The following is a 121,896-nucleotide window of genomic DNA, read 5'->3' as shown; positions in this document are numbered from 1 at the left end:
ACCACACGTCAGGTCATTTCCCAAGTTCTGCCAGTTTACCAGTTGTATGACCTTGAATTAAGCCACTTACATTCTTGAAGCTTGGGTTTCCTCTGTTATAAATGGGAATAATGGTCCTTACTTCACAGATGCAATGGGACACGTGAACATACCTTGGAAACTGTACAATGTCAGATGGGTGTAAGGGTTGGAAGTGTCTCCAGGAAGCTACCTCCCCCTCGACAGACCGAACAGTGCACTGGCAGTGGTTAAAGAGCCTGACTGTCCACCTTCAACCTCCCACTCTACTGATTATAAGCTGTGTGTTCTTCGGGAGAAAACTAAATCCCTCTCTCTGTGCCCCATTTACTTATTTGCAAAATGGGAAACCACTAATAATAATAGTATCTACCTCATATGGTCGTAATGTGGATTAAATCAGTAAATATGTATAAAGCACTTAGGCTAGTGCCTGTTAGTTCTGACAGAGAGAGAAAACATGAGAGGAAGGAAGGGAGGAAGGGAGGAAAGAAATGTCCCACTAAAGATCCTCTGTGCTAGAAATTCACCATTTAGTTGCTGGTGTTAGGTATTATCTTTTCCAGGAATCCTTTTTGAAAATGCAAACACTCTTTAAAGGCAGGGCACGGCAATTCAGATTCAGTGTGTATTTATTGAGTACCTACTGTATGCAAGGCAGTGTGATGTGTTATTCAATCCTTGGGAAAATCTCTGACTCCTTGGAGGGTGGGGATAAGGGAAGGTGACAAATGGAAAAGAGAGGAAAAAGGACAACAGAGAGAGAGAATCAGACAGAAAAGCTGTTTCTTTCCCTACTGTGACTTTGGCATTAGCCAGACTTGGGTCCATATGTCAGCTCTGCCAGTTGCTGTGTGACCTTGGACAGGTGAGGACAAACGCAGACACCACTCTGAGTTGTACATTTTTCAACCCTTGAAAAATGAGGACAATGACTTTAGGTTGTTGTGGGAATAAAACGATACAATGTGTGTGAAATATCTAATTTAGCTTCTCCCCAGCTCTACATTTTTGTCACATGCCTCCCATGACTTCCGTGGGAAGGGAACCTGCTAACGGCAGCATCTAGGGGATTCAAGTCAGAACTCTCAGAAGAGGAAATCAATTTGCCACTAACTTACTCTGTACAGTAAAAAGGCCTTTTTTTTGGAAGACCGGGCTCTGCAAACTCATAGGAAGTGCATTTCCTCCCCGTGACATCTCCGATCAATTTCAGCCAGTGGTAACCAAGTGACTAAGTCTTCCTCCGGAGGCATAGAGCCAGAACTGGTGTTTGACTACTCCCTCGTCTCTCAAATGCAGAGATGATTCTTGCCGGATCCTGGTCCTCGGAGGAAATGGGAGAGCAATCCAGCTTTGGCTCCAGTGAGAAGGAAAGAATACAAAGCCCTCATCCTGGATTCTGGCAGATGCCAAAGGAAGAATCAGAGAGTGAGTAATTCTGCAGCCTGGAGTCCAAAGCCTGCAGTCGGAGGTCTGTGCCAAGAAGACAACGGCGGGCGCGGGAGAGGTGGGCGGCTCCTGGGCTAGCCTCAGCCAGATGGGGAACAGCTCAGGGTGAGTCAGGGGCCAGGTCTCTGCTCCTAGGGACTCCTCCAGGCCACATCCATTCAGACAGGCCTCCTACAAAGAGAGGTTTTCGCTGTATAGACTCAGGTGGCTTTTATCGGGATGATGTGTCATCAACACTAGGCACTGAATGGAAATGACAGAAAAGCCCTGTGGGCTGAGCACAAGCAGGCACAGAACAGAATGCCGACAGTCCAGGACACAGGTGCCAAGTCTGTGCCTAAGGTTGTATGGGCTACTGAAATCCCCATGCTGAAAAGGACAACAGCGATCATTTAGTGATAGTTCACCAGGTCCCAGCACTGTGCTACGTACAAGCTGTTCCAAAGCCCTATGGGCAACTACTAAGTATTATGATCCAGAGAGCACAGTGAAGCTGTGAGAATATTAGGGGAGTCATTCCATCCTCCCCACCATTTACAGTTTTCTCACTGCAAAATAGGGATGATATTTGCCTATAATATGAGGTATTTTGAGAACTGCAGCACAATGACTCAAAACCCAGACTTTTGAGTCAGGAAAATCTGGGTTTGAGGACCCTCTCTGCCTCCAATTTGCTGTGTGAGCTTAGGCAAGTTTCTTGGCCTTTCTGAACTTCAATTTCCGCATGTGTTATAGGAATCATAAGAGAACCAAGCTCAAAGGGTTATGACAGAAATTAAATGAGGTAATGCATGAAACTGCTTTCTCATTTTTAAACCAGAGAAAATAATGGATGTCTTTCATTGTTGTGAAGAATAAACGTTTAAAAATTGCCTAATAATGTATCAATGTTCTCAATGAGTCATTATTATTATTATCATCAAATGATTCATTACGTGGAAAATAAATTTTGGTGTTGTTTTTGATAAAACGTATTGCTTATTATACTCAAGAAAGTCACTGAATGTGGTAATTAGTAGAAACACCTTTTTAAACTTTCTCTGTGTTCTTTTTCATGAAAAGGTTAGGTTACACTGGCGCTTCTGACTTCAGACCGCTGGATTGAAAGGGATCAGGAAGGTGGTGAAGGCAGTGAGAGAGGGGTACCTAGAAGTGTTTTTAATATTTGAAAAGGCACGAGAAATCGTACACTTGATAATGCAACCTCCACAAATGTCCAGGAAGACCAAATTTCTTTGCTTTCAGCTGAGATTGTAGCGGTTTGGTATTCACCAAAATTTCCAGTTGGCTGAGGTGTGGGTGGTGGGTCAGCTCTGTAGGTAAGTACCATGGAGCTCTGGAACCAGAGTCCCTGGCTCCCCACTTACCAGCTGTCTAGCCATAGGCAAGATTAGTATCCTGTTTGTGCCTCAGTCTCCTCATCTGAAAATTGGGAATAACAAAATGGATAATAATTGTATCTCGCCACAAGGTTGCTGTGCAGAATCCTATATGTAAGCACCTAGGACAGCGCCTGGTCCATAGTACTTCCTCCATTCTGTGAGCCCTGGTGCGTTGTTTTCACTCCTGGATTTCAGGCAGCATCTTCCCGGGCTCAAACGTGACTAGTCAATGATGACAATTGGAAGAATGTTCCGAGGAGTGTCTGTGATAGGGAAGCAAGAGAACTCACACATACTGCATACATATGAGGCACTGGACCCTGGGCTACGCAGTACAGACGTCATCCAATTGGATGTGTTCAACCACGATGTGAGGTGGGCATCCTACAAAGGAGGAACCAAGGCTCAGAAGAGTCCCGAAGTCACACAACCAGCAAGTGGGAGAACCAGTATTCCAGTCCAGTCTTTCTGATCCCCACAGCACCAGTTATTTGAATCATACCATAGGAATCCCAGGAGAAATTAAAGAAGGTACTTCTTAGACAACAGGCTGAAGGTCCTTAGTCTAGGACTGCAAACATTGGTGAGAGGGGGCATGCCTCTCCTCCCCTGATGTTAACAACACAGAGAATCACTTCTGAGCCCTCTTGGGAGGAAGAAGAGTCTCACAATCTCCCTCCTCTGGCAGGCTCCAGCTTCCCTTGGTAGCTAGGGCTCCAAACCCATATTTATGGTAGCAACACATTCAGACAGCTCCAAGAGGCCCTGGGTGAAAATCGAACGCTCCATCTTATAAGTGGCAGAAAAGCAATTTCTGTTTGCTTTTCCCAACTCACGTTGACTGGATGCTTGATTACTGTGTTCAACCCAAGACTTGAGAAGGTAGCAAGGTATGGACGATACTCATTCACTCTGTCAACACACACTGAGCCCTTCCATCCCAGGTTCTGTGCTGGGTATCACGGAGTCGCTGGCGTACTGGGACTCCGTCTATCAGGGGTACAGACAAAAATACAGATGGTAGCATTTACCACTTTAGTGGAGGTAGTCACAGGAGGTTACTGAGCGTTCAGGTGTCTGACCCTCCCTAAGGAGTGGTAAAGAGGTTCCTGAGGGGAGGTGGTGTCTTACAGGACAGGCAAGCGTTTGCTAAGCAGAAAAGAAAGGGGGAATCGTATAGGGAAAGGGAACAGTAGAAGGAAAAGAATGATGGCATGAGAGATCGCCATGGGGTTTTGTGTAGCTGGAGCACACAGTGAGATTTACAGAAGGCTGAGAAGGAGGCATTGGTGATATGAAGACAGTGCCCTGCTTCCAAAGCTAGGATTTTATTCTTGGAGTCATTGAAGAACCTTAAGCAGGGAAATGAAGTGATCATATTCTTTGAGTTTCATCTGTGCCATTTCTGATTCGACATCTGACATCTTTTATCACTAACAGTCATCAACGTCCCCGCCATCCAAGAGCTTTCATCTAGTCCAGGAAATTTGATGACCATAATTATTAAAATCATCATCATCATCTCATAGACATTTATGCAACCGTACAGTCCTAGCAGACGGAGACAGACAGGGTCTTGTTTGCCAATGTCTTCTCAGCACCAAGCACAATGCCGAGCACACAGCAGCTTTTCCTTGGTAAACACGTAAATGAATGAATGAATGAATGAGTTTCTTTTTTCTCAGTTTGCCAAGCACTTTCAAATCATTTAAATCTCTCACAAAATCTCTGTGAGGGAAGTATTCTCCCTCCTCGGTCCCCCATTTTACAGACAGAAAAACCTGGGCCAGAGAAGAGACTTCCCATAGTGATACAGGGACAATTCAAGACAACATGTGTGGCAAGTGCCATAAAAGGCCCTATGCAATGACTTTACATTCAGGAGAGGATGCCCTCACTGCTGGCTGGAGTGGACAGGGAGGCAACTTGAAATTAGCCCTGGAAACCTAGTGTGCAGACTTGGCCTTCTTTCCTCCCACTCAGCGTCTCTTGACACTGGATTTCTTTCTTTCTTTTTTTTTTTTTTTAAGGAGGGCACAGCTCACAGTGGCCCATGCAGGGATCGAACCAGCAACCTTGGTGCTACCAGCACCACACTCTAACCAACTGAGCTAACCGGCCACTCCCAACACTGGATTTCACTTTAATAATAATTGGTACTGTTTATTGAGCACTTACTATATCTATATATCAGGCGCTGTGCTGAGAGCCTTGCATGCATGACCTCATTTAGTCTTCACATGAAAATTAAGAGTGGTAAGTATTGTAACTACGTCTATTTAGTGGATGGAAAAACTGAGGTCTAAGATATTATGTAATTTGCCTAAGTTTTCAAAGCTAGCAAGCAACAGAGCTGAGATTGAAACCTAAGTCTATCTGACTCCAATATATTTTGCTTACAAATGCAGGGCCATGAGTGGTAACCTGCATCTTAAAGAATTATCTGTGAGCAAAGAATGTGGAGAAAACAGGAGTCTGAACACCCTTTCCACCACCATTCCATTCCCACTTCCCAGGGTTGGCATGAAATGGCCCCGAGAGCTCGGGGAAAGGGAAGATAGCCTTTGCATTTACGGCATAAGCATAAAACAATGACCAGAGCACTGGATTGGAAATCAAGGCAGCTGAACAATAATGTCAATACATTCCTTTTAAACTGTTGACCTTGGGAAGCCAGTTGACCTCTGCACTTCAGTGTTCTTACCGTATAAAGAAGGGACTAGAATTGATACATTTTAAATTGATTTTAAACCTGAGTCTCTATGACTCATCAAGACTTTTTAAAAAGTCCAGTTGAAGCTTTTCTAAAAGATTTTGCGTATCTATTATTTCACAACATTTGTCTAGCCCACATCTGTAGCAGTCTCATATTTCCCCCTGAGGGAATCTTAAGAGGTTTCTAATTGATGACCAATGCTATATTAAAAATCAAAGAGGAGAGTAATTGTTTTTCCACCCTGGCTACAAAAAGAAAAAATGACAATAATAATCAAAATACTACTCTCTTGTTAAAGAGGTTTAGAAAATGTCCTCTGGCTATAGGGACCCGGGGATGTTTCTCTTGTATGGGAATCAGGCCCAGTCAGTTAAAGGCAATCCTCCCTGGTCCTCAGTTTCCTCCTCTGTAAAATGGGGGTTTTTACAATGCTTGCTCTGCCTACTTCACAATGTTGCTTTGTGGATGAAAAAAGATAACAGATGAAGAAGGTGCTAGACAAATACAAAAGAGATTATGTGATTATGATGATTTTATTTGTCAGGGTTCTCTAGAGAAAGAATGAGAGAGAGAGAGAGAGAGAGAGAGAGAGAGAGAGAGAGAGAGGGAAGGAAGATATGAAAATATTATAAGGAATTGGTTCATGTGATTATGGAAGCTGACAAATCCCAAGATCTACCATCAGCAACCTGGAAACCGAGGACAGCCAATGGGATAAATTCCAGTCAGAAAGCTGGCAGGCTTGAGACCCAAGAAGAGCTGATGTTTCCATTTGAGTCATAAGGCAGGGAAAAAACTGATGTCTCAGTTCAAAGACCTTCAAGTAGGAAGAATTCTCTCTTACTCAGGAGAGGGGCAGTCTTTTTGTTCTATTCAGGCCTTCACCTGATTGGGTGAGGCCCACCCACATTAGGAAGAACAATCTGCTTTACTTAGTCTCCTGATTTAAAGGTTAAACAAAAACTGATTTAAAGGTGCAATCAAAAACACTCTCACAGACAAACTCAGAATAATGTTTGACCAAATATCTGGGCTCCTGGGGTCCAGTCAAGTTGACAAATAAAATTAACCATCACAATGATGAAAACGTAAGCTCAAAGAGGGAACCAAATTTTTGTCTATTTTGTTTTCTGCAGTATCCCCAGAACCTTGGGGGAAAAGTCTAGCACAGAACAGGATCTCAAAACATATTGAATGAATGAATGAATGAATGAGGAGAAAAATTTGAGGGCAGTGGAAGAAGAAATCCTATACACAACTAATTACCAGGGACATTTTCATCATTTTTTTAAATCAACAATTATGTACTCAATTCTCAAGCAATTGAATCCTTAAATCAGCGTTGTGAGTTAAGCATTATTATTCTCATTTTTCCAGATAAAGAATGTGAGGTTCAGAGAAGTTAAGTGTTTAACAGGTATATCACCTCCATTCCACTTTCCAGGTTTCTCTTCCGCTCTCACCACTCACTACAATGTGCAGTTACGTAATTGTTTGTTTGTTTAATTTTATTATTGCCCCCTACAGTGGGTTGCATGGGGCCCCCCAAAAATACGTCCACCTGGAACCTGGTACATGTGATTTTATTTGGAAAAGGGTCCTTGTCAATATAGACAAGGATCTTGAAGTGAGACATCCTGGGTCAGAATGGGCCTTAAATTCAGTGACAAACGTCCTAATAAGAAAAGACAAGAAGACAAGACACGCAGAGGAGAGAGTGAGTGAAGACAGGGGCAGAGATTGGAGAGATGCACCTACAAGCCAAGGAGCTCCAGGAGCCACCAGGAGCTCGGAGAGAGGCACGAACCAGATTCTCCCTCAGAACTTATGAGGGAACCAACTCCGATAACACCTTGATTTCAGACTGCTGGCCTCCAGAACTGTTAGTAGAAAGAAGAAATTTCTGTTATTTTAAGACACCCAGTTTTTGTTACAGTAGCCACAGGAAACTAATATGCCCCCCGCCCCAACTCCACTTCACCTTCCAATTAGACTGTAAGTGCCACAAGGGCAGTAATACATTCTTTGTTTCACTATTTTATATCTAGTGTCTAGAAGTGCCAGTATCAAAGTAGGAGCTTGGCAAATATTTGTTGAATTAATGAAAGCATGACTAATGAAATTTCAGATGTTTGCAGCCAGAAAAGTCTCTTGAGTGGGAGCAAGGAATCCTGGGTTCTTTGTCCTGCTCTCACCTGGGCAGATTCTCTGGGACTTAGCATTACAACATTCTGTAAAGTCCACTGTGTTTTTGGATGCTTTGCCCAGTGGGGAGGAAAAGTGGGGGGAAGACGGAAGGGGAGTGAGGGCATGTGGGTGTCCATCTCTCAGTTTATAAAACGGGCATGGGCCTCCTCTCAGGAGTCTTTGCAGGCTGGCATCAGGTTTAGCCACCAACACAGGTATATGAAACAGGAGTGGAGGTGTGCCCTACTCGAGGGGAAACGACTCTTCCTGGAATTCCAGGCCCTAGCCCAGATGGGTCCAAGTCTTCTCCATCCTGTTTCCTTCTCCTCCTCTCCTCTTTCCCATCTTTCTGCCATTTCTTCCCATTTCTCTAGAAGCTGGGCCAAGATGCCTTTTGTGATCCTACTCACTGAATCCTCTGCTAAAGGAAAAGGGGACGAGACGGCCTAGACATGCTCGAGTCTAGGTGGGCTGTCCGGGTGCTAGGTGGACACTGCAGCCCCCAGGCCGGGGGGCCCAGGAGCGTAGGTTCTACAATGTACCACCCCCTCACACACACTGTGTGCCCTGGGCAGAGGCCTGCCCCTCTCCAAGCAGATCACTAAGACCCTCCTTATCTATTTAACCAGTGTTTAAAGGATTTCCTCAGGTCTGAGTATTTCCTGTTTGTCAGCAACATTTAGGAAGGTGGCTCAAAATCCAGCAGGAAAACAAACCCATATATCCTTTCCAAGTTGCAGAACTGGGTTGAAATCCTTGGCTATACTACTTATGTGGCAAGTTCCTTAAACCCTTTAAGCACCCAGCAATTTGAACAGAGAACAAAACAAGGTGTAAAGGCATCTAGGAGTGTCTAATACTTAAGAGGTGCTCAAAACATCACTTTACCTCCCTTTTTACTATCTTTTCCAAAAGAGATAACAGATCATTGCATTCATTCATGCAATTCATTTACTGACATAGTAAAGTGTGTAATATGATGGCTTAAGTAATGACAGTTGCTAGTTTTCATTCATTGAGCAATCATAGCATCTGTGATCACTTGTGATCAGAAAATCAAAGCGCTGCAAGGGAACTTCAAGCGTGGAGAGCCAAGTCCTCATTCTTCAAATGAGGAAAGGGAGGCTCAGAGCAGGCAGAAGATTTTCCTGAGGTCAGAAAGCTCGGAAACTCAGTCAGGACTCCATTTCTCAGCCGGGTGCTCACTCACCTGGTGACTCATCAAGCCTCAGGCACTGGTGATAACAACCACTCAACCAGCATCCCCTGGTACCTACAGCACCCAGGGTAGCTGGCCACTCTGGAGGCCCTAAGGAGGCCTCGGGGGCCCAACAGAAATGTGGACAGATGGAAGAAATTACAAGGCAGGCATTTAGGAAGCAGTTCCTTTCCAAATCAAATGCATTCTTGCTGCTGCACTCTCATAGTCATATCCTAAAAATTGTTATTTAACGTGCTCTCCACATCCGAACTTGACTCACTCTTTGAAATGGAAATCTGGGCGGTTTGGGTGGTGGTTCCTAGGCGGCCAGCACCAGGACAGGGCTTGTTGACAGTTACCACTGGCAGTCTTGACCTCGGGCCAGAGCCTCAGCCTCCAAGGCCACTCTGCAGGCTGTAGAGGCTCCAGAGCTGGGACTGCAGCCTGGGGAACCTTGACCTTGCCGGCGGCGGGATCTGTTTCTGATAAGGTGTGGCAAATTTCTAAATCTTAGCTGTGGGATGGCATTTGCTCCTTGCAGAAAAAGAGCAAGGGGCCCAGGAGGTTCCAATTGATTCCAAAGTAGAACCAGCTGTTGGAATCCTGCTGCGCTGATTAGGGGAGTTCACTTCCAGGCTGTGGCTCCCCGTTGAGGGAGCCCTCTGCTGCCCCCTTGTCCCCGCTCCCCGCCCCCAAGGCTGTCAGAGAAGCCCCTGAAAACCGAAATTGCTGCAGCCATTGATCGGAGCTGGGAACCAGGCAGAGGAAGGAAGAGGGTCTAGAAACAACAACTTCCATCTCTTGAGCACCTACTTCCTACGTGCCTGCCATTGGCTTAGGTGCTTTGCAAATACTGCCACCTCTTACAACCATGTAGCAACACTGGCATTCCTAGATTTACAAATGAGGAAAAAGAAAGTAAGGGAATAATAATTATCAGTAGCATTATTTTTCTACCTAACAGTTACTGAGTGCTCAGCATATACCACATCGTCTCTTAAGCACATTGGGTATCATCTGCCAATTTATCATCACATCCATCTTATGATCCAGTATCATTATTGTCTTCACTTTATAGATGAGAAAATTTGAGGCTAAAGGAAGTTAAGGAACTCATGTCCCCCAGCTTAAGGCCCGACCTGGGATATAAATCCAGGTCTTTCTGACTATAAAATTTGTAATAGTAATAATAACAGCTACCACTTGTTAAGAACTTACTATGCCACATACTATGCTAAGTTATATTTTTTAACACGTGTTACCTCATTTAGTTCTCAGGACAATCCTACGCTGTGTCATGTTCCGGCTTTTACAAATGAAGAAACTGAAGCTCGGCAATTAAGAGAAGCAGGATTCTAGTGCAGGTTCATCTGCCCCCAACAAGGCTAGTTTTTAATCACTGGGATCTAGGCCTGCGCACATGTCCTGAGGGCTCACACCCCTTGGTTTGAGTTTCCAAATTTTCCCATTCCTTGGTATAATTTAATCACGGTATGGAAAACTGGGAGCTAGCCTCAAACACAGCTCCAGGTTTCATAGTGACTATTCTGTCATTCTTTCCAAAATCAACCTTCAAAAGCCACTGTAAAAATGCATTTGCAATTTGAAACTTGCCATGAACACTATAAACAGACCATTAGTTTAAACTAGTGTTGATTTTGTCGACTATTAAGGATAAAATGAGTTTGATATTTACTAAGTTAGAGGAACATGAAGTTTATGGTTTTTAAATTGCTTTGAGGAGGCTTACTAGAATTTTCCCTTATATAAAGTCAGAATGAATAATACCTTTGACAATGTATGTTACATATTCTCAAATAGAGGTCTACTTGGTCTCACAGATATCCTTTGAAGCAAGATGATATTGACACATCTGAAAGGGAGTGTAATGACTAATTGCCTATCTCATCAATCAATAAAGATATTAAATATCTACTGAAGTGTCTGTGACCACTGGACACTTTCCAGGATCTACCAACATGGTTAGACTTGTTAGTTAAATTTGCACGATTATGTAATATGGGTATTCATACGTTCATGCAATCATTCATTCATTTGTAAATGTTAATTAAATACAGAGCTCTGTGTGCCAGGCACTAAGGCAGGTGCTAGGCACACAAGGGTCTTTCAGAATTTCCAAGTCTTGAGGGGAAGTCAGACAAGAAATGCCACTTGGAGGTCACCACTGACTCCACGGGAGCAAATGGAGACCCCTGATCCAGGCTGGGTACAAAAAGAAATGAGGAAAGCTTTCTGGAGAAAGTGTCCTCTAAACTGATAAACAAAGGGGAAGGGGGAGTTAATCTAAACCGAGGTAAGCAGGAATTCCAAGTGGAGGGAAGAGCTTTGCAAAGGGAGGGAAACACGAGGTGCGATCAAAAAATACGGTGAATGTTTAAAATTTAAAAAATGTACTACACTAAAAGACATCCCCCTCGCTTTGAGCACACTTATCCCATCGTCTTGCCACTTTCTGAAGCAGTTCTGGAAGTCTTCTTTCATGAGTGTCTTCAGTTGGCTGCCTCGATGTCCTGAATCAATTTTAAACGTTTTCCTTTCAAGGTCATTTTGACTTTGGGGAAGAGCCAGAAGTCGCACAGTGCTACATCCAGTGAATAAGGTGGGTGAGGACACACCATAATGTTTTTATTTGACAGAAATTGCCGTAAACTAGAAGCAACATGTGACACAGAGCGTTGTCATGATGGAGGATGAAGTAAAGACACTCACGAAAGAGGACTTCCAGAACTGCTTCAGAAAGTGGCAAGAACGATGGGATAAGTGTGTTCGAAGCGAGGGGGAGTATTTTGAGAGGTAGCAATTGCAATGTGTCTTTAACTATAATAACTTTTTTTTTTAAATTTAAACATTCACCGTATGGTTTGATCACACCTCGTATTTGCTAAATGCTGAGAGAATGGGACAGATGACACTGTCAGAGTTTAGAAGAGGGAGCTCCATCTGAAATTGGGTGATCAGTAGAGAAGTACTAGAGCTGGATACAGAATATTTAGACAGGTGTATACTGGGGATATGTGAGGAATTGCATAAGTAAAGGCACCAAGGGAAGAAGCCATGTTCAAGGGTCAATGAGAAGACCCACCATACTGAAGCAAAGTGCACACACCACCACCACCATCAACCTCATAATGGCTAATACCTAGAAACCACTTACAACACACTGGTTCTTGCTGGGAGACAATTCTCTCGCATTTCTGCACGTTTCGTGAGCAGAGGCACTGACTGCCTTTGTTCCAGATCATCTTTTCAAGGATGTTTGTATAGTAACAAACTTGGAAGACATAGTATCCCCCTCTACCAGAGGGCAGGTTCGCTTAGAGCGCAATAATAAAAGATTCGGGTTCCTTGCGCTCAGGGCTTCTTTCCTTGATGCAACCCACAGATGTCAGGTGTTATCTGATCCTCTTCATGTTACCCGATAGAAACTGGGGCTCAGGAAATGGGTATAAGAAAACACTGATACTCTAGTTACTGCTGTTGCTGTGAGTGATAAAACACTTGTCTTTGACTTAGCAGCCATGGAACTGTGCCAGCCTAACCTGTTAGTTTGCAAGCAGCATAAGATCGCAGACCGCTCACAGTTCTTGCAAGGCACTTTGACAGTATGAACTCATTTAACCCTCACAAAAGTCCTGTGGTATAGAAATGATTATCATCCCTATATGGGCAGGAAAAATAGAATAGAACAGTCTGAAAAGGAGATTGGTGTCGGATTGTGAAGAGTTTTGTGTGCTGGGCTAAGGAGTTTGAAATCTATCCATTCAGCAGTGATAAAGGAGTTTGAACAGGAGAGGAATATGAGGAAAATCGCATTTTCAAAAAGCTTTTCTAGCTGTAGTCTGTCGGATGGATGGGCAAGGAGGAAATCCGGGTAGGAAAGAGGCTAGCAGATATTAGGAAGCAGAACCAAGATTCCAGACAGGCTTGCTGGATGGACTAAATGTACCCACAGGAGAATTTCATAAGCCTAAAGGTCAGGCCCTGGACAACACTCTTTAACACCAACGGCTCCAGCAAATGGCTGGGGAGACATGACTTAGCAGTACAGCCTTTAGAATGAGGCCTAAGGCTTCCAGGGACCAGGGAACCTGGGGTGAGTCAGCAGGGGATGCACCCTGCCAAAAGCACCACTGTGATCCTCAGCTGCATGAAAAGACCAGTGTTGGGCCAGAAAGCAACAATCCGGCTCTGGCTGTCAAAATGGAACAAGTTCAGGGAAAATGCTCAAAGCTGAGAAGGGAGCTTGGAACCATGACACTAGTCAGGGAGGATAGAGATGCTCACGAATGAGGAACCCAGCCACACAGACAGCACAGCATGAGAACTGTTCTCACATCTAGGGGCTGCTGCACAGAACCCATTACACATTTGTGTGGTTCCTCAGGGGCACAAGGACCAATGAATGAATAAAACCCCTCTCCATCAGATTTCTTCCCTCTATTTCTCTGCCTGGAAAATCCCCTTGCATCCGTGAAGACCACGCCCATGCACCACTCCCCCCAAAGTCTTTCTTGCCTGCTCAGGTTCTCCTCCTTCATGAACCTACAAGCTTCTGGACTCCTTTCCATCAACCCTTCTCACCCTGGATGGAGCAGTCAAGGTCCCCCAGCCTGGGAATGCCCCAAGGACAGAGGCAGTGTTCAACTCTACACCCCCACAGACTTGTGGGTATCTGGCCCAGAAGACAGGTGTTGAATGAAGGCAACCAGAAGATTCCCTAGTAAATAAGAAAGAAAGCCATGACTACTTAGAGACAGAGGTCATGAATTAGATCCAAGAGTGCAGATCTGCAAGGAGGCTGGGAAAACAAGGGCCCGAGGGGAAGGCCTGGCGAGTGTACCCTAGCTCTGGCCAAGGGAGAGGATATTCTGGTCGGCAGAGCTATTCCCAGTTGTTGGGCAGCTGCCCTAACCACTTCAGGCCTGGAGAGGAGGGAGACAGGAAGGAACCATCCACCTTGGGCAGGCAATGGTCTGACATCTTAACATCTTGTTCCTCACTGGAGACATTCCAGGTGGCAAAAAAGAAAAGGTGACCAGTCAGAGACTGGTGTTTCTTTACTGCCTGTGGGGCCAGTACTCCAGGGACAAAACTCCCTCCCTCACCTCTTCATGCCCACCCTGAGAACAAGAAGGGGAGGTAGAAAGAGCACATATTAATAAATCAAACCTCCGAACCTTTGCTAAGCTCTACTACATGCCTGGCACTGAGAGATGAATATCAAGGTACATACCAAGTCACATGGTGTAGCCAAGAGGGAACAGACTGGGGCTTAGGCCCAAGATAGCAGAATCCCAGCTCTATTCCCTGTGAGCTGTGGGACACTGGCCAACGACCTCGCCTCTCGGAGCTTCTGTTTCCTCATGTATAAAAGGGGATCATATACTGCCACCCTCAATGAACTGGTGTGAAGATTAAGTGGGACCACACATGTAAGGTGTTTAGCAGGCGAACAGCAGGAAGATGTTAATGCTTCTCCTCTTGTCCATCTGCAGCTGGAATACAAGAGAAAGCACAGGGCCGAGGGGCAGACAGGTGGGTGCAAGGAGCTGGGTTACCTGACCAATCCCTTAAACTCTCTGAGCCCAAGCTCTCTCTTAGTAACATGGGACTGTCAGAGGAAGTGCGATAGGTGATGGCTGTCAGTGTGCTTTGTAAATTGCAAAGCACTACCGTGTTTCCCCGAAAATAAGACCTAGCCAGACAATCAGCTCTAATGCGTCTTTTGGAGCAAAAACTAATATGAGACGCGGTCTTATATTATATCATATATCATGTCATATATCATATCATATCATATCATATCATATCATATCATGTAAGACTCGGTCTTATAGTAAAATAAGACCGGGTCTTATATTAATTTTTGCTCCAAAAGATGCATTAGAGCTGATTGTCCGGCTAGGTGTTATTTTCGGGGAAACGATATACAGACCTAAGGGGTTGTAGCTTTCGTTGTTCATTGTCTCATTCAGAATATAAAACGTCATGCCCAAAATACAAGTGTCCGGCGGAAGTGCTGTAGGATTTCACAAGAAGAGGCCTTGGAACATATGGGCTGGGCTCGTCAGGAATGGTGTCTTTTCCAGAGAACTAGGCTCAAGTGGATGAGTTGGGATAGGCGACTGAGCTCCTCTAGAATAGTCCCAATCTCCCTACCCTGAGTGGATGCCCTTCCTCTGGGCTCCCACAATTCCCCATACTCCCTTTTCAAAGTGCATCCTGCTGACTGGGAATTGTCTCTTGTGCTTCCATTTTCCCTGCAGACCATGAGGTGGGGGGTCATGTTTCTCCATCGTTGTGTCCTTACTGCCTAACACAGGACCTATGACACAGCAAAGGCCGAATAACTGCATTTGAGTGAGGACCAGACAGTGAGGGCATAGAACCAAACTTAAAGTCGTATTTGAATCCAAGCAAAGCCCTGGGAAGGTTTTCTGAGCTGCCAAAGGCCTAACAGGTCCTGGTCCGAGAGCATTTCAACACAGGAGACAGGACCTGAATGACATCAGGGTTTGGGTGTCCAGGTTAAGCAGCACTAGGCCCACAGAGCCACATGGTCTGGCCTGGCTTGGCCTTCTTTAAGCCGAGCAAGTCACAGCTGATGGGAAGTGTTTGCTGTCCCCAACGCTTTTCTTCATCCCGCCACCCGTTGTCTGAACCCGGATATTCTGTCTACCTAAAGGGGAATTTGAAGTCTGGAAAAGCAGCGCTCAGCAGCGCTTTCCCTCATGAAAGCACACCTCACACCTTCTCATTAAACTTCTCAGCACACCTGTGAGGCCACAATTACCTCCCTACCCCTGTCTGCCTTCCCTTTTTACAGTCGGGAGCCAAAAGGGGATTTCTGGTGCCCTATTCCTTTTTCTGTTCCAGGCCACAGAGAAGGAGTCTGATTTTCAGGATTTTATGGCTCCTCACACTGTACTCAGACCTCTATTTACCTTTTTCATAGGGGAGCTGAAAGGAGTAATTATTGCTCCTGGGAGCTTTGAAGGCCAGCATGCTCTGTGGCAATAGAGGTGTTGAATATGATGATTAGCATTAATAATAAATGTTATTAGCAGAATTTAGCTCTTTTGAAAAGAGGAAATGGCCCTGCAACTGCTTTCCAGCTTCTCAGGCTCCCTCCATTACTCATTTTGCATGTAAAGGGGATCCATGACAAGATGGGGTGGGCTTCGGAGTTGCCTCCTGTCATGATCACAGGCCAACCTCGGCCCAAGATGGAGAGAGAGCACTGATAAGTACTCACTCTCGGTACTTAGTATTTCGTATTGCTCAAGATGCCTGACCTGGCCCTTGCCTCCCTCATCTTGAGCCATTCTCCCCCTAGTCTTCTCTATCACGACGCATTGGCCCTCTTTTACTTCCTCCACTGTGCTCTTTCCCACCCCAGGACTGTTGCCCATGCCAGTCTCTCTACCTAGAAGGCGGCATTTCACTGAGCTCATATCAATGCACCCTTTTGTCTCTGTTCTGTGCTCTGTCCTTCTCTTTTGTAGCACAGACATTTACTCAATGTCTGCCTTTCCTGCTACACTGGGGTGTGTACAAGCACAGGTCAGAGTTTGCCCATGAGCCAGTCCATTTTACTCCGTTCTCTACACTAATGAGCTCACCAGTATACTGGTAAGGACGTGCTTATTCCACTTAGCCAAACTTATCTTAAGCAAAGAGTGGCAACATCTGCCAAGGGCAATTCAATGCCAATCCCCCCTGCCACTTCTAGGTAGGCCTGCATTCCCAGAGCTGCAGCATCCTAGAGGAACCGGACGCCTGCAGAGGTATCCCCCTTCCACATCTTGGATTGCTTCAATTCCATTTTTTAAATACAAATGGGAATGGACATGTCTGTGCTTTCTCCGCCCTTTGGCCACATGAGGTACACCTGAGACTTGAAGTGCGCCAATACCATGGTTCCCCGAAAATAAGACCTAACCGGAAAAGAAGGCCTAGCATGATTTTTCAGGATGACATCCCCTGAACATAAGCCCTCATGTGTCTTTTGGCGTAAACTTTAATATAAGACCCGGTCTTATTTTAGGGGAAACACGGTAGTAATGGCCACAGTGATTTGTCCGAGGTGGGGTATTTCTATCTCACACTGTAGGAAAAAACTCTTTCCCCTCTGATAACAAGCTGAGAAAAACGGAAGCCTAACCTCCATATATCGTTATATGCTATGTTTCACAAATTAAAAACGACTGCAAAAGTTGGAATGCAAGCCTGGAGCTTCAGTAACCATGGTGCCCATCACATGTAGGAAGCTCATGAAGAAGAGGAGAGACAGAGGTAAATATGTGGTAAGTCAGAGAGGAGGAAGCCAGAGGGAGCGCCAGCTCTTAGCCATTGCCGAGGCTGGATCCACCCTGCCTGGATTTAGCAAATATAGTCCCCTTTTTGGTGAACTTGAGCTTGAGTTTCTTTTACCTGAACTGACGAACCACCAAGCAATAAAAATAATATTTCATATTTTATTTATGCCCACTTTGTTCCACAAAGGATTTTAAAGCTAATATGCTTCCTTTGACTTACATTTTTTAATGTATGATTTATTACTTCTCTCAAGGGAATCTCTCAATATAGTTTTGTGAGGTAAGCAAAGCAAGTATAATTCATCCATTTTACAGATAGTATAACTGAGACTCAAAGAACTTAAGGGACTTAGGTCACATAGGTAGTAAATGGCAGAGCCTGGACTGGAGTCTACGTTTTCTTATTTTTCTCTCATTTTGCTAATAAATCACGACTCTGAACACTAAAAAACAGACAGTTTGACTGCTTGGGTTCACAAGATTCCCACAGCTTCCAACTGTGAGTAATTAGGCCCCTTTAAGAAGAACATCTTCATAATACAATAACATTTGCTAGATATATTACTGAGAAGTAATAAAAGTTAAAGACAATCACAAAGTCCTAGGATTCTGTCCAGATTGAAGTAATATATTTAATGTCAAAGAGATACCAAGGTCCTGACTTGTTTCTAAGGCAGACAGGGTGCTCGGAGCCCAGTGGAAGGAAATCCTGGGTGGATCTGGTGAGGAAACCTCCACTGGTGTTGAGAAGAGGCAGAAGGTAAGAGGGAGGAGACTGGAGAAATCTCCTTTCATTAACTGAGATGTAAAAGGCAGATGGGAAGTTGGAAATCACCGCTGTGAAGCGAGACAAACCCAAGTTCAAATCTGGCTTCCACCAAGTACTACTGAACCCTTGGGCAAGGCACTGAGTCTCTTTAAGCCTCTGTCTCTTCATTTGTAAAATGGGGATAATAATACCTTATTTCAAAAGGCATGTATATAATAAACTGTGCATATAAAATCACCCAGCAGTGCTGGCATACAGTAGTTGCTCAATAAATATTTCTCTTCCCATCACAGGAAGATGTTCACACTTTGTCCTCCATAACGAGAATCCAGTAGGAAACACCTGTGTGACCCAAGGCGGAGTAGGACACAGCACGCTGTGATTCGGCAACTGGACCTTCCACCACGTGACCCCAAGTGCCTTCCCTGGCCGTCAGGCCCCTGGGCCTCTTCCTCCTGCCATGCCACTCAAACCATCCAGAGGGTCCTTCTTTGGCCTAATCTCACCCTTCCTGCTCTGCCTGCACCTCAGTGCATTCCCAAGCAGAACATTTTCCTGGAGAGTTCCTGGAGAGTTTAGGCTTGCCCTGAAAGAGATTCTAACAGTGTCCTTTCTGCAAAGAGTATTATCTCTTCCAACAGAGAAAAGGGAAGGAGGCAGAAAGGGAAGGTGGGGGAGGGTCTGCACGATGGAAAAAAAGAATAAAGGAAATGTAACAGACTTATTATTTCAAGGGCTTTCCCAAAAAAACATATTAATAACCATAGGAAAAGACTGGACTAAATAAATCATATTTACCAATTACTATACCCAAGTTCTCTAGTTTTGAATCTTCTACCACCCCTTTGTCCTATGGCCAAAATGCTACATAGCCTTCAAGGATCAGCTCAAATGCTTTTTGACTTCTATTAATTAATTCTTGTATTTTACTAATTCCAGTTGAATTCCAGGTATGTGCCAAACACTGTGCTGGGTGCTGGGAATACAGCGGTGACCAAGACAGACATCGTCCCTATTCTAACGTAGCTTTGAGCCTCGCCTGGTTGCCTACTAAAGACGGTGTGTGCCCCTGTCTCTGCTCCCATAACTGTTGTTGTTGCTGTTACCGTAACTGTTTTTATGTCTTCCTTCCTTTTTTAAAAAGTTCGTAAAATAGCGTGACCGACTCGCTCAGTTTGCTTGCGACTTTCCTGGGTTTAACACTGAAAGTATCATATCCTAAGAGACTTCTAAGTCCCCAGCAAATTAGAACAGTTGCTCACTCTACTACAAAGACAATACTATTAATATCTATATATCTATATCTATATTTCTATACCTATGTCTATTCTTTCAAGAAAATCATTCATTCGTTCATTCTCCAAATATTTATTGAGCACCTAATTGTTATAGTATACTAGCTAGCTGCCTCTGTTTTATGTTATCTCTCTCCCACTATACTTGAGCCACTTGGGGGTGGGGCCCATGTCTTCTTTCTCAACCTTGTATTGCTAGGCCTGTCACAGTGTCTGACATGTAAAAGTAACTTAATTTTACGCAAACCACTGTGTTTATATTGAGAAACAGCGTTAAGGTTGTGTAAAACAATTTTAAAGTATGTGCTTCTACAGTTTTTAAACAGAGATCTCTATCTAGTACCTAGTTGGGAATATTTAGCAAGTAATCAGATCCCTTAACAACCCTCTTTCTCTTCTAGTATCCCTCTAGCCCCTCCAGCAGATGAGGTGTCTCTCAGCCACTGTGGCAGCTTAAAGGCTGAAAATCACATATACGCAAGTACCAGCATCATTTAATCCTAGTTATGTCTTTGGATGATCCTAGTTTTAACTGCAAACTGACTTGAAATATAAATCTTTGTAGCTTCCATCCATTGGTTGTGGTCCTTCTAGCCAGAGACACAAAACACAAACCCAGACTCCTATAGCTGGCAGTCCTTCCAGTATTAAAACAACATTCTTATGCCTCTTACTTTTCACTCCATCCTACACCCATATACACACCTAAAATTCTTAGCCACTCTAATAGTTCCTTCAACTGCGGCCAGGCTGGTAGGATTTTAGTGGTTTTACCACTCACTAACTATGTGACTCTAAAAGTAACCTCACTTCTTTGATCCTCAATTTGACTACTAGCAAAATAGAGATACAAATACATAACACTCAGGATTAGTTTGGGGACCAAGAGTGTTAAGGAACGGGAAGGTGTTCTTAAAAACTACAGAAACTTTTCAGATATCAGTTATTTGAATTTTTCTCTTTTTCTCTTAAGTGGATTTTCTAAAGTTATGTCTATTTTACTTTTTCCCCAAAGAACCACCTCATGACTTTATTTATAAATTCTATTTTGTTGATTTTCTAATTCACTTAATAGCCTTGTATGTTTTATTATCATGCTTTTCTTGGTTTGGTTTTCCTGCCCATGTTTTAAATTCATAGGTGAAACATCTAGTTGCTTTCTTTTTGTTTATTTTTATTTTTAAGTGACAGCATGAAGGACATGAATTTAGCTTTGAGTATGGCTTTGGTTGCACTATATACAGTTTCAGATCTGGTGTTCCCATTTTTTGTTTCTAAGTAGTTTACAACTGTATATTTTTACAATTTTCCTCTTTGAGTTTATATTACTATCATCCTATACTCAGCAGTGCAATTTGCCCTTACTGATTCAGGAATACCTGTTGTTGTTATCATTCTACTGAAGCTACAGTATTACAATTTTCTGTAAGCAGTTTTCTTTCTGACATATTTTAAGACAAGTACATCATGGCTGGGGAAAAAAAGGTAGGGAGTTTTTGTTTCCTTATCACGAGAATATCAGCCACAAAATACTAGCAGCTTTTTGGATTCAGACGTCATTGAGGACATTTCTAGAATATGCTCATATCTTCCTCCAATTCCACCAAGAACTAAAGAAATCAATAATCTTGCTGAAAGAACAAGTGAGCACTAGCCAGTGGCCCTGGCCTTGGCTTATGAATTATGTTCCAAGGGTTGCTGTCTAAACATTAGTCTCCCTTTAAGCTTAACATACGGCCCAGTTTCTCCCTGCAGCTTTCACAAACCATCTCAAAACAGGGAGATCACTCATTTTTCAGATCATATCCTATGCCCACAAGGCGAGGACTCCCAGACTAGACTGTATACTCCCTGAGAGTGAGACTGTGTCTAACCTCTTTTCATCCCTCCTTATACTCCCTAGCATCTATCTCCAGTAAATACTATGATTATTTGATTACAATTCTTACAGAAGATTTCCTAAGAGAGAATGTAACTGTGAAATTTAGGGTGATAGATTTTAAAGCAACAAGTGGCAAAATCAAGGACCTTTGAAAACCCTTTAAGAAGACTGTGACTAATACTTTGAATGAATGCTTTGAGAGGAAGAAATAGTGGTATCCCAAATATTAAGGAACTACCTTTACAGAAAATATGAAAAACAAAAATGACACATTGATATTTGTCCAACTAGAGCTACCTGTGGGCTCATGTTCTGCCAAGCGTGGTGGTAATGTCATTGGGATCCACAATGATTCTAACAATCATAGGTGACATGTGTAAAATACTTTACAATTCACAAAACTCTCCCATGTGTGAGCTCATATGACGGATAAGACAAACCTGTGAGGAAGGCAAGTCAGGGGCTCTTATACTCATTTTGGAAAATAGATGTTTGGGGTTCAGAAAAGATTGGCTAAATTTACCCAAGATCACAAAGCTAGTAGGTAGCTGGAATAGAATTAAGCCTACATCTTCTGATTCCTCATTCTATATTCTTTAGGCCACAGCTACTCTAAATTGTTTTGGGAACTCATGAAATAACTCTCTGCATTCAGTCATCAGTTTCAGTGTCTACATGTTCTCTCACCAGAATTTCCTTTGGATATCCACCTGTTTGAAGATTCCAGAGGAAAACACAGCCAGCCCCTGCCCTCAAGGAACTCACAGATCATTAGAGTACTGATCATTAGAGTATGTGTGACAAATCATAGTTGCTGCAAGTGCTATGAGAGACTTAAGATAAATAATAAGGATAATAATAGGTAACCTTTTTTGAGCACTTACTATGCGCCAGTTTCTGTCTCAAGCACTTTGCATATGCGTTGGGTAGCGTTATGTACCATACTGCCTGGTACATAGCAAGAATTTAAGAGTTGGAGTTATTATTAGTATTACCATTAGTATTATTATTATTATTATAGTTTTTAAAAATAAAATTAGGAATTGTTATTTAAAAAAGAGAAATATATAAATTTTAAATTATTTGGAGCAGCATAGTAGGGGAGCAACTAACCATGTGAGGAAATCAGAACCAAGAGGGTGATGCTGGGGCTGGATGTTAAAGAACAATTAAGGCTCATAGACAGAAGGGAAAGAAGATTCCAGAAAGAGCAAGGCCACTTGCAAAGACATGGGCCCTGAGCAGCAGAGAAGGGAGAGTGAGGGAAGGAGACATTGCCCTGTGAGCAGCCAGAGACGACATTACAGAAGAGGGAAAAGGAGGTGGCCTCCCGCTAGAAAGCAGCAGAGGGGTGGTGCTCTCCCTGTGCCTGACCCAGGCACTGAGGGTGAGGCACAGATTTTCCAAGGCTATTTGTTTGTAGGTTACATTTTTCCTGAACAGAATCCAAATTCCTTTGTTTTCACAGAGAGCACCATAGTTTCCAAAGAAAAGTAAAAAACAAGACTTCTTGGTCCAAGGGCTTTCCCTGAGAAATATCCTAATGGCTACACGCCAAGACAGGGTCCCACCAAGCTCTGCACGCAGAGAACAATAGAGCAGCAGGCTGGAATCTTCCTCAGAAACTGCAAGAAAATGGGAATTCGAAGTCCTTCCCTAGGAGATCGTTTCAATACAAGGAACATGTCCTGTTGGTTCTGCCCCAACCAAAGCCTCCTACTTGAGGTTCCCAGAATACCGCATCCAGTGGGAAACTCTGTGCCTTGGCAGGCGCAGTCACTTGCTCATGTCTAACAGCCTTGCCTCCTCCTCCCTGTTTGGCATGGTCCTGCTCTTCCTGCAAGACCGGCCTAAAGAGTCCTCCCTGTGAGCACCCCCAAACCTCGGCCCTCACGCCAGGGTGGGTGCTGGCTTTGCCCTCAGTGCTCCTACCGAGCCATGGACCCACTTCTGTCTGCAGTCCCCTCACTGCCTCGTGATTACAGCACACCCTCTTCTCCAGCCCCTCTCCCCCACCTCTCTCTCTGTGCTGTGAGCCAGTGGTAAACCAGAGATGGGGAGGAAGTAGCACTCCACTCTGGGCGCAGGTAATAAAAGGGTGTATTATCTGTAGTGAAATTAAAAAAAAAAAAAAAATGAAGTAAAATGTAATGAGTCAGTCTCTTTCTTATCATTACCATGTGCAGGCAATTCTGAACAATGTCCGGAATAAAACACTCTTCCTCTCCAGGGCAAATGGTATGTGGGCAAGTGGCATGGCCCTTGGTATGCCACTCCTGTGCATACTTTCCAATTCCTTCTGTTGAGGAAAAGAACATGCTGTCAATGGTAGAATGTAATGCTGGGTGGAGCCTTCAGTCAGTCAGCAGTTACTCGTTAAGGCTCATAGGTGCGAAGGACCATGCTAGCCATTTTACACGCACTACATCCAGTCTTCCCAACAACCCCTAAATACGTGCATCTCTATCCGGCTCTTTGTCAAGTGAAGAAACTGAGTTTCCAAGTCGTTAAATGATTTGTCCCGGGCCCTCTCACAAGGAAGTGGTAGAGGTTCAATTCAAACCCAGATCTGTCTGCTCTTTCTCCTGTGCCTAGAACAGCAGGTCCTCCCCATACCAGGGTCCAGAACTGCAAGCCACACTTCCTCTCCTTAAGCGGTTCACAGCCTAACAGAGAAAGGAAGTCATGCAACTCACCATGATTCAGCTTCACATGTGACAAGTAGCTTTAGAAATAAGCCAGGCCAACCCCCAACTACGGCCGCCCCACTGAAGATCCAAGTGGGGGAGGAGGGTTGGCCAGAGAAGTCATCCGCACTGATTGAACTTATACCAGATGCTGTTCTGGACACATCCACACACTCTCCTGATTGAGTCTTACCACAAACACCTCTGAGGTGAGTCTCATCGTCCTGAGTTCTCAGAGGAGACTCAGAGACGTTACAGGATTCATTTACCCAGGGTCACGCGGCAGCTAGTAACCAGTAGAGCAGGGATTTGAGGAGGAGCCTCTCTGTCTCAAAAAACCAGTGCTCTGGGCACAGCAGCACCCCGATGAACAGGGAGTAAGACCTCCGCACTGGAGTTCTTCTCAGTGACCAGGCAATGTCAGTGACACACAGGACAAGGAAGAGAAAAATGACTAATTCTTTATTTTTCCTTTGGCACATTACAATTTACAAGATGCTTTCTCATCCATTGTTGCATTGAGTCCCTCAGCATTTGGCAGGACAGGTAGTAGCTCCATTTTACAGATGGAAAATGGAGGCTTTTGTAAAGGCTCTGGTGTGCCTTCAAAAGCCAGTGTCAGTAGCTATTCTTAGGAGAACCATCCATCAGGTGCTGTAACATCCTGGCCTTGGGTGGGCATAATTCTGAACTGTAACCCACATACCCAAGTTCCCTAGCAGGGTTAAGCTGAAGCTGCCTATCTATCTTCTGCAGGGAGCATTGTAGTGCCATCCCCAAATTACACTGGAAGTTCAGTTCAGTTAAAACCACATTGGGATGGATTTGGCAGATTCCTGTTTAAGGAATAAACACTAAAATGCCACGGATTTTACGCTGAGTAACTCTCTCTGACTTTGTTCTATTTTGATTATTTAAACTCATTTAAAAGATCATTGTTATTTTTTGCTCCAAAAAAATATATAAAAAATAAATTAAAAACCCTTAATTTGTTGCTGACTAAAAGCTATAAAAATCTGACCAAGGTCTTCAGTCCAATTTCCTGGATAAGTCATGCTCCATTCATTCATTCACTCACAGCTGGGTTGAACTCAGAACAAGCTGCCATGGCTAATCTTATCTCACCTACCAAATTATCATCTGATCCTAGCAGCTGCCATTGAAAACAACCCAGGACCTACCCCAGCTACTGTCCATGCTGTCACTTCAGCCATCTTGTTGTCCCTCTCATGTACCCAGCTTCTTTCCACCTCAGGACCTTTGCACTTGCTGCTCCCTCTGCTTGGAATGCACTTCCCACAGATCTTCCCCTGACTCCCTCCCTCACTGCATTCACAGCTCTGTCAAATGCCACTTCTTTAAAGACCCTTTCTGGACCTTGCCATCTAAAATAATCTGCCCATACCCCACTTCATCTGTCTTTCATGGTCTTGATCTTTCTTCATAACAGTAATTATCAGCTGAACTGATACATTTATTACTTACTTATGTATAGTCTTTCTCTCCCAGGAGAATGTAAATGCCATGAGAGAAGATATTTTATCCACCTTGCTCACTGCTACTATATCCATGGTGCCCAAAATAGCACCTGGGAGATAATAGGCAATCTATTTTGAATAAGCAAAGAATGTATGAAAAAACTTCTCCTTTATAGCCTCTTGTTTATAAAATAAAACCTTTCCAGGAAAAGATTGCAAAGGCAAAGGCCTGGAAACTGGGAGATCCATAGCTTCAATACCATGGGCAAGTCTCTGTTACCTGTGGCTCAAGGAGCAAAAGCCTGCAGTGGCTCCCTACTGCTTCAACAGAGGACAGCTGTCCATGAGAGCTTCCAGCCTGGGTGAAGACTTAGGGCTATTAAAATAAAATAATCTGATGGTGACATTCAGTGTACGTGTGTGCACGCGCACACACGCATATATTTATTTTATACACATTTACTGCGTGCTTGCTACACACCAGCCACTCCCCTGAAAGAATACAGAGATGTGGTTCCACCCCAACCACCACATTGGTAGTGGTGGGATGCCCAGGGAAGGAGAGAGAGTGAGAGAGAGAGAGAGACAGAGAGAAAGAGGTTTGTAAACAATGTTTAAGTGTTAACAAATGCCAGGAGATGCTTCTACATTAAGCAGGCAGGAAAAAAGGAATCAGCCCCCTTTATTGGATATAGGTGGGAGTCCAGAAAACTTTCTTGAGGGAGCTGCATTTCGGCTGCACCTTGATGAACAGAAGCTCCCCCGGCAAACTGGAGGAGGGGGAGTGAGGCCATTCCAGGCAGAGGAACAGACTGAGCACAGGCCTGGAAGAATGACCCATTCAGGAACTACAAGTACAGGTGATAAAGTTGGTCTGAAGTGTGGACCCTTTGCTAGCGCGTGGTGAGAGACGGAGCTCCAAGACGTAAGCAGGGTGTTTAGACAAAAGACACTGCATTTGGAGGCACACAGACCTGAGTTCAAGTGCTGCTGATGTTGCTAGCAAGTCTCTCTCTGTGCTCAAGTTCCAGGGAAGTAAATGACCCAGGGTTAGAGGGCAAAGTCAGCAGCTCTCTACTGGGGTGGGTGGAGATGAGGTGCTGCAACCAGAAGGTCGGGGGAGGCTTCTTTCTTAAAAAACAAAATGCTGAAAAGTTTGTCCCTTCGCTTTGATATTTTTGAATCATGATATTTAAATTATTTTGATCTTGAAACTCATTAAAAGAAGGCATGAGGTTTTTGTGTTTACCTAGAGGGACCTGGATTATAAAATGGACAGAGAAACCCTGACTGAGGTGATTCTTAAAGTCCCCGCTAATTCTAGCCTCCAGTTCTAAGATGACCAACAGCTGCACATATGGGAAAAGCAGAGCAGTGCAGTGATTCAAACACTGAACTTGAAGTGAGACTCAAATTCCAACTCAGGCTCTGCCCCTTGTTCTTTGGTGAGATGAGCAAGAGAATGAACATCTTGGAGTTTGTCAACTTCCTCTTCTGTAACATATTTTCTTCACAGGCTTATTGTGAGGTTTATTTGAAATAACAGATTTGCAAGCAACTGGCACATAGTAGGTGCTCAACAAATGTCAACTGAGTATAAAGTTTTAACTGCATCCCACTCCCTAATCATAATAGCTTCCCCTTGAGCGCCTACCATGTGCTGAATGCTCTCCACAGGCTACCTCATTTATAAGAAGAAACTCACGATTTAATACTATGTCATCAATTGAGTTCACTGAATTGTCTAAAGGTGGTTTTGATCCTTAGAATACAAACATGATGAATGATGGGAACTTAGGGTATGCTGCCTGGAACCAGACCAGGCTCAAAATCTTTTAAAATTAAAGCTGTTTTTTATTACTCTGGAAATGTACCCACTGCACGTTTTCATTTCCAACTGTTATGCTTTTCCCCCCCTTACTTTCCACGTTTAACTCAAGGCTTCAAATGCAAACGCCAAGCTTGAAATAATCATAACATTTAAGCAATGAAAGTAACGACAGCTTACACTTGCATCACAGGAAGATCTACATTCTAAATTTAATAGCTTTAGCCATTTACAGCAAGAGTTATCACAGGGACCCCAAAGAGGGAGGGAAGGAGAGGGAGAATTCTGTACCTTTGATTAAAGATGTCGCAGTCATAAGCTGTTTTGGAAATGATTAAGTGATAAATACAGTAAATTTACTCTCAGTTCTGGGAACCCCACAGCACAGACAGTAACTCTTAGATGCAGAAGCAATTATTATTATTAAAAGGTCTACACATTAAGAGTGTGCTGTTTCAGTCTATTTAACTGGAAGATCACTAAGTACAAGGAAAGAAGAACTCAAGTTATATGGAGCACCTACTAGACACCAACTGCTTTATCACCTAAATCACCCATCGTCCACACTCTATCTAAGTACTTATAACTGGACCCCCAAAAATGCAGGAAGAGGCAAACTACCAATGTTGAACACTTCCTGTATACAAAGTGCATACAATGTGCATATAAAATATAATAAAGTGCATCCAATGCTTAAGAATATGTCAGGAAGGCCAATAAACTCAGAAAGGAGACCCCTCCCCTTTGTTGAGGAGATGACTGTGTGATGTTCTTCCTGGCTGCATCCCCATGGCCTAAACATAGTGCCTGGTACATCAGGTAGGGGTTAGGAACATGGAGCATGGAGCCAAATTTTGCGTATGGAGTATGGAGCCAAATCCTATTTAGTAACTGTGTGACCTTAGATAAATCACTTAACCTCTCTGTGCCTAGGCTTCCTACTTGTGACATGGGATAACAGTAACACCTCTCTCATACTGTAATTATAGAATTAAATGAGCTAATAAGTACAAAGTGCTTAGACAGTGCTGGCAAATAATGAGAGCTGCAAACATAACCACTTGTGAACTTGCGAGATGCTGGGAGCTCCTCTGTCCTCACCCTCACCCTGAGATGTAACGTGTAATGAAGCTCCCTTTTCCAGGTGGGGGAACTGAAGAAAGTACACCTGCCCAGGTCATCCAGTTCTTAATTGGCCTGAGATTCCTACCCAGGCTCGCCTAACAATGGCAAAACATAGCATTTAATTGGTTTGGTAAATGTTCTAGGCCTTTACAGATAGGCACACATTTACCTCTCACAGCAATTACATGAGGTAAGTGTTGCTAATCCCCCGTTTACAGGTGCAGAAACTGAGAGTGAGAGAGCTTCAGTAATTTTCTCAAGACCTTATAGTTAACAAGTATCAGGGGCGGATTTAAGCTCCAGCCTATCGACCTGACTGTCCCCACACGCAAGGGGCGGGCCGTTGGTCCCGGGTGCCTGAGGTTGAGCGGGCCTGACAGCCGTCCGACGACGGGTCTGGCTGGCGGGGAGCAGGGGCGGTCCCCTGCGCTGGCAAGCTGCGCGGGGCGGGTCGACAAAGAGCTGCGAGGGCCGGACGCCTCCGCGCTCGCACCGCGGGAACCCCGGCGGTGACCCCTTCTGCGCGGGCGTCTGGGCTCTCCACCCGCCGCCCCCCAGTCGTCGCCCGCGCGTCCCTTTCGCGTTTAGCCCCAGCCGCGCTGCTTGCCTGCGATTACCCAGAATCGCCCCCGCTTGTTTGGCTGAGTGACAAAGATCAGCAGTAGATGTTCCTGCAAAGCTATTTGTAGACAGGACCCCCGCCCCGCAGCAGAAAGTAGCCCAGGAGGGAGTCTGGAAATTTCGGTTCTCCTCCTGCTCTGCCCCTCGCTCGGTGGGACTCACTTTGGGTCCCAGCGTCCCCCATGTATGCAAATGATGTCAACAATGTTTCTGCACAATGGAGCGAAGGGGGAACGGTGTGGGAACAGCCTGAAATTTCTTTGAAGTCTCCTATTTTCAGCTAAAACAATTCTGAGAATTTTATATTCTTCCCCATCATTATGTGTTTTACTAAGAATCTATACTTTTTAAAATTTTACAAAGGAGTAAAATTGTCACTCGGGAAAAATAATCTGTGGTTTAAATTGTGGTTTAAGTCGTCCCGTTTGAGACACCGAAGGAAGCTCTGGAAGGCCTCTGCTTTTCCCACTGCTCTGTTACTCTGACTCGTCCTGGTTATTTTTCACTTTATTCTTCCGGTTAAGACCTTTACAATCTCACTGATGGCAAGATAGGTGGGGAAAGACTGGGTTTTGCAACCAATATACTCGGTTAGAATTTCTCATTCTGCGTTTTTTGTTTTTGTTGTTTCTGTTGTTGTTTGTGGGGTTTTTTGCCCATGGGACCTTGGTCAAGCGATTTAAATTTGGCGAGCCTCAGTGCCCTGTCTGTGAAATGGGGAGAATACTCCTTGCAGCCTTGCTGGGAGGATTTGGGATGACGAGTCTGCCAGGTGCTGGGTGGTCAATGGATGAAGGTGCTAATGGGTGGGAACACTAACGGTGTAAGCCCGGATTTCCTCTCTCTACACCCTTTTTTGGCCCCAGATCCCCACACCTGCGGGAGAGCTGGGTGTGGCTGGCTCCCAGACTCCTGAAGCCTGCAGGGCTGCGGTGGCACCGGTTCCCTCCTCCCCCAAGGGCCGGTTAGGCAGGCGGGACCCGCGGCGACTTGCAGGCGGAAGGCCGTGGGCTTTATTTACACAAAAAGCAGCCGGTAGAGCTTGCCTTGTATGGACTAAATGCTGGCAGGCCGGAAAGTAACTGGGGGAGGCAGTAAGTGGAGGCCTCTGCCTGATAGAAATCTGAATAAATAAAATACCTGAATGAAAGAATGTATTGAAATGCCCTTCTAGGATCACAGGAACATGACCCAAAGACGTGTTTCCCCGAAAAAAAGACCTAGCAGGACAATCAGCTCTAATGCATCTTTTGGAGCAAAAACTAATGTAAGACTCGGTATTATATTAATTATATTATATATTATATTATATTGTATTATATTTATATTGTTATAATATATTATATTATACCTGGTTTTATATTATTATTATATAAGACCCGGTCTTATATTAAAGAAAAATAAGACCGGGTCTTATATTAATTTTTGCTCCAAAAGACACATTAGAGCTGATCGTCCAGCTAGGTCTTATTTTCGGAGAAACATGGTAGTTTGACAAACAGAAGAGCAAATGGTGGCCTCCTGAAGTCTCACGGTCACTTGTGGGGCTTTACTTCTGGGCCAGCCGTGAGAGCTGGATCCTAAACAAAGAAAGGAAAGGGGACTCCGCTTTATGAGCACCTACTATGTGCTAGGCACTATTCCTATGTCATTTCATAGACTTCTCACACCACGCTTTGAGGTGGATATTCCCATATTGGGTAAACTTTGGCTCAGATAGGCCAAGTCACTTGCCCAAGAACACAAAAGCCTGTAAGTGGAACAGCTGGGATCAAACAAGTCTGTCTCAGGCTCTTTCCACCCAAAAGCCCTGTCCGGGGAAGGTGCAGGGATAAGGCACAAACATGCTCCATTGTAACATCAGGAGAGCAGAGCGATTGCCCAGCTGTTTCTGAGCATCACCCCTTCCCTCATTTTCCTTCACTTGCTCACTAGATATCCAAAGCCTCTTCCAATCTACCTGTCAGCTAATTCAATACTGCCCCACCCGCTTGCCTGATTTAGCAACCGGAAGTCACACACCCAGTGACCAGTGACCGCTGACAGAGAGCCCCTATTCCTATCATTGCCAAAGCCTGTGTCGTCCTGGAGGAGAGGGGTGCGCCCAGGGCACGCACTTCTCCTCCCTCTACCGAACACACCAAGCTACATCTGGTCTGGGAGCAATGGAAACTGGTTCAGCCGCCCCCTTCCCGGCAGGGCCCTGCCCACGCCCACCCCGGCAAGGCCCTGAACAGGTTTCTTCACTTTCCCTGGCCCAGTTCCTGCCGGGGGCAAGGAAGGGAAGCTGGTTGCTCAATGTGCCTGAGGATTGTTCTGGTTCTCATGTGATTTTGTCCACCAGGCATCAGCCACGTGGGGCCAAATCAAGCCACCCAGCACATGCAGTGGCTCACGCACTCAGGTCCATTCAGCAAACCCTTAGGCTTCCTCATGTGACATGTGGGCCCTGTGCTCTGGGTGGGCCGTCCTCTGGGTCCATCCAACAGTGAGGGAGTGTGGGAGGATACTGTCAAGCTTGTCCTGGGGCTGGGACACTGACCTCTCACAGGCTCACCATCAGCAAGAGCCCAACGCCCTTCAGAAGACTTTCATAGAAGGCCCAGCTCCTTTGCTTTAGACCTCTCGGCCAAGAGGAGAACTTAGGCAGAAAATCCAGGCAAGCAATAGAAGGGATTTATTCACAAATATTTATTGAGTGCCAGGCACTGTACTAGGCCCTGGGGATACCATGATGACCCATACACCATCCCTGCCCTCACCAGTGCCAGCCTAATTAGGAGTCAGACAGGTAACAAGTCATCTTAATATGGGGCGAGAAACCATTTCCAGGAGTGCATCTGGGAGAAGACCCTAAGTTGGTTGAGTATGGGGTCAGGAGGCACTAGGAAAGACTGTCTCAGACTTCAAACACTGTCTCTTCCTTCTTCTACCTTTCTGCACACATTTATGGACTGCCTGCATCATGCTAAGAGCTCAGGGAGCAGCTGGTGGTTTCAAGGTCATGGTGGAGGAGTTAAAAGACCAGGGTTCTAGCTGCAGCCACTTAATCTGTGCCCCTCATGATTCATAGAATTTCTCTGAACTTCGGTTTCTTATTTGTAAAAGAGAGAGAATGATAATACCTGCATTAAAGAATGGAATCTACCGTATTATTCTGTTGTGGTTCACACTTCTTCTAATCCTCATGACAACCCCCCACGTGGTTGGCAGTGCAGATAACTTCATGCCCACTTTATAGATAAGAAAGCTTACTTGGACAAATGAACAGGATCAGGATTGTCCATGTCTAGTAAATTTTCAAGGCCAAGACCCTGGGAGGAATGACCTCTTGAAATAGGGGAGATATTATGACCTTCACCTGCCCTCCCTGAAACCCCAGAGGACTGATTGAGACTGAACTGTCTGGGGAACTTCCTTTGACTGAAATCCTGTCAGCTATACCGACCAGCAGCCAGATAATACAAACAGCCACGCCCTCAGCATTTTTGCCCCAACTTGCACTTCATGCCAGGGGATTTCTCTTTCAAGGACTACATTTTAAAGTGGGGGATGATATATGCTAGTTGGACACCTACTATGTGCTAGACACCACACCAGGCATGATCACGTGGGTTATTTCATCTTATGTGTGACATCGAATATGGGCAGGGAAAGAGGGAGGAAGCGGAAGAGGAAACAACTTATCCCAAGGGCTCTCCACAATATAACTTGAATGATGTACATATAACCCTGAGTGTTCTTTGTAAAATGCAAATGTGATGATGTTACTCCAACTCCCTTGCTGAAAGTCTCACACTGCCTTTATGCAAAGTCCACACTGCGGAAAGGCATATTCAGCTAGCCACATTATCCCATCTGCTGTGTTCACTTATCTCCTGGCCTTGGCACATGCAATTCCTTCTTCCTGGAATGCCCTCCCCAGCCCCTTACTTCCTTTCCTATATTTTACTTGGTTAAATACTATTCATCTTTCAGCTCTCAGCTTTAGATGTCGTCTCCTCCAGGAAGCCTTCCTTGTCCACCCAGACAGGGCTAGACCTGTCTACACTCTATTGTATCTGTTCAATGGTCTGTCCCACTAGATAGTAAGTTCCTTAGGGACAGAGACTGTGTTCTGTTCCTGTGTCCTCAACACCAAGCATAGCAGGGCTCATAGCAGGCATTCAATAAATGTTTAATGGATGAATGAGAAGAGCTTGAGCATGAAAACTATCCCCATTTAATAGAGGAGAAAACCAAGTCTCAAAGAGGGCAAAAATGCCTATCTAAGGTCAGACAGCTGAGAGTGGGTGAGTTAAGCGACAGCTAAATACCTCTAAATCCACTAAATCTTGTTTCACTATTTTACTTATATTAAAGATAATACAACCTCCTTGTACATTTTCTCATCAAAGTTGTTCCTAGCACTGTCTTTCAGTATTACACAGAACAGGGCCTGGGTCCTGATGTCATAATTATAAATATCAATCATCAAATGTATAGTTAGGTCCCAGGTATGGATTTTAGGCACCTGAGACCTCATGACATCTTAGAGAGGCCAACATTGTGATGTCTTTTTAACAGAAGAGAAAGCTGGTCCAGAGAGATTGAGTGATTTGTCCCAGATTCCACAGCCTTCAAACTCAAGCCAGTCTAACTCCTAAGCCCAGAGTCTTTCCACCTCCCCAGGCAGCCTTCTGACCAAGGCCAACTCTCAGATGGCCTTACTCCCCAACATGGTCCCAGTTCTCCCTCGAGAGGATACAGATGGAGACTCCCCAACCTCCCGGCGTCCTCTGGGCTTGGCCCCAGTGTCATGCTAACAGTGGCATTTTTCTCTGGCCACTCTTCTCTTCTCCCCTTGGGTTCTAGCATCTGCACTGGCTCTACCTCCAGGGAAAAGAGAGGGCATGGGAAGCTGTCCTTGTTCCCAGTAAATGGCCCCCTTGAGAACCGGGCAGGTAGGCGCAGATCCTAGCATTCTCAGGTGTCTCAATAAACAAACTCTTTAGCAATTACATACACCCTTAGCCAGCGCTCCCTCAACCTTTCCTGATTCCTAGGAACTGCTCCCAACTCTAGGGTCACCCCAAGAGCTTCCTTAAGGTCCTTGCACTGATTCATTTGTGCAGTATTTGCCCATCTATGGCAGAGCTCTTTCATCTAAGTGTTCCCTTGGAACCTTGGCACTTCTTCAACTATCTGAGTTGAGCAAGTTCCCCCCAAATCATCTATATTAGACTAGAAGTTTCATGAGGGCAGGGGCTACATCTGTTTTGTCATTCCACACTCACCACCTAGTGCTGTGCCTGACACATAGTAGGTCCTTATTAAATATTTGTTGAGTGGCTAAATAGCTAAATATGACTAGATCTATTCATCTCTTAAAAGTTGCTTTCAGTCATCCACTTAGAGTCAAAAGGGACCACAGAGGAAAAAAAAAATCCTACTCTAATTCCCTCATTTTACAGAAAGAGAGACCAGGAGAAAGGAGCTACATACACAGTTCAGAGCAGAGTCTAAAGTACAACACAAGACTTCGGACTTTTGGATAAGCACCTTCTTTGTGTCAGGACTCTGCTCCTAAAGCATAAACATATTCTGATTTAATTTTCACAGCCGTCATCTGGGGCCAGGAGCAGGGAAGGGAGAGCATTACCATTGCCAAATGGCAGGAGAGAAAATTGGGGCTCAGAGAGGTGAAGTTGAGTATACCCAAGGTCACACAACCAGAGTCTCAGGCTTTTGCCACCACAGTGCCTGCTAAGAGCTCATTCTCCCCCAGTCTCTCTCCCCACTACTCCCTAAAAAGAACCTTAAAAGAGATTGAAAAGACAGGCACTCAGGTTGCAAAGACCTTCATCTTTATTATTCATTCCCCTTCTAGAAGGTTGGGTCCATCTGTCTGCCCAGTGCTCAACTTAGGACCATTCAGGTATTCAAATTTTTCATCTTCTCTTAAAGGGGGATGGTGGCCCAAAAACTTGTCTCACAGGCCAAATATTCTCCAATGACACTGAGGACATCATCTACTTTCTATGGTGGCACTGGGTGAGAGGGACCAGGGGTCTTTGGGAGACCATTGAGCCCACTCAAATCTCAGCGTTCCCTCTGGACTTCATGCACACCAGGTCTCTCGGACCACAGGCTCAAGCAGGCCACAGTCTCTGCCTTCCCTGTCATGGCTGGGGCCACCTCAGCAGCCACATGCTATGGGGAGAGTTGGGGAAGGTCTTTCCAGAAGACCACGTGCCTCGGGATGAAAAGAAGAAAAAGGGCCAATGAGTGAGGCTGGCTATGTTGTAGTTTCCCGACATCTCAGTCAAGTGGGCTGGAGTGAAGATTTTTATTTCTGGGACAAAGCAGCTCAGCTATTCAATAACGAAAAGAAAACGCATTTCGTTGACTATCAGAGCAGAGGGACAAAGTCAGTATGGCAGCATCCTGGTTCTTGAATTAGAGATTATTTACAACTTTATTAAACAATAAAATGTCCTACCAATAACTTTAAAATGCCAGTGTGGCCTGTTGTTTGGACAGCTCTGGGCAGCAGCTGAGTGATCTTAGCAAATGGCCCCACTTTCCTGACTCTGCCTCCTGGGCTGAACAGTGACACTAATGGTGCCCCCTTGGCAGGGTTTGTGGGAATGAAATGATGTCATAGATATTAAGTACGGAGCACCATGCCTGGAACATAGTGGATGCTAAACAAATATTAGTTCCTTTTAAAAAAAAAAAAAAGAATGGGGAATTAATTGTGCTCGAAATAGAATTGTCATGGAAAAAAACAGGCCCCCCCCCCAGCAAAGTAAAGTTCCACCAGGGCTAGACAGAGCCATTTCCCAATTGTTTGTTCAAGGACCAGCCCTCACGCGGTGTGGCTGGCCTCCCACACAGTGGGCTTGCGTGCTTCCTTTCCTGTTCTCCTTGAGCCAGACCTGGCCAGCAAAAAACGCATTTAGCCACTCAAAACTCAATCGTTACAACTCACCCAGCAGGCATATCAACATGCCTGTTGACATGTGCACACAAATACCAAAAATGCATGCAATGCGATGCAGCTTGATAAAATGTATGGCTCCCTTCCACATATATTCAATGAAACAGTAGAGCAGAGCGGAAAGAGTAGGAACTGGATGACCCTCCGTTCAAGGCTTTTTCCTTCTTTTAATAATGGTTATGACCTGGAGCTAGTCACTGGAAATGTCAGTCCTCTCATCTGAAAAATGGCAATTACTACAGGTATTTAGCTTTTGATCTTGTTGCAAGGTTATAAGACATGTATACAAGACAATATAAGACCATGGATATAAAAGAATGGTCTGATAAGCTGTAGATGCTTAAAGATAATTATTGCAAAAATGCCAAGAGTCTGAAATGGAAAGAAAGAGGTCAAGTCTAGTGCTGAGCTCACCTTCTTTATAGGGTTTTACCCAATGAAATGGTCTCTTCTGTTTCTCAACTTCATTAGGGCTTCTTGCCTCTTAACAGTAAGATTATGACCTTAGTTGCTTTGCTCTGTCATGGATCTGTTTTCATTTTGCTTCAATAAATGAGCGAGCAGACTATCTGAGTGGGAATGCCATGTTTCTCTCCGTGTCTCCCCCTACCACCCACCCACAATCCCAAATGCCCTGTGCAGAGCAGGGGGAAAGCAGGTCCTAGGTAAAGACTAAGAAAGAAGAATCACATTGATTTTTACCCTCAAACTTCTTTCCATGGCCCTAACTACCTGCCCTTCTTCTTCTGCCCCTTTGAGCATGGACGAGTGAGACAGCCATTAGTGCGCAGGAAGGGCAGGGTCAAAGAAGGGTACAGGAGCGACACTCCAGATCTAATATAGGTATTTTGGAATGAGAAACAAACAAACAAAAAAGTGCTGCAAAAAGAGAAACTCTCACCATTCTCCCCTCCTCACTTATCTGAAAAATGGTCAGGTGGAGAAGGAAGAAGGTAAAGTGAAACAGTCCAGATCTGAAACAGATTAGAACGTGAGAATCATATTAGCAACTACTTTGCACAGCTCAGGGAGCTTTCCCCACCTTTGTCTTATTTCACCTTCACACCATCTCGGTAAGGCAGATATTATTAGCCCGTTCTACAGAAGGTAAGACGGAGGATAAGATATGTGTAGCCATTTGCCTGAGATCACACAGTAGGGAAATACCAGATGTGGGGCTCAAAACTGTGTCCTCCTACTCCAGATTCCAGGTTCTTCCTGTTATGGAGGATCGTTTTTCCATAGGACAAAGAAGAGGAATTTTGAGTCATTGGCCCATCTTGAACTCTCCTCTATTCTGCCTCCACTCTGACAATCCATACCCAAACAACCTAAGTGGTGTACTCTCATGGCTAGCCACTTATTTATCAAGCCGCACTCTTATGATTTGTGTCCTTTTCTGTGTATATGTTATACTTTTTTAAAAAAATAATAACAATTTTTAAGTCTACTGGAAAATCCCTTTTCAGGAAAGGTTTTCTCTAACTTTTATTTTTAATATATCTGGTCATGTCACTCCTTTCCCTAAAATATTTTTGTGGCTCTCCACTGTTCTCTGGGCTTCCAGCACCCTATACAATCTGACCCCTTGCCTGCCTCTCTAGCCCACTGCCCCCTACTTTATGCACGACTCACAGAGGCCAGGCTTTCTTTCCTCTGTTCCTTCTTCCGAGAACTCTGCTCCCTTTGGGCATGACTGGCTCCTACTCCCTCGTCCTTCAGGTCTCAAGACAATTCTTCCTCCAGGAAGCCTTCTGTGACCACCTCTCCAGGGTTGTAACCCAGATCTGCTAAGCCCCCACAGCACTGGGGCCTACCTCTACCACAGCTCTACCACGCTGAGTTGGAAATGCCTGTTTCTCTGTCCCCTTCCACCAGCCTGTGAACTCCCTGAAAGCAGGGATTGTGCCTTGTCATTTCTACTTCCCAGCACTTAGCTCAGCAGGGGCTCAGTGAATGTTTCTGGAGCAGTGAATGAATGAATCAATTCCCTACCCACCTTTCCAGGAAGGTTTATTTGACTCTTTACTTGAAACTCTGGTTGATCAGCTGTATGTGCTTTGTCCCTTTGCCTAATCTGAAATTCCTGGAAGGTACTATAGTGGGTTGACTTGTGCCCCCCCAAAAGATATGCCCAATCTTCAGTACTTGGAAATGTGACCCAATTTGGAAATAGAGTCTTTGCAGATCGAATTAGGTTAAGGATCTCAAGATGAGATCATGTTGGTTTTAAGGCCCACCCTAAATGCAATGACTAGTGTCCTTATAATAGAAAGGAGAGGGAGATTTGAGAAAGAGATGCCCAGAGAGGAAGGCCAGGTGAAGATGGAGGCAGAGATTGACATGAGGCTGCCGCAAGCCAAGAAACACCAGGAGTCCCCGGAAGCTAGAAGAGGCAGAGAATGGATTCTCCCTTGGAGACTTCAGAGGGAGTATGGCCCTGCTGACACTTTGATTTTGGATTGTTGACCTCCAGAACTGTGCGAGAATAAATTTCCATTGCTTGGAGCCACCGAGGTTGTAGCATTGGTTCCAGCAGCCCTAGGAAACTAATACGAGCAGGAACTGTGCCTGCCTCTCACTGCTGTGATGTCCTGCCCACCCACCGGCCCCAGAATCTTCAGTCTCGCTGTGCAGTAGGACCTCCATGAAAGCATCTGAGGTACTGATTCTCAAAGGCCCTGTCTCCATTTTTGGCTGGGCTGTCTATCCTAAAGGTGGGCCAAAGCCAAAGAAAGGTTATCAAAACACCACAGCCATACATGTCAGTTAGCATCAAAGATACCAGTATCCACTGCATGCCCACAGTGGGCTAGCTGCTCTACCTCTGGGGTCTCATTTAGTCATTTCTCACCCAACACATAGTACTGAGTACCCATTCTCAAGGCCCATTTTAGAGAAGAGGAAACCAAGGCTCCGGGGGATGAGGTAACCTGCCTGAGATCTCACTACGAATAAGTGGCGGTGTTGGGATTGGAACTCTGGACTCTCAAAGTTCTGTTTCCCTTCACTAAGCTACCAGCTTTAGGACAGGAACAGAGTCAGGACAGGGAGGATGAAGGGGAGGGAGAGAGCCGGTAGGGAAGAGTGATTTGGAGCTAGAAGACTTTGTGCTTTTGTTTTCATTGTCTGGAAACAATTAGATATCACACCTCCAACTTTCGATTTGTTGCGGTCGTGCTAAATTTAAACCTTGAGTGATCTTCATCTGTGATCGATAGCATCTGCATGAGCACAGTTAATCACACGGTAAAGCTGCCATGGTAATTCTAGACAACATTGCAACTATGGTACAAAGCTCAACCATGAAAGCGGGCACGTCACTGCCACAGATGAAACAGCGTTGGTCCCGAAGGCATGTGTGTGAAGGGAGTGACCCTAAATGACCACCAAAGTCTCCTCCTCACCACTCCTCACCTTGCTTTGGGTGAGATAAATGCTGGTCAGTGAGCTCTCCAGGCCTGGAATCTGGATCAACTATGTAGGCTCTTCTCTGCCATTTCACAGAGAGGTCACACACAGTCATGTATTCAGCTAGTATTTATGGAGTACCAACTGGGTGCCAAGCTCTGGGGACACAGCAGAAAATAAAACAAAGTCTGCTTTTACAGAAAGCACGTTCTACTGGGGATAGAGAGAGACAGTAAAATGGAAATGAATCAATATACAATATGTCAGTGATAAGTGAGAAGAAAAATAAAATGGAGGGCTGAGAGTGCCTGGGATGCTATTTTATGTAAGGTCATCAAGGAAGGCCTGTCTGATAAGGTGACTTGTAGGCAGAGGCCTGAGGAAGTGAGACTATTTGGAGGGAAAGGGAACTGCAAGTATATAAGGCCCAGAGCTAGAACGTGCTTGAAAAGTTCCAATCACTGGCAGGTCAGAGAGTCTGCCAGAAAACAGTTCTCATAGAGCCTTGCAGGTCACGGTTCTGAGTGTGATGAGACTCCACCGGAGGGAGGAGTAGTAAGTTCTGGTTCAGGTGATGGAAGGATAGCACATGTGGGCAATGAAACAGAGAGCCAGGGTGGAGGCTGTTGCCACAGTCCAGGGGACAGATGATCCTAAAGGCAGGGGTTGGGTCACAGTAGATCAAAGCTGACCAAAAAAGAGAAAGAAAAAGAAGGGAAGGGAAGTGGAGGGAAACAAAGAAAAAGAAAAAGGGTGGGGAGGAGAAAATAAAAGTGGAGTTTGAGAGAAAAGACTGTTTTACATATCAAACAAGAACTCAACCATCAATTATTGCATGGAAGACTCTGGGATGGGAGAAAGGGAAATGGATAGCTCCTGTGTGTTAATGGCTGGACTAGATCCTTGGGTGTCCCATCTCATCATCATTTGAGGTAGGAACAATGAGTCTCTATTTTATAGATGAGACATCTGAAGCCCAGAAAAGTTAAGCAATTTCTCCAAGGTCACACAGCCAACATGGGAGTGCTGGAATCCCAGTCAAGGGATTATCTAAATCCAAAGCCTGTTCTTTCGAAACCTCATTCTGGCCGGCTACAGAATAGTGTATAGACACAGTCCCTGCCCTCAGAAGCTTCCCTGACTTAACAACAATCCCATGAGGTCAGAACAGTTATTATCCCTATTTTTAGAAATGAGAAAACTGATGCCTAGAGAGGTTAAGTAACTTGCCCGAGTCACAACAGCTGGTAAGTGGCAGAGCCCAGATCAAACCCGGGTCTAGCTCCAAATATCTTAACCACTGCTCTTGTGTCATCATACAATGTAGTTGTTTTGAACTTTAGTAAAATATACTTGTAAACCCCATTTACAGAGAGAAGATGGGTAAGAAAGGAAATAAGTCACCCAAATCCACCAATACTTGCAGACGTTCTGAGAACACACACACATTTATTGACATATATACATACACACAGATATATGGACACACCCATAGAATGCACACATACACAACATTCCAAAGTCAATTGCTTCCTAAATTAGCCTCTGTTATCTGCGTCTCCGGGGAAGGTAAGTCATTTCCCCAATTATGATGAATCACCAAAGCCATCCTTCCATTCCCAGTAAGTACAAAACTGTACTCTTCAAATTACTTCTTCAAAAGTCAACTGAAACATTCATTCTGTTAATGTTTCCTTGAGAAGCTCAGGGGAAGGGTGGGAGCTGGAAGGTTGAAGTGTCAAATATTTATCCCTCAGCACTAGAGATCCCCTCCAAACATCGATTCCCAAGGCCTTACTTATCTGGAAATACAGATTCGGCCCCACTGGTGTGTTTTTTGATGCCAAGCAGGCATCAACAGGAGGAAAAGATCTCCTGTTGACAGTGGTAATGGTGTAGGTAAATGTGCAGAGACAAAATTTATCCTCAGACAGCCTGACGTCTAAGCCTATACCATTGTGTCCTAGCTTTGTGACCCCAAGCAGACGGCTGGGGGATAATATCATACTGACTTCTGAGAGATCACGAGGATTATAAAAGATGCCTTGTATAAAGTTGATGCTGATGGAGGGCAAAGTTTAGAGTCTTAACCTTTCCCCTACAAGACAGGTAGTCACTAACTTCCAACCAATAGAGCCTATAATTATGATCTTTGGCCACCATGGGAAGGAGATGTAAATAAAAAAAGCAGTCAGATGTTTGTACGCAGAAAGGCAGGCCCAGGCATCATTACCAGGTTGCTAGGTATTGTTAAGCCACCCACTTAGCCACAGAGTGGGCAGCAATTAATGTAATTAGCACAGTGATGAGTGTCCTCTGCAATGATAAACAGCTCAACCCTGCAGAACTTGACAGACCTGCTGCTCCCACAGAGCTCCTCACCCTGCACCTCCACTTGAGAAGTGGTATAGTGTAGTTTAGTGGAAGGAGACTGGCTTCGAATCAGTTGGCACCCAACGTAAATCCTGTCTTTGCTAATTCCCAGCTGTGTGACTGAAGGCAAGCTGTGTCACCTCTCTGAGCCTTAGTTTCCTTACCTATAAAATGGGGTTAATATCCTCACAGAGTTGTCATGGTTCTCTTTACCTTTATCATCATTTCCATCACAGAAAACCACAAACCAGGCTGGTGTTGAACTGGCGAAACGGTGGAGTGTCCAAGGAGACACAAATGGTGCTGGGACCGAGCACTGGAGCTGCCCACTTCTGTTTCTCTTATTAAATTCAGAGCACACAGCACCAATCTGAGTGGCTGTAGGGAAACTCCTAGAGTTTGGGATGCGAAAGATTTGGATACCCAGGAAAAAAAAAAAGGAGAGGAAGTACTCTTTGATTCGATTAATTATTTAAGATAATGTTATAAATAATTACAAGTGTTACCAGCAATACTACCGCTTACATAAAACAAAAGCACTACAGCAATCTGGCAGTTGGTAATAAAAGCTCAAAACCTGCTTATAACTTTGGATCTAGCAATTCCCTCATAAGAATTAATACCCTCACAAAAGAAGGCAAATAATCCAAAGGTTATAATATACGTGTTTCCCCGAAAATAAGACCCTGCAGACCATCAGTCCTAGTGTGTCTTTTGGAGGAAAAATTAATATAAGACCGGGTCTTATATTATATAAGATCCGGTCTCATATTATATTATATAAGACCCGGTCTTATATAAGATCCGGTATTATATTATATTAATTATATTATATGATATTATATTATATAAAACCGGGTCTTATATTATATTAAAATAAGACCGGGTCTTATATTAATTTTTGCTCCAAAAGACGCATTAGAGCTGATGGTCCAGCTAGGTCTTATTTTTGGGGAAACACGGTAGTATGTGTTTGGTGAGGTTCTTGATAATCATTACGAATTCACTAATTTGTCCAATAGTTGCTGAGTCCCTACTGGTACTAGAGATAAAGAGAGTGAGTGTGAGAAGTTCCACACACACACACACACACACACACACACACACACACAAACGCACACACACACAAACGCACACACACACTCTCTCACACTAATTAGTATTCATTGAATGCAGGCTCTAAAAAGGTCTGTAAAGTAGAGTGGATCAAGAGGGAGGGATCAACTGGGAAACCGCTAAGCAAAACTAAAGCCTAATCCCTGAGACCAACAAGGGGAGAACTATGTGGATTCTTGGAAACATGCACATGAAATGGTGTTAAATGAAAAGAAACCAAAAAAAAAAAAAAAAAAAAAGCAACGCAAAAGCAAAGTGATCCCAGGACTCAGAAGCTGAAAGGGTCTGGGAGAGCATCCACTTCAGTACTGCTCAACCCTTTCCGGTGAGACCTTGTGGCAAGTGAGGTCACATACCTAAGAATCTCGGCAGAGAAAAATTAAGTTCTGGGTAATAATAATAAAATTCCCAGCACCCAGCTGTCTCTACTGTTTTCTCACCCACTTCAGAAAGCTTTTCAGTACCAGAGAGGGAGGAATCACCTTGAATCCGAATTTGTTTAATACACTAGGGATTGGGATTTGACACTGCAGTTGATAACCAGAGACCAGACGTAAGCCTTCATGCTTTCGGCACAGAAGCTGAGGCCCCACGTGACCTTTCTACCCTGTCATGCTGGCACATACTTCTTGCTCAATTGGTATTCTTTGAGTGAGTATTCATGAGTGAATACACTAAGGAGATACACAGCCGTGACCCAGGTTACCCAAACGGTATGTGGCTGGTAACATACACTGATTAAAACTTAGGGATTGGGAGTGCATTTAGACCATGGTACCTAGAAATGCATGTTCATCAAGTTACCTTTGTTTAATTTGCTCAAGTGGAACACAAGAATTAAAACAATGGCCCAGCAGACACAGCGGTATAGAGGGGTTCACCATAATAGCCTAGAAAGACGAAGAGCTCTAGAATCCAGCATATGGCTGGTGCCAGTATCCAGTCTCCAGTGCTTGAAAGCCAGAGCTGAGGGCTCCCCATATAGTGACGCTTTCACTGACCATCTAGGAACATAGGGTCTTGTAACAAAATTAGCCAAGTTCAGAGCCCAGAGGGGCAAGTCCTCAGGCCCTGATCATTGACGATGGCTCTTTCCTGCCTTTCCCCTGCCTGGAACGCCCCTCTCACACCGCCACCCCCTCTCCGGGACTACATTTATACCCTTCTATTGTAGTCCCTCTTCAGAAGGCCCCTTTCTCATCATCGTCTGTAAGAAGGGCCCCACTGCTGTGCTTTTTCAAAACCAGAAGGAAATAGAGATCTTCTAGGTCTGTCGGCTCAACCATTTCCCTATTTTCATCAGATAATATTTACATAGTGTACTAGCTACACCACAGGGAAAACAGAGTTCCCACCCAGTTTTTTTCATTCATAACACTTATTGCATATTGTGATTTTTATATCAGTTTATTTATTATGTATATACAGAAAGCATAATACTCGTAATTATCATGAATATTTATTGGGCATTTACTGGGTCAGATACTATTTTTAAGTACTTTACATATCAACTAATTGAATATTCACCAGCACCCTCTGAAATAGGTTCTATCAGGAGCCTCGTTTCACAGATGAGGAAATGGATCTCCATTTAATGAGGAATTTGGTCAAGTTCATATAGCAAGTAAAGGGCAGAGCCAGCTATCAGCTCCGGGTTATCTGGCTCCAGAGGTTAAGCATTTAATCTCTAGGGAACACTGAAACACCATGAGGGCAGATGTCTTGTTGCCCGCCACTTCATCCCCAAGACCTTGTGTAGTGCCTGGCATGGACCAGGGATTCAGTAAATATTTGTTGAAAGAAAGAAAAGGAGGGAGGGAAGGAGGGAGGGAGAGAGGAAGAAAAGAAGAGAGGGTGAGAAGAAAGGAGGGAAGGAGGGTGTTGAGGAAGAAATGCTACTAGCCCTCTCACGACCTTCTCACGGTTAAGGTAGGGTTGGGACCCACCGAGGAGGCCCCATCTCACTTGGGAGCACCACAGAGCTGAATGAGACATTGTCCCTGTCCTGGGGGACTGAGTGCCTTCGTCCTCGTCTGAAGGCAATCCAGTGGTTCTGATGCCCTCAGGTGAGCCCGGGAACCCCCTCAGTGGATCCAGGGCCCTCCCTGCCTATAAACAGGTTCAACTGTCATGAAACCATGTGCTCCAAGGGCCCTGTAGGGACCCTCAGAGCGTATAAATGAATATGACAGAGCGGTATCGCGAGGAGCTCACAAGCTAGTGAGGAAGAGAAACCCTGTAACCAAGAGGAGGAGGGGAAGTAGGCCAGTCAGACTGGGAAGTGAGGGAAGAAGGCACCGAGGGAGCGACTCACATCTATGAATGAATGAATACCTCTGGGGGTCTCTGCTTGCTCTGCTTCTGAAGCCTGCAAGCCTCCGCTCCACCTGCACAGGTGGACGGCTCTGCTATAATACATGATACTGTGATACATGTTACTGTAAGACAAGGCAAGACTGGTAACTTGAGGGATGAGAACAATATAACATGCAGATTGCTTTATTTCTCACGGATTTTTCCCAAGATGTTAATTCTTTGTTTCACGGAGGAGCAGAAGCTGGGCAGGAACTACACTAACACAGTTGAGTGCGGGAGCCACAGAGGCATACAGAACCGGGGGTACCGGACAGGAGCCCCTTTCACCCTCCATCCTGCTGGGCTGTTTGCCTACATGCTCTTTCCCAAAAGAGCTTTCTGCCCGGTGCGTCCCTGTCTTTGAGCACTTACCCTTACCTCCTTGACTTAGTGGTCTCCTCCCCGCCCTATGCCTTCCAACAACACCTTCACCAGTTTTAACATAAAGCCCTGTATTTTCTGTAGTACCGTGTTTCCCTGAAAATAAGACCTAGCCGGACAATCAGCTCTAATGCGTCTTTTGGAGCAAAAATTAATATAAGACCCGGTATTATGTTATATTATATTACATATGTTATATTATATTACATATTATATTATACACGGTCTTATAGTAAAATAAGACCGGGTCCTATATAAATTTTTGCTCCAAAAGACGCATTAGAGCTGATTGTCTGGCTAGGTCTTATTTTTGGGGAAACACGGTATGTATGTGTGTGTGTGTATTTATTTATTTACTCAGAATTTAACAGGTCTTTTCAGCTCTACTATTTTTACTAGGATATTTAAAATTTTATCTTAGCATTGTGGTTACAATATTGTATAGGTTTTCAATGATCTGCCCCAACCCTATTTTTGCAAAAAGCCCTGTTATTTTTAATGTACAACTCTGCAGAACACAAAGTGTTTCTGGAACGTATGTAGCATATTATAGCAGAACTGCCTGTATCCATTCACCAAAGGCTTTGGCATTAGCTGTATATGGTATTCCTCACAAAACTTCTTTGAAATAGGCATAAATGGCAATCACCACACTCATTTTCAGATAAGGAAACTGAGGCTCAGAGATGTTAAATGACTTGTCCTAAAGAGATGAGATGCAACTGGAATCTAAGTCTTCAACTCTGAGTTCACATACCCAGTCTTCATCGTGTCACAACACTTAGCACATTTCCTAGCACGTGACAGGCAATCTACCAGTCAGTTATCCTGGGAACAACCAATAGTGCCCGCAGATCATTCATCTCTCCACCAATAGAGTTCTTGAGTGCCATTTTGAAGAAAAAAATGAGGAAAGGAAGAAGGGAACTAAATTTGTTGTGTTTCTACTATGAAATAGGAATGACACTAGGTGCTTTTGAACACACACACACACACACACACACACACACACACACAGAGTGAGATATAGCTGTCGTTCCATTTTATGGATGAGAAACTGACACTCAGCAATTTAATGAAATTGCCCCAAATCACACTACTGGGAAGGGAATGAGTTTAGATTTGAACTCAAGCCTTCCTGACTCCAAAGCCCATATTTTCCCACTATATCAGTTTAAATGCCTACCACTTGCAGAATAAGAAACAACTTTTAGTGGTACATGGACAAATCTATTTATTTTAATGGATATGTATTTACTTTTACAGTTGTCTAAGTAGTTACAGCAAGTAATAGTTGTTATTCATTTATAAAAGTAATATATCATCTATAAAAATATCTTTATATTTTTAAAAAGTGAATCTATTTAAATAAAAATATTAAGTAAATTGATTTTAGAGATATAAGTGGACATAGAAAATGGAAAAAGTGATGGGTAAATGACTGAAATTTGATGAACATGACTCTTAATCCTAACAAATAAATTCCTTAATAAAACATTTTCTTTTTGCAAATGGATTCCCATGAGTTGGATCAGCAGGTATTTTCTAAATTACCTAGAATAGAAAGGAAATTAAAGCAGGTGTGATTCCCTGGCCAGTGTTTTAAGGAATTTAACATTCAACTCTCTATTTCTGCATCTGTGCCATTTGGTGTTTCTTTGCAGGACTCAGAAGTAGTTGGTCTAAGAAGTGCTTGGGCTCTCCTAAGTCAGAGGAAACAGTAGAAGAATGAGACTTAATATGTTTTTTAAAGAGCAATGGAAGTTTCACAGCCTAGTGAATACTCCCAAATGATCCATATGCTTGATATTTGTGTTATGCAGAGAAACAAAGTAAAGGGCCCTGGGCCCACTCGAGACATCTGGTTTGCATCTCATCTCTGGCCACTAACTTACTGTATCACTTGGGTAAGTGACAGCTGGGGGCGCTTAATGTCCCCATTGGATAAATGAAGGAATTTTGATTTCTATACCCATTCTCCAGCAATATGAGACGCATCCAATCAAGAATGACTATAATTGGCAATAGGAGCTGTCCATGTAACTACTTAGGAGACACCTGCCTACCATAGGCACCAGAAGTTTCCACATCTGAGAGTCTGTGATTTCATGATTTAAGTTCCTTGGATCGCAGATGGCCACTCAAGTAGCAGTGATGTATACAGAAAGCCATTAAACAGTCTCTAGATTATGTTTAGAATGTCACACCACAGTCAGCATATGCCAAACTACTGTAATCTCCTACCGGCCCTATTAGGCAATGAGTACTCCGGTTAATTAAATGTCCATGTTAATATCATTGTGCTCGTTATCATTGTAAATATAGAGTTTGTATTTCAGAGAAATGCATAATGTGACTTTGGAATATACTGAACACAATTTAAAGTATCCCTGGTAAATATTCTCGTTTCCTCACTTTATTGTTATATATTTTTTTAACTAAGAAAGCAATGAACGCTTATTGCAGTGGATTACTATACAGAAATATTTACTCCCTCTCTCCATAACTTACATGACTTCCCAGCTCACTGATATTGAACTAAGCCATGTGACTTGCTTCAGCTAATAGAATGTGGGCAAAAATGACAACATACCAGTTCCCAAGCCGAGGCCTTAAAAAGCCCCAAGTGTTTCCATGCGCCACAACCTCTGCCATGAGAAAAACATTTCCCTGGTAGATTCTGCCTCTAGGAAGGGTTCTAAAAGGAGACACATGGAGCAGACCTGAATTTAACCCTCGGCCCTAGTGCTCCAGGCTGCACACGCAACACTGCACTAAAGCAAGCAGTTCCAAGAAAAGCCATCAACACTCCTTAGAAAACTGCAGGGGAGGCAGATGTAGTGAAGAGGAAAGAAGACTGAACGGGGTCTTAGGAAGGCATGCCACCACAGCTGACCTGCAGACTGATAAACAGGAAATAAAATAACATTGTATAGCACTCAGATTTTGTGGTTTCTTTCACAGCAAAAGCTGATTAATCTACCTATTGTGGTAAGTACAAATTTATAGAAACCATATATTTTTCAAAGTGAATAAAATCTTTCTAATCACACCGCCACGTAAGGTATTAATAGCTGATAATGACGATTTGGTATATAACTTTCTACTCCTATCTCTGGGTTTTCCAAGGATTAAATGAGCAAATGCATGTTAAAAAGCACAGTGCTGGGAATATGATGTAGGCACTCTTTAAACATTAGATGTTTTTATTAATATTCTCACACAAACAAATATACTCACATAAAGGTTTTTCTTTAATTTATGCAAAAATAAGACCATGCTACAGACATCACTCTACAATGTGCTTTCTTCGTGCAACACTGTATCATGGACACGTCTCCAAGTCAACTCATCTTTTTAAAAGCAAGTAACTCATTGTTTTAAATGGCTACATGATATTCCATGATTTGACCATACCATTGTGTATTTTACCTATTTCTATTTTGCAGATAAAGAAACTGAGACTCAGAATGCTAAGGTGTTTGTCAAAATTTTTGCTGCCCTGTGACACACTTGGGCACTCAGAGGTGAGTGGAAGTGACATGTGGCCAAAGCTTTCAAAGCTATCCTGTGGTGTTGCCTCACTCTCTTCCCTGTGACACACACCAGCAGGATCTCAGATGGGGGCTGCTCTTCAGCCTCGGTTCCAGAGTAAAGAGTTAAGGCCTAAATCAGGGTGGGAATGGAACATGTACTTGAAATAGACTCATGTTGTTTTAAGCCTCTGAGATTTGGGGGGTGGTTTGTTGCCACAACATAATTTACAGAATGCCAATACGGTATTTCAAGTCTTTCCAATGTTTGGGTGTTTGCTACAAATATTCATCATCGCTGATGTGGCCAAGTACCAACATGCTAGTCAATCAAGATGTAGGCTGACCAAATAAGGGGAAGCAATATCCTCCCTAACTAGCTTTTTAAAAAGTCTCAGTAGCCCTCTCCCCTACTGCAAAATCACCAGGCAAAGCACATGATAGCATCACAGAAAAGAGAAGTCTAATGACCGTCCAGTACGTTGAGGGCCATCCTTTGTATGTGGGAAGCCTCTTAGGTAGGTTAGGATCATGAGAACATTGACCCAATTTCTCCAAGTCGCAAACTACATACACGTGAACGTGTAACACAGCACTAAAGTCGCTAGTTCCAAGAAAAGCCATCCTCACTCCTTAGAAAACTGCAGGGAAGGCTGGCGCAATGGAGAGAAAGTAGACCAAATGGGACCTTATCAGCTCTAGACCTCAGTTTGCTCCGGAGACTGCTGTGAGGATCCAATGAGGGAAAGCAGGTGCAGTTACAATAAGGAAAAATATTTATTTTGATTTTTTTCATCACATGTTTAAAGTGTGCTTAAGTGCAATACATGTTTATTGTGGAAACTTTTAAAACAAACAGAGAAGCATACGGAGGAAAATGGAAATTACCCAAATGTCACAACTGTTGACATCTTGATATTTTCTCCTAAGTAAATACATATACATATTATAATACAAGACCTTCTGTATGTACTTGTGATGTATGTGCATACATACATGGTAAGCTCTTCCTCTCATGCTCATCCTCTCCATTCTTCCTTTCTAGCTTACCATTCGACCCCTCCAAACATGCTCCATATTCATGCTCCATATTTAGACCTTCGTACATGCAGGTCCCCTTTCTAGAACACTCTCTCTTCACTGTCTCTTCTTCTGGCTACTCCTACTCATCTTTGAGATCTCGATTTGCTCATCACCTCCTCAGAGGACAATTCTGATTGCTACCCTTGTCAGATGTCTCTTTCCGGTACCCCTAGAACACCCTCTACCTCTTTCCCAAAGCATTGTCATACCCTACTAGTCTTGCTTCTTTATTACCTATTTTCTTTGCTCTAACCCAACTTGTCAGCAGGTACTGTAGCTTTTGTTCACCAATGTTTACCACTAGCTGGCCCATAGCAAATGCTCAAAAATTGTTGAATAAATTGATAACATATTTAACAATATGTGCTACCTATATTTCTTCTGAAATCCCAAAAGTACCTGGCATTTCTCAATAAATATCCACTAAAAGATTAAATATAAAAAAGGATTTAAGAAATGGCACTAGATGGGAAGAAAACATTACCAATAGAAAGTACCAGTTTATGATTAAGTGCTGTGTCCTTTACTTCTGCCTCCTCCACTAATTCTCTTCAAACACGAAAGGAAAGAACAAAATCCCTAACTTCAGTTCCACAGTTATTCTCTCACTGAAGGTATCTTATAGCACCGGCTGGAATAAGAAGACACTAGTAGCTTTAACATATTTACTCCACAATCTTGGTGGCTCAACGCAACAAAAGTGATTTCTCATTCAAAGCCCAATGCCAATATTCCTGGTCAGTGGGCAGTCTTCCACGTGGTCATTCAGAGATCCAGGCTCCTTCCACATGTGGCTCTGCCCTTCTCTAAATGTCCCTTACATTTAACCAGGAGATGGGGAAAGATGGTTTTAGGAATCAGGCCTGTGAGTAGCACACATTGCATTCATCCCCTTTGGGTTGGCTAAAACTCAGCAAAGTGGCCACACCTAATTACAAAGGAGGTCAGGAAATGTAGTTTAGCTGTATGCACAGGAGGGAAAGGAAAAGGGAATTCAGTGAATATTTCGTAGTTCTTCTGTGACAGATGGTAAGGGAGTATATAGTCTTAAGTGATCACCAGAACAGGTAATTTTGATTTATGGATACTGAAAACACTTTTTGTTTTGATAGAAGAATGTCCATCTAAGTAACACTGGCGATGAGAAACTATCACCCCAGATTTTTCAAATTTTGAAAATTGAAAAAAAAAAAAAAGTCAGTTCTAGAATTGAGAAACCACTAATGTTGATGACCACTCCCAGGCAAGTTCTAAAAGAGAATATTTAAAGATGGCGTTTATGAACTTTGAAAATAAATGGCGAGTATTACAAGTTGCTGTGGGCTCACTGGGAATTATTTGTAACTCACTGAGCACAGTGTCTTCTGGCGTATCACAGACAATGCATATGTAGTGAGTGGATGAACTTCAAAGCTGCTTTGAAGGTAACTACCCCACTGATAAATAACTAACTCCAGAAAGTTCTTTCTTAAATATAGCAGTGTTCCTCTCTAACTTCTAATTGTTACCCTCGCTCTGACCTCAAAACCTGCAGAATAAGTCAACGCCTCCACATGACAGTTGTACAACTATGTGGAGACGGCTATATATGCTCCCATGGTCTTTTATAGGTTGGTGCAAAAGTAATTGTGGTTTTTGCAATTATTTCCAACCTTTTAAACCGCAATTACTTTTGCACCAACCTAATATTTTGTTCCCTCTGGGTAAATATTCCCAGTTCCTTCATTTCTTCTCCATGAGAAGTTTCAGGCTTCTCACCACTTGGCCGACCTTCTCTGAGATCTCTATGATTGGCCAGAATTACTTTCCTCAGTTTCATGTCCACAACGTTCCTTCCCCATGTGGTCCAACCAGCATCAGTCACTAGAATTACCCCTCTCCACTTACCATTCTAGCAGTCACTAGAATTACAGCTCTGAATATCACTAGAAGTATTTAAGTAGTGAAAATACTGCCAAAAAGATTTGTTCATTGGGAAAAGGGCAGACCTTGGAAGATGACTTCTAAGGACCCTTGCCACTTTACCATCCCACATGAGTTTCGTGGAAATTCCGAGTGCTGAAAGATATCGCCATAAGCATGATGACATGTACAACAATTCCACATTCCTCCTTGACAAAAACCTAGTCCATGCGTACTGTCCACCAACTCAACTCACTTACTTGCATTTCCGGGTGGTTTTTCATTTCTGCCTCCTTACTCCACTTGTGATGTAGATGCATACGACTATATCCAAGCTGACGACCTGAAAAAAAGGGATTAGGGAAGTGAGAAAGAGAATGGAACATCTCCAAATTGGACACCAGTTGCAAACAAATGAGAACAAGTTCTTTGGAGAGTTGATCCAAGAGAAGTACTTCCACAGGGGCTCTGATATATAACAAAGATTTATTGAGCACTCTCCATATACCAAGCACTGTGCTTAATGCTATGGATACAGTGAAGACAAAAAGATATGCTTATCCTGCCCTCTTGACACTCGTCCTCTGGTGGGCAAGACAGACTTAAACAAACAAACAAACAAACAAACAGTAACACAAAGAAATATGGAATAACGAACTAAGATACATTCTGTTGTGATGAGGAAATCTCCATTTCCCTGGCTTCAGGTTACCATGAGGGGATATTTGCTAGAACAACTCTCTTGTCCACTTTCCCCATCACTTATTTACTCCGCCTGGGAAGAGGAGTGAGTTCTGATTGCTGAGTTCAAAAGAAAAACCCAGCATGCCCACCTGTCATTTGCTCTCTCTTTTCAGAATCAAGTTGTCCACAGGATGTACACATTCACTGTCCATTTGGAAGACGCTTGCAACTGCCCACCTTTGCCAGGGACCAGTGGGTAAGTTTAATTCAGGGTGAAGCATTAGGAATCCAGTATGGTCTCATGTCTGCCATGCCCTCCAATCTATCCTGTATCAGCTATCAAGTTGACGTTGTGAGTTTTATTCATCTGATTACTGTATCTAACTTTCGGCTGGTTCTGAACTCAAGTGGGAAAGAAAGGGGTGTTATTTACCACCCTCCTGAAATTCCAACTGCTATAAAGAAAACCCATAGGGACTTATGAGAAAGTATAAGAGGGGAATCTAATTGAGATGGGGGGAGGGTGCAGTATTAAGAAAAGCCTCTTCAAGTGTTATTTAAGCTAACATCCAAAGGAAACTGAAATTGACCAAGGAACAGGGAAGAAGTGGGAGGGCTCATGTAAAGGCTCTTAGGCAAGAAATAGTTTGTCTTGTTTGAGGAACTAAAGAAGTTCTTTGTGGGAGCAATTAGGGATGGTCACCAAACACGTCCAGCTCTCTGCCTTCCAGGCAGATAGGATTGCACTTCCTGGTCTCCTTGTGGCTGGGTGGGGCCATGAGATGACTTTTAGCCAATGAATTGTGAGAAGTGACAGGTGACATTCGCTGGCAAGGGTGAGTAATTACTACCTGGCTAAGACCCTTCAAAGCTCTCTTTCCCTCTACCTGGCTCCATATCTGTAATGTTCTTGAAAGTGGGCAATGCACCAGGCTTGGTCCTAGAGGAAGGAAACTAATCAGAGTCCCTACCAACCTCTGATGGACACGGAGCAGGAGCAAGAAATAACACTTTTTTGTCTTGAGTCACTGAGACTTGGAATTGTTTTTCACTGTAGCATAACCTAGGCTATCCTGACTAATAACAGTCAGAGCCAGTGTGGCTGCGGAATAGTAAGTGAGGGGAGAAGTACTAGCTATTTCAGGCTGGCAAGTAGGACAGCCCAGATCATGTGAAATTTTACAGGCAAGATAAATAATTTGGGTGTTAATCCCAAATCTGATAGGATGTGCTTAGGTTTCAGCAAGGGAGTTTGACACGGTCCAACTTTTACGTATTAAAACAAGGTACTGTTGCTAGGTATTTGACGATTAAAACACTCCCTTAATTCCACTATAGAAAAGGCTATTTTTCAAAAAATCCATCAACAAGCCTTTATTGAGCACCTTTTATCCTTTCCAGTGCCAGGCACTGAATTAAGCACTGGAGATACAAAAATGAGTAAGATACAGGTCCTGGATTTGGAGTCATAGATGTAAAACATTTACCAGAAAGCATATTAAATATTCTCTGCTTCAGGTAAGTACCCAGTGTAGTGACAGCCAAAGGAGATAATAACTATTTGAGGGGAGAGTAGGAGATGGGGTAACAGAAAGCTTCAGAGGGAGCAATTATTTGAGCTGGGTGGGTCTCGAAGAATGAGTAGGAGTTTGCCAGGAGGCATTTTGACTAAAGATAAAAGGAAACGGAAAGGCAGAAAAATGTTAAAGGAATGGAAAATGTTTAGGTAGCTGAGACTTATAGGAATGGGGGAATGTGTTCTGCAGGGAGGGTGTGGTAGAGTGTATTACTACTTGCGAATACTAGCTGCCCCTCCCACTGACATCAGGCTTGGCCATAGGAACTGCTCTCCGCAGAAGCTTTAAGCACCAAGCTCTTTCTTCTCTGCTATGACAATCAGCAATGTTTCAGAAAGGGTCCTAAAGCAAAGATGATGTATATGAAGCAAAGGTACAGCCAACCCATAATAGACATACAGTGTGAATGAGAAATAATTCTGTGGTTGTCATCCAGTAAGATTTTTGGATCGCTACCATAGGGTAACCTCACCTATACAGAGGGGCGCATTTCCCGCTGTTCACTTCCAGGCACATAGTAGGATTGCACTTTCTGGCATTCTGTAAGAAAGACATGGTCACGTGACTAGTTTATGACCAATAATATGTAAACACCAGTAATAAGACTCATTTCAGAGAGGAAGCTTTTAAAATCAGTGTGACTGCACTGTGCTTTCTTCCCCATTGAAGTGTTGGGAATGACTGTGGAAGCATATATCAAGATGAAACCTTCTGCAGACTCAGTTTCTGAGTGAGTACATGAAGCAAAGCCCCTTTGACTTTGAACATGTACTACAAACAAGAAATAAAGATTTTTGTTAAGCCACTAAGATTTTAGGATTGTTTGTTAATGGTGGCAAACCTAGTCTATCCTGACTGATGTAAGAATTGGCACCTAGATGTGGGGTAATGTAATGGCAACAGTAAAAGTAAACATCCATTTAGAGGGCAGTAACTAAGAGCACTGTTATCAGAAGCTAAAAGGACAGTGATCTATTTGGTGAATATATCACCTGTGACAATTTAGAAGGCGTGTCATGAACCTAATCAACTTAAAGTGAGAGACTAAAACAAAATGTTAGTAGAACGTGTTGGTGGCTGTTGGATGCATTTGGAAACTTATTATAAAAAAAAAAAGAGATGAGCTCAGAGAAGACTTGGCCGGTTTGCCAACAAGAATGAAAGAGAGTAGGGACAATCTAGAAATTCAGAGATTTGTAGGGTTAGAAGAGGCTAAGTTGTTTCTCAGTCTCAACTAGTAAAATATATAACTAAAAAATGTTTTCAGCAAGAAAAGGCAAGTTAAAATTAGCCTTGAAGTATGGATCAAGTCAAGGTATGGCCTCAAGCTTATTTATTGTTCAAACCTCTTGACAAATAAAGGTGTTACCGAGCTATGTTTTCAATTAAACAAAATGGCTCTAGAAAAGAAAGGAAAAGTGTGACTCTCACACCAAAGCTCAATAAACCCAAAGTACTCAAAACCAAGCTGGGGAGCAGGGGAATGAATATGAGAGATTGAGAGATTGAGAGAGACAGAGAGAGAGAAAGAGAGAGAGAGAGAGAGGTATTAGCAGGCAGGAGAACGAGAAAGCTAAGAAATGTGGCAAACCACAGGACTATGTCTAGAAAAGAATTGGCTCTGGCTATTGGTACATGGAATGGCTAGAATCAAACAGATAAGAAGCCTACATTTATGTGAGAGTTGTACTGCCAAAAGAACATCAGCCTGGATTAAAGGAGACTGTATTTGAGACTTAACATGACTCTGTACCCTCCCCCCGCCAATTTTTGAAAGCTTATTTAGAAATATATTTCCCAATGCCTGCTTTAGATATAGAAGAGGAAGACTCTCTCAGAGGGCAAAGCCAGGGGTCATGGGAAAGAATGGACGGGGCAGCTACACTCGGGGAGCAGAATCAGGGCCTAACTGGGGTGATGGGTAGGGGGTCCTCAGTGGATTAGTGTCTACTGTGGTCTCCCATCCCTCCACTTCCACGTGATGTATGCACGGCAGTGTATCCTGCCTCAGTCCCACCATTACATATTGAAGGTGTGCAGGGTAGACACCTTGCTTTTAGTTGATAAGTCCTATCTGGAGCTGATATAATGTCTACTACGCATCACTCAGAACCTGGAAAGGAAGCTTGATAGACTGTGACTAGATGGGTCTTTAGCGTTGTCTCCCTTGAGGAAAGGATGAGGGAACTCTGCCTGTGAGAGGACACTAAGCCAAACAGTTGGGGAACCGAAAGGGAGACTGCTCGAGTCATTAGTGTGGTTCCCCAAATCTTCCTAGCTCTCTTGGTTCAAGATACTTGGTAGGATTACAGAGATTTCAAGTTAGGCATGGCCACGGGACTTGCTTTGGCTAATGATACAGAAGTACTGTGTGTCACTTCCAGGTGGATGCTCTGAGAGCCAGTCAATGATTTCCCGCCGTCTCTCCCCGCAGCCAAGGTAATAGTAATACGCAGGTGTCGAGATGAAGCCCTCTTCAACTGGAGTCCTTGAGTGACCACCGTGAACAGAACTCCCCCATAGACCCACAGTGGGCATGTAGCATCAGCAAGAAATAAACTTCCGTGGGATAAGACACTGAGACATTAGGGTCGTGTGTGAGGGCAGCATAGCCCAGCCTTTCCTAACTGGTACAGGGAGAGAGAGGTGAGGCCTGAGAGCAGGAGCTAGACTGTGAAAAGCTCCTTCTCCCAGGCAAAGGTGTCTAAACTCTCTCCTGGTTGTAAGGGGACGGCAGTGAAGGCTTCCAAGCAGGGGCGTTAACTTTTAAACAGATCTGTTATTTTTTGGATGAAATATGCTACTTCTCAACATAAGGAGAAAATCAGCCTACTAAACCACATAAGGCAGAGAGGAACACACAGAACCCTTAGGCAAAGATATATATATTTATACAAAGTCCTAATCTTGAATTTTCTAAATACAGGAGCTCTGAAAGGAAGCTCTGAAAGGAGTTACAGCGGCGCAGGCAAGGCAATTTCTTCTGTCCCACCATCGAAGTGCCATTTCCGCTGCAGACAATATGTTACAAGAAAATCTCCCAGAGCAGAGAAGATACGAGGGAATGTAACACAGACCTGAGGTCAATTTCCAGCTGCCTGTGTGACCTGAGCAAGATACTTAACCTCTCTGGGCCTAGTCCCTCATATGTTAAATCTGGTTAATAATAAACATAGCTCTAGATAGTTGTGGGGAGAAACAGCATATTTAAATTGCTCTGGCAAATGCCTGGCTGATAATAGGCATTTAATACATGAAATTTATTTTTATTACTCTCATAAAAATTAAGAACACCAGCTCCTTGATTACAGACGAAAATGATTTAGGGTAACAGTATAGAGAATACTCCCTCCCTGAGGAAAGTAACTGGATCTTGTCATCACTGTATTCTAACCCCACCCCTACCCCCCACCCCAGCTCAGTGCCTGCCTCACAGTAGCCACTCAGTTTTCCTCTGCTGCATGACTGAATGAGAGGTGAGTGCCTGGAGTAAAGAAAAGTTGTCAAGATTTCCCTGCCACTAGCTACTGTTGGGCTGTTGAATTTTAACCCTCAAAGCCAAAAAGACCATCAGACTCTGGGCTCTAAACGCGTAAGCTGAATTCCCCGAAGTTCTGAAGTTGAGAAGCCCGAATTAGAACCTAGGGACCTAAACTGCTGCAGGTCCAACTTCAAGCCTCAGTCACGGGCAAAAGGCCCAGGAAAGGGCTGCCTTCGACCCTTTCCTCCCTCACTCCCCTTCCTTCGATGCTCCTCACAGGAGTTTTTACACCTGTTCCTGTCAAGTCACACTCTTACATCCTGGCATTCCAGGGAGGCTCTGGGAAACTCGGGGAAGGAGGCTGTTTGGTGACTACTTCCTAGCCCTGAAGGTGATGATACTACCCTAACTCTGCCCAGTGAGGTGGTTTTCACCGCCCCGCCCCCCAGCCTCCCGCACCCCCGCCGCAGATAAAGGAACTGAAAAGCTCATAGAAGTTCGGTGACTTGCTCACTTCACACCATGGCAGCGTTGGCCACGACAGAACCCACGATTCCCGACTTCGGTGTTCTTTCCACCACACACTTTTGTCCCTAAGGGGGATGGGGGTGGGGGGAGATAACAAGAGCCACCAAAAAAAAAAAAAAAAAAAAAAAAAAAAAGGAACCACTTACATGTGTCTAGCGCTTCCTAGAGGCTACACAGGATATAGGCCCAGCTCCCGGGCCAGAGCCGTGAGATTTTAAATCCTGCTTCTATCCGACTCCTCGCTGCGTGACTTTTGGCGAGTGTCCTCTCGGACTTGTTTCCCCGGAAGCAAATCACGGCGGGAGGAGTGTGAATGTCTGTGCGTGTGTGTGTATTCGTGTGATGTGTGGTGTGCGAGTTCTTGTACGGGGGCAGAGAGTAGACGATCGCCGGGGTTCCCCGAGTTTCGGATTCCCTAAACGCTTGTTCTCAACTGGACTGAGTTGCCCCCTAATTGCACCCCTTATTAAAAAAAAAATACAAAAACCCTCCCCTCCGAGACGAAGCTATGACCTCGCACCCTTTCTCCCATCGTCGGGAGGGTGAAGTGGGGGTGCCCTGAGGAATTAGCTGATCACCAGTCTCGAGCAATGCAAATCACTCGGCTTCTAGGCGCAGCCAGACAGCCCGGCGGACGGTCGCTGGTGAACTTGACCAGGAGACAAACTTCCGAGCGTACTCAACGTGGGGGGGCTGACTCTCGGAGACTGCCCCTAAACTTAAGCCCACTTTCACTTGCCCCCACGGGGGACTTAACAGAGCCACCTTAAGGGCGGTGCTCCCGCCCCCCGGAAGTGCGGGGGAGGGAAAAACCCGAGCTGTAGACCTCCCGGCCCCGCGAGGCGGCGAAACGCCGGTGGATGCTATCCAGCACCCACGAAGTGGGGAAATACCACCCGTCTCGCACCCTCGGCCCCAGACACCCGGCCAGGTTCCCCAGCCCTCCGAGTCCCCGCGTCTTCTGCATTCCGCCCCGAGACCCGAACTTGTGCCCGCTTCCATCAGAAGATGCGAGCGCCCGCGTCGGCCGGGCTCGCAGTGGCCACCGTCACTAGACAGTCAAGCCCCAAGACGTCAGCCCACAATGCACCGGGCGGGCCGGGAAAGACGCGCCGGGGAGGGAGAAGAGAGGGGCGCGAGGCGCGCGGGAGGGGGCGGGGGAGGAGGAGAAAGAAGGGCCCAACTGTAGGAGGGCAACAGAGCATTACCTCATCCCGTGAGCCTCCGCGGGTCCGGAGAAGAATCTTCTAGGGTGGGGTCTCCATGGCGACGGGCGGGCCCGCCCCCTTGAGAGCGACGCAAGCCAATGGGAAGGCCTTGGGGTGACATCATGGGCTATTTTTAGGGGTTGACTGGTAGCAGATAAGTGTTGAGCTCGGGCTGGATAAGGGCTCAGAGTTGCACTGAGTGTGGCTGTATCAGCGAGGCGGGAGTGGAGGCGCGCGGACTCAGGGAGACAGGACAGCAGTAGAGTCCGAACTGCAAATCTGATTTTCTTTTCCATTTTCTCACCAAGTGCCCAGAGCTAGCGCCTGTGGTTCCCGGGCTGGTGTTTTGGGAGAGCGTCCGAAGAGCCCCCTCTCCAGCCGACCCAAGAGGAGAACCCCACTGCCCGGGCGCCGCTGACAGCGCGGAGGGCGGCGACTGTCCCCTGGAGAAGTCTGGCGAGCCGCTGTAGCGGCAAAGAACTTTCCTGGCCCCGAGGACAAGGGACAAGTAGCCCCTGAGTCCCGGACCGAACTTTTGCAAAGCTTTCCTCCGCTCCAAGCTGCCGCGGCGGCGGTAAAGAAAAAGCGACGGAGAGAGGAGAGCGAGGAGGGACGTGCGCTCGCACCGGTTGCTGAACTTGGGCGAGCGCGAGCCTCGGCCGCCGGGCGCCCCCTCCCCCTCGCAGCGGAGGAGGGGACAGTCGTAGGAGTCCGGGCGGCGGAGACCCGCCGCTGACCGGCCACTGCGGGGTCCGCGCTGAGTGCCGCCGCCAGGAGAGCGGCTGTCGCCGGGAAGCGAGTGAGTCCGCGGGCTCCGAGGAGCCGCTGCGCAGAGGAGCGCTCAGTGAGTGACCGCGACTTTTTAAAGCCGGCAGCGCGCGAGAGCCGACAAGTAAGAGTGCGGGCGGCGTCTTAACCCTGCGTTCCCTGGAGCGCGCTGGTGAGGAGGGCGCAAGGGGGAGGACAGCTAGCGGGTGCGCGCGCTATTAGATAAACTTTCCTTGCTGAAGGCCGGGCAGGCGCGGGTGTCCCCCGCTTGCCAGCGAGCTGTTGCGGCCCCGAAACTTCTGCGCGCAGCCCAAACTAACCCCACGTGAAGTGACGGACTGTTCTATGACTGCAAAGATGGAAACGACCTTCTATGACGATGCCCTCAACGCCTCGTTCCTCCAGTCCGAGAGCGGCGCCTACGGTTACAGTAACCCCAAGATCCTCAAACAGAGCATGACCCTGAACCTGGCCGACCCGGTGGGCAGCCTGAAGCCGCACCTCCGGGCCAAGAACTCGGACCTCCTCACCTCGCCGGACGTGGGGCTGCTCAAACTGGCGTCGCCGGAGCTGGAGCGCCTGATAATCCAGTCCAGCAATGGGCACATCACCACCACGCCGACCCCCACCCAGTTCCTGTGCCCCAAGAACGTGACGGACGAGCAGGAGGGCTTCGCGGAGGGCTTCGTGCGCGCCCTGGCCGAACTGCACAGCCAGAACACACTGCCCAGCGTCACGTCCGCGGCGCAGCCTGTCAGCGGGGCGGGCATGGTGGCTCCCGCGGTGGCGTCCGTGGCGGGCGGCAGCGGCAGCAGCGGCTTCAGCGCCAGCCTCCATAACGAGCCGCCGGTCTACGCCAACCTCAGCAACTTCAACCCGGGCGCGCTGAGTAGCGGCGGCGGGGCGCCCTCCTACGGCGCGGCCGGCCTGGCCTTTCCCGCGCAGCCCCAGCAGCAGCAGCAGCCACCACAGCCGCCGCACCACCTGCCCCAGCAGATCCCCGTGCAGCACCCGCGGCTGCAGGCCCTGAAGGAGGAGCCGCAGACGGTGCCCGAGATGCCCGGGGAAACGCCTCCCCTGTCACCCATCGACATGGAGTCCCAGGAGCGAATCAAGGCGGAGAGAAAGCGCATGAGGAACCGCATCGCTGCCTCCAAGTGCCGGAAAAGGAAGCTGGAGAGGATCGCCCGGCTGGAGGAAAAAGTGAAAACCTTGAAAGCGCAGAACTCAGAGCTGGCGTCCACGGCCAATATGCTCAGGGAACAGGTGGCACAGCTTAAACAGAAAGTCATGAACCACGTTAACAGTGGGTGCCAACTCATGCTAACACAGCAGTTGCAAACGTTTTGAGGAGAGACTGTCGGGGGCTGAGGGGCAACGGAGAAAAAAAAAATGAGAGAGAGACAGACTTGAGAACTTGACAAGTTGTGAGAGAGAGAAAAAAGAAGTGTCGGAGGACTAAAGCCAAGGGTATCCAAGTTGGACTGGGTTGCGTCCTGACGGCGCCCCCAGTGTGCACGAGTGGGAAGGACTTGGCGCGCCCTCCCTTGGCGTGTAGCCAGGGAACGGCCGCCTGCGGGCTGCCCCGCTTTATGGACGGGCTGTCCCAGCGCAAACAGAACGTTAGACTTTACTTTAACATTGACCAAGAACTGCATGGACCTAACATTCGATCTCATTCAGTATTACAAGGGGGGAGGGGGAGGGGTTACAAACTGCAATAGAGACTGTAGATTGCTTCTGTAGTACTCCTTAAGAATACAAAGGGGGGAGGGGTTAGGGGAGGGGTGGCGGGAGGGAGGTTTGTGAGAGCGAGGCTGAGCCGACAGATGAACTTTCTGGCCTGCCTTCCTTAACTGTGTATGTACATATATATTTTTTTTTAATTTGATGAAAGCTGATTATTGTCAATAAACAGCTTCATGCCTTTGTAAGTTATTTCATGTTTGTTTGTTTGGGTGTCCTGCCCAGTGTTATTTGTAAATAAGAGATTTGGAGCACTCTGAGTTTACCATTTGTAATAAAGTATATAATTTTTTTATGTTTTGTTTCTGAAAATTCCAGAAAGGATATTTAAGAAAATAAAATATTGAAAAAGTACCCCTCCCCCAACCTCTTTTCTGCATTATCTATAGATTACCTATCTGGATGGAGTGGAAAGAGTTAAGAGTGTCCATTGAAATCACTCTCAGGGCTGCTTACTATCAAGCAGTAAAAACTATTCTCTACTGGGCATGAGAAATAACTGGAGCTGATGCTCTCACCAAGTTATACACTTCCCTCCCTCATTATCTATATAGAGTTGCTTACAAAGGGTAGTGTGGACCTTGAGGAGGCTGAGGGAAGGAGGGTTGTGGTGAAGAGGGATTGCCCACTGGGAAGTCCAACACTTTAAAGTTTGGATTAGAGCAAGTGGCATGTGCTGTGACCATTTATAACATTAGCAGAAATTTCACAATAGATGCTTATTTTCAAAGTAAGAATAGTGGCAGATTTTTACAAAAGATGTACCCTTCCCATTTGGAATCTTCACTTGAACAATTCCTAGGTTTAAAAAGATGGTCTTTGCTTATGAATATTTATAACAGCATTCTTGTCACAATAAAGGTATTCAAATACCAATAACATCTTGAATTCCTTTCCCTTTACTACTTTTTTCTTCCCGAGCTCTATATTGAAGCTTTTCTTTTCAGTTGCTGGGGTTGACATTACTGCCACTGAAGTTACTTGGTAATTAAGCAGAGAATTTAAGAAGGGTCAACACAGAAGTTGCAATCTGGATGAAGCAGTTCATTGTCTCTCTCTCTCTCTCTCTCTCTCTCTCACTCTCTCTCTCTCTCTCTCTCCTCTCTCAAACAACTATGCCTAGACAAATTACCAGTATAACAGTATAGCAGTTTACCATTTGGGATTCTTCTAATGTTTGTCTCTTAATTTGTTTCTAAAATAATTAACTGTGTTTAAGTAATTATTATAGAACCAGCCTCAAAAGATGGTAATCTAGATAGTGTGGGAAAGATTTGCAAGACAAAACATGAACCCTCACACAATGATTATACATGTAAATCAAACCTTAACTCTGGGGAAATGGCAAACAAATTCTGTCTACAGATATAACTTTGGAGATCAACAAGGCAATACTCAACAAGGGAACAATTTTTGCTCTCTTGCTTTTTCATCCCAAGAGCCAGTGTGATTATCAAGCAGCAAAAGCAATTTGATATCCAGGAATATTTATTTCACAAACCACTAATTGAGGCAGGGCTGTTTGCTCATTAGCAAGTGCTCTAGTACCCAGCAGGTCTGGGAGTACTAATATCCTGCCTGTGGCTGTAAATCCAACGGCACAAAGAGTTTCTCTTTAGTATATCTGGGAGTGCAAGAGATTGGACAGGCGTGTTAGCTATCAGATCCACTCTATTGTAATAATACTTCTTTAACAAAGGGTTACTGGGAGCACAGCCGAGTTTGCCAAACAGTGAATTTGCCGATGTCAGCAACCCGGAAGGTGAGTTGATTTTGACCATATGTAGGAATAGTCAGCAGAGGGACAATAAAGCACTTTGGGGTGGGGCTCTGTGGAAGCTAAACAAGAGCCAACTAGAAAAAATAAGCAGGCTGGGGAATTAATTACCTGCAAAGGTAGACTAAGCCCAGACAACAGTGCAGTACAGAAAAGCCACACCACTCCCCAGTTTGCTTTAGACTCCAGTGTTTAAAAAAAAAAAGCCTGAAACTCAGGCTTATCCCCACTCTTGTGGGTTTCAACTAACATTCTAAATACATATACCTGAAATTCTAACCATTCTAATAAAAGGGGTTAGAAAAAAATATTTGTGGTAGAGGAAAATAACCAGTGATGATCTGTAAATTCTGGAGACAGAAAATCAGCCAATTGTAGACACTCAAAGGTTAATTTTATTTTGGCATTCAATGAGTTATTGTTTCAGTAACACTAATAGTTGGAGAAAATGAAGTTAGTAGCACATAAAGCCATTAATCCTCTTTTAATTTGTTTTATATATGAATATTTCAACCAGATTCTTAACACTTTGTGTCCATTGTAGCAGAGGACTCAGGAACTCAAATGTGCGTGTGCTTGTGCTTGCACACGTGAAGACACACACACTCCCACGGGAAGAGAAATCGTTAGCTTTCATTTGGTTCTCACAGAGGTCCATGATTCAAAAAGTGTTAATTCCTAAACGGAATGACTGTGCACTCACTATGAGAAACACATCTTTGTGTGAATCTGAATCCCATGCCTTTTAACCCCTCCATGCTTCTGCTTGTGCTCATGTCTCTTCCTGGCATACTTTTTCTTCTGGTTCAACTAGTAGATCCATTCCTCAAGGCTTGACATAAGTGGCATCTTCTCTGTGAACTCTTGCTAACTCCATCTTCAGGTAGAATGAATATGCCTCATGGAGCATCCATAATATTTTATCAAAACTTCTATGATTGTACTGATCAAAGTATTAATCATTGTAAACCTCTGTGTCTCCCAGCCAGACCCTTATCCTACTCATCTGTCGACCCCAGGCTCCTAGTACACTGCCTGGCACATAGGGGATGTTCATAAAATAAATGCATGATGACTGAAGGAACACGGAACTTAACCTCTCCTTCAGAATAATTCCAGGTCTTAATTTCTTCCAGTGTAATATGCCTCATTCATCTCCAGATGGATTGATGACCCCCAGAAAACTCAAATCTGGCCAATCACCAAGTACAAAAGAGCTTAGTTCTCAATGAGTGCTCTTAAAAGAAGGAAGCTGTTAGCACATTCATTCTTCCAGCCACACAGAGCATCCCTTCACTCGTCCACTAATGCAAGGGGGCCTCTTCTTATATAAAATAGGTCTGCCTGAAACATTAGGCTTGGAGGTAGAGATGGGGAAGGATCGTATGTGATCATTAGGCAGGCACAAAAAATAGTTCCAGATGTGGCTTTACTAAAAGCAACCACTTCATTGGTAATGGAGAGAGGACTTTCTGTCTGTCAAGTTCATGTATTTCAGGGTTCCAATATTTGCTTGACAGAGACAAGGATCTGCTAATGTATCTATTCCCCATGTTCTTTGAATGTTAGAGAAGATGGGCATCAGTTGAACCAAGGAAAAAGACAAGTCTTTTAGTCTGTCCTGTCCCTTCCCTCCACCACCCCCTTCTACATAGGTCAAGTGGAATGTCACGGAAGAGGGGAAGAGAGGCCAGGATGGCCCCAGGAAGTGAAACTATCCCTTACTAACTCTGGAACCTGGCCCCAGTGACTTGGTTTTGGACTTTTGACATCCCAAAGAAGTGCATTCCCCTGTGCCTGGGTCTCATTTAGGTCTTATGCTAAGTGTGAGGATTCAATGATAAGCAAGATAACAATCCCTGTTCTTAAGAAACACACAATCTGGTGGGGACGAGGGTGGAGATAAAGCAGAAAGAGGTGCCCGATAGGGGGAGGAGAAGCCATTATCAGGAAAGTCTTCGTGGGAGAGGTAACATTTGAGCTAATCCAGTGGGACACACCAGGCAGAAAAGGTAGGAGGAGGAACTTGCGTGCAAAGGCACTGGGGCATAAGAAAACATGATGTGTAAGCTGCTTGGAGAAGCGGAGAATTAAGGTATGAGAAGAAAACTGAAGGGAAATGAAACAAGCAAGTTGAAGGGTCAGATGGTGAAGTAATATCTCTTCCATATTAAAAGTTTGGTTGTTATCCCATAGGTGATGGAGAAATGTATACTATTAGGTTGGTGCAAAAGTGATCATGGTTTTTGCAATTATTTTTAACCTTTTAAACCACACTTACTTTTACACCAACCTAATAGAAGGATTTGAAGCAGAGCAGAGATGTGAACTCTCTCAACTTAAGAAAGACTCATGCTGGCAACAGTTTGGATGATGGCCTGGTGTGGAAGGGACTAGGTAGAAGAATAACACCAAAAAGAAACGTTTAGTTTAATTTAAAATGCCTGTAGCATTTAAAGTAGTACTAGAGATGGGAAGAAATGGGAAAATGGTTTGGTTCAAGCTACCTCATGCCATATTTCTTCCTACACAGCTTTTTCGAGAAGTTAGGCCTAAGGAGAGAGATCAGGAAGTTCACTTTTCACCTAGGCTACTTGTCTCACTTGTCTCACACTTAAGTTTTCCTCTCCACTCTGTCAATTTGACATCTGAAAGAAAGTCATCTAAAAAATGGTACAGAGCCCTCCACACCCCGCTCAGTGTCAGTATGCTAAAATGAAAAGATGTGAAAGGAAGAGGCCTATGAACTCCAGTGTCACAGTACAGAGTATGTCCTCACTGCTGCAGGACGCAGACCTGATTTTTTCTAGTCACCCACAATTGATTAAGTTCAGTCGGACTAACTGACGCAAACTATACAAACTCTTTGAAACATAGACAAAGAGACCAATATTTTATTTATGTTGGGGGAACTGAATAATAACACCTTACATTCATATAACACTCATTTTATTAATCAAGCAATATTGAATTCTGTTTTGTGCCAGCATAGAGATGCAACAAAGAGAGAAATCCACAGGGTGTCTCCCCGCATGGAGTTTATAACCTCCTAAAAGTCATAGTAAAGAAAGAAACACACCAATAAATGTATGATTCCACACTTTGACAAGTACAGTTGACCTTTGACCAACACAGGTTTGGATGGTGAGGGTCCACTTTTACATGGATTTTTTTTTTCCACTAAGTGCTATAAATGTATATTCTCTTCCTTCTGGTTTCTTAATAACATTTTATCTTCTCTAGCTTACTTCATGGTCAAAATTCGGTATATAATACTTCTAATAGACAAAATCTGTGTTCATTGAGTATGTTATCAGTAAGGCTTCGAGTCAATAGTAGGCTATTAGTAGTTAAGTTTGGGAGAGTCAAAAGTTATACATGGATTTTTGACTGTGCTGGGACCAATGCCCCTAACTCCTACGTTGCTCAAGGACCAACTGTACAATGAAGAAGCAGAACTGAGCACTGTGAAAGAGAAAAACAATCTAAACTGGTTTGGTGGCAAAGAAGGCTTTTCTAGAGAAATACTTGAACTGAGACTTATTAGATGAGTAAGAGTTCATCAGGGGAAGAGCAGAAGAAGAGCATGGGTAGGGAATTCCAGGTGGAGGGTCAGCTTGAATGAAAGCTTGGGAAAGACTCTGAGGTACCCCAGGAGTTAACCAAAGGCCTGCATTCCTGGAATGGAATGAGCAATAGGGAGAGTGATGGGCGACGAGATTTGCACTCACCAGTTCATACTCTTGTCATTTCCAAAGTGCTCTCACCTCTTCTACCTCACTTGATTTTCCCCACTACCCTGGGGATGTTCGTTGGTAGTAGCTGTGTTTCACAGGAACACAAGCTGAGGCTCCCAGTGAGTTTTAAGTGCTTTCGTCAAGGCCTCTTATCCAGTCACTGGTGGGGCCACAATTAGGTCCCTGGACATCAGAAACCATACATATATGTCTATGTTGTTCCAGGAACCAGTAGCCCTGGTGATCCTGGATTATTTACCCAGAGCACACCCCTACTTCTACATCAAGGACTCTGAGGAAATGAATTAGTCATCAGAAGGTTCTTTGATGTGCACAGCATCTGAGCAAAGGTAATCAGATAGTCTCCTGGGATATTTCATCCATGCCACTGCAACATGTAATGAACTCTCCTTGCCTGTTACAAACTCCTCCTCTCTGGAGGGACCAGAACCCTTAGCGCTGAGAAGCACTGACGGTTTCTCGTTGTACAAACTTCTTTCATGTACATCCCCTAAAAAGCATTGCCTGATGGTTGTACCATTATTGCTTCAGAAAATTGAGTTACTGGATCATTGATTAAGATACTGCCTTCTTAAGTTATAGGTACTCCGTGACCACCTGGACGGAATTTGGGTATTTCCCAAATCGCCCCAGCACAGTATGTCCATCAGCTTTTGCTGATGGCTGATCTCTTTCATGGGGCATCGATTCATCCTGGGCTCATGTTAACATGAAGGAACTTTGCCTGACCTTATCTCAAGTCTAGAAAAAGGTCAATAGGCACCTGGGCTGTTAAATCACTGATCATTCTACAAGTTTGGATGCTTATAGGGGCTAGTAACAGAAGACACAATTTAAACAAGAAGTTCAGACATGAAATAGGCCCAAGGCAAACACAGTGGCCCAATGACATCATCATGGGCCCAGGGGCTTTCCATCTTTTCAGTTCACCATTCTTGGTGTGCCAAGGAAGTTCCTTGTGTGGACTCAAGATAGCTGTAGCCGTTCTTGGCATCACAGGTAAACACAATAATCACTAGTAATTCAAGGATGTTTACTTTAGTCTTTCTCTTTTGATTAGCCAGAGAAACCTTTCCTAGAAGGTCCCCACTTCTACCCTAGTAGACTTCCCCTTGGGTCCCATCGGCCATGACAGGTCACATACCTGTACCCAAACTCATCCCTGACGAAAAAAACGAGACCACCATGATGGGTCAAACTGTCATGATTCACCCTTTGGGCTCACCCTTTCCTGAGCTCGTGGGAGAGTGAATACCGAAAGTAATTTGTAAAAGTAAATAAAAATCAAGGCTCGGGATAGCAAGGAAAGAAGTGAGAGGGAAGATGGCTTTTGGGTTGGTGGATAGTCGTGAGTGCTCTACGCCAAATATTTCCAGGTCTCCTCTTGGTACAAAGTAGGAATGAACGTCCCTATCTCCTACTTCCTTGACATGGGGTGAGAGGCCTTGTGACTTGTGTCAGCCAATGAAATGTGAGCAGTAGTGATTTTCATCCATCCAGGAAACCTTAGCAGTGAGTGTGAGGTGCTTTTTGTTTGTTTTTTCTCCCCCAGCCCTGACAATAATGGAAGCACAGAGATGGAGTGTCCCACAGCCTAGGTTCCTAAATGATGCTGGTGGAGATCAGAGTCCCTCGTCACCCTGAGCATACCTCTAATGAACATTTCACATGAACAAGAATGAAACCTTTGTTGTTTTAAGACAGGGAGATTCGAGGGTGGCTTGTTACTGTAGCATTACCCAGCGTTTCCTAACTGCTCTTGTAGGAACCAACAGTCTCTGCCACAAGTATAATAAAAACTAATACCTGTGTAATAGTCACAATAGATACTAATTACTAAGTTTCTACTATGTACCAGGCACTGTGCTAGGACTTACAAGGTAAATGTGAGGGCTGTATTTTATATATGGGAAAATGGAGGTTTGGAGCTCGTTCAAGTTCATGGAATAAGTGACTGGTGGAAGCCTGAGCTGAGTCTAGGTCTTTCTAACTCCGAAGAGCTTGCCTTGTATGCTTACGACCTTGCTCCTGAGTAGGACTGCCGCGTCGTGAATTTACATCTCCGTTGAGCCTCACAACCTCCCTGCTGCAGGTGCTGTTATCATTCCATTTTGCATGAGGAAACTGAGATTCAGGGAAGAAAACTAACTTGCTGAACTTCACAGAACTGGGAAGACACCAGAGCCGCTACCTTTTGCACTGTTCCTTGCTACCCTTCTGACCACAGAAGAATCGAGGTATTATGAGTTACAGGAGAGAATCGAGGTGTTACGACTTACAGGAGGCACACGGTTTTGGAGTCCAGGGCTTGGAGGCGTTAAATCTGGGTCTGCAGCTCATAGCTGGGGAGCATGGAGCATGTCTGTCAATATTGCTAAGCCTCAGCTCCTCCCTTTGTAAAAATGAAGCCAACCATGTCTATCTCAGAAGGTTGTCAGGGGGATCACGTATGTAAAGACCTTGCATTGAGCCGGCAAGTAATATTTTGCCATTTTTCACTGTAGACTTGTTCATTTAAAAAGAAATGACCAGCAATACCCCCACTCCAAGCCAGTGAGTCAGGGAGCGCGGGCGCGCGCGTGCACAGACACACACACACACACACACACACACACACACACACACACACACACTGCCCTCGCTGAAATGAAACCATTTCCCATTAAGACTCAACAAGGTCTCACAGGGCCTGCTTCTTGGTCATATAAGGGCTGGCAGGTCCTCTCTGAGGGCTGGAGAAAAGTTTTGTTTCCCCAGCTGCACTCGCAGGGGAACGCTCTGCAGGCACGGCATTGGGAACCTGTTTGGCTTGGCTCAGAGGCCTGTCAGCACATTCAGGAAGTGAAGTCAGAGAAAGGCAGGATTTCAAACAAAGCCAGCTGCACACAAATGCCCGGGCAGTGAAATGCCTGATCCAAGCAGGGTGCCTATCAGCCTGGGGTTGCCCTGGTGCTGTCAAACAAGCCTCTGAGAATGGCTCTGGGCCAGAAACGGACGAAACCGTCACTGGCACCCAGGCAAGGGCCGTGACTTCCCCAGCAAAGCCACCAGAGAAGTGCAATGCAGGGATCATCTCAGCCAGCCCCCTGCCTTGGGCAAGGCAATGACTGAGTCTGGGCTCCCAGAGCTCACTGGGTGGAGAGGCTAATGTTTATCTCCCAGGAGTTTTGAAGTCAAGGTGTGGGAAGGGAAGGGAGGAGAGCGGAAAGAAAGCAAAATGAAGGAATGAGTTCGGAGTTTGGGGGAGAGGGAAAGAAATGGATGGTGCCTGAGGAGACATGGAACCCTGAGAAGAAGCACGCTACCCCTCTCTAGCTTTTTCCCATGTTCAGGAAACAGTCCAGAGGCTGAGACCTGAACTCTAATCCCAACTCCAACATCTCCCAGCTGTGAATGGGAAGATAATTCCATTTCTCTAAGCCTCAGTGTCATCAGCTAAGAAATGGAAATCATAACACCTATCCCACAGGGTTTATGTAAGGAGTAACTAAGCTAATATGTATAAAAGGGCTTAGCCTAGTTCTGGCAAATCGTATCTGTTAGAATTCTATGATTGCAAGAGACTGAAAATTCAGTCTCAGTAAAAAAGGAATTTTATTGAACTATGTAATTGAAAACCCATCTTTAGAGGTAGCTCTCGTAGGAGGGGGAGGGAGGCAATGAGGGGGCTGTACCCAGGGCTCAAATGGTATCCCCAGGCTTTGAGTTCTCGCCATCAGCCAGCTTGCTGTGGGAAGAGGTAGCATCATCTTAGTCTCCACGTGATAATATCCCTCAGCTTCCACTCTCTGTCCATAGGAAGAAGGAAGATGGCTTCAGCAGCTCCTCACAGCTTCCCAGGATGGTGTTTCATTTATCTGATTGGGTCTCATATCCTTCCCTGAAACCATCACCACGGCTGAGGGACGGTGTAGGATATACTGATTGGCTTAGGTGCCGGCTAAGTGCCCACCTCTAAAACGAGGGTTTTGGAGTCCCATCCAACCACATAGCCAGCGAAGAGAGCAAAGAAGGAGGTGATCGTCAAAGGAAAATCAAGACCTACAAAAGAGTAGATGCTGAATGTCAAAGGGAAATAAATGGACCAGAGGCCATCTCTTCTGTGGATTGTGTTATTATTATCAAACTCTACAGGCCAGGGTAGAGGGGCATCTACTACCTTTCAAAATATCAGGTTGGAATTCATGATCCATTCTTTGATCTCTTCTAATGGGTTGGGAGCTCCAGGTATAAATCATCAAGAATATAGTTGTCTGGATGCAAATGCCCTGGAGGTTTGCATTAAACAATATGACACATGAAAAAATACTCGGTAAAAATAGTTATTTATTAATATTACTTGCTGTTGTGATGTTTATTGTTAAAAATGGACTCATGTAGACCAATTAAAATAGAGAGTCAAAGATTCTCCGGGAGAGAATTTGAAATGTCAAGAAGCCCAAGTACGCGTACTTCCAGTCTGTGTTTCTCTCCATTCACTTGTTCATTGAACTGCTCCGGGATCAGGATCTGCATCAATATTTCCACAATTCAATTGTTGAAGGAGTAAAAGTGAAAAGGAGAATGAAATACACTGTTATCGTGGTTGAATCCTGAGAAGGAGAATCCAAGGTACAATGAAATACTCCTTCCTCCCCCCCCCCCGCCAAAACCGAATCCAAGATCTTCCACCTGGGGACCAAGGCTATGAGAAAGATCTCTGACAATTCCTAGAACTGGTTATTAGCATAAAAAGTAAATGAGAAAGCCAGTGTTGCAAGTATGAAATACCAAGAAAAGTGGATGAGTATCTACTGTGACTTAAGACAGTTCTAGGAAGTAATGCCGATGACCAATTCTTGGCATAAACAGTTTTAATGTCTTTCCACCTTAAAATGCTAAGATGGGATTGAATGATTATCACTCTCAGAAGTCGGTGTTATTCTATTCATTCACCGGATGTTTATTGAACGCCTCCACTGTGTCAGGCACCCGCTAAGCATGGGAGTGGAGGGCGGTAAGAAGCTATGTTAGACATCAGTCTTACTATCAAAAGTGGTGGCATTCAATATATTAATTGCCACGACAGAGGTCACTAATTGCCATACATGCTCCTTGGGAACAAGTACCCCACATAAGGGAGTTCAGCAATGGCTTCATGAAGGAGCTGGTTTGGAATTGTATCTTAAAAGGAATGAGTGAAAGTATGACAGTAAAATGGGGTGATGGGGAGAGAGGACATCAGGGACCAAGGCAAGTAGGATTCAGAGTCCATCAGTCAAACATCAGCTATTCATGGGCAAAATGGATGGAGATCTTGCCTACTTATTGTCGTAAGGAAAAGAGATATGAAGCCGATTGTTAACCGGATCACCACAATTACTGCATGGAGCCTAATACTTTGCAAAGTGCTTCAAAGAAGATGTGCAAGCAGTATCACTGAAGATCCTGGGACGGCGCTTCCAGAACATTCAGTGGGGTAGGAAGGAGCAGGGAGGGGTTTGATTCAGTCTGGTCATTAGGGAAAGCCTCCCCAAAGGAGTGACCTTTCAGCTCAGACCTGCAGGAATTAGTCAGGTATATGGAGGTGGCTGGAGAGATCATTCCTGTCTTGGACAAGAGCTTGTGTTAGAAGCAGCGAGAAGACCAGAGAAGACACGTGTGGTTAGAACGCTTGGTTCCCTCTGGGGAAAGGGATGAGAAGAGGAGGACATGGGGCAGGTGGATCGAGAGGGTGGCATGTCTGAAGATAGTACCCAAACCCTCAAGTCTTCAACAATCTGAGAGGTTAGATGACAGTGAGCAGAGAACCCAGGCTTTTTCTGAACGTCACACACTTTGTTCTTGGAGCCCAAGCTCTGATTCCTGACGTTCGCTGTTGATGAAGCTCTTGGGATGTGGCGGCGAGACCAGGGTGGTAAATGCCTTCTGTGTTACTTTGTTTCAGTCCTCCAGTAGTCGTATCAGGTAGTTACTATGTGTTCCAAGGTGAGGAAACTGAGTCTCAGAGTAGTTACAAAAAAATGGCTAAAGTCCCACAACTGGAAGGCAGAAGCAGGATTTGATCTAAAGTTGGGCTCTTATCAACCCGCCTCTGAAGAAAACCAAAAGCATTAGAAATATTGTACAATTTCTAAAACTAAGCAATATCATCTTCCCCACATAGTGCTTTGACATGTAGCAGGTTTACAACGACTGCTGGTTCCACATGGAAGGTGAATGTGGAAGTCCAGGGACTTTTTTTATTTTCTCCCCCATCCGTATCTGGGCTTGATGCCCCTGCTGTTTTGAATTCCATTTCAAATGAAAAAATAACGAAAAACCACTCTCAGCCAAGCCATTTGGATTTAAAACAGACCGGCAGAAACCTGGAAGAAGTCAAGATTCTCCCTAATATATCAAATATTGCAGCCAGTGCCAATCTGAGAGGCTTTGCTCCATTTTGTAAAGAGAACAGGCCTTATTTTGAAAATAGATGAGCAAGATTCACTGTTGCGACTTGTTTCAAGGTCTGGAGGCCAGGCCTGGTTTTGATCTGACTGTTCTGGGTGTCCAAAGGAGGGTTATTCTTTTGCAAAGACTCAGAGAGGTTGCATACTCACCAGGCACAAACCTGGAACAGCGTCCCTTTGAAGACTTCCTCCGTGGGTCTTAAGGGGGATTTGATGCCCATTGTGGAATCACAGTCATGAGCGCAAAACTAATGTTTTCATTACGCTAGCAAATCAGTCGGCCCTTCTGTTTGCTCAGGTGTGCGGCTGTGTGCCCCATGCCCTGCTCTCTATATAATAACAAAATAAATATTTTTAGAAGGAAGAAAGAATTGAAGATGAAGGAATGTCACAACTGGTGGGGTAAGAAAAGTGAGAGAGGAGACACTGGCCTCTTTAAAGTAAGATAATATGTTTGCTATTTACTCTCGTTACTAATTGATCACCCCTTAGTCTGTGAAGAAGAAAAAATCTGCTAATGAAGTGGCTGGATTCATCCAATTAATTACGGAATACATCACAACGCCCCTGCAGGGGGCTCATTCAGACACTTGAACGGTGCCGCTAGGTGGCACCAGAGGGCAAACGCAGTGCTCTTTGCTTCCCAGGGTGTAAAGGATAAGAAAAATCTCAGCCAACAAATTTGGCTGGGTCAAAATATGGGCGTCGTCCGCCTTCAGAGGGGACCAAGTATAAACACATTTTATTTTATTTTATTTTTTTACAGAATAAGGAAGCATATGCGCTGGAAATGTTCTTGCTCCACCAGCCGGAGGCCAGGAAGCAAACGCCAGATGCTGTTTACAGGGCAGCTCTTATTTCAGAATGAAGAATAAGGCTCAGCAGGTAGAGAGGCCTTGAGAAGGAGCACCGAATTTCCAAGAAGCCCACGCTGGGATGGAGCTGTGGAGGGCTTGGCTTAGGAAATTCATTGTATAAGACAGTGGAGGCTTATATTGTCCAGAATAAACCCATCTCCCTTGCCAGAGGGACCAACTTGGTATACTGGAGAAATTTTGAAGTTATAGTGTTGCACAGAACTGACTTAAAATCCTACATGTGTGACCTTGGGCAAGTCTCTTTCCTTTACAGAGCATCAGTTGACTCATCCCTGGCATAGATGTAATAGTTGTAAAGGAAGGAAGAAGACTTGATTGATGGAAAATGCTTAGCACAACACTCAGTTTTGAGTAGCCCCTGAAAAACTCTTCCAAGCATGACCCTAAAATCCACTCATGTGGGAATGGGGAGCACTCTGGGTGGAAAAATCAACCTATTCGTTTGTGTCATCACTGTGTTGGATACCCACTGGTTCTCTATGGGCTTATCATACTATTTTGCACTTCATTTATACAGGTCATTAGATCAGGTACTCCTTTAAGGTAAGAGCTGTGCTGTAAAATTCTCTTTGCATCCCCAGACTCTGTCAGGGCCCCTGGAACATGATATCTGTTGAATACACGAGTTTTTCTTATGAGCAAGTTGTTCCAACCCACCAACCTGAATGATTCAGATACAGTATGATAGCCACATCTCACTTTTTTTCTTCACTGTGCTCAGGAAACAAAACAGAAAATACTACCAACCCAATGATGAAAATTAATTCTGAATTTTTTGTTTTTAGCCAAAGACCAAATAGGAGCCAGATGCTGAGCAGCCATTTTTAGTATTGCCCAACTCAACCAGCCAAGACTCAAAATAAATCCCGAGGCAGAATTACAATATTAGACAAAATTCTATAATTTCAGTGTCATAGCTTAAGACTTGGACATATGGCATTCTAGTTTATGCAGACCAACGAGAGAGATGCAGAGGGAAAGGAAGAACGACCTGGTTGGAAGCATGACAGGGAGACAATGGGTCAGGGGTACCAGTGGTGGCTAACACAAAGGAGGAGATGGAAACCATAGAGGATGGCTGTCATGAGTCAGATAGACTTAAGCACTAAGTAGCCTCTTTGATTGAGGCAAGTTGCTTACTTACTGAAAAGCTCAATTTCTTCATTTATGAAATGGGTGTATTAGGATAGATTAACCTATGGTAACAAACTCTGAAATCTCAGTGACTTTGCAAAACAAAAGTTAATTTCTCACTCACCCAAAGTCTCGCCCACAGACAGGTTAGTGGGAACTCATCTACATCCAGTGACTTGGGGATCCCATTTCCTCCTGCTCTCTTATCATGTGGCTTCCAATGATACTGCAGCAGGGAAGAGAGAGCTGGAGAAGGCACCATGCAGAAGTGACACATGTCATTTCTGCTCAGAGCCCACTGGTCGAAATTAGACACATAGCCCCAACCCAACTGCAAGGGAGACTGATTAAAATAATTAAATCAATCCGGATTAGATTCTGTTGCATAAAATTGAACAGCCAAATAGCAGGGGCTTTAAAAAGTTAGAGATTTATTTTCTCTGTTGTAAAAGAAATCTGAAGAGAGGTGGTGTGGCAGCTGCGCAGTCATGAGGAGCTTAGGCTCCTTCTATGTTTCTGCGCCACCACTGTTTGCATATGACTGCCATCCCAAAGTCCCTTCATGGTGAGAAGGTGCCCTCCAGCTGTCAGGTCCATATTCTAGCCAAGATAACAGAGGAAAATATCAGGGAAGGAAAAGGCACCCTACCAGCTTTAAAGAGCTTTCTCAGAAACTCACCCAGCAATTTCCATTTATATTTCTTTGGCCCCTCCTCGTTGCAAGGAAGTCTGGGAAATATAGTCTGTAATGTTTGTGAATGGGAGAATGACTTTTGGGTAGGCAACTGGCAGTTTGTGCCAAATGATAACACATACTCAATTTATGGGGTCGTAGTGAGCACTTCATGAAAGTAAAAGAGCTTTGCCCAGAACCTGACTTTTGCATCTATCCAATAAATGTAGATATTGTCATTCCTGACTTTATTAACTGGGTCATCATTTAGGAAGCCTGATCTTGGTGGCAGCACCTCAGGGATCTGTCAAGAAGATGGAGAAAGTGTCTGGCTTTGCTGAGGAGAACTTCACAGGGCAGAGCAAGGTCTGAGAGCCCCCGGCCCTGGGTTAGGGATCAGGATGGGGAAACAGTCAGCTCTCAACAGGAGGGGCCGAGGCAGAATGTCGTTCTGGTGGGCTGGGCCAAACCATCAGGGAACAGGGCAGGGCAGGCAGGAGCAGGAGGGAAGAAGCTGAATAGCTACAGGTTTTCCTGGGTTGACTCTGGTAAATTAGTTGTAATTAGCAGAGAGAATTTAAGAAAAAACAGTGGAAAACCAGAAAGCATCACAATGACTGCTTTGGTTAGCACTTTCAGAATTCAACCTCTCCACACCATCAACTCCATGTACGCACTTTCTTCTTCATTGACTTCTCTTTCTATCTCTGCGAGGTTACCTCACCCCTTCACTTGGTTTCTGCCACCACAAATCTTGGTCCTTCTTAATGCTACTGCTTTTTCATTCTTTCCTTCAACATATATTTACTGAGTACTTAGCATCATGGCCAACATAGCTTTTAATACTAGGGATACAAATTGTTCACAATTGTTTTGTGGAATCTACAGGGCACGTTGGCTTCTTTCCTCCTTGGAATGGTGCCTTCTAGGTAATTCCTCAGCCTGACCCTCTCTGGTATCCTACATACAAATCACCATCTTGTTGGTCTCAGTCTTGAGGACAAAACCAGGTCTATTATAGTCACTAAAACCCAGATAAGGGAGGGGTGACTTAATTCTAAATCCCACCCAACAGAAGACTGAAGCTCTTCATATCCCACTTTAGTGCTAGCTCAGAAACAGAACAGGGCTAGGTCTGTGGGTGGTGGCATTAGTGGTCTCATCTGGGAGATGCTAGAGATGACACAGAGTTAATAACGTAGGAGACCATCCAGTAAAACTCCAAATCCTCAGGTAGCAAAATGAGTAATTACTTGGGTCAATTAGGGTTCTTTGTTGCTAGTAACAGAAACATACTCCTACTAACTTAAATAGAAGAGTTTTTCTGGAAGAATATGGGGCATATAATGAATAAGATTTAAAGGAAATGTCAAAAAGTCAGGCTTCAGAAGGGACAGAGTCCAGAGCATACGAAGGACACTGCCTGAAATCCATGCCTGGGTTGGCGCGAGTGGTCCCCAATCATATTTCTATGCTTTTTATTTCTATTCAAGAGAAAAATTCTGGGGGAGAGGGAAGATATTGTCCTGGCTTGAGTTACATTTCTACCACTCCACACCCTCAGCCTGATTGATAATTCCCACCACATCTGTAAGTACTAGCGCCTGGTAGTTCCCCAAAGCAAAACTGAGATGTGATCACCAAGATGCGGAATGGTTGCTAGGCAGGCAAATACCACAGATGTTTACCTCTGCACTCTGGATAATTCTCTCCTTCCCAAAGCTGTGGCTTTAGGAACATTTCATGAGGACTCATGAGCAGTTTTCTACCTGTGAACATTTTCAGTTGTGGAGAATAAGACTATGGCTTACTTGTAATAAACATGATACTCAAGTTGGAACTGAAATGAGATTGATAGAAATAACAATTATAGGTGATTTGACAGTCCAAAAGGCAAAACATTTTATTTTTGTATTATTTGGGGGTTTACATTTTTTCTAGTTTGATTTATAATTTTTATAATTATGATTCCATTAATTAAAAAATTAATACTGGGGCCAGCCCGGTGGCTCAGGCGGTTAGAGCTCCATGCTCCTAACTCCGAAGGCTGCCAGTTCGATTCCCACATGGGCCAGTGGGCTCTCAACCACAAGGTTGCCAGTTCATTCCTCAAGTCCCGCAAGGGATGGTGGGCTGCACCCCCTGCAACTAAGATTGAACACGGCACCTTGAGCTGAACTGCCGCTGAGCTCCCGGATGACTCAGTTGGTTGGAGCGCGTCCTCTCAACCACAACGTTGCCAGTTCGATTCCTCCACTCCCGCAAGGGATGGTGGGCTGTGCCCCCTGCAACTAAGGCTGAAAGGACAACAACTTGAAGCTGAATGGCACCCTCCGCAACTAAGATTGAAAGGACAACAAATTGACTTGGAAAAAAGTCCTGGAAGTACACACTGTTCTCCAATAAAGTCCTGCTCCCCTTCCCCAATAAAATCTTAAAAAAAAAAAATTAATACTGCATTCATATAGTTCATGTAATTCCTCCTTCTTGCCACCTGGAACACAAATGTCTCCATCATGGACCTTGGATGTTGCCATTTTGGATCATGAGACTAAACTTCAGGAATGGCAGAACAATGTGCTAGAAGAAAACCCAGGTTCTGATTTCTTTATGGACTAGAGACATGATGTTAGCTCTGGCCTTTATTGCTTTAGATTTTTATGTAATTGAGAAATAAGCTCCTATCTGTTAAAGCCATTCTTGTTTGGGGTTTTTCTGTTACAAGAAACCTAATTCCAACTGATTCTCTGAGGTTATACCACCAATAAGTGATGGAGCCCTGATTCTAACTCAGTTTCAGAGCCTGGACTAGGGTGGGGCAAGAGAAGCACCCAGAGTGCAAATTTTAAGGAGGCACTCACTCTCAGGGTTGTGCAAGTGTTGACTCTGCACTTGTATGACTCTGAGAAAAGGTGCCTCCTTAAATTTTGCACCTTGGATGCTTCTCTTGCCTCACTCTGCTGAGCTCCATCAACTTCCTGAGCCCTGCTCCTTCACATCACGCTGACAGGAGAAGGCTTAAGATTGAATCAACCTATTGACACATCATCACTCAGAAAGTAACTGGTCTTAGTCAGAGATTTAAAAAAATTACCTTTTTTGATATTAACGATGAGATGTAAAATTTAAAAACTTTCTGAAGTCTCTATTTCATAGCACCCCTGCTATTTCAAGAGCTAGCTTTTATCATTAGCTGGTGTGGGAATGAACAACGCTTCTGAAACCCTTCCCCCTCCCATCCGCTTTCCAGGCAGGCAGTCTTGTTTATGTATCATTTCTCCTGGATGAATCATTTGTAGCAAGAGTACAGCTTCCACTTGTCCATGAGAAACAGTTCAGAACAATCCTTTTCACTCTGCATAAAACCTCAGGAATAACAATAGATGTTGCAAATAAGACTGCTATTCGTCAGCCTCTCAAAGTCAGGGAACAAGTGAACGTAATAATATGCCATCAAAAATCATTTTGAAAGAAAAAACAAAACCCTCCCTGTAATAGCATTTTTTTTTTTTGAGCTCCCACCCTCTACCTTCTTCAAAATTAGCTTTTATATTATGCTTCCTGCAGAAGCCTTTCAGTTCCTTTTGCTTCTGGTTTCAGTGTTATTTTCACATGAAACTTCCTGAAATCCATGCAGAGTCATCGTGGGGCAAAGGGAGAGCTGGTTTAGGAGCCAGAGTTTAATTGCTATTTGAATACTAGCGATCAGAACCCCCGAATCAAGGTTAAGGGAAATGTAGTCATTGCTCAATATTGTGTTTATTTGATATGTGGAATGTATATAGTACTGCACGAAGATCTCCCAAAGAAATAAATTTTCTGCAGAATTCCTGCCAAACTTTCAGAAACAGAGAGAAAGGGTAGGTGAAGAGATAGGACCTGGACAGACAACAGATGTGGAGAATGGAGTCTGGACCCTGTCTTGTGACTAGACTTGTCCCAGAGGCGTCACATTAATTCTCACAGCGCCCCCGCCCCCTTCACAGTGAGTGGTTTTATCTCCATCTTACAGGTGGAGAAAGTAAAACTCAGAAAGGTTAAGGAGCTTGCCCAAGATCACATAGCAAAGAGACGGCAAGTAGGGACCCAAATCCAGGTTGACTCAGTTCAAAACCTATGCTCTTCACAGTGCCTTGCTGCCTGTGAAAAGACAGTCTATTTCTTGTTAGAGGGAAGATCAGCAAAACGTCAGGAAGCTAAGGATCAAGTCCGGGCATGGGGACATGGACAAAACATTCCATTTCCCTGCGTCTCGGTGTTCTCACCTGTGAGATGAGAGAGTAGAGCTCCATGGTTCTTAAACTGCTTCTGCTCTCTGACAGGCCGGGTTTCCATTTCTACTTTCATCAAAGGCATCCAACAAAAGAATCAAAATAACAGGAAGGGTGAGCCACAAGCAGGATCCCTCCCTGTGGGTCAGGAGTCCAGGAAAGGCCAGAGACAGCCACGGCAGTATAAATAAACTGATCTTGGTGTTCACTGCACCCTTTCATTTTCTCATCAACTTCTCCAGGCCCTGCCTCCACCATCCAGGTTCTCTGTTCCTGGCCTTACCGCCTCCAGCCCCCACCAACTTGTAGCACCGCACCCAGGCAAGCCTAGATGCCTACAATGCTGAGTTAAAGCTCTATTTTTTTTTTTTTAATCTAGGCAAATGGATGGCTCTTTTTTGCGAATTATAAAAAGGTACTTGTCCAACCTGGGTAGATGTAGAACTGAATTGGGATGAGTGGCTTGGCAAGCAGAGCCTGGACTTTCAGCTCCTGCCTTTCCCAGTGCAGTGCCAAACGCACACAACTGTGTGGGGCAGCCCTGGGATGAGGCCGGCTGCTGCATGGTACTTTTTCCATCCAATTCTGTGTGCCAGAGAGGAACCCAGGACATACCCTTGACCCCTTTCTCACCTTCATCTCCCGCATGCTACCCACCATACTATTGGTTTAGCTCCTATTTATCTCTCAGATTTTCCACTGCTTTGCATCACCACCGCCCCCTACTGGAAGCAGCATCATCTTCTTCTGAACTACAACACTAGCTTCCTACCTGGCCTCCCTCATCCTTGTATTCATTCCTATTGTCACAGCCAGAAGGTACATGAGCTCAACTAGCTTAACACTGAGAGCTAGCAAATTGGAGGATGTTTTCAAAATATAGATCTCATCATCCCTTTTGTTGCTTGAAATTCTCAGTGGCTTTTCATGACTCTTACGATAAAGACAAACTTCTTTGACTGAGCCTCCTGTGCCATCAGTCCCCTCCCTGTACCTCCAGCTTCATCCTGCACCACCATCCTTTTAGCGCTCTTTCTCCAGCTTCTCTGGAGAGTAGCCCACGCGCATGCTGTTCCTGCTACCTAGAGTAGTGGTCCTTCTCCCTTTGCCTATTAACTCCAATTCCTACTCCAAGCGTGTCAAGGGTCAAGCATTACACTTCAGCAGGGGGATAAGACCTTCCCTTATCCCCCTGGCTGGCCAGCTGGCCTTATAATACGTCCCACAGCAATAAGGGCCTTCTTCCCTTGGGGGCCCTCCCCAAAGTTACAAGCCCACATGTATCTGTGAGATCATCTGACACTGTGTGTCTCTAATGAGGCTATAAACGCATGACACAGTACCTGGGCTCATCACTGTGTTTCCATCTCCTTAGCACAGTGTATAGCTGATACATATATGTTAAATGAATGCAGGTTTGTCTGGCTCGGACAAACCAACATCTAACAGTGACCACTCTCGACAATCCCCCAAGTGATTTGTGAGTTTAACTTCCCCAAACTGGTGGTGTGAAAGGAAGAGGAAGAAGAGCAAATCATAGAAAATTAGCAATTGACAAATAGTTCCCTGGGAACCAGCCAACTCTGAATGCATTTTCTATGAGGCATCGTGGTTAACTGGTTCCTAGCAAACATTTGTTGAATCAGGGGATAAACTCTAATCATTCAAGGCCCAGATTAGATGCTACATCTGCTAGGAAGTCATTTCTCATGTGTACCAGTCTCCAGAAATAATCTCTGTCCTCTGTATGTTCAAAGCGTTTCACCATTCCCTCTCTGATGAGAGTTTTTATCTTGCATTAGAGTTATTTGAGTATATGTCTTATCTCTTGGAGCACATGTAATTACCTAATGTATTCCTATTCTGATCGTCCATCTTCCAGCACCTAGCACAATGGCTATCTATGGTAGTGTTCAAATATAATTTGGCGAATGAATGAATACACAAATGGATGATAAAGAGTGTTTGAGTTTTCTCTCTCTCTCTCCCTCTCTTTCTGGTACAGATGGTGAATTTGAGTGTATTTCTGACTTTTTTGATCCTATATTCTCTTTGAAAAGGCTGAGGGGAAGGATTACTCAGGATACTTCCAATCACTTGCCTATCACTTATTAAGACTCCATTGCGAGCAGCCATATTTTTGTTTCCCTCCCCCCAATCAAGCATTTTCAGTCCAGATGATCTTGATAGCTTTCTGATTCAAATCAGAGAACTTTCAGTACCAAATATTGGATCCAAATACTTCAGAGGTTCAAAATCCAGTTTTGGAGGTCTCAGTATCCACCATGTAATTATGTAGGTATATGCCCTTATGATGTGGAAATTCAAATCAATAATTGCCAACATTTTCCTTGAGTCTCTTGTTTGTACTAGTCAAATACATGCATTGATACATAGAAAATTCATCCCTCTTTTCCGGTTTCCTGATTGAAAGGCAGTTTAGAAAATTTGTCAATATGGTAGAGTCTCCTCTGTTTTTCTAACCATGAATCACTGTTAGGATTCAAATATGTGTACCAAAATATGCCTTAGAGTTACCAAGTTTGGGAGCAGAGAGAGACCTCATATGTTATTTGACCTAAATGCCTATTTTACAGGTGATGAAACTTAAGTCCAGGGAGAGGAAGTGACTGGCCAAATGGACTGTAGAGCGGAAATCCAAACTCAGGTCTTTGGAGCCAAAATATTTATTGTACCCCTACGAGGTCCCAGGCTTCCTAAGTACTGTATCATTGGTTATCTCTAATAACACCTCAAGAAAGATATATCATTCACATTTTACAGGTAATAAAACTAGGCTAGAAAGTCGAAATGATTTGTCTCAAGGCCTCTTAACTAATAATAAGTCCTCCGAATAAGAAAGTTGGGATTGAAATTCAGCTCTGTCTAAATCTGAAGAAGAAGCTTCTTCCACCACACATGGTGGTCAAGGTCGGAGGAGTTTTGCGAGGAGCACATTGCTACGGAGTGATGGATTTGAGACAGAAAGAAGGAAAACTGCAGACTAGAGATGTCCTATAAACATATGACCCCTACCACACACACAACCAGCTCCCTGGACACCTACACCAATATCTTCTCAAACTTTACTGTGCATACAAACCACTTGGGGATCTTTTTAAAATGCAAATTTTGATCGAATAAATCTTGGGTGCGACCTGAAATTCTGCAGATTCTGAGATTCTCAGATTATGCAAAGGCCCCGAGTCCTGGGACCACACTGCGTAGCAAGCCTGCTGAAGATATGATTCAGTCTTCAGCAGCCCCATTCCTTGAATGTCAAGCAGAAAAATTCATCAGGTTAAGGGAGGGCAGTTGTGGTTGAGTAGTTGGCACAGGAACATTGTTTGTGTAGATATCATTTTCTAAACATCTTACTCTGTGCTGGACATAAAACCAAGGACTTCCTAAGTATAGCCTCATTTAATCCCCACTATCACCCTCTAAATAACTATTGGTGTCTACATTTTACGGACAAGGAAACAGACTCAGAGTTTAGACAACTTCTCCAAATTCACATGGATCTGTCTGATTCCAAAGCTCATGCTCTTAACCACAGTGCCAACTTCCTCCATAATGAGAGTGTCTCCTTTACATCCAGAGCAAATCTGAATTGCTCTTTTGAGGGGGAAGGAGTCTCCGAGCAGATATTAATGAGCTGATGTGGACATCACAAACCCAACACCAAGGTGCTAACAAATATCTTAGACCAGATACCAGATGTTGATCAACTTGCTAGAGGAATGTGCAAAGAATTCATTCACACCCAGACAGAAATAGCTTGAGTGAAAAATTAGAAATAACTTGCATGCTTGACAATGGAGGAATGGTTAAATAAGACATAATATATTAAGCAATGGGCATATTAACTAGTCAATGGTTATACAGATTTCCGGTGATATACTAGCTAGTATAGCATGATCTGAATCGTGTCAGAAAAAAAGATGTGTCTGTGTGTGTGTGTGTGTGTGTGTGTGTGTGTTTGTACATAGGAAAAGATTGGAATGACATACTCTGAGAAATTAGTATCAGTAACCTTCAGATGGTATTGTTATTCATCTTTTTAAATTTTATTTTTATAGTTATCTGTATTTCTCATATTTCTACAAAAGGGTGTATTATATAAAAATTTTAAGAAAGAAAAAATAAGTATGCAAGAGAAGTCAAGGAAAAGCTGGAAAAGGACAAAGAAGGTAGACATGCACTACCAGATACTAAATTAAAGCTATAAATATTACAACAATTTGGAATTGGGAAATATTAGACTGACAAATCAGTAGAAGACAATAGCAAATAAAGTAAAAGACCCATGACATTTGGACACATAAGTAATTTATTTTTTCTCTTAGAGTGAGAAGGCTTTCCTAAAAATAATACAAAACTTCTTTTTTTTACCATTGTCACCCCAGTAAACTTTAATTAAAAAATAATAATAATACAAAACTATTGCATGGACCCCCCAAATACTATATATGCAGTCAATAGACCATTGAGAAAATGGAGAAAAATATTTCTAACATATATGATAAATAAATTGGACTAATTTCCTTAATTTGTAAAGTGTTCTTATAACTCAGGAGAAAAATTGACACAAACATGAACAACTGTTCAGAACAAAAAGAAAAAGGAGAAAAAGAGTAAGAGAATGAATCATCGCTACTGTAGCATTTTGAAGGAGGCACTGCTTATGCCGCTGTCTACCCTGGTCATTAGAGTTTTTATGTGATTATCAAGGTGGAAATTCAAATCAAAATAGAACAGGCACAATTCCATTAGTCATAGCTGAATGCTAAGGGGTTCATCAGTAACTAAGTGAGTCAGGGATAGGAAGTTAATACCAGAATCCTACTGTGCACAATTCATAGTCTTGTATATAATTATACACTCTGCGTACTGAACCACAGCAGGAAGGGAAGTGAAATGGGATTAAGAATACAAAGGGTCCTGATAAGAGACTTCAATCCCAGCTCTTCCTCTAGATGCGCATATATCCTTGGACCACCTCACTAAACCTTCCTTTCCTCATCTATAAAATGGGTACACTAAATCCTATGTGCAGTGTTTTTCTGTGGAAAAAATAAGATCGTATATGTAAAACATTTAGTACTCTTTGTGAGCAGAAGATAAGTAGTAAGTATTATTACATCCTCAGGATTGTCATTACCAGCCATGTGAGGGCGGCAGAAACAAGGCCGTGGGTTGGGGTGGGCACCTCAGCCTTGTGGCAGCATGGATGGAGCATGGCTTTGCCTGACATTCAGAGCCCTGCTTCAGCACAGACTCTCACTTAGGGAACCTCTCAGGACCTCTGCTTCCTTACGCAGGAAAATCATTGGTGGCGCAAGCTGTAGGAATCAAATGAAAGGAGATCATGTTTGGGAAGACACTCTCTGAGCTGTAAAGCTGTCAGCCTCAGCTCTGCCTTCCCCAGTTTACAGACCCCAGTCCTTGAGGCAAGCCTGTCCAGCAAAGTTCATCCCACAGTCTCCTCATTTACCTCCTCATCCCATCCAGCAGGGCTTAAAAGATAATCTCAGACCAGGAAGCTGATAACTTAGCCAAGACCAAGCAACACCTCGCCTAGTGTATGACACCAAGGTCACATTCACTGGAAAACTATGGGAAACTTTAGGCTAGCCCCTAAATTTCCACCACTGCCCAAACACACACCACCTAGTCCTATTTCCTATGCCTTCGCTGCCAACCAGACCAGAACCCGACATCCCAAGACCAATTAATAGCTACCATTTATAGTGGATCTCTGTGTTCTGAGCGAAATGCTAAGTAATTTCCCTGCTATGTTTCAATTACTCCTCACACCAGATCTATGAGATAAGTAGTCTTATCTCCTTTCTACAGATGGGAAGAATGATGTTTACAGAAGGTAAGTGCAGAAGTTTAGTAACTTATGGTTCTGAAATGATGGACCAGCGCCTTGAACTCAAGTCTGTCTAATTATAATGTCAGTCCCTTATGCTGCCTCTCTAGGAATTATTTTGCAGATGTGCCCCAAGAAGCAAAGTGACCTACCCAAGATCACACAGCTAACTGGTACCAAAACTGAGACGCAAATCTACAGCTCGCCTCGTCTGAAGTCATGTGCTCCCAACGGCACCATGCTGCCTTCTCCAATCCCATCAAACTAGCTTCTGCCTAAGTGTCCCTTCCCTGAGCCAGAGCCTGCTGTTGTGACAGCCCATTGGCTGCTGGCCTGGAACCATGTCTGACTTTTCCCAGCTCCTTCCCCTGGGGGCTAGGTTCCAGAGTCTGTCCTGGCTGGTGGGACCCTTGTTGGACACGGAAAGATCTCCAAAGGAGACAAATCTTTTCTTGGTTCCAAAGAATGCAAGCAGGCGTTCCCACTCCAGACATATTTACCTTTGAGAATGAGAAGCAAACTGCCCCATTCCTTTGGTTGCTATGTTGGGTCTCCTGGGTTGCCCTGCTCCTAAAATGACTTGAGTGAGGCCTAGAGATTGATCCCCCATCCAGCCTTCTCCTCGTTTTGTCTTCCTGCTCATTCAGGCGTGCTGGGGACCCATGATGTCTTGTACTCAAGCCTGACCCATGACAACTGTGAGCTGTTATTTTTTATTATGTTTGTTCATTTCCGATTGTAAAAGCAACATGCTCATTGTGTTATTTCCCACTGCTATGACAAACCCGTCCTCTCCACAGCAGTGATACAAAAGCATAAAGGGAGTAGGAGTTGCCAATGAAGTATTGTAATAACTGGCGTGAGTACAGATGAAAAATCCTCCAAGGTGTTCAGAGGATGCTACAACCATATCAATTTGCAAATAAAGGCTCCCATGCAAACGGAGGGATTTGGCAGAGGAAAAACAGACTAAGAAATAAAATATTTAAACACTTCAAATTATTTCCTTGGAAAGGCTCTCTACATCTAGTTGGAGGAACGAGTCATCTTCCTGTGTGGAGTGTTCAAACTCACTTCCTGTGAGTAATGAGAGGGTCATTCAAGTCTGAAGGAAGCCACTGTGTATGGGGTAGAGCCCACAGCATGACAGCTTTCATGTCAGAAGGCAGAGCTGCTGCCTCTCAGGACCCAGAACTCCCCACTTTCCTCCGGGTCGCTAAACAACCGGAGGTTCCCAGGGGTGTCTGCTGCAGGCCTCTGCTAGCGCTCTCTCCAGTGTGGCCGTGATGTCTGTGCTTCACTGCAAGCTCTCTCTGGTAGCCTGTCCCCTGTGTCTCTGTGCAGGCGCTGTTTGCTGAATTGCCTGCCAGCCCCGAGAAAGGTCTGTGGTGCTGGCAGGCAGCTATCCTGCATTGGATAGCCTCAAGAACCCGGCCTTAGCTCGGGTTACAGCAGCACAAAGGGTAAAAATACAAACCAGCACCGACTGATTTGTGTGATGAATGGGCCTATCCAGTTAGTAGGCTGGAAAACACATACCACAGAAGTCTGGTGGAGAGTGCAAATGCACGCTGTTTGTGCAGAAGTGTGTGCATTATCTAGTGTATGTATTATCTAGGCCAACCATAGCCTTTTAAAAGAGATAAGGAAGGAAAAGAACCATTGCTCAGAAGAGCAAATCAGCAAGACAATGAGAGACTCAGTGTGTTGGAAACTCCCATCCTACCTTTAATTTAGGTTAATCTTAAAACCTTCAAATGACACCACAGAAACAGCCTGTGAGGGAGGTGTTGGAAGTGTTGTCACTTCCACTTGACACAAACGGAGCTTCAGAGAGCTGCAGTTGCCACAGATAACACCAGTAGTCACTGGTCCAGTGGCATTTAAACCCACATCTGTCAGACTCCCATGTTCTTGGCTACTTCAAAATTCATTTTGTTCTGATAGATTTTTACTCAAAGACACCTGTGTGCAACACTCAAGCTTGGAGCCAAACATCCATGTGAGGTGTGGAATGGAAAAAAGAAAGGAAGACAGGGAAGAAGTCCTAGCTTTGCTGCTTTCTACCTGTGTGACCTTGAGCAAGTCACTAATCACCTCCACGCCTCAGTGCTGGACTCTGGGATCACTTTGAGAAGTTTGTCGGGGGAGGCTCTTTGATGCCATTTCCCCCTGCAGAAGTATAGTTTTCTCATTAATTCATTATTCATTCATTCCTTTACTCTATAAACATGTACAGACTACTCAAGGCCAGGCTTTGGGGCAGAGGGATAAATAAGACACAGTCCCTGCCTTCAAAGTAATCAAGGTCAGGTGGGGAAGAAAGGCCTCCAGAGACAGTCACAGGGCAGTGAGACTGATGGGTGCCACAGGGAGAAAAAGTTACAGCAATAGAACACAGACGTCAGAACAACTAACTGCCTCAACGACCGTGGAAAATGTAGAGGTGACAGTTACGCCAGGCTCTGAAGAACGAGTCGAGAGTTAGCTGGGCTGAGTGTGCTTCCTGTCCCGTCTTGTCTAGGCAGCGTGTGTGCCTCTGGTCCATTGATTTGGAAATGCACGGAGTTTTCCACTTGCCGAGTACTGTAAGGAAGTGGGGTGCTACTGCTCTCGGATGTCCTATTATGTGAGGAACAGCCCAGGGAGAGGGTGGAGGCCAATCTAGATCTGACCCCACCAGCCACCAGACTGGGGACATCTGGGTGGTCACTGGGCCCCTCTGCCTTCCAGCTATTCTTCTAAACAACAGTGGATTTATCCATCAGTAACAACCCCCCTCCCTCTCACATGGTTTTAGTTTATGGTTGAGAGGTTGAAATTAGATTATTGGAGAAATCGAATCGTTGTAGTTAAGCCCCATAGCTCAGATTTTCTTCATAGATATAGAGATAGACTGAGATCTTATCATTCTATAAAAGATTGCCCTCTTACCACCTAACACTTCACAGCTGGGCAATGATGCTGCATTTCCCTCCTTTACTGGGGACATTTCACGAAGTCCTGGATGGTTTCTCCTCCAACTGGGTTAACACACAACGTTACTCCCACCAAGACCACTCTGATCTTTCTAGTTTATGAGTCACAGGCCCATCTCTGGTCTCTAACGAACGGCAGCAATATAGGCAGGGAATAGCATGAGAACAATTCTGTGTCTGCGTATTTGCCAGCTCCTAGCCCAGTGCATGGCAAATACTACTACTACTGCTGTGGCTAACAAAAATAACAGCATCCGCCAGCAACAGCAACATTTAGCATTTAGTAAGCACTTGTTATAGGCCCGGCTTTATACTACGTGCTTTGTATGCATTACCGTGTTTCACACACCGTGTTTCCCCGAAAATAAGACCTAGCTGGACAATCAGCTCTAATGCGTCTTTTGGAGCAAAAATTAATATAAGACCTGGAATTATATTACATTATATTATATTATATTATATTATATTATATTATATTATATTATACTAGACCTGGTATTATATTATATTATATTAGACCGGGTCTTGTATTAATTTTTGCTCGAAAAGACGCATTAGAGCTGATTGTCCGGCTAGGTCTTATTTTGGGGGAAACACGGTATTTTCCTTCAACAATCCTTGGAGGGAGATACCATTATTATTCCTGCTATACAGATGAGGAAACAGGTACTAAAAGGTGAAAATATCTGCTCAAAGTTACACAGCTATTAAGTAGCAGAGTTGGGATTTGAACCCAAACAGTCTGACTCCAGAGCTTGTACATGTACCATCAGCGACACTGACACTAACCACCATTTTGAATAAAGTGAATGAGTGTAAGAACAGGAAGAGGGGCGTTAACATGGGCTTAGCAGACAGGCAATCTGGGTTTGAATTTCAGCCTTGTCACTTACCAGCTGTGACCTAGTAAGTAACAAGGGACCCAGTCCAGGTCCCTATCTCAGCAACCTTTTGAAGTGCTTCTCCTTTTCAACAGCTTTTGTGGACATCCCTTCCCAAACCTGCCCCTTCCCAATTAAAGTCATGTCTATAAATGTGGATGAAATGCCTGCTCTTGCCAGGTATGTTGCTAGGCTCTGGGGAGAGTTCCAGAGGTGAGGAGGACCCAGACCTTGCCCTCCAGGCACATAAACATTTTAGGAGGTACAGACACTGAAACAGTTGTTCTCTAGGTATAACAGGAAATGGCCTGACAGCAGCAACCTGTCCCAGGATTAGGGGAGAACAAAGGAAGACGTGATTAACACCAAAGATTCCATCCTCAAACAATGGCCACTCTTTGGAATTACAGTTTTGGTCCTTTGGGCCACTTTTTACTGCATGGCATTGTTAGGTGATATAGTATAGAATTTAGAGCTGGAGAAACATTTTGAGATCATTCTAATCTAATCCTTCATTTTACAGGTGGGAAAACTGAGGTCCAGAGAGGTGAAAGTGATGGGTAGGAAGGGACGAAAACTGGTTTAGGACATAAATCTCTGGATATTCAAGTCTGGCTAATATTCAGCAGTTATGAGATACCCAAATCTTACCACCTCCATTCATACTCAGTAGTCTCCTTCAATTGGATTTAATGTTGAAGGACAGGGCCTCCGAATAAATATAAAAATTTTCAGTGGGACCCTTGATATGAAAGACACATCTATGTTTGGACTCATTTCCAGAAGTTTCTTCAGGAGGATCTTTATTTATCTAGCTGAAGTGCCCAAGTCTCAGCTAACATTATAATCTGCTGCAGATGAATCTCTTTGGTAAATGTAGTAGACGGAAAAAGTCCTGGCTTAGGATCTAGCAGGCTCAGGTTCTAAGGTCAACTCTGCCAATAGGTTGCCTTGAGACCTTAGGCTAATTACTCTCCCCTCAAAACCTCCAGCAATCCCCCAACTGTAAATGAGAGGGCTGAAGCCAATGGAAAGCTCTCTGAGGTCTGGAACTTTATCCATTGCTTTCTCTCCAGGGCCTGGAGCCATGTACACAGTAAGAACTCACCACATACTTCTTTAATATGAAACGTCTTCAAAATCACTAGCATTCAGTGAATAATGGTCCACAAAACCATTTCCAAAATCTAACGTTCTTTCTGTTCCTGTTTTTCCTCTTCCTTTCATTAGAGGCACGAACCCCTCTCCACCTCCCCGTATCTTAGCAACAATGTGGAAGAGTTGACTGTTTTGAAGCAATTCTCAAGTTGCGTGACCTGGCAGCTGGGAATTATTCTGTGTACTCTAATATTACCATTTCGGCATCACTCCCCCTCTGCTGTCACTCCCTGGGCCTCCTGCTCAAAGCCATCAGCTCAGCTCCTTTCCTCACTTGTTGCTGAAAACACACCCTGATTCCGCCTACCTTCACCAAGTTTGCTTGTGCAATTGTTCAGCAAACTAGAAGACTGGACAGAGTCATGTATTCCAACAGGAGCACCAGGGTGCAGTGAGATGAGGTAGATGCTTTGCAATACTTGCAAACCCCAAATCTCAAACCTGTAAACATTTCCTAGGGTTTTCCATGCATTACATTATTGTGCAATAGATTAAACAAAGTTGTTTGAGAAAAAAAAATAGTACTACCATTTATTGAGCATCTGCAGTGTGTCAAGCAGCTTCACATACTCTTCCCTGCTTAATCTTCTCAATAACACTGGGAGCACCCACTTTTACAGGTAAGGGAACAAAGGCTCAGGAATGTTGGTGAACTCTCAAAGTCATGCAAGTAGTAAATGCTGTGACCATTACCAGATCTTCTATCTAATTCCAACATCCTAGGTTTTAAAATTTAGAAGAATCTGGAAAGTGCTCTAAAAGGCCTACAAGAGATCCAAGATGGCAGAGAAGATAAACACCTTGCCTGCATCCTTCCGTGAACACATTAAAATTACAACTAAATTATAGAACAATCAACCTGGAGAACCATCTGAAGTCTAGCTGAACAGAAGTCCTATGACTAAAAATCTAAGGAAGAAGCTATGTCGAGACTGGTAGGATGGGCAGAGACGTAGAAAGGGTCCCAAACTTCCCTATGGCAGTTGAGAATCAGGAGCGGTATCTTGGCCATGGAAGTTCCCCCTGGAGGAGCAAGGGACCCTAGCCCCCCACGCCAAGGTCCCCAGCCCAGAACACTGGTGCCGGGAAGAGGAGCCCCCCCAAAATCTGGCTGTGAAAAACAGTGGGGATTCCAACCAGCTGGGTGGGATGGAAGGCTGTGGGAAAGCCAGACATCCTTTTAAATGACCCATGCACAGACTCACTCACTTGTAGGCACTCACCTTGGGCTCCGGCAGAGGGACGGTGACTCAGGAGGCGTTGGAGACATACGGGGGTAGGGGACAGACTGAGGTGTGTGGCTTCAGGGGAGAACTGGAGAATGGTCACCATTTTCCCTGTGTGAGGTCCTCCTCACATGAAGCCAGCAGGTGGGCGCCATCTTTCCTGTGTTGAGCCTGCCCCCACAGGCCAAATCTGAATCTGACTGGCCTGATGAACTCAGCTGCTCTGCCCTGCTGACTCACTGAGACCCTGCCCCACCCAACTCCTCCAACACCAGAGGCACTTTCACTGGGAGCAGCCAGCCCTGTCTGCAATTGCACTCTTTCTTGGGAAACTATCAGAGTCTGGCAGGCCCCCGATGGGTGGTGACTGGTCTGAGACTTTTGCTACTCCAAGCTCAGCACTGGCACCTAACCAGAATTTACATTACCTGGAGACCACAACTGTTTCCACTCTAGTGATTTCCTGAGACCCTGAGTCACCCAACTTGCATACCGCACAAGACTCTATCAGCGGCAAAACCATAAGGGAGCCGGCAGGTGGCAGCAGGCCTCAGGGGGTCCTGGCTTTTTGCAAAGCTACCGCAGGTCCAGTATTGGTGGCAGATGTTCTTGGTTCACAGTACGGCCTCTCCCACGTACCTCCAGGTTTAGCACAGGCAGTGAACAACCACAGATCACTTTGTAGTTCCTACCAGGTAGTCCCTGAAGAGTCACAGGGAGTAGGTGATCTGGGCCTGCACCGGAGCCCCTCCCAAGAGGCTGCAGAACCAACATACTTGAAGGTTGGCTTCAGACTACAGCAGAACACTGCCCAATTAGCCCCACAAGAGGCACACACAAAGGGTGGTCTCAACAGGCACCAGAGCCCACTGGGGCAAATCCCACTCAGTGGGGGCAAGCCTTCTGCACAGCAGCCCGTAAGCTATGGATGTGGCCAAACCCCACAGCCAGTCAGCCTGAGGGTCAATCCCACCTACTGATGTGCCAATAGCAATCAAGGCTCAACTAAAACAGGAGGGCACACAAACCCACACAAGGGATACTCCTGGAGTACCTGAAGCAGGTGACCAGGGAGACTGTGACGCTGGGCCCCACAGGACACAAACTACATAAGGCCACCTGGCCAAGACTGGGAGACATAGTAGATCTACATAATACACAGAAACAAACACAGAGGGGTAGCCAAAATAAGAAAACAAAGAAATGTGTCCCAAATGAAAGAACAGGAGAAAAATCCAGAAAAAGAACTAAATGAAAGGGAGGTAAGCAACCTACCAGAGAGAGAGTTCAAAACAATGGTTATAAGGATGCTCAAGGAACTTAGTGAGAACTTCAACAAAGAGATAGCAAGCATAAAAAAAAAAGACATAGAAACCATAAAAATGAACCAGTCAGAAGTGAAGAATACAGTAACTGAAATGAAGAACGCACTAAAGATAATCACCAGCAGACTAGATGAAGCAGAGGATCAAATCAGCAATTTGAAAGACAAGGTAGCAGAAAACACCCAACTGGAATAGCAAAAAGAAAAAAGAATCCAAAAAAATGAGGAGAGTTTAAGAGATCTCTGGGACAACATCAAGCATAAATACATGTGCATCATAGGGGTACCAGAAAAAGAAGAGAGAAAGCAAGGGATTGAGAGCCTATTTAAAGAAATAATGACTGAAAATTTTCCTAACCCGGCAAAGGAAATAGACATACAAGTCCAGGAAGTGCAGAGAGACCCAAACAAGATGAACCCAAACAGGCCAACATCAAGACACATCATAATTAGAATGGGAAAAGCTAAAGACAAAGAGAGAATCCTAAAAACAGTAAGAGAAAGGCAACTAGTAACTTATAAGGGAGCTTCCATAAAACTGTCAGCTGATTTCTCAACGGAAGCTTTGCAGGCTTGAAGGCATTGGCACGAAATAGTCAACGTGATAAAAAGCAAGGACCTACAATCCTTGCTTACTCTGCCCAGCAAAGCTATCATTTAAAATCGAAGGACAGATAAAGAGCTTCCCAAAGAAGAAAAGGCTATAGGAATTCATCACCACCAAACCAGTATTACGAGGAATGTTAAAGAGACTTGTTTAAGATGGGAAAAAAATCAAAATTATGAATAATAAAATTACATAACTACATATCTATCAAGAATTACTTTCAATGTCAATGGATTAAATGTTCCAATCAAAAGACATAGGGTAGCTAAATGGATAAGAAAATAAAACTCTTATACATGCTGCCTATAAGAGACTCACTTCAGGTTGAAAGACACACAGAGACAGAAAGTAAAGGGATGGAAAAAGATATTTCATGAAATGGAAACAAACAAACAAAAAACTGGGGTAGTAATACTTACACCAGACAAAATGACTTTAAAACAAAGGCTATAAGAAGAGACAAAGAAAGATCCAGTAATCCCATTTCTGAGTATTTATCTGAAAAAACCCAAAACAGTACTTTGAGGGGACAGGTGCATCCATATGTTCATTGCAGCATTGTTTACAACAGGCAAGATGTGGAGGCAGCTTGGGTGTCCATCGATGGAAGAATGGATAAAGAAGAGGTGACACATATATACAACGGAATATTACTCAGCCATGAAAGGCAATGGGTTCTTGCCATCTGCATCAGCATGGAGGGACCTGGAGGGAACTGTGCTAAGTGGAGTGTAAGACAGAGAAAGACAGAATGCAATGTGATTTCACTTATAGGTGGAATCTAAGAACAAAATTAACAAACAAAACAGAAACAAATTCATAGATACAGAGAGCATATTGTTGGTTGCCAGATGGGAGGGGGTCGGAGGTGTAAGTGAAAAAAGAGGAAGGTTATTACAAAGCAGGTATGGGGATGTAGGGTATAGCATAAGGAATATTGTCAATGATATTTGTAATAACTATATATAATGTCAGATGGGTACTAGATTTGTTGGAGTGATGGATGGGAGGGGGTCAAGAGGCAGGGTGAAGAGATTAAGAAGTACAAATCGGTAGTTACAGAATAATCATGGGAAAGTAAAGTAAAGCATAGGGAATACAGTCAATGATATGGTAACAACTATGTGTAATGCTAGGTGGGTACTAAACTAGTCAGGGTGATCACTTCTTACATTATATAAATGTCTAACCACTATGCTGTACACCTGAAATTAATATAAAATAATATCGACTGTCAACTGTAATTGAAAATTTTTCAAAGGGGAGAAAAGGAGAAGGGGAATAAGAGGTATAAAACTTAAAGTAAGTCATGGGGATGTAATGTACAGCAGAAGAAATATGCTCCGAGTATTGTGATAGCGTGATACAGTGTCAGATGGTTGCTGGACTTATTATGGTGATCACTTCTTTAGGTATGTAAATGTTGAGTAATTATGATGTAGCCCTGAAACTAATATAATATTGTATGTTAGCTATGTTTTTAATAAAAAATCTTTTAAAAAAATAAAATAAAAGGTCCACGAGAACAACCTAAAGAAAATGGAACAGAATGGCAGTTACAGACCATATGCGTACAGTTCTTTTCCCATCCTCTTTATTTCCACTCCTAAAACTGAAATAACTTGTCTTCTGTTGCTCCAAAATATAGGGCTCACACTAACAGTTCAGAGTTACGAGGAGATGCTTAGCAATTATTAGGCCAAAGAGAGTCCAATCTGGAATGGACCATTCAGCCCATTCAATCGAGCCCTGATATTTTACAGAGAGCTTAAGAAGGTCACCCAAGTTCGGCCATCTAATCAGCAGGTAGCAGAGCCAGCATTGTCTCTACCAAATCCTATGCTTTACATCTGTAAAAGGAGCAATAATACCTGTGTGTAAGTCTGTGGCTGAGGACTAATGAGAGAATGTCTTCAACACATATAGATGATACATTATAGAATTGTATACTTTAAACCTGTGGGGACAGAGTCCCAGAGAGCAGTTTCCAGGCTCTCGGCCTCACGTGGAAAGGTGCTGGCTCAGGTAGTAGATGGCCATCAGCTGTGACTAGTTGGCCGTCAGCTGTTACCGGTTAGCCATTAGCCACTGATATAACTGCCGTGGCTAAGCTAGCAAGCGGGGATTGCAGTTACCAAGTGGGTTCCGTTGGCAGAGAAGCGGGCGGCAGATTGTTCATCATGTGGCTCCTGCTTCCTGTGTTTCCAACCCAGCCGCCAGCGAGAATATAGCGGTATGACTCCCCTATCTATGGCTCCATTGGTGTTTTGGCTTCACCAAATCCTGCGTTCTTGTGCGGGGAGTGGGACCAGAGACCCCTCATGACACCCCGCATGACAAAACCTATATAATTTTGTTAACCAATCTCATCCCCAATAAATTTAATTTTTAAAAAAGTGCTCAGCCAGGTCAGAGCCTGAGACATGGTAATCTGCTGACACTAATCCTCACTGAACCTTGGTCTCTCTGTCTGTAAATGGGTTTGGCAAGGGCCCTTACTAACTCATCTTTGTTTAAAAAAAAAAATCAAATAAGCTCTTGGATATGACAGAGCTTTGTAGCGTTTGCTTCACAAACACTAGCTACAACCTTCTGGGGCTGTCAGGTGTGGCATTTCAGGTGTTCCTAGACGATTTCCCAGGTAGACAACATCAGAATAAGATCAAAAGCATCTGCTCCTGGCCTCGTTTCATTATGGATGGTTATGAATCAGGAGAAAGGAAATGCAGAGAACATTTAAAAGCTTGCATCCACGTAGATGTTTTACCTTCTCAACCTTCTTGTCTTCTTGGCATTGCTTGGACTACACTGAAGTCATGGCACACACCCCATCTTTCATTGCAAGGAAGGCTATCGATTCGAAGGGCACAGGGGGATTGGCACTGGCTGGCTTAGGCTTGATTAGAAGTTGAGTACTTCCAGGTGAAGGGCTCATAATTTAGGAGAGAGCTACGTGCATGTCCTGAGCCTAGAGGACTCTGGGTTTCTCCTACCACACCATGAGCCTGGACACACATCAGGCAGTGCAAGCCAGCCAAAGGGGCCAGGGCAGTTTCATTCTGGGCTCACCAGAGCCTCTCTGTTGGGGAATTCTATTCTCTCCCCTTCCCTCTATCCCTTTTCTCTAGGCCTTCTTTGTCAGGATGAAAACGACTCTTCACCTATGTCTCTTACCTTGCTTCTTCCAGATTCCAAATTTCAACTTTTTCAATGCTGCACCATCGGCAGGAATGAGTGGGAGGTGAGGAAGTAGAAATACATTATGTAGACAAATACTGCAAGAAGTTTGGCTGTGAAAAGATGGAAAGAGAAAGAATGGCACTGGGGAGAGTTGGGATTAAAGCCAATTTGTGTGTGTGTGTGTGTGTGTGTGTGTGTGTGTGTGTGTGTGTGTGTATAGTGGTGCTTATTCAAAAGTGGAAGACATTGGAGCCCATTTAAATGCTTTTGGGGAGGAGCAAGTCGAGGAAAAAGCTGAAGGGACAGGGGCTGACTCAATCGCACAATGTGAGGAAACAAGAGAGGAAGGGCCCCGGGGCTCACTGGCAGTAACTGGCCTCACCCGGGAGGAGGGACCTCACTTCTGATGTGGTAGGAAGAGAGGAGGGTAATATGGATCAAAGGTGGGAGCACCTTCACAGACATTTGCAGACACACCAAGTCTCAGAGTTTGGCACAGTCTTTCTTCTCTCTCTGCACAGCTGTGGCCTCATGCCAGCTGGTGTCTCCAGGACTCCACATACATGAATTTTCATCTTCCCCACAATCTGCAAAGTAGGCATTTCTACCCACCCCCCTTTTATAGATATGCACACCAAATCTCAGAGAGCAGATGAAGTTGCCTTAGGTTACACAACTCATATCATTAGTAAAAATAGTGCTGTCATTAATACAGTCCTAAGTATGTGTCAGACTCCATTCTACATCCTTTATATTCATTAACCTAAGGTAGGTACTATGACTATCCTGATTTTAGGGATGAAGAAACTAAGACACTAGAAGATGAGGTTATTTGCCCAAGGTCAAACAACTTAAATGGAGCTAGCACTTGCATCCAGGCTGTCTGCCTTAACCATCATACCACATCGTCTCTGTTGTAGGAAACAAAATAATGGAGATTACATTCAAACCCTCATTTGTCTGACTCCAAAGCCATACTTTGCTCATTATATCAAGGGAGGAGGCTGTATAAAGGCAAATCAGCCTTTAGAGTTGAATACTCTGTACCGAGATCCAGTTAGGATGCCTGAGGACACGTAACAGAAACACAAGTACCTCCAACAGACTTCCTTCCATTTTTCATTGGCCAAAACTGAATGACAGGGCTCTTCGAAACCCCCTAACAGCTGGGATGCCTCTATGGTGGGAGCAGGCAAGTTGGGAAAGTTGAACATGGCATAACTTTAACCAATCAACAGAGTCTGCCACATCCATGCAGGGCGACAGGGATTGCCTAAGTCTTCATTTGTTCATGCATGCATGCATGCATTTAGTAAATCATTTATTGACCGTCAATTCTGCCCAGCACTGGGCCAGCATTAGGCATACAGAAGTGAACACCCACAGTTCTTGTTCTTTAAGGAGCTCACAGACTCATAAGCAGACAAGTCCATCACAATGTGTGGTAACATCCTCTGGTGGGGAAGGTACAAAGAGTGGTGGAGACAAAGGGATGCTGTGTCTATCGAGAGGAGGAGCTGAGGGGAAGGCTTCAGAGAGGAGCAGTCACCTTTAAGAACAGAAGTTTGCCAGATGAACCAGGGAAGTGAGGGAAGTGACTCAGGCAGAGGGGACACGAGTGCAATGTCAGGGAAACATGGAGAAGTATGGCAAGTTCTGGGAAACTGTTAGTAGTTCAGTATGGCTGCGGTAGGGGTGCCAGCTTTGGGGTTGAGAGATGAAGCTGGAGAAGTAGGTAAGGTCCAGATCATGTCATGTCATGGACACTGCATGGAGGGATTTAATCATGAATCCTTACTACTACCGTGGAAAGCTGTTCTATTACTGTTTCCAATTTACAGATAAGAAAATGGAGGGTCAGAAGAAGTAACATGCCATGCCCTCTGTCTTCAGCTGATAAGAAGCAGAGCTAGGGTTTGAACCCAGACGGGCCTGAAGCCAACGCCTATATTCCTTCCTCTACACCATAAAGACTGCCTTGGCTAGGCCTCCAAAGCTATAGCACCCTATTATGTAACAACAACAACAAAAATTAAAAGCCATTTTTTTCTACGGTGGCTGTGGCGATGTCATTTCAGAAACTAAGATTTGTTCCCTTTACAAATGAAGGGTCAGTGCATTTTCCCCTACTCATTATAAGGCCTGCTTCCTACCAGAATGAATAATGAGGGTGAAGCTGTCTGCATTCAGCCATAGGAAAACGGATAATTGTATTTCTTCCATGATGGAAGAACCAGCTGTGGCACTAATAAAAATGACTGCTTTTCAATTCTTTCAACAGAGTAAATAAAACTCCCTTGTGATTACCAGCAAATTGGTTTCCTACAGAGTTGTCAAATCTGAAGGGGGCCTATGGGGGGTGGGGTGAGGGAGAAGATGGGGATGAGAGCTTGGTTAGTGGTTCTACTCCAGCAGTATGTGTTCCAAAGGGGCTTTGGGGAGAAAAGATATTTTTAACTTCTTGCAGGAAATTCCCCAGTCTGGCAAAATAACACTCCAGTATCCTGGCAGGGGTACAAAAGGAAAAAGGGGGCTTAGTTGTTAACAACTTCAGTCCCTAAGGCTTTCAAATTTGGGGCACCACCTCTTTCCCCATTCATTTATTCTATGAATATTTATTAAGTGCTTACTACTGGTTTATTCATTAATTGAATATTTACTGAGTGTCTACATATTCCAGTCACAGTGCTGTGCTTTGGGGAAGAATGGTGAAGAAGACCCAATTCTGCCCTCAAGGAGCTCACGGTCTGACAGAGAGCCTCAAGGAGCTAAGTCTAACTCTAAGAGAGAGACAGAAAGAGAGAGACAGAGACAGAGAGACAGAGAGAGAGAAGAAACCATTGGTTATAATTCTTGTGATGAGATCTACATACTGAATAAAAAAGCAGTGGATTTTTATAGCTTTTTTCATTCTCTTGACCAATAGCATAGAAAACTATTTTGATCCAGCTTTAAGTTAGAGTTACAAACTAAAGCCAATGAGAGATCCAGCAGAAATGAAGGTTATCTAGCTTTGAAATGGTAATAGAGGGAAATTATTCTATTTGCGACATATTGGTAGATACATGGGTTCTTGATAGGAAACAAATAGAGCACTTAAATTCGGATAATTCTAGGAGAATATATTTACAAAGGGACCCTTTGTTTAAAATAATGTGAATGGGGTGTAGGGGACTCACAGGTACTGTGCAGGAGCCCTGGGCTACCACCTATGGTGATTTGACCACGCCATGTCTAAAAGAATAAAGGAGGGAATTGGCCACAAAAACCTGGGAGGAAAGAATTGTGTTGAGACCTTGAAAGAAGTAGTGACTGACAGTTGAAGGTCATAGCCAGACCAGGGTGACCTTCAGGGAAAGTGTCAGAGAAATAGATACCTAATGTCACGGTCTTCCATCCTAAGATTTGTTTTTCCATCTTAGGGGTTAAGGGAGGCTTTCTGTACTGGAGATGTCACCTGAGCTGGATTTTGACAGATGAATGGGAGTTTATTAGATGATGTACGGAGTAAAAAAATCTCCAGGCATAAAAAATAGAGTGAAAGCAAGAAGGTGGGAGTTAGGTTGAAAACAGATCCTGAGGGAACTTTACGTTATAGACAGAGTTTGTTTTTTTGTACCCAAGGCATTGGAGAGCCATTGAATAATTTTAAGCCATTGGCATAGCATGATCGTATTTGCATTTATAAAAAATCCTACAGGTTATAGCTTGGACAATGGATTGGAAAGGGGTGGATATTAGAGAAGAAGAAGAAGAGAGATGCTAATGCAGTAAGCAGCAGATAAAGGGTGAGAACCTGGATCAGGATTATACTCATGGAGATGGAGAGAAGACGATGGTTTTGAAATCAATGTAGGAAATAAAAATGATGGCTGATTGAATGTGAGAGAGAGAGGCATCCAGGCTGATTCTGGCTGGGTTGTCAGTGTGTGGCACTGTCTGCCGGGATCAGAAACAAAAGAGTCAGAATAAGCTTGGCGGAGGAAAGGAGATGGCTCTGGTCTAAGGGGTACTGAGTTTCACATGCCTCCAGCACATCTAGATGGAGAGGTCCAGCGTGACTTATGACTGTCAAGTTCAGGAGAGGAAGAGAGAGCTGGGCCAAGAGAGAGAGCACTGTGGTGGTTAGGCCATGGTCGTACACGAGGAGAACCAGCAAGAGCATGGCGATAGAAGAAAGAGACGGCTCACCAGCTGGGTGACCTTCATGCCCTCCTCTATCCATGAAAATGAGAGTGTCTCCTGGGCTGTGTTGTTGTGAGCAGTAAGAGAGGAGATATATGTGAAAGTGCCTTGTGCACAGCAGATGCTAAAATTATTTGCTGAAGCAGAGAAAAGGTACAAATGGTAAAATATTTGATGTCATACTGTGTGCAGAGAACAAACCACCAGCTGCTTTACACGTAATGAACATCACAATGTTATCTCTGTGCTTATTTCCTTACATTCTGCCTCTCCTTGCTACTTGGACTATAAAGGGATGGGAGCTAGATCCCATAGTTGTTTGCATTTCCCCTGAGAACTTGGAAAACAACTAGCACATAATAGGTATCCACTAAATATATAGATATGGCTGATTGATTGTCCAGTGGGGGAAAAACAAGAAAGAATCCAAGCTGGATATAGTCCCAATTACCCCAGCATGTCTCTGTAACTGGCAAACCACTCACTGTCTCTGGGCCCTGTCCCTCCCCCACTGGAGAGACATGATTGATGTCCTTTCTCTGAGAGCGGTGGTTCAAAGATTAATGAAGTCAAAATCCCTTAGAGATACTGGAGTAAGAAATGGGCTGTACTGTTGTCTTGTTTTAATTAATTTGAAAACCATCCTATATTGTTCAAATGGCAACTGACTCATCAAAAAGTGGGTGTTTGGAAGTGATAAATGGAAAGTCTCAGGATTTTCTTGTTAATTAATTTAGCTGTGAAAATCAGCACTGGTCCCCACTCACAGTGAAATAAAAACTCACCAAAAGGTAACCACGCAGCCAGGCTAGTGTGAAATGGTATAAATTCTGCCCTGGGAACATGGACTCACACTTTTGGTAGTCAAGCAATCATTTTATATATGTTATATGTAATAGTATATTTCCTATATTTTCCAAGTTTTCTATATATGCACATGCTATTTTGTATTAAAAATTTAAAAACATTAAAATAAAAATACTGACTATACATATATAACATAAAGGATAAACATAGCATATATAATAAGTATAATATTAGGTTGGTGCAAAAGTAATTGCAGTTTAAAAGGTTAAAAATAATTGTAAAAACCGCAATTACTTTTGCACCAACCTAATAACAGAAAGTAAATTCTATATTTTCTCGTTACATTTTGAAACTTTTTATTAATACCCCATAATATTATTTGTCCCTTTATCCTGTAACCAAGTAAATAAGGGGTCTGTACTTGTAAGCATCTGAAACTGCATCTGGTTAATATATACTAAAAAGGAATTTTGGGAGGAATACAAGGAAATGCAAATCTTCAAAAGGAAAGCTGAGAACCATGCTTAGAAAGATAGAAGAGGAAACAAGGTGTTCTGGGGGTTTGCAGGAGCCCCCGTGACAACCAGTGAGCTCAAACCACTTACATGACCAGTTAGGAAGCGGGGGTCTGGGCAACCCAGTGGGGCTGTGTTTCTGTCCAAGGCTGGAGGCTTGGAGGGCACCTTGCTAACTGTCCTAGCCAGACTGTTACCCAAGGATATTGGTCATTACCCAAGTGAATTTTAATCCTAGTCCCAAAGGAGATAGAATGGATGTTGGACAAACAAAAACAACACAGCCCACTACATTAGGTCATAGTTTTTCTCGCCCTAATGTTTTTTAGGTATAATTTACATACAGGCGATAACATTTCAAACTGACCGCTGATCCTTTGCTGAATAACTCTGATTGTGAGAAAATTTTTCCGTTTAAGTGTTGATTCCATTTCTGGCTCCCTGTATCAAAAGAGGGCTCAAGATGATGGTGGAACTGAAAACTCTGTTGTTTGAGAATCGGTTGAGAAAGAAATCTAAGGCAGGGGGTTGCTGGGAGGTGAGAAGAAAAAGATTCAGGGGTAAAATTCAGTGCCAGTACCGTACTTCCAAAGGGCTGTCTGCCATGTAGCAAAATAATGATCATGTTCTCTTTTCCTGGATACTACATTTAGAACCGATGGGTGGGAGTTCAAAGGAGGCAAATGCCATTTCAACAAATGGTGGAACTTTTTAAGAATTAGAACTGCCCCACTCTGGAAAGTAGGAAGCCTCCTATCTCAAGGGGTAGGCAAGTAGGAATTCCAGCATGGGGTGGAATCGGGTCATATGATCTCTGAAGGATGCTTTGAACCCTGAGAGTCTATGATCCTATGATCTTTTGTTATTTGCAAACCTAATAAGTGTCCTGCTGATAGGGGTTCTTCACCTCTCACAGCTACTCAGTCATATCTATGCCTGAGGCTCAGCTTCTCCTTTTCCCTTGGTTTGCTTGCAAACCTGTGTTGGTAGAAGAACTCCCCATGTACTACTCACAGCAGGAGAATGTTGGGATTTCCTCTACTGAGTACAGCAATCAGGAGAGAGAGGAAAGGCACAAGCAGTAGATTAGGAGTTAGAATTGTTATGCTTAAATCCCAGCTCTGCCACTTTCATACTGTGGGATCTCAGGCAAGTCAATGGGCTTCATGATTCTAATATTATTCATATGTAAGAAGTGGATGATTATGACAATAATAATCCCCTGCTTTACAGAGTTGATTAAAAACTATGCAGTGCCTGGTTTTTGTAGAGTCTTCATGTGCTAGGTTATTTCCACGCATTATTTTATAATGTTTAATCTTTCCGATAATCCGATGGTGAGTAGATTCTGTTATTCCCATTTCACAGATGAGAAAACTAAGAGAAAAGAGTTTAAAGTGTTTGCCATGAGGAAACTGAGATTAGACAGTTTAAAGCATTTGCTTAAATGTTGGAGCTAAAATTAAAATCAACAGATCTAACTCCGTGGACTGAGTCTAATGCCAGACCGCAGTTGTTAGAATTACATGAGCTAGCACAGATCATACTGGAGTGAATTAAGGGTCTGGAACACAATAGGGACTCAGTACATGTTAGTTTTCTATTCATCATCCTTGTAACTTAATCTTCTAAAAACTCCAGTTCACCAAAATTTATCTTTAAATGGTGTGCCCCTGTGCTGCCTTTCTCCTCAGTCTTGGTCATGAGGTGGTGGCAGAGGTTCCAAGTGTCAAATCAAGATACCACAAAGTGCCCTTCTCGCTCTGTCTCTCTGCCTGATATATTTTAGTAACGTTCTTATTTTAAAAGTAATATGTTAAAATATCTAATAACTCCTCTCACCCAGAGATAACTAAAATGTTTTTAGATAAACCCTCTTGCATTTTCATATCCATTGGTCCATCCCTTTGATCTCTCTTCAAGTCACCTTCCTCCAACCGGGCATAATGTCATCTCTCTCTTTTCCAATTACAGTTAACATACAATATTATATTAGTTTCAGGTGTATAACATAGTGATTAGACATTTATATAACTTATGAAGTGATCACTCCGATAAGTCTAGTAGCCATCTGATACCGTACGTACTTATTACAATATTAATGACCTATATTCCTTATGCTGTACTTTCCATCCCCGTGGCACACAGTGCCCATCTTGTTCTTTCTCAGGAGCAAGAAAACTTTCCCTAGAAGCCTGCCCTCACATCTTATTTAACAGAGTTGAGTCCACAGTCTCATTCCTAAACCAGAGACTGGCAAAAGGAGATTGATTGAACAACCCTTGGGCCAACCAGGCCTGCCCCTGGAGCTGGTCAGGTTCCAAAATCAGCCTTCTGCTTGGAAAGCAGAAGGAGGTAATGGATGCTGGTAGGCTCACAACTGTCTCCCCTATACCTTGTTATCCTGGTAAGAAAACCAAGGCTCAGAGGAGCTTAAGTCATCTGTCCAGAGTCTAAGGGCAGAGTTGTAGGGCTGTAGGAAGGGAAGTGCATACTGAGGGTGGTTGTCAGGTAAGGAAGAGGCTCAGGCCTGTGGCAGGGTAAGGAGAGGATTTGGGACAGCGGTTCTCACCTCTGCTGCACGTTGGATTGACATGGGTCACTTCAAAGAGCACCGATGACTGGATCCCACCCCTCGAGATTCTGACTCAGTTGGTTTGGGAGGTAGCCCGGGAATCAAGATTTATAAAACAGCCTCAGGATACTTTAATGTGCAACCAAGATGAGAACTACTGGTTTAGGAAGAGAGCTGTTGGAACGTGGAGGAGTTGAGGACAAAGACATAGAGTCTGGACTGGGTAACAGAGATCCTGTTCTCCTCAGTAATTACTACCATGTACTGAGGACTCAGTACGGTCGAGGCACAGCTGGCCCTCAGCACTTGATATCTAGTAGGCAGTCAATAATTGAATCACACAGACGCTTTACTCATAGAATGAATAATTTTCATACAATCGCCACAAAGTAATAGGGCTTCCATTTTACAGATGAAGAAACAAAGGCCCAGAAATTTTAAGGAACTAAGTCTGACTCCATGCTCTCCCAGTGCAGTCTATCTGCAGAAGAAACCGGAAGTCCGACAAGCAAAACTAGGCCTCTCATCTCTCTTTCTGTCTTCCTGGCATCTTCCTCTGTCTGTGACCTCCCTGTGGCCCCTCCTACCTGCTGGGGGAACATCAGCTTCCTGAGAGAGAGGAGGACTAAGTCACAGGGCAAGAGGCAGGACCAACTGTCAATTTTGAGAAACCCTATAAATCCTGTGAGTTGAAGGGCCTGGAATCTAGCTGGTCTGAGCCTCACTTGTGGTGTGATGTTGAGCAAGCCCATTTCTATTTCTGGGCTCTGTTTTCCTCATCTGTAACATGAAGAAGTTGAACCTGAATCTGCAGCTCACAAACTCAAGTACTTGCAGTCTAGATGGATGACACCACCAATGGGGCAGGCAGGATGGGCGCTGTGGGGAAGTAGCAAGCATATGCCCTCTCCCAAAGGATCGGAATTTATTGAACTCCAGCCACTTGTCACCATGGAGGCATGTGGACTCAGCGTTGTGAGATCATCCGATTTGTTTTCAAAGAAATGCTAAGAAATTTTTATTTTATGTGCAATTCCCTGCTTAATCCAGTATTAGTCTAATGGTAACAACAATAACAACAATAGCAATTGTGCAGGGAAAACAAAACATGAATGTGGACTGAATTTGACCCACAGGCTGATTCTTTGTGACCTGTGGGCTAAATGGTCTATAAAGCTCTGTCACATTCTGTGGTTTCTAAATGAGGGGACCTGACCCAATGCTGTGGAACACAAAAATTGGTGTTTCCGCACTACCTGAAAATTCTCTTTAGGAAGTAGACCCCGATAGCATCTTCCCCATTATTAATTCTTAGCGCTTTGCTATGCATTTACGTTTGGGATCCTTGAGAAACTGGAACCAAAACCTGAGGATCCTCGTTAAAAGAAAAGGACCACCCGCTTTATAGAGAAACAGTGCCCTCTGCTGGAAGCGTAACGCAAAGCGGCGCCTTTGGCGCTGAGATCATTTAATACTTAGGAGTGGATTTGTTTGTTTTCACTTGAACTAGATTTAATTAAGAATAATAAATAAAATCTAAATGCATATTTATGGATGGTTTGATGTATGTTAGGCAGAAATTGGGCTTTCATGTATCCATTTGGGAGTAATTACTCTTAATCTACAAAAAAGTCCAGGATTAAAGAAAGGAAGAAAACATTTGTTACATCAACTGACAGCAATCTGGACTGCACAGACAAGGAGAGGAAATTGAAGTCTAGGTCTCCAGACTGTGCTCTGGAAAATCAGAGCCTTTATAATAATGTATTGCAAATTTATAGGTTTTAATAGTTACTTTCATTGCATCCTTTTAATAAATCCCCCCAATAACTCCGCAAGGCAGGTTATTATTATTATCGCCACTCAACAGATAAGGAAAATGAAACACAGAGAGTCTAAGTGACCAGCTGGAGAATCCTTGGCAATTAAATGATAGAGACAAGCCTAGGCAAATTGCTTAGCCTCTCTAAGCCTCAAGTTCCCTATTTGTAAAACATGGATAAAAATAGTATCTATGTTTGCAACAAGGATTAAATACAAATACATGTGTGAGGCACTTAATGCAATGCGGATGTGCACCGTGAGTTACTACCACTGCAAAGATCAGAAGCCAGGTCTTGTCATTCCTTGTCCACTACATAGCACAGCGGTCAAAATAGGGACCACAGTGCTGCTGGGATTTATTACAGTGGCCCCAAACCCTAAAAACATATAGCCCAGATTTTTAAAACATAAGTGGCTTTGTCAATAGCTATTAAGATCTTTAAGATCTTGCATCATAAAGATGGATTATTCTACATGAGAGAAGTTACGGTTCCCACAAACTGTGCAGAAATTCTGGGACTATGGAGCAGATTCCTGAGCTCTATATGTGAACAGGAACATTGCCATGTTGGATGATATCCCAAAGAAAGTGGTGAGGGGTCCAGGAGCCACATCAGAGAAGACTTGTTGAAGAAACTGGGGATATTCGGCCTAGGGAAGACAAGACTCAAGGAGCGCATTCATTCATTCGCTCATTCGCTTGTTTACTCATTCTTCAGCATTGACTGAGTGTTTGCTCTGTGTCATATGCTGAGGACACAGCAGGAGCAAAACATAGTCTCTGGTCTCATGAACCTGAATCTAGAGAGGATTCATAGGGTCAAAGACTAGAGAAGGGGGAATTAGCCTTACTGCTAGGCATACCAAGAGGAGTCTAGAAGGCTACGGGAAGGTTTTAGAAGGGATTCAACATGGGGTTGGGTTGGGGCAAGGTTTGGCCCGCTTAGTTCCCTTCCAGACTAAGGCACCATAGGGTTATTGATGTTGCCCAATTGGCTCTGGGCAGGCCCTCAGGAGCTGCCACTTACCCTGTCCTCTGGAGCCGCAGAGGAAAATAAGGACCTAAAGCCCTTTGGTCTTTGGCTTCCTTTCCTGACTCTCCATCTTCTTGGTTGTTCATCGATACGGTGGCCTTTTCTCTCCTGGTCACAGAGAATTCTTGTGAACAGTGTCGTCAGCGGAGCATAAGGGGATTGGCAGCAAAAATCTTTATTGCAGGACATATTTTCCGAAGCCCATGATAAAACACATTTATTTTCGTTGCAGCTGATTCTGAAGCAAAATATAAGCAATAAGAGTGAGGGGGAAAAAGTAATCACTCAAAGATAACCATAGCTAAATGTATTTCTTTCCATTCTTTTCCGTCTGTTTCGGATTTTATTTATTTTTTAAGTACATATGATCACACCCAATTCTGCTTTTCCACTTCGGATTATTTCAGAAGAAATCTTTCTTTTCGATTATGATTAGCGCTTCAGTATAATCATATATATTATTATGTTATTATACTGATAATAGACACACCGAAGTTTACGTATTTATTCTCCTATCATTGGCCCATTCCAAATTTTGGTACTGTGGTCGAAGTCCATATAGGATACAGATTTGGGAAATAAAGGAGGAAATAGTGTGCTCTGTGGGGTAAAAGGAGGTTGGCATTGGGTGGAGAGTAGGAAAGCCAATATAAAAAAGTACAGAGGTAGTGACATAGATTTCAAGATCACTAGATGTGCCCTGGGGAACCCAGTGAGAAAAGTACGTATGAAGCCAGGCAGTGTCGTGACTGAGAGTTCCCCCGGAGGGGTCAGACTCAGGTTCCCACTACCAGTGACCAGCTAGGTGACTTTGCGAAAGTAACTTCTTCAAACCCCATTTTCCAACTTACATCATAGTATGGCTGTGAGAATTACATTAAATTGGTAGATATGATGGCATTAAATCACGTGTGCAAAGTGTTTAGTGCCATGCCTGGTTCTCAACATGCATCCAACAGAGGCAAACTGTGCCAGATTTCTCTTGGCAACTCAGCACCGTTTTGCCCTTCTGAGTTCTCCCTTATAACAGGGGGGTTGGAAGCTAGCAAGTATGTCATAGAAAAACCCCTATTCCCAGACTGTGTTAGTTTGCTAGGGTTGCCGTAATGAGGTACCACAGACTGCGTGGCTAAAACAACAGAACTGGATTGTCTCCCAGTTCTGGAGGCTGGCAATCCGAGATCAACGCCTCAGCAGAGTTGATTTCTTCTGAGGCCTCTCTGGCTTGTAAATGGCCACCTTCTCCCTGTGTCTTCACATGGTCTTCCCTCTGCGTGTGCGTCTATGTCCTAATTTCTTCTTATAATATGAAGCCACTCACATTAAATGAAGTTCCACCATGTGACCTCATTTTACCTTAATTACCTCTTTTAAGCGCCCCCTCTCCAAACATAGTCACCTTGTGAGGAACTGGGTGTTAGGACTTCAGCATATAGATTGGGGGGAGGGTCACATTTCAGCACAGTACACAGAGTCAGGGTTAGAGGCGTACAGGCAATATTTGAAAGGCAGAAGAGAAGAGAAAGCCATGGTCTTGGTCTTTGGCAGGTGGCAGACATAAGGTTGTTTTCAGTGTCTGCAACTTCCAAGCACCCTCTTAAATCACCCCTTTTGCTGCTGCAGACAGCCTAAATTATTAGTGGTAGTTTCCTGCAATTCCTCCACTTCCTGCTTTCCTGAACACTGGCAGTGGTTTCCCTAACCTTTGTTCTCCCGCATCTTCTAACAGCTCTGTAAGCATCTAATTTCCTGTATAAAATTGATTCCTGTTTGAGATATCTACAGTGGTTTGTTTTTTGACTGAATCCTGAGGCTGCAGTAGTTATTATTTTTAATGGTGTGGGATGGTTGGTGAGTCAAGTTTCAAGGGAACCATTAAAGAAAAGAGGGTGGCAAGCCAGGCATGAATAGATGTTGGAGAGATCAAGGATAGGAGACTTGGAATTTATCCTATAGTCCAGGAGATTATAGACTTTCCCCCACTGAACTATCCCTAACAACAGGAAAGAATAAACTTGTACTTCCACAGGTTCTGATAGTAACTGCTCCAGTAAGAACATTCTTTGAAATCTTTTTAATTACCCCCCAATTTTTCATCTTGATCTATACTATGTCCATTTGTTTTCATGTAAAATAATATTTTTAATTATTAGCCATTAAGTAAAATGAACATCCCAGAGGGATTTATGTCTATCCTTATGGTTTTGAGTACTGTCTGGACTCAGTGGTTTTGAGTTCTGTCTGGACTCAATCACAAACCACAGTTTGAAAGGCACAGCGCAAGGCAATCTGGAAACACTGAACGGTTTTGATGAACGAAGTAAAATACAAAGTAAAATAGGGCAGTTGCTGTTCTGAATGATCTCTGTGCTGCTGTATGGAGGGGGAAAGGAAGCAAGCATGGAGGCAGGGAGGTCTGTTAGAAGGCTGTTGTAATAAACCAGGTGGAAAATGATGAGACACTGAAGTAAGACCCTGGCACTGAGTCTGAAAAGAAAGGAGCCAATCCAGGTAACCAAAGAGAGTTTGTGCACGTCACTTTTACCTCTGGACTTCAGCAGAATAAACAGGTTGAACCCCATGAGAGCCAAGATCCTTCCCAGTCCAAAGATAATTGTGATTTCTTTCTGCTTAACTTTACCTTGTGCTTGCCTTGTAATCTGTTATAAATATTCATAGTTTATTTCATCAAAGGCCAGCTAAAAGGACTTTTGCTGCTAAAAGGGCTTTTAGCTTGCCAATGATACAAAATTTTGTAGACTTGTTTGCTTTCAAGAGGAAGAGGAAGTTCTAGGTATAAGGAGGAGTGAGATTTTGACAAAGATTTCTAGTAATTTCCAATTCTAATTTGACAACATATTGCCTGGCATGTAGGAGGCACTCCATAAACATCGGTTGAATTACCAAATGAATGAATAAATGACAAGTTATATATTTCAGTGCATTCACGTTCTTCTTGTAGCACATCTTCCCTTACATTATCTGTGTAACCTTACGTTACACAGATGGGCTAAGTACTTCAGCCCATAATTCAAGGTCTTGTTCATGTATGTGCTGTTCCCTCTGTTCACAATGCCCTTTGCCTCTTAATCCATCTGGAAAATATCTATTTACTTGTCACTACTCAGCTTAAATATCACATTGTCAGAGAAGAGTATAGCTGTGTAAGACAAACATACGCATTTAGAGTCACACAGACCAGGGTTCAAATCCAGACTTTCACACATACAGTGGGAGAGTATTCCAAGAGTCTTTCCTCATAAACTCTTGGTTTATTAGATGATAAGTAAAACGAGAAAGAAAAATTATTTCACCAAATCTTCCATGGCTATGAACCAAATTTCTGCAGACCGTCCAACCTGGTAACAGCACCAAGCCTCATGTTTGGCTTTGCTGCATGTCTCAAATTGCCGCCCATGTGGAAACATGATCATAAGTTGGATAGCAAACAAAATCTCAGCTATATGCTGGCTGCACCAGAACTTTAACTCCATCCAATTTCTGGATTTTGTCTTGGTCGAACATGTTCACTAAGGCCTGATCTGTGCTCAGGGGTTCATACTTTGGGTTGACCAAAGCTAGGCAGTGAGACTCAGAAAACTTGAAAACTCCCATTATTCACACTTTGCTATTCAGAGACCAGTGAGGAATTCTTGGCAAAGCTGTGGGGAATGAGTTGAAAGGGTGGAACCCCTTATACATCCACCAAACCCACACCTTCACCTTTGTGCCTAGGTCGATCTGGTCAACCCACCAAATGTGGCTCGTGAAGCATTTCACCCACTGTCAACCTCTAGGCCTGTGAGTTCACAGATGAGTTCAGCTGCCATCTTCACTCTCAAGTCTGTTTTCCAGAAAAAAGCCAGAAATACTTGAATTGTATTGTTGTCATTACACCTCTGGAGGCCTAAACAAAATAAAATGTACTTAAAGGGCAGGAAACTATGGGAACCTTGAAACAAACTTCAAGGTGATACCAAACCTATTTATATACAACTTGACTTTCACACTGTAGACTCAGCATCAATAAGATCATTCTTTACTACAAAATAATTTTTGAGATATACTAGATTTCAGTCTTCAGGCAAGTTTCCTAAACTGTCTTAGTTTCAATTTCCTCATTGTAAATTGTGAATAATAATTCCTTTTGTGAAACCTCAGTAGAGTATATTAATATTCCTGGCACACAGTAGATACTCAGTAAACAGTGTCTATAATTATGCCTCCAAAAACTCTACTTTTCATAGAGTGGATTTCCTTCCTCAGTACCTCGCACACAGAATGTCCTCACCTATTAATTGGGCAAAATAATACCTAATTCATAAGATTAGGAAGGCTAAGTTACGTAGGACACATAAAATTTACAAGCTCATCACAATTTTCATTTGCATGATCCTGACGTCTAACATGCTTCCATCAGGGTTCTAATCACGTTGTAAGTGTTCATTATGTGTCTCTCATATAAGTACAAACAAACATCCTTCGAGGTCTGCATGTGTGTCTTGGGGGGATAGGTAAATAATGTGTTGGGTAGCTGCCACCGGCCAGGCCTGTATAAGTTGCTGTTGATACATTGTCTCCTTCACTCTTTGCCCAGACTCAGTACAGAGACATCAATCAGATCCCCATCACAAGATGAGAATACTGATGCAATGAAAGGTCGAGGGCCTGCGACCAGGGGTGTCACCGTGCTCTCTGCATCCCTCTGTAGCATAACTGAAGCCAAAGCAGGTGTTCAATCAATGCTCAGTCAGGGGTTCAATCGTAGAATGCTCCCAGGGCTGACGACGCCCCTTGCCCTGACACCGATTGTTCACTGAGGCTCAGCACTTGAGAGCAAGCATTCTAAATCCAAGTTGCCTTGGTTCTTCTTCCACTTTCCAGCTCTCTGACTTTTAACAAGTTCTTAACGACTGGGTGCTTCAGTGTAAATCGATTGTAAAATGGAAAGCATAATAACATCTACTTCATATTATTGTTTGTTTTGAGAATAAAATGAGACAGCGTATGTAGATTATTTTGTAGAGGGCCTAGCATATAGAAAGTGATCAGAAAAGGTCTCTCTTAAATAATGAACTCGCAAAGCCTTCGAGTCACCCTGCTGGAGAGACTCAGGAAGCTGCCCAGGAGCTGCGGTAGGTTTGGGCCTCAGGAGCCACAGAAAATTGGATGCTGCAACTGACGTGTAGCGAGGCCTATTTCCAGCTGTAACAGCCTCTCTGTGGACCAAAGGATGGTGTTCATTTCCTTCAAAAGTTGTTTTGCTCTCTTCCCAAAACTTTAGGGCGACTGCTATTTCAATAGGAAGCTCTCTGAATCCTTGAGTCAGTAGTCACTCATCTTAGGAGGTGATTCACACGCCAGAGTGTGCAGTCCACAAATGGTGTGGGGGTGGTATCTCTTGGGGAGAGATTGACGTGCCCCTAAATGAGTTGTTTGTGATCACAGGCTGCTCACGAGCTGACAGGAGAACAGATGCACCAATTAATTTCTCGTCATGTCCTCTCCACACTCCTTCAGGAGGGGTACAAGTGTTGCTGGAAAAGATGTTGAACTTGGGAATGAAGACTATCATTTCTCCCGTTCCCCAGGCTTTTTCAAAATGAGGGCTCCTTAAGAGTCAGAATGAAGAACTGGCAATTTGGATGGTTCTATTCATATTGAGGTAAAATGAGAGCATTCCTGAAAAGCTGACTGGCGAGGGATTTTGGAGCCAAAGGCAATTTCACTAGGGTGATAGTCTTGCTCCTAAATTTTTACTTGATGATAAAAATCTTATCAAGATAAAAAAATAATTAACCTATTATTTATCCATCTGTTTCTTCCAATAGACTATGCATGCCCCAGGGATATTCAATCTTATTCTGTACCTGTAACAGCTAGGAGGGTAGAGCCTTGCATTGGCAGTGTGCCAAAACATCTGGGTCTGAATCTGAGCTCTTGGCAAGTTACTTAACCTCTCAGTGCCTCAATGTCCTCACTTGCAAAATGGGGACCCTGAATAATACCTATCTGCTAAGGTCGCTGTGAACATTAATTGATCTAATGCAGTGCTTGCTATTCAAAGTGGGGTCCACAGAAGGGAACTCACCTATAAACTGTTAACAGGCCTTTGTCAGTTATATACAAAAAGTGAGAGTAACCTTTTGGAAACCTTTTAGCAATTGAACACTACAGCAACAATTTTATTAAATTTTACAAAAGTTTCAGTCTACAGCAGGTAAATTAAAAAAAAAAAACCGCGGTCCTTCATTACAGTTTGAGAACTACTGTGCCTCTTATAATGTAGATGCGTTCAAGCATATGCGTATTAAATCCATATCCTTGTATTATAGGTATCTTTCTTTTATTTCTTTTTTGGGGTCGTTTTTTGAGTTTGATGGGTCAGCAGGATGATTCCCATTTCAGGATTTTTAAAGAGTTATTTAAACCACTTATTATTAAAAGTGGATGTTGTAGAATTAAGAACCACTGAGGTAGAACTTCGTTAAATGTAAGAACTTTGAATTTTATTCTAGGATGGTGTGAGAGAGGTTTACGAGATTTACGGCTCTCGGTGGGAAGCATAGGTGAGGCAGGGGCTTCTGTGAACTCCCATCCTCCAGCAACAGCAACATAGGGGTGGGGCGAGGCGGGCTCTCCTCCTTGGTTCGGCTGTTGGAAAAGCCCTCTGAGCATGCTCTTGGTTGAAAGCAGCCTTTGCCACTTTATAGCGCATTCCATAAGGTAGAATATGGGTTTTGCTCTATACCAATTCATTAAATATTGAACAAGAGCAAACATTAGGCCAGTGAAACTGCCATCAAAGCGATTATTTTAAAATTCACCAGTTCACAGGCATTTAAAGTGCCCTGAATTTTCTCCTCCATAAAATGAGGGTGTCATCGTACATGAGTGATAGAGCAGTACAGCAGAAAGAACGAAAACTTTGGATGCAGGCATAACTGGGTTTAATTTTTAACTCTGCCATGGATTGGCCAGCAAGTCACTTAAGCTCTGAGCCTCCGCTTCCTCACTAGTAAAAGAGCCTTACCATGCAGGGTCTCTGTGAGAATCGGCAGTGATAACTGCAGCATGCCCCTGGCATAAAGTGTTTCAATAATTGTTAGCCACTATCTTCCCGTCCACATGTTTTCATGAAGGAAGCTCTGTGAAATAAATTAAAGACGGCCACACATATTTTTCTGTTCCTCTCGCTGAGAGATGGAGTCTAATTCTCCTCCCCGTGAACTTGAGCTGCGCGTAGTCACTTGCTTGACCACAGAATGGAGCACAAGTCGTGTTCTAGGACTTGCAAAGCTAGGTCATAAGAAATTTTGCAGTTTTCACCTGGGCCTCTTGGAAAGTTGCAGTGGGGGAAGCCATGTGCTGAGTAACTATCATGTTTTCTTGAAAAATAAGACCTAACCAGAAAATAAGCCATAGCATGATTTTTGAGGATGATATCCCCTGAACATAAGCCCCAATGCATCTTTTGGAGCAAAAATTAATGTAAGACCCAGTCTTATTTTTGGAGAAACACGGTATCTGATTGCTGTATGTCCTCTATGCCGTGAGGAAACACAAGCAAGAAAAGTAGAGAAGACGCTGGAGAAGAGGTGATCAGCCAGTCCCCAGGTGGATCAGTCCGCCTGGCCATGTCAAACAGGAGTGAAGAAGTCTTCAGATGACTCCAGTGCCAACCGCCAGCTCTGACGACAACCACGTGAAAGACCCTGCACAAGAACTACCCAGCTAAGCCTGTCAACAGGCAGAAATATAAGAGGAAATACTATATTGTTGTTTTAGCCACTCCAAGTTGGGGTGGTTTCTTAAGCAGCAGTAGATAGCTAGAACATTCTCCTAAGAGTAAAATTCCGGGTCTTTCTACTCCTCACTAAGTTAGATTGGTGGTTGTCGACAGTTTAACCTCCATTAGTCCACAACCCTGTCCTGACCATGGTTAAGGTAGTCAAGGCTGCTGTTCCCACATGGCCTGCCCGTGTTCCCCATTTTGGGACCTGTGAGCATTCTCCTCCTTCTCCTCTCTGAGCTGAGTGGCTGTTCCTTGGCGGAGGAGGGCTGCTTGCCTCACTGATCTTGCCTATGAATGGGTGGGGGAAAAGAGAAAGCCAATTTGGCTTCAGGTTGAGGCTACTTTTTCCAGTCCAGATAGGATATTTTGATCTTCTCTTTGATTCAACTGGTTCCCAACCAATAGTGGGGAGCTTTGGGACTGGCATCTCAGAGAAACCCCAAGCTCCCTTACAGCTCTGGCTTTCAGTAGAGTAAATGGTCAGGCATTCGGCAGGTTTCTAACTTGCCTTGTACCCTTGCTGCTGTGGAAGTCTTGCCCATATTGCTAATAATGTGTTTAATTTCCTCAAACTTACAAATAAGCTGAAGCAATTATGATTATAACTGGTAAGTTGCTGGTTTTCTCTTGATACTTTTGATGGTTTGCTTACGTTACTTCTCCCAAAGATCAAGACAAAAACTTTATACCACAGCCACGCTGGTAAACAAAGCCCTAGAGACTGCCATCATATCCTGTACATGACTCAAACATGACTTCTCATTTCCTCAGCCCCTGGGAAGCCGAGAGTGTACATCTGCTTTATTGAATCGTGTTGGGCTTTTTAAAAATTATTTTAGTTACTGTTATATTGCTTCCCATCATTCTTGCTGCTCAGGACACAGAAGGAGAATAGAAACTCAGTTAAAGTGACAGATGTGGCAGTCTTCTGCCTCCTCTCCATGATGATTTTTATTCATCTGTTCATTCATTCATTCATCCAGTCATCCATTTAGCATGACTTTACTGGAAGTCTTCCCTGAACCAGGAGCTGTACTAGGTCCTGGACATATAAATATAAGTGAATTGCTCTCAAGCCCTTTCCTCGTGGGGAATGCTTCTAGTGGTGCAGCAATTGAGCAGGCAATTGAAAGGCTATGCAGGGAATGTTCCAACAAGGAAATACCTCAGGTCGTTGGGGGTGAAAGCAGAGGCACTGAGGACATCATCTTCTGATAGCCATCTCCTTCGAGTATTCAAGTTGAAGCACAAAATTTGAGAAAGTTTTGTACTCAGCTCATGGGTGAAATTCACCATTGCATTTGTTGTCCCTTAATCACATTATTTACAAAATCTTAGGCAAGAGAATTGCTAAAGATGGAAAAATCAGTCCCTAGTAAAATATATTACCATAGTGACTACAATATACATTATCTTGTTAAGCCCCATCAAAGCCCTGTGAAGGCGTCTATCATATCTGCTTTACAGACAAAGAGGCTGAGGCTGAGACTTCTACAGGTTAAATAACTCATCTAATGTCACACAGCCAGTAAATGGCAGAAACAAAATACGAAAACAGATCTGTATGAGTCCAATTCCAGCTTCTCTCTACCATATTGCACAATAGAAAGATATCTACAACAAGAGCGCACGTAGGAAAATATCGACAGAAGAGCCCTAACATTTTGCTACTAATTGTGGGCATGTTCATTGAGCATTTGCTCTGAATGCTACTGAGGAATAGGGAAGCTATCAACACTTTAGGTAAGTTACGTTAATAAATCAAGATTCTGTTCAGAAATCCTACTTACAGTGGATTAAACCAAAAAGCTTGGGTTGGGGATTGTTGGCCAAACGATATCACTTATATGTGGAATCTAAAAAAGCCAGACTCAGAGGAAGAGAGTAGAGTGGTGATTGCCAGGGATTGGGGAGTGGGGGAAATGGGGAGATATTGGTCAAAGGGTGTAAACTTCCAAGTATATGATTGATAAATTTTGGGACTTAATGTACTGCATGGTGATTACAGCTAATAATACTATATCATATACTTGGAAGTGCTAAGAGAGTAGATCTTAAATGTTCTTATCATAAAAAAGCAGTGGTAATTATGTGGTGTGGTAGAGGTGTTAGCTAATTCTATGGTGGTAATCTATCTTATTGCTGTATATAAGTGTATCAAATAATCACATTGCATACCTTAAACCTACACAATGTTATCTAGCCAGTGTATTTCAATAAATCTGGAAAAAATTAAACATAAACACATACAGAATCCCTAATAGATCTTAAAGCTAAATAAGTAAACACATAAAAATAAATGACATTAGATAGTGGTAATGGTTATACAACTCTGTGATTACAATAAAAACATCTTAAAGAGTGAATTTTATGGTATGTGAATTATGTCTCAATAAAGTTGAAAAAAATAATACAGCTAATACACTCCTTATTGGGGGAAAACAACCAACGAAAAATAATAGGGAGAATGTTAATGGTCTAATAATATGGAGACAAAAAGCAGGTGCTATGGACTGAATGTTTGTGTCCCCACAAAATTCTTATGTTGAAGCCCTAGCCTCCGGTGTGATGGTATTTGAGGTGGAATCTTTGATTAGGTTTAATTAGCTCATGAGGATGTTACCTTCACGATGAGATTAGTGCCTTCATCAGAAGAGGAAGAGAAAGAGATGGGGAACGTGCAAGGACAAAAGGCCACATGAGCAAGAAGGTGGCTGAAGAGGGCAGGAAGGGAGCCCTCACCAGGCACCAAACCTGCTGGCATCTTGGTCTTGGTCTTCTCAGCATCCACAACTGTGAGAAATAAATATCTGTTGTGTAAACCACCCAGTCTATGGTATTTTGTTATCGCAGCCCAAACAGACTGAGATAGCAGACAAAATTCAATACAATCATAACTTCATAACTATCTAATACCAAGGTACGGAAAAAAAATACATAGAAAAGGGGCTTAAAATGTTAAGTCTGTTCTCTCTAAATGATGAAAATACTTTTTTTAAGCTTTTCTATATTTTCTAAAAGATTTTAAAAACCGTTCACATGAGCTCCAAGTGCTCATAAGCTAACAGTTATTGAGCACTTACTCTGGGCCAGGATCCCTGATTTCAGTTGGTCCTGACAATAATCCTGTGGGGCAAGAACTATAAATCCCTTTATTTTACATAAGGGGAAAGTCGGGCCCAGAGAGGTTAAGTCATTTGTTAAAGATCACACAGTTGATACATGATCGAGTTGGTATTTAAACTTTAGTCTGTCTGGCTCTAGAACTCCCACTTTTAAGTTCTAAACTTTCTATGTTTTCTTGCCCTTACCCTAAATTTACTCCAGAAATGTTACACTACTGCAAACTTTAATGTTTATTTGTGTGTTCACATTTTGAGACTGCGAAGACAGTAGGCAATACAAAGGGGGCTCAAAAGTCCAGGCTCCCTGAAAGAATAAATTCCTTCTTTTGAAGACATAAATAAATTCTTAGGGACCTTTTAGCAACTTGTTTCATCCCAGGGGCCTCCTTTATCTTTTTCAGCTCTAGCTTTCTGTGATCCCTCTCATTGGCTGAATCACAGAGCTCCAAAGTTGGAAGGACCGCAAAGATGCCCTAGTCCAATTCCCTGTGTGATGCTGGAGGCCTTCTTTCACCTCCCGGCAAAGGGGTACTCTAATTATTCCTTAATATACCTGCAAGGGCAACTGCTGCCCTCGACGTGATGGTCCCCATGGAACAGCTCGCTCTTGGCCGGGACCAGGTTCTCATTTTGAGGGAATTTACTACAACGACATTAACTGCAGATAAAAATAGAGCAAAGATTGTGTTGTCCTTAATTTTCCCTCATGGGAAAAGAATTTTAATATGTTTAATAAATTGTCCAATGCAGTTAAGATATATCAGTGCCTCGCTATGGTAGGAAACATTGCCAATTCTCTGCCAAGAAGCATCTCAGAGCAAGCCAAGCTGCCTCTGACCACGGCCTTCTTCCTCAGTCTGCTCTTGCACCAGTCTTCCACACCTCTGCAAATGGCACCTACATCCCTTGCATTGCTCACACCAAAAATCTGGGAGTTATTCTTGTTGCCTCCCTCTGTCTCACCCCCACAGCCAATCTGTCACCAAATCCTGTTGAATATATCTCCAAAATAGATCTCAACTTCATCCACTCCTTTCTATTGCCACTAATCTTGTCTAAATAACTATCATTTTCCATCTGGATCCCTGATCTCCCCCATTTTCACAATACTCCACCCAAAACACACACACACACACACACACACACACACCCCTCACAATCTACTAACCATCCAACACCCAAAGTGATCTTTTAGAAAAATATGCTAGTTCATGTCACTTTCCTGCTTAAAACCCATAAATCGTTTTCCATTGCCCTCAGAATATCATCAAAAATCCTCTCTGATTCTTCCAAGGTCCCTGTGATGTGGCCTCAGCCCATCGCTTGGTTTCATCTCACACGATTGTCCACCTCATTCATCACATTTCCGTCTCAACAGACAGCTTCCAATTCCTGCCTGCCTCAGGGCTCCCATCACCTGTCATCCCGAATACTCTTCCTGCGCTGCCCACTCCCTGCCCTGATCTTGGTTTGTCTAGTTGCTATTCATTCTTCAAGATTCAGTGTGTCATTTCCTCAGAGAGGTCTGCCATGATTTCCCAGTCTGTATTAGCTCCCTGTGGAGGTCAGGGCTCTTTTCTTAAAAATAATGAAAACCCAACTCTAACTGATTTAAATAGTTTTTCTTAAATAAATAAACAAAAAGGAATTTATTGACTTGTGGGAAAGTCTAGAATTGGTCTTACGTCAAGCACAAGAAATCCAGAACTCCATATTGTCAGAACTAGGTTCAACTCCATCTCTTCCTCAATCTTTTATTCAACAAATATTTATT

At 43.8% G+C, this 121,896-nt stretch overlaps 1 protein-coding gene, 2 long non-coding RNA genes and 1 other non-coding gene across 6 annotated transcripts; 2 read left to right on the top strand and 2 right to left on the bottom strand.

Annotated features, from left to right (window-relative positions):
• Positions 1-659: 659 nt before the first annotated feature.
• LOC117027178 (uncharacterized) lies at positions 660-58,821 on the bottom strand. 2 transcript variants are annotated; one of them, XR_004423878.1, is made up of 3 exons: positions 58,533-58,821; positions 52,377-52,459; positions 660-1,641 (listed from the first exon to the last, which is right to left on the bottom strand). It is a non-coding gene; the product is annotated as an uncharacterized LOC117027178 (long non-coding RNA). The 2 variants fall into 2 exon arrangements; XR_004423879.1 differs by lacking the exon at positions 660-1,641 and adding an exon at positions 39,402-39,531.
• On the bottom strand, positions 4,900-4,973 carry TRNAT-GGU (transfer RNA threonine (anticodon GGU)). Its single transcript has one exon. It is a non-coding gene; the product is annotated as a tRNA-Thr (tRNA).
• Positions 24,000-58,426, top strand: LOC117027176 (uncharacterized). 2 transcript variants are annotated; one of them, XR_004423875.1, is made up of 4 exons: positions 24,000-24,137; positions 49,048-49,125; positions 52,974-53,056; positions 57,304-58,426. It is a non-coding gene; the product is annotated as an uncharacterized LOC117027176 (long non-coding RNA). The 2 variants fall into 2 exon arrangements; XR_004423876.1 differs by lacking the exon at positions 24,000-24,137 and adding an exon at positions 47,309-47,505.
• Positions 58,822-59,781: 960 nt separating the features above from the next.
• JUN (Jun proto-oncogene, AP-1 transcription factor subunit) lies at positions 59,782-62,300 on the top strand. The gene has a single exon (XM_033114625.1). The coding sequence runs from the start codon at positions 60,708-60,710 to the stop codon at positions 61,710-61,712; it is 1,005 nt and encodes a 334-aa protein (XP_032970516.1). The 5' UTR covers positions 59,782-60,707; the 3' UTR covers positions 61,713-62,300.
• Positions 62,301-121,896: the final 59,596 nt, after the last annotated feature.

This window comes from Rhinolophus ferrumequinum, chromosome 9 (assembly GCF_004115265.2).
Source record: "Rhinolophus ferrumequinum isolate MPI-CBG mRhiFer1 chromosome 9, mRhiFer1_v1.p, whole genome shotgun sequence".
In the NCBI taxonomy this organism is placed as follows: domain Eukaryota; kingdom Metazoa; phylum Chordata; class Mammalia; order Chiroptera; family Rhinolophidae; genus Rhinolophus; species Rhinolophus ferrumequinum.
Note: the sequence above shows the minus strand (reverse complement) of the source record. Positions and strands in the feature narration are given on the sequence as shown.

Coding starts and splice junctions, on each gene's coding strand:
- JUN (XM_033114625.1), top strand. CDS start 60,708: ATGACTGCAAAGATGGAAACGACCTTCTATGACGATGCCCTCAACGCC.